The 111,293-nt window shown below is 36.6% G+C and overlaps 14 protein-coding genes across 16 annotated transcripts; 6 read left to right on the top strand and 8 right to left on the bottom strand.

Moving 5' to 3' along the window:
- Positions 1–22,897: 22,897 nt before the first annotated feature.
- LOC137745567 (uncharacterized) lies at positions 22,898–28,976 on the bottom strand. Of its 2 annotated transcripts, XR_011069698.1 has the most exons (14): positions 28,699–28,976; positions 28,553–28,605; positions 28,256–28,424; positions 28,094–28,157; positions 27,637–27,716; positions 27,345–27,498; positions 27,087–27,148; positions 26,863–26,925; positions 26,651–26,709; positions 26,206–26,287; positions 25,189–25,235; positions 24,820–25,065; positions 24,247–24,318; positions 22,898–23,187 (listed from the first exon to the last, which is right to left on the bottom strand). XR_011069698.1 is itself a non-coding variant. In XM_068485536.1 (13 exons), the coding sequence occupies exons 1-13, from the start codon at positions 28,843–28,845 to the stop codon at positions 24,300–24,302; spliced, it is 1,245 nt and encodes a 414-aa protein (XP_068341637.1). In that variant the 5' UTR covers positions 28,846–28,976; the 3' UTR covers positions 23,609–24,299. The 2 variants fall into 2 exon arrangements, 1 of the variants encoding a protein (XP_068341637.1); XM_068485536.1 differs by lacking the exon at positions 22,898–23,187 and having other exon boundaries at positions 23,609–24,318.
- A 144-nt stretch (positions 28,977–29,120) lies between these two features.
- LOC137746229 (uncharacterized) lies at positions 29,121–32,049 on the top strand. Its single transcript, XM_068486303.1, has 8 exons — positions 29,121–29,518; positions 29,981–30,043; positions 30,136–30,231; positions 30,532–30,579; positions 30,817–30,888; positions 31,046–31,104; positions 31,489–31,585; positions 31,685–32,049. The coding sequence occupies exons 1-8, from the start codon at positions 29,168–29,170 to the stop codon at positions 31,835–31,837; spliced, it is 939 nt and encodes a 312-aa protein (XP_068342404.1). The 5' UTR covers positions 29,121–29,167; the 3' UTR covers positions 31,838–32,049.
- Positions 32,050–32,704: 655 nt separating this feature from the next.
- On the bottom strand, positions 32,705–37,075 carry LOC137746228 (calreticulin-3-like). The gene is made up of 14 exons (XM_068486302.1): positions 36,901–37,075; positions 36,416–36,526; positions 35,951–36,143; positions 35,148–35,406; positions 34,920–34,976; positions 34,769–34,816; positions 34,481–34,567; positions 34,081–34,138; positions 33,896–33,963; positions 33,724–33,816; positions 33,584–33,640; positions 33,407–33,496; positions 33,086–33,112; positions 32,705–32,985 (listed from the first exon to the last, which is right to left on the bottom strand). The coding sequence occupies exons 1-14, from the start codon at positions 37,013–37,015 to the stop codon at positions 32,974–32,976; spliced, it is 1,275 nt and encodes a 424-aa protein (XP_068342403.1). The 5' UTR covers positions 37,016–37,075; the 3' UTR covers positions 32,705–32,973.
- A 2,341-nt stretch (positions 37,076–39,416) lies between these two features.
- Positions 39,417–41,492, bottom strand: LOC137744650 (acyl carrier protein 2, mitochondrial-like). Its single transcript, XM_068484422.1, has 2 exons — positions 41,125–41,492; positions 39,417–39,918 (listed from the first exon to the last, which is right to left on the bottom strand). Exons 1-2 carry the CDS (start codon positions 41,347–41,349, stop codon positions 39,742–39,744), a joined length of 402 nt encoding a protein of 133 aa, XP_068340523.1. The 5' UTR covers positions 41,350–41,492; the 3' UTR covers positions 39,417–39,741.
- A 1,323-nt stretch (positions 41,493–42,815) lies between these two features.
- LOC137745884 (peptide chain release factor PrfB1, chloroplastic-like) lies at positions 42,816–46,132 on the bottom strand. The gene is made up of 7 exons (XM_068485918.1): positions 45,862–46,132; positions 45,400–45,459; positions 45,059–45,279; positions 44,577–44,780; positions 43,984–44,199; positions 43,525–43,711; positions 42,816–43,278 (listed from the first exon to the last, which is right to left on the bottom strand). Exons 1-7 carry the CDS (start codon positions 46,037–46,039, stop codon positions 42,974–42,976), a joined length of 1,371 nt encoding a protein of 456 aa, XP_068342019.1. The 5' UTR covers positions 46,040–46,132; the 3' UTR covers positions 42,816–42,973.
- A 438-nt stretch (positions 46,133–46,570) lies between these two features.
- On the top strand, positions 46,571–48,110 carry LOC137744651 (large ribosomal subunit protein eL38z/eL38y-like). Its single transcript, XM_068484423.1, has 3 exons — positions 46,571–46,640; positions 47,455–47,638; positions 47,883–48,110. Exons 1-3 carry the CDS (start codon positions 46,638–46,640, stop codon positions 47,903–47,905), a joined length of 210 nt encoding a protein of 69 aa, XP_068340524.1. The 5' UTR covers positions 46,571–46,637; the 3' UTR covers positions 47,906–48,110.
- Positions 48,111–48,578: 468 nt separating this feature from the next.
- On the top strand, positions 48,579–53,615 carry LOC137744649 (phospholipase A(1) LCAT3-like). Of its 2 annotated transcripts, none has more exons than XM_068484421.1 (11): positions 48,579–49,164; positions 49,760–49,851; positions 49,944–50,071; positions 50,237–50,372; positions 50,480–50,531; positions 50,783–50,883; positions 51,516–51,620; positions 51,968–52,125; positions 52,506–52,560; positions 53,030–53,083; positions 53,228–53,615. In XM_068484421.1, exons 1-11 carry the CDS (start codon positions 48,936–48,938, stop codon positions 53,399–53,401), a joined length of 1,284 nt encoding a protein of 427 aa, XP_068340522.1. In that variant the 5' UTR covers positions 48,579–48,935; the 3' UTR covers positions 53,402–53,615. The 2 variants fall into 2 exon arrangements, with proteins under 2 accessions (XP_068340522.1, XP_068340521.1); XM_068484420.1 differs by having other exon boundaries at positions 51,441–51,620.
- Positions 53,616–59,365: 5,750 nt separating this feature from the next.
- On the bottom strand, positions 59,366–62,872 carry LOC137745357 (AP2-like ethylene-responsive transcription factor AIL1). Its single transcript, XM_068485303.1, has 9 exons — positions 62,644–62,872; positions 62,142–62,550; positions 61,928–62,010; positions 61,712–61,720; positions 61,513–61,601; positions 60,984–61,057; positions 60,780–60,830; positions 60,512–60,588; positions 59,366–60,387 (listed from the first exon to the last, which is right to left on the bottom strand). The coding sequence occupies exons 1-9, from the start codon at positions 62,870–62,872 to the stop codon at positions 59,366–59,368; spliced, it is 2,043 nt and encodes a 680-aa protein (XP_068341404.1).
- Positions 62,873–76,314: 13,442 nt separating this feature from the next.
- Positions 76,315–77,389, top strand: LOC137745356 (uncharacterized). Its single transcript, XM_068485302.1, has 2 exons — positions 76,315–76,428; positions 76,739–77,389. Exons 1-2 carry the CDS (start codon positions 76,315–76,317, stop codon positions 77,387–77,389), a joined length of 765 nt encoding a protein of 254 aa, XP_068341403.1.
- A 2,888-nt stretch (positions 77,390–80,277) lies between these two features.
- On the top strand, positions 80,278–81,993 carry LOC137745206 (protein FAR1-RELATED SEQUENCE 5-like). Its single transcript, XM_068485117.1, has 3 exons — positions 80,278–80,437; positions 80,875–81,361; positions 81,702–81,993. The coding sequence occupies exons 1-3, from the start codon at positions 80,430–80,432 to the stop codon at positions 81,900–81,902; spliced, it is 696 nt and encodes a 231-aa protein (XP_068341218.1). The 5' UTR covers positions 80,278–80,429; the 3' UTR covers positions 81,903–81,993.
- A 339-nt stretch (positions 81,994–82,332) lies between these two features.
- On the bottom strand, positions 82,333–84,570 carry LOC137745204 (ycf20-like protein). Its single transcript, XM_068485116.1, has 3 exons — positions 84,363–84,570; positions 83,582–83,751; positions 82,333–82,969 (listed from the first exon to the last, which is right to left on the bottom strand). The coding sequence occupies exons 1-3, from the start codon at positions 84,486–84,488 to the stop codon at positions 82,525–82,527; spliced, it is 741 nt and encodes a 246-aa protein (XP_068341217.1). The 5' UTR covers positions 84,489–84,570; the 3' UTR covers positions 82,333–82,524.
- A 71-nt stretch (positions 84,571–84,641) lies between these two features.
- On the top strand, positions 84,642–88,066 carry LOC137745202 (putative metallophosphoesterase At3g03305). The gene is made up of 4 exons (XM_068485114.1): positions 84,642–85,117; positions 85,248–85,489; positions 85,723–87,285; positions 87,595–88,066. The coding sequence occupies exons 1-4, from the start codon at positions 84,784–84,786 to the stop codon at positions 87,709–87,711; spliced, it is 2,256 nt and encodes a 751-aa protein (XP_068341215.1). The 5' UTR covers positions 84,642–84,783; the 3' UTR covers positions 87,712–88,066.
- A 267-nt stretch (positions 88,067–88,333) lies between these two features.
- Positions 88,334–96,607, bottom strand: LOC137745203 (probable E3 ubiquitin-protein ligase ARI8). Its single transcript, XM_068485115.1, has 15 exons — positions 96,109–96,607; positions 94,803–94,927; positions 94,452–94,557; positions 94,234–94,324; positions 93,494–93,666; positions 92,859–92,963; positions 92,447–92,535; positions 91,687–91,794; positions 91,367–91,457; positions 91,170–91,259; positions 89,764–89,811; positions 89,498–89,569; positions 89,325–89,424; positions 89,123–89,249; positions 88,334–89,008 (listed from the first exon to the last, which is right to left on the bottom strand). The coding sequence occupies exons 1-15, from the start codon at positions 96,289–96,291 to the stop codon at positions 88,738–88,740; spliced, it is 1,779 nt and encodes a 592-aa protein (XP_068341216.1). The 5' UTR covers positions 96,292–96,607; the 3' UTR covers positions 88,334–88,737.
- Positions 96,608–98,694: 2,087 nt separating this feature from the next.
- LOC137745239 (phosphoglycolate phosphatase 1A, chloroplastic-like) lies at positions 98,695–102,480 on the bottom strand. The gene is made up of 11 exons (XM_068485155.1): positions 102,120–102,480; positions 101,733–101,800; positions 101,423–101,515; positions 101,265–101,336; positions 100,835–100,906; positions 100,620–100,679; positions 100,411–100,463; positions 99,907–100,004; positions 99,387–99,486; positions 99,052–99,155; positions 98,695–98,962 (listed from the first exon to the last, which is right to left on the bottom strand). Exons 1-11 carry the CDS (start codon positions 102,382–102,384, stop codon positions 98,856–98,858), a joined length of 1,092 nt encoding a protein of 363 aa, XP_068341256.1. The 5' UTR covers positions 102,385–102,480; the 3' UTR covers positions 98,695–98,855.
- Between the last annotated feature and the right edge of the window lie 8,813 nt (positions 102,481–111,293).

The following is a 111,293-nucleotide window of genomic DNA, read 5'->3' as shown; positions in this document are numbered from 1 at the left end:
GAGTGTGTTAACCCATGTTTTTTGTTAAAAATAATTTTTTTATATTTTATTTTCGCGAAATATTTCTGTGAGCATTAAGAAAAACTTCACATTGAGGTGAAGCTAAAAATAAATAGATTGAACGGTGCTTTATGTACGAATTTACAAAACCGACTAAAAGTTGTGAGTGTGTTAACCCACGTTTTTTTGTCAAAAATGCAAATTTTTATTTTTGCGAAATATTTTCCGCGGGCATTGAGGAAAACTTTATAAGGTGTTTGGAAGCGGGTTTATGATTTATTGAGCAACAAATGTATACTTAGTAGAATATTTAAGACGAAAACTTAAAAAATAAGTGAAAATACAATAGTGATGACCAAAACATTGTCAAATGGGGTTCCACCCTCAAGAATCCAACGGAAAGTCTTACCTTAATTTTCAAAATTTCACGGTGAGGCGAAGATGAAAACAAACAGATTGAACGATGATTTATTTATGAATTTGTAAAACCGACTAAAAATCGTGAGTATTAACCCACGTTTTTTTTGGTCAAAAATGAAATTTTTTATTTTTGTGAAATATTTTCCGCAAGCATTAAGGAAAACTTTATAATGTGTTTGGAAGCGGTTTTAGGATTTATTGAGCAACAAATGTATACTTAGTAGAATATTTAAGCCGAAAATTGAAAAAATAAGTGAAAAATACAATAGTGAGGACCAAAACATTGTCAAATGGGGTTCCACCCTCAAGAATTTCAATGGAAAGTCATACCTTAATTTTCAAAATTTCACAATAAGGTGAAGGTGGGAACAAATAGTATGAACGATGATTTATGTATGAATTTGTAAAACCGACTACAATTCGTGAGTGTTAACCCACTTTTTTTGGTCAAAAATGAAATTTTTTATTTTTGTAAATATTTTCCGCGAGCATTAAGGAAAACTTTTTAAGGTGCTTGGAAGCAGTTTTATGATTTATTGAGCAACAAATATATACTTAGTAGAATATTTAGGTCGAAAACTGAAAAAATAAGTGAAAATTACAATAGCAAGGACCAAAACATTGTCAAGTGGATTCCACCCTCAAGAATCTCTACAGAAAGTTTCCCCTTAATTTTCAAAACTTCCCATAGAGGTGAAGGTGAAAATAAATAGATTGAATGGTGATTTATGTACAAATTTGCAAAACAGACTAAAAAGCGTGAGTGTTAACCCACGTTTTTTGGTCAAAAATGAAAAATTTTATTTTTGAGAAATATTTTCCGTGAGCATTAAGGAAAATATTAGAAGGTGTTTGGAAGCAGTTTTATGATTTATTGAGCAACAAATGTGTACTTAGTAGAATATTTAAGCCAAAAACTAAAAAAATAAGTGAAAAATACAATAGTGAATACCAAAACATTGTCAAATGGGGTTCCACCGTTAAGAATCACAACAGAAAGTCTTGCCTTAATTTTCAAAATTTCACGATGTGGCGAAGGTAAGAACAAATAGTTTGAATGATGATTTATGTACGAATTTGTAAAACCGACTAAAAATTGTGAGTGTTGTTAAGCCACGTTTTTTTGGTCAAAAATGAAATTTTTTATTTTTGTAAATATTTTCTGTGAGCTTAAGAACTTTTTAATGTGTTTGGAAGTGTTTTTATGATTTATTGAGCAACAAATGTATTCTTAGTAGAATATTTAAGCCGAAAACTGAAAAAATGAGTGAAAAATACAATAGTGAGAACCAAAACATTGTCCAATGGGGTTCCACCCTCAAGAATCTCAATGAAAGGTCTCACCTTAATTTTCAAAACTTCACATTGAGGTGAATGTAAAAATAAATAGATTGAACGGTGATTTATGTACAAATTTGCAAAATCGACTAAAAGTCGTGAGTTAACCCACGTTTATTGGTCAAAAATGATAAAATTTACTTTTGCGAAATATTTTTCGCGAGCATTAAGGAAAACTTTATAAGGTGTTTGGAAGCAATTTTATGATTTATTGAGTAACAAATGTATACTTAGTGGAATATTTAAGCCAAAAACTGAAGAAAAAAAAAAGTGAAAAATACAATAGTGAGGACTAAAACATTGTCAAATAGGGTTCCACCCTCAAGAATCTCAATGGAAAGTCACACCTTAATTTTCAAAACTTCACATTGAGGTGAAGGTGAAAATAAATAGATTGAACGGTGATTTATGTACGAATTTGCAAAGCCGACTAAAAGCCGTGAATGTTAACCCACGTTTTTTTGGTCAAAAATGAAATTTTTTATTTTTGTGAAATATTTTCCACGAGTTTTAAGGAAAACTTTATAAGGTGTTTGGAAGTGGTTTTATGATTTATTGAGCAACAAATGTATACTTAGTGGAATATTTAAGCCAAAAACTGAAAGAAGTAAGTGAAAAATACTATAGTGAGGACCAAAACATTGACAAATGGGGTTCCACCCTCTAGAATCTCAATGGAAAGTCTCACTTTAATTTTCAAAACTTCACATCCAGGCGAAGGTGAAAATAAATTCATGGAACAATCATTAATGTACGAATTTGCAAAAATGCAAAAAAAAATTTCTTGAAATATTTTCAGTAGGCATTAAGGAAAATTTATAAGGCATTTGGTAGCGGATTTGCGATTTATTGAGCAACAAATATATGTTTAGTAGGTTATTTAATTTGAAAACAAAAAAAAATAAGTGGAATATATAGCAATGAGGCCCAAAACATTGTTAAAATTGGGTTCGACCCTGAAGAATATCACCGGAAAGTATTACTTTGAGTTTTTAACTTCATGTTGAAGCGAATCTAAAAATAAATTGTTTAAACGACGATTTATGTACAAATTTGTAAAAACCAACTAAAAAACATGAGTGTAAACCCACGTTTTTTTTGCCAAAAATGCAAATTTTTTATTTTTGTGAAATATTTTCCGTGAGCATTAAGGAAAATTTTATAAGGCATTTGGAAGCGGATTTACGATTTATTGAGCACCGAATATATATTTAGTAGGTTATTTAAGTCGAAAACTAAAAAAATAAGTGAAAATATATAGTAGTGAGGCGCAAAACATTGTTTAAATGGGGTTCCACCCTCAAGAATATATTTAGTATTTGCATGAAAAAATATATTTTGAAGAATATGAGTTTGATAGTTTGTTGTTATAGTAAGAGAACTAAAACAAATATAAGCAAAAAACTAAAACTAAAAAACTAAAAAGGAAAAATTGAAAGGGGTTCGGTAGGAAGCTAACAATTCATACATGGAACTATTGCTAATACACTAAGGACAGTTACGTGGAAAATCGGTAGCAAAGTACTGATTGTATCCTTTTCTATTTCATTTATTTATTTGGAAGCAAGTTTACGATTTATTGAGCAATAAATGTATATTTAGTAGACTATTTAAGTCGAAAACTATAAAAATAAGTGAAAAATATGGTAGGGAGGCCCAAAACATTGTTAAAATGGCGTCCCACCCTCAAGAATATAACAAAAAGTATTACTATAATCTTCAAACTTCATAGTGAGGTGAAGGTGAAAAATTAACAATGATTTATGTACGAAGTTGTAGAAACTGACTATGTGGGATGTTACACATTTGGAAGCGGATTTACGATTTATTGAGCAAAAAATGTATATTTAGTAGACTATTTAAATCGAAAACAAAAAAAATAAAGGAAAAATATAGTAGTGAGGCCAAAACATTGTTAAAATTGCGTTCCACCCACAAGAATATAACGTAAAGTATTACTATAATTTTCAAACTTCACGGTGAGGTGAAGGTAAAAATAAATAGTTTGTACGATGATTTATGTATGAATTTGTAAAAACTGACTAAAACCAATCAGTGTGTACCCATGTTTTTTGTTAAAAAATGCAAATTTTTTATTTTTGCTAAATATTTTCTGTGAGCATTAAGGAAAATTTTACAAGCCATTTGGAAGTGGATTTACGATTTATTGAGCAACAAATGTATATTTAGTAGAGTATTTAAGTCAAAAACTTAAAAAATAAGTGAAAAATATAGTTGTGAGGCCCAAAACATTGTTAAAATAAGGTTCCACCATCAAGAATGTTAACAAAAAGTATTACTTTAATTTTCAAACTTAACGGTGAGGCGAAGGTGAAAATAAATAGTTTGAACAACGATTTATGTACAAATTTGTAAAAACTGCCAAAAAACCGTGAGTGTAACACCCATGTTTTTTTGTCAAAAGGGAAAATTTTTTATTTTCGCAAAACATTTTTCATGAGCATTAAGGAAAATTTGATAGGCATTTGGAAGCAGATTTACGATTTATTGAGCAACAAATGTATATTTAGTAGATTATTTGTGTCGAAAACTAAAAAAATAAGGGAAAAATATAGTTGTGATGCCCACAACATTGTTAAAATTGGGTTCCACCCTCAAGAATACAACAAAAAGAAGTAATATAATTTTTAAACATCACGGTGAGGTGAATGTAAAAATAAATAGTTTGAATGACGATTTTTTTACGAATTTGAAAAAAACTGACCAAAAACAATGAATGTTAACACACGTTTTTTTGTCAAAAATGGAAAATTTTTTTTTTCTTGAAAAATTTTCCGGGGGCATTAAGGTAAATTTCATAAGGCATATTCACAATTTATTGAGCAACAAATGAATATTTAGTAGACTATTTAAATCGAAAACTAAAAAAATAAGTGAAAAATATAGTAGCGAGTCCTAAAGCATTGTTAAAATGGGGTTCCACCCTCAAGAATATAACAAGAAGTACTACTATAATTTTCAAACTTCACGATTAGGCGAACGTGAAAATAAATAGTTTGAACGACGATTTATGTACGAATTTGTAAAAATCGACTAAAAACTGTGAGTGTTAACCCACGTTTTTTGTAAAAATATGCAAATATTTTGTTTTTGTGAAATATTTTCCGTGAGCATTAAGGAAAATTTTATAAGGTAGTTGGCAGTGGATTTATGATTTATTGAGCAACAAATGGATATTTAGTAGACTATTTAAGGCGAAAACTAAAAAAATAAGTGAAAAATATAGTAGTGAGGCCTAAAACATTGTTAAAATTAGGTTCCTCCCTCCAGAATATTAACGGAAAGTATTATTTTATTTTTCAAACTTCATAGTGGGGCGAAGGTGAAAATAAATAGTTTGAACGACGATTTATGTACGAATTTGAAAAAATCGACTAAAAACTATGAGTGTTAACCCATGTTTTTTTTTGTCAAAAATGCAAATTTTTTATTTTCGCAAAATATTTTCTGTGAACATTAAGCAAAATTTATAAGGCATTTGGAAGTGGTTTTACGACTTATTGAGCAACAACTGTATATTTAGTAGACTATTCAAAACGAAAACAAAAAAAATGAGTGAAAAATATAGTAGTAAGGCCCAAAACATTGTTAAAATGGGGTTCCACCATCAAGAATATAACAAAAAGTATTACTATAATTTTCAAATTTCAAGGTAAGGTGAAGGTGAAAATAAATAGTTTTAAGGACAATTTATGTACGAATTTGTAGAAACTAACTAAAAACCATGAGTATTAGCCCACGTTTTTTTCGTCAAAAGTGCAAAGTTTTTTTTTTCGCGAAATATTCCGTGAACATTAAGGAAAATTTTATAAGGCATTTGGAAGCGGATTTACGATTTATTGAGCAACAAATGTATATTTAGTAGACTATTTACGTCGAAAACTAAAAAAATAAGTGAAAAATATAGTAGTGAGCCCAAAATATTGTTAAAATGGGGTTCCGCCCTCAACAATATTAAAAGAAAGTATTACTTTAATATTCAAACTTCATAGTGAGGTGAAGGTGAAAATAAAGAGTTTGAATGATGATTTATGTACGACTTTGTAAAAACTAACAAAAAAGTGTGAGTGTTAACCCACTTTTTTGTCAAAAATGCAAATTTTTTATTTTCGCAAAATATTTTCCATGAGCATTAAGAAAAATTATCATAAGGCATTTAGAGGCGGATTTACGATTTATTGTGCATATTTAGTAGACTATTTAAGTCGAAAACTAAAAAAATGAGTGAAAAGTGTAGTAGGGAGACCCAAAACATTGTTAAAATGGGGTTCCACCCTCAAGAACATAACAAAAAGTATTACTATAATTTTCAAATTTCACGGTGAGGCGAAGGTGAATAGTTTGAATGACGATTTATGTATGAATTTGTAAAAACCAACAAAAAACCGTGAATGTTAACCCTTTTTTTATGCAAATATTATATTTTCGTGAAACATTTTTTGTAAGCATTAAGGAAAATTTATAAGGCAGTTGGAAGCGGACTTTAAGATTTTTTGAGCAACAAATGTATATTTAGTAGACTATTTAAGTCGAAAGCCCAAAATATTGTTAAAATTGGGTTGCACCCTCAAGAATATAACGGAAAGTATTACTATAATTTTCAAACATCACGGTGAGGCGAAGTCGAAAAGCAATAGTTTGAACGACGATTTATGTATGAATTTGAAAAAACTGTGAGTGTTAACCCACGTTTTTTTGGTCCAAAATGAAATTTTTTTATTTTTGTGAAATATTTTCCATGTGTTTTAAGGAAAACTATATAAGGTGTTTCGAAGTGAGTTTATGATTTATTGAGCAGCAAATGTATACTTAGTGGAATATATAAGCCACACACTAAAAGAAGTAAGTGAAAAAACTATAGTGAGGACCAAAACATTGTCATATGGGGTTCCACCCTCAAGAATCTCAATGGAAAGTCTCACCTTAATTTTCAAAACTTCATATTCAAGTGAAGGTGAAAATAAATTGATTGAACGGTGATTTATGTACGAATTTGCAAAACTGACTAAAAGCCATAAGTGTAAACCCTTGTTTTTTGGGTGAAAAATGAAAACTTTTATTTTTGCGAAATAGTTTCCACGAGCATTAAGGAAAACTATATAAGGTGTTTGGAAGCGGTTTTATGATTTATTGAGCAACAAATGTATACTTAGTAGAATATTTAAGTCGAAAACTAAAAAAATAAGTGAAAAATAGAATTGTGAGGACCAAAACATTGTCAAACGGGGTTCCACCCTAAAGAATCTCAACAGAAAGTCTTACCTTACTTTTCAAACTTTCACGATGAGGCGAAGGTGAAAACAAATAGATTGAACGAATGATTTATGTACGAATTTGTAAAACCGACTAAAAATCGTGAATATCCATGTTTTTTTGGTCAAAAATGTAAATTTTTATTTTTGTAAAATATTTTCCGCGAGCATTAAGGAAAACTTTATCAGGTGTTTGGAAGCGGTTGCATGATTTATTAAGCAACAAATGTATACTTAGTAGAATATTTGAGCAGAAAACTAAAAAAAAAAAATATGTGAAAAATACAATAATGTGGACCAAAAACTGTCAAATGGGGTTCCACCCTCAAGAATCTCAATGGAAAGTCTCATCTTAATTTTCAAAACTCCACATTGAGGTGAAGCTAAAAAAAAATAGGTTGAACAGTGATTTATGTACGAATTTGCAAAACCGACTAAAAGCAGTGAATGTTAACCCACGTTTTTTTGGTCAAAAATGAAGATTTTTATTTTTGCAAAATGTTTTCTGCGAGCATTATGGAAAACTTTATATGGTGTTTGGAAGTAGTTTTATGATTTATTGAACAAAAAATGTATACTTAATAGAATATTTAAGCCGAAAACTGAAAAAATAAGTGAAAAATGCAATAGTGAGGACCAAAACATTATCAAATGGGGTTCCACCCTCAAGATTCTCAACGGAAGGTCTGATCTTAATTTTCAAAATTCCATGATGAGGCGAAGGTGAAAACAAATAGATTGAACGATGATTTATGTACAAATTTGTAAAACCGACTAAAAATCGTGAGCACCCACGTTTTTTGGGTCAAAAATGCAAAATTTTATTTTTGTGAAATATTTTCTGTGAGCATTATGGAAAACTTTATAAGGTGTTTGGAAGCAGTTTTATGATTTATTGAGCAACATGTATACTTAGTAGAATATTTAAGCCGAAAACAGAAAAAAATAAGTGAAAAATACAATAGTGAGGACCAAAACATTGTCAAATGGGGTTCCACCCTCAAGAATCTCAACTAAAAGTCTTATCTTAATTTTCAAAATTTCACGATGAGGCGAAGGTGAAAACAAATAGATTGAACGATGATTTATGTACGAATTTGTAAAACCGACTAAAAATCGTGAGTAACACCCACGTTTTTTTGGTCAAAAATGCAAATTTTTATTTTTGGGCAATATTTTCCGCGAGCATTAAGGAAAACTTTATAAGGTGTTTGGAAGCGGTTTTATGATTTATTGAGCAAAAAATGTATACTTAGTAGAATATTGAAGCCGAAAACTGAAAAAAAATAAGTGAAAAATACAATAGTGAGGACCAAAACATTGTCACATGGAGTTCCACCCTTAATTTTCAAAATTTCATGGTGAGGTGAATATGAAAACAAATAGATTAAAAAATGATTTATGTACGAATTTGTAAACCGACTAAAAATCGTGAGTGTTAACCCACGTTTTTTTTGTCAAAAATGCAAATTTTTATTTTTGCGAAATATTTTCTGCGAGCATTAAGGAAAATTTTTATAACTTGTTTGGAAGCGGTTTTATGATTTATTGTGCAACAAATGTATACTTAGTAGAATATTTAAGCCAAAAACTAAAAAAATAAGTGAAAAATACAATAGTGAAGACCAAAACATTGTCAAATGGGTTCCACCGTCAAGAATCTCAACGGAAAGTCTTACCTTAATTTTCAAAATTTCATGGTGAGGCGAAGGTGAAAACATATAGATTGAATGATGATTTATGTGCGAATTTATAAAACCGACTAAAAATCATGAGTGTTAACCCACGTATTTTTGAGTAATAGTTTTCGCAAGCATTAAGGAAAACTTTGTAAGGTGTTGGGAAGCGGTTTGATGATTTATTTAGCAACAAATGTATACTTAGTAAAATATGCAAACCAAAAACTGAAGAAAAAAAAAATAAGTGAAAAATACAATAGTGAAGACCAAAACATTGTCAAATGGAGTTCCACCGTCAAGAATCTCAACGAAAAGTCTTATCTTAATTTTCAAAATTTCACAGTGTGGCGAAGGTGAAAACATATAGATTGAACGAAGATTTATGTATGAATTTGTAAAACGACTAAAACTCGTGAGTGTCAACCCATGTTTTTTTGGTGAAAAATGCAAATTTTTATTTTTGCGAAATATTTTCCGTGAGCATTATCAAAAACTTTGTAAGGTATTTGCAATTGGTTTGATGATTTATTGAGCTATAAATGCATACTTAGTTGAATATTTAAACCTAAAACAGAAAAAATAAGTGAAAAATACAATAGTGAGGACCAAAACATTGTCAAATGGGGTTCCACCCTCCAAAATCTCAATGGAAAGTCTCACCTTAATTTTCAAAACTTCACATTAAGGTGAAGTTGAAAATAAATAGATTGAATGGTGATTTATGTACAAATTTGCAAAACAGACTAAAAGCCGTAAGTTACCACCTACGTTTTTTCAGTCAAAAATGAAATTTTTTATTTTTGTGAAATATTTTCCTCGGGCATTAAGGAAAACTTTATAAGCTGTTTGGAAGCAGTTTTATGATTTATTGAGCAACATGTATACTTAGTAGAATATTTAAGCCGAAAATAGAAAAAATAAGTGAAAAATACAATAGTCAGGACCAAAACATTGTCAAATGGGATTCCACCCTCAAGATTCTCAATGGAAAGTCTTATCTTAATTTTCAAAATTTCACAATGAGTCGAAGGTGAAAACAAATAGGTTGAACGATGATTTATGTACGAATTTGTAAAACTGACTAAAAATCGTGAGTGTTAACCCACGTTTTGATGTTCAAAAATGAAAATTTTTATTTTTGTAAATATTTTCTGCAAGCATTAAGGACAACTTTAAGGTGTTTGGAAGTGGTTTTATGATTTATTGAGCAACAAATGTATTCTTAGTAGAATATTTAAGCCAAAAACTGAAAAAATAAGTGAAATATAAAATAATGAAGAACAAAACATTGTCAAGTGGGGTTCCACCCTCAAGAATCTCTATGGAAAGTCTCCCCTTAATTTTCAAAACTTCACGTTGAGGCAAAGGTGAAAATAAATAGATTGAATAGTGATTTATATACGAATTTGCAAATCCGACTAAAAACCGTGAGTGTTAACCCACGTTTTTTGGTCAAAAATGAAAATTTTGATTTTTGTAAAATATTTTCCGCGAGCATTAAGGAAAAATTTATAAAGTGTTTGGAAGCAGTTGTATGATTTATTGAACAGAAAATTTGTACTTAGTAGAATATTTAAACCGAAAATTATAAATATAAGTGAAAAATACAATAGTAGGACCAAAACATTATCAAATGGGGTTCCACCCTCAAGAATCTCAAAAAAAAAGTTTTATCTTAATTTTCAAAATTTCACGGTGTGGCGAACATATAGATTGAGCGAAGATTTATGTACGAATTTGTAAAACGACTAAAAAGCGTGAGGTAACACCCATGTTTTTTTTGGTCAAAAATTCAAATTTTTATTTTTGCGAAATATTTTGCGCGAGTATTATGGAAAACTTTGTAAGGTGTTTGGAATTGGTTTGATGATTTATTGAGGTATAAATGTATACTTAGTAGAATATTTAAACTGAAAACTGAAAAAATTATTGAAAAATACTATAGTGAAGACCAAAACATTGTCAAATGGGGTTTCACCCTCAAGAATCTCAATAGAAAGTCTTACTTTAATTTTCAAAATTACATGGTGAGGCGATTGTGAAAACAAATAGATTGAACGATGATTTATGTACGAATTTATAAAACCGACAAAAAATCGTGAGTGTTAACCGACGTTTTTTTGGTCAAAAAATGAAAAAAATTTATTTTTGCTAAATATTTTCCACAAGCATTAAGGAAAACTTTCTAAGGTGTTTGGAAGCAGTTTTATGATTTTTATTGATCAACGAATGTATACTTAGTAGAATATTTCAGCCAAAAATTGAAAAAAAAAAAAAAAAAATTTTAAAATACAATAGTGAGAACCAAAACATTTTCAAATGGGGCTCCACCCTCAAGAATCTCAATGGAAAGTCTTGCCTTCATTTTCAAAGCTTCACATTGAGGCGAAGATGAAAATAAATAGATTGAACGGTGATTTATGTACGAATTTGCAAAACCGACTAAAAATCGTGAGTGTTAACCCACGTTTTTTGGTCAAAAATGAAATTTTTTATTTTTGCGAAATATTTTCCACGAGCATTAAGCAAAACTTTATAAGGTATTTGGAAGTAGTTTCATGATTTATTTAGCAACAAATTATACTTAGTAGAATATTTAAGCCGTAAACTGAAAAAATAAAGGAAGAATACAATAATGAAGACTAAAACATAGGTCTCACCTTAATTTTTAAAACTTCACATTGAGGCGAATGTGAAAACAAATAGATTGAATGGTGATTTGTGTACGAATTTGCAAAACCGACTAAATCTCGTGAGTGTTAACACCCACCTTTTTTTGATCCAAAATGATTTTTTTTTATTTTTGTGAAATATTTTCCGTGACCATTAAGGAAAACTTTATAAGGTGTTTGGAAGCAGTTTTATGATTTATTGAGCAACAAATGTTTACTTAATGGAATATTTAAGCCAAAAACTTAAAAAACTAAGTGAAAAATACGATAGTGAGAACCAAAACATTGTCAAATGAGGTTCCACTCTCAAGAATCTTAATGGAAAGTCTCACCTTAATTTTCAAAACTTCACATTGAAGCGAAGTTGGAAATAAATAGATTGAACAATGATTTATGTACTAATTTGCAAAACCGACTAAAAGTTGTGAGTGTTAACCCACGTTTTTTTGTCAAAAATGAAATTTTTTATTTTTGTGAAATATTTTCCACAAGCATTATGGAAAACTTTATAAGGTGTTTGGAAGCAGTTTTATGATTTATTGAGCAACAAATGTATACTTAGTGAAATATTTAAGCCAAAAATTGAAAGAAGTAAGTTAAAAATACTATAGTGAGGACCAAAACATTGTCAAATGGGGTTCCACCCTAAAGAATCTCAATGAAAAATTTCTCCTTAATTTTCAAAACTTCACATGGAAGCTAAGGTGAAATTAAATAGATTGAACGGTGATTTATAAATGAATTTGCAAAAACGAATAAAAGCTGTGAGTGTTAAGCCACGTTTTTTTGTTCCAAAATGAATTTTTTTTTTTTTTTTTTTTTTGCGAAATATTTTCCGTAAGCATTAAGGAAAACTTTATAAGGTGTTTGGTAGGGGTTTTATGATTTATTGTAGCAACAAATTTATACTTAGTAGAATATTTAAGCCCAAAAGTAAAAATATAAGTGAAAAATAGAATTGTGAGGACCAAAACATTGTTGTCACATCCCCGCCCGGGACGGATCACTTCCAGGGCCCGCTCCACCACCGTAGCACGATATTGTCTGCTTTGGGCTTACCATTCCCTCACAATTTTGTTTTTGGGAACTCACGAGCAACTTCCCAGTGGATCACCCATCATGGGATTACTCTTGCCCCCTTCTCGCTTAACTTCGGAGTTCCTACAGAACCCGAAGCTAGTGAGCTCCTAAAAGGCCTCATGCTAGGTAGGGATGAGAATATACATATAAGGATCACTCCCCTAGGTGATGTGGGATGTCACAATCCACCCCTCTTAGGGGCCTGACGTCTTCGTCGGCACACATGCGACCAGGGTTAGGCTCTGATACCAAATCGTCGCATCCCGGCTCGGGGCGGATCAATTCTTGGGCCCGCTCCACCACCGTAGCATGATATTGTCCGCTTTGGGCTTACCATTCCCTCACGGTTTTGTTTTTGGGAACTCACGAGCAACTTCCCAGTGGGTCACCCATCATGGGATAGCTCTAGCCTCCTTCTCGCTTAACTTCGGAGTTCCTACGAAACCTGAAGCCAGTGAGCTCCCAAAAGGCCTCGTGCTAGGTAGGGATGAGAATATACATATAAGGATCACTCCCCTGGGCGATGTGGGATGTCACATTGTCAAATGAGGTTCCACCCTCAAGAATCTCAACAGAAAGTCTTACCTTAATTTTCAAAATTTCACGATGAGGCGAAGTTGAAAACAATTACATTAAACGAATGATTTATATACGAATTTGTAAAATCAACTAAAAATCATGAGTCACATCTTTTTTGGTCAAAAATACAAATTTTTATTTTTGCGAAATATTTTCCGTGAGCATTAAGGAAAAATTTATAAGGTGTTTGGACGTGGTTTTATGATTTATTGAGCAACAAATGTATACTTAGTAGAATATTTAAGCCGAAAACTGAAAAAATAAGTGAAAAATGCAATAGTGAGGGCCAAAACATTGTCAAATGGGGTTCCACCCTCAAGATTCTCAACAGAAGGTCTTATCTTAATTTTCAAAATTTCATGATGAGGCGAAGGTGAAAACAAATAGATTGAACAATGATTTATGTACGAATTTGAAAAACCAACTAAAAATCGTGAGTGTTAACCCACATTTTTTGGGTCAAAAATGCAAATTTTTATTTTTTGTGAAATATTTTCTGTGAGCATTATGGAAAACTTTATAAGGTGTTTAGAAGCGGTTTTATGATTTATTGAGCAACATGTATACTTAGTAAAATATTTAAGCCGAAAACAGAAAAAATAAGTGAAAAATACAATAGTGAGGACCAAAACATTGTCAAATGGGGTTTCACCCTCAAGATTCTCAAGGAACGTCTTATCATAATTTTCAAAATTTCACAAGGAGGTGAAGGTGAAAACAAATAGGTTGAACGATGATTAATGTGCGAATTTGTAAAACTGACTAAAAATCGTGAGTGTTAACCCACGTTTTTATGTTCAAAAATGAAAAAAAAAAATTTGTAAATATTTTCCGTGAGCATTAAGGAAATTTTTTTTAAGGTGTTTGGAAGTGGTTTTATGATTTATTGAACAACAAATGTATTCTTAGTAGAATATTTAAGCCAAAAACTAAAAAAATAAGTGAAATATAAAATAGTGAAGACCAAAACATTCTCAAGTGGGGTTCCACCCTCAAGAACCTCTATGGAAAGTCTCCCCTTAATTTTCAAAACTTCACATTGAGGTGAAGGTGAAAATAAATAGATTGAACAGTGATATATGTACGAATTTGCAAATTCGACTAAAAACCGTGAGTTACCCACGTTTTTTGGTCAAAAATGAAAATTTTTGTTTTTGCGAAATATTTTCCGCGGGCATTAAGGAAAAATTTATAAAGTGTTTGGAAGCAATTGTATGATTTGTTGAGCAACAAATTTGTACTTAGTAGAATATTTAAGCCGAAAACTAAAAAAATAAGTGAAAAATGCAATAGTGAGGACCAAAACATTGTCAAATGGGGTTCCACGCTCAAGAATTTCTACGAAAAGTCTTATCTTAATTTTCAAAATTTCACGGTGTGGTGAACATATGGATTGAACGAAGATTTATGTACGAATTTGTAAAACGACTAAAAATCGTGAGTGTTAACCCATGTTTTTTTTTTGTCAAAAATGCAAATTTTTATTTTTGCAAAATATTTTGTGCGAGCATTATGGAAAATTTTGTGACATGTTTGGAATTGGTTTGATGATTTATTGAGCTACAAATGTGTACTTAGTAGAATATTTAAACCGAAAACTGAAAAAATAAGTGAAAAATACAATAGTGAAGACCAAAACATTGTCAAATGGGGTTTCACCCTCAAGAATCTCAACAGAAAGTCTTATCTTAATTTTCAAAATTACATGGTGAGGTGATTGTGAAAACAAATAGATTGAACGATCATTTATGTACGAATTTATAAAACCGACAAAAAATCGTGAGCGTTAACCGACGTTTTTTTGGTCAAAAATGAAAAAATTTATTTTTGCGAAATATTTTCCTCGAGCATTAAGGAAAACTTTATAAGGTGTTTGGAAGTAGTTTTATGATTTTAATTAAGCAACGAATGTATACTTAGTAGAATATTTAAGCCGAAAACTGAAAAAAAATAATTTAAAAGTACAAAAGTGAGCACCAAAACATTGTCAAATGGGGTTCCACCCTCAGGAATCTCAATGGAAAGTCTTTCCTTCATTTTCAAAACTTCACATTGAGGCGAAGATGAAAATAAATAGATTGAATGGTGATTTATGTACGAATTTGTAAAACCGACTAAAAACCGTGACACCCATGTTTTTTTGGTCAAAAACGAAAAATTTTTATTTTTGCGAAATATTTTCCATGAGCATTAAGCAAAAATTTATAAGGTATTTGGAATCAGTTTTATGATTTATTGAGCAACAAATTATACTTAGTAGAATATTTAAGCCGTAAACTGAAAAAATAAGGGAAGAATACAATAGTGATGACCAAAACATTGTCAAATGGGGTTCTACCCTCAAGAATCTCAATGAAATGTCTCACCTTAATTTTTAAAACTTCACATTGAGGCGAATGTGAAAGTAAATAGATTGAACGGTAATTTGTGTACGAATTTGCAAAACCGACTAAATATCGTGAGTGTTAACACCCACCTTTTTTTGGTCCAAAATGAATTGTTTATTATTTTTGTGAAATATTTTCCGCGAGCATTAAGTAAAAGTTTATAATTTTTTTGGAAGCAGTTTTATGATTTATTGAGCAACAAATGTTTACTTAGTGGAATATTTAAGCCAAAAACTTAAAAAACTAAGTGAAAAATACGATAGTGAGGACCAGAACATTGTCAAATGGGGTTCCACCCTCAAGAATCTCAATGTAAAGTCTCACCTTAATTTTCAAAACTTCACATTGAAGCAAAGTTGGAAATAAATAGATTGAACGGTGATTTATATACTAATTTTCAAAACCCATGTTTTTTTTGTCAAAAATGAAATTTTTTATTTTTGTGAAATATTTTCCACGAGCATTATGGAAAACTTTACAAGGTGTTTGGAAGCAGTTTTATGATTTATTGAGCAACAAATGTATACTTAGTGAAATATTTAAGCCAAAAACTAAAAGAAGTAAGTGAAAAATACTATAGTGAGGAACAAAATATTATCAATTGGGTTCCACCCTAAAGAATCTCAATGGAAAATCTCTCCTTAATTTTCAAAACTTCACATGGAGGCTAAGGTGAAATTAAATAGATTGAACGGTGATTGATGAACGAATTTGCAAAAACGACTAAAAGCTCTGAGTTTGTTAAGCCACGTTTTTTTTGTCAAAAATGAAAATTTTTATTTTTGCAAAATATTTTCCGCAAGCATTAAGGAAAACTTTAATAGGTGTTTGGTAGCAGTTTTATGATTTATTGAGCAACAAATGTATACTTAGTAGAATATTTAAGCCGAAAAGTAAAAAAAAAGTGAAAAATAGAATTGTGAAAACCAAAACACTGTCAAATGGGGTTCCACCCTCAAGAATCTTAACGGAAAGTCTTACCTTAATTTTCAAAATTTCACGGTGAGGCGAAGTTGAAAACAATTACATTGAACGAATTATTTATGTACGAATTTGTAAAATCGACTAGAAATCGTGAGTCACATTTTTTTGGTCAAAAATGCAAATTTTTAGTTTTACGAAATATGTTCTATGAGGAAAACTTTATAAGGTGTTTGGAAGCAGTTTTATGATTTATTGAGCAACAAATGTATACTTAGTAGAATATTTAAGTCGAAAACTGAAGAAAAAAAATAAGTGAAAAATACAATAATGAAGACCAAAACATTGTCAAATGGGGTTCCACCTCAAGAATCTCAATGGAAAGTCTCACCTTTATTTTCAAAACTTCACATTGAGGCGAAAGTGAAAATAAATAGATTGAACGGTGATATATGTACAAATTTGCAAAACTGACTAAAAACTATGAGTGTTAACCCATATTTTTTGTGAAAAATAAATTTTTTATTTTCGCGAAATATTTTCTGTAAGCATTAAGGAAAACTTTATAAGGCATTTGGAGGCTCTTTTTCGTTTTATTGTGCAATAAATGTATATTTAGTATAATATTTAAGCCGAAAACTAAGAAAAGAAGTGAAAAATACAGTAGCGAGGATCAAAACGTTGCTGAAATGGGGTTACGTCCTCAAGAATTTCAATAAAAAGTCTTATTTCAATTTTCAAAACTTCACAGGGAGGTGAAGGTGAAATAAATAAATGGGGCAACAATTTATGTACGAATTTGGAAAACCGATTAAAAACCTTGTGTGTTAACCCACATTTTTTGTGAATTTTTTTTTTTTTTTTTTTTTTGCTAAATATTTTCGATGAGCTTTAAGGAAAACTTTATGAGGCATTTGGAAGCGATTTTATGACTTATAGAGTATTAACTGTGTATTTAGTTTAATATTTAAACCAAAAACTAGGAAAATAATTGAAAAAAATAGCAGTGAGGCTCAAAACATTGTTAAAATGAGGTTCCATTGTGACATCCCACATCGCCCAGGGGAGTGATCCTTATATGTATATTCCCATCCCTACCTAGCACGAGGCTTTTTGGGAACTCACTGGCTTCGGGTTCCATGGGAACTCCGAAGTTAAGCGAGTAGTGCGCAAGAGCACTCCCAGGATGGGTGACCCATTGGGAAGTTCTCGTGTGAGTTCCCAGAAACAAAACCGTGAGGGCGTGGTCGAGGCCCAAAGCGGACAATATCGTGCTACAGTGGTGGAGCGGGCCCGGGAAGTGGTCCCCCCTGGGCCGGGATGTGACAATTTGGTATTAGAGTCTAACCCTGGCCATGGTGTGCCGACGAGGACGTCGGGCCCCTAAGGGGGGTGGATTGTGACATCCCACATCGCCCAGGGAGTGATCCTTATATGTATATTCTCATCCCTACCTAGCACGAGGCCTTTTGGGAACTCACTGGCTTCGGGTTCCATGGGAACTCCGAAGTTAAGCGAGTAGCGCGCGAGAGCACTCCCAGGATGGGTGACCCATTGGGAAGTTCTCGTGTGAGTTCCCAGAAACAAAATCGTGAGGGCATGGCCGGGGCCCAAAGCGGACAATATCGTGCTACGGTGGTGGAGCATGCCCGGGAAGTGGTCCCCCTCGGGCCAGGATGTGACATCCATCCTCAAGAATATCAACGGAAAGTCTTAAGAACTAAGTATGTTGAACTATAATTTATGTACGAATTTGCAAAACTAACTAAAAACTGTGAATGTTAACCCACATTTTTTGGTGAAAAATGAAAATTTTTTAATTTCTCGAAATATTTTTCCTGAGCTTTAAGAAAAACTTTATAAGCCATTTGGAAGCAGTTTTACAGTTTTTTGAGCAATAAATGTTTTTCTATACAATATTTAGCACAAAAACTAAGAGAATAAGTGAAAAAAAATATAGTTGTGAGGCTCAATACATTGTTAAAATGGGGTATCATCCTTAAATATCAAATGAAAGTCTTACTTTAAGTTTCAAAACTAAAAGGTGAGGCGAAGGTGAAAATAAATAGATTGAACGATGATTCATGTAAAAACTTGAAAAACCGACTAAAAACCGTGAGTGTTGACGCCATATTTTTTGTGAGAAATACAATTTTTTTCTATTCGCGAAATATTTTCCATGCATTTTAAGGAAAACTTTATAAAACATTTGGACGTGATTTTAAGGTTTATTGAGTGTTAACCCACTTTTCTTTGTGAAAAATGAGAATTTTTTATTTTCATGAAATATTATTTGTGAGCATGAAGGAAAACTTCATAAGTAATTTGAAAGCGATTTTACGGTTTATGGAGTAATAAATGTATATTTAGTATAATATTTAAACATTTTGGGATTAGGACCAGCCTTTACGTGATCATTCACCATCATCCCAAAATGTTTACAAACCCGGTATTAGTGCTCCCGCCCAGGGATTAGGGCTAGCCTTCACGTGATCGTTCACCTCCCGCACTGCACGCTCACCTTAGATCCAAGGCTGGTGCTAACCTGTCGTACAGACCACAATAGGTGGTTATGACTCGTAGGTGACCTGTGATTTATCGCACAGCCTTCAAGTGACTGTAGCACTTGAGCATACATATTTATACCTAGCATGTCGTACAGGTCACATCAGGTGACTCTGATTCGTGTGCTCGCCTAGGGTTATGAGCTATAGTTCCAATCGTACAGGTCACATTAAGTGACTTCGACTGGCATGTTATCTTACATTGTTTCTACACCTGGCTTGCAAGATTTAAACGTTATGAAATGGTATATTTTGGGTTTCACTGCTCTTGTGCGTTGTTTTATATATATGTAGTATTATTTTTTGAAAACTATACGGGTTTTACAGTGAAGGGTTACTATGTTCAGAAAAGATAAATGTGTTTTCAAACACTTTGTTTTTGCCCACTCATCCTTCTGTTTTGCGCCCCTCCAAGTTCTAGGTAGCTGATCATATTTGGTGGCTTACAAGGACTTCCTAACGGTTTTGACATTTCTATAAATAAATGTAGGGATTTTCTCCCTGGTTTGTATAATTAATACTTGTTCAGTTTGACTGCACTTGTGATGCCTATGCTCTGAAACGTTTGTAGCTTGACTGAGTTACTTCCACACACTTCGTATTATCTTTAGTATAGCTAAGTTTTAGTTGGTTTTTATTAATTCACCTTTTCTTATTATCGTATACGCTTTTATTACACACTTGGCTACGTCACCCTCACGTGATGGCTAGCACGTCTCGACTTCGGTTGGGGTGTGTCAGAAATCGAGGGGCACAACGCGAAACAGTCGATCAGAGGAACACGAAGTGGGAGAGCTCGCATAAGCTTTTTGAGTTGAAGGACCCGGAAGTGAACTGCGTGGCGGTGCGGAGCTAGCCAATATTCTAGGTCTATGAGGTGGATTTTGGATGGGGAAAACCCGAGGGGATGAGAAGCGGGTCGAACAATCAGCTCGACGGGATGGTGTATTTGTACCAGGGGAAGAGCGGGATGAGGAGCATTGATGTGGAGATTAGCTTGCAGGCTCCAACAATGGAGAAGCTGGAGCAGGATAAGGGTTTTTCGTAGTGGTAACTATGGGATTAAAATTAATTAATTGGTTTTTTTTTTTTTTTTTTCTAGTCAAAGTTTATGTGTGGATTCAAGGACTATCTTGATGGGGTGTGTCAATTTCAGGGACCATTTGTGATAAAAACCCTAAATAGTTTGAATGATGATTTATGTAAAAATTTCCAAACCGACTAAAAACCGTGACACCCACATTTTTTTGTGAAAAATACAAATTTTTTCTTTTGGCAAAATATGTTTCGTGAGCGTTAAGGAAAACTTTCTAAGGCATTTGGAAGCGGTTTTACAATTTTTTGAGCAATAAATGTATATTCAGTACAATACTTAACACAAAAACTAAGATAATAAGTGAAAAATAGAGTTGTGAGGTTCAATACATTGTTAAAATGGGGTTTCACCCTTAAGAATATCAACGGAAAGTTTTACTTTAACTTTCAAAACTTAAGGGTGAGCCGAAGGTGAAATAAATAGACTCAATGATGATTCATGTAAAAACTTGCAAAACCGACTAAAAACTATGACCAACCCACATTTTTTTGTGCAAAATGCAAATTTATTCTTTTCGCAAAATATTTTCCGTTCGTTTTAAGGAAAAATTTATAAGGTATTTAGAAGCGATTTTAAGGTTTATTGAGTTATAAATGTATATTTAGTATAATATTTAAACCGAAAACTAGAAAAATAAATGAAAAATATAGTAGCGAGGCTCAAAATGTTGTTCAAATGGGGTTCCATCCTCATGAATATCAACGGAAAGTCTTATTTAATTTTTAAAACTTCACGATGAGCTGAATGGGAAATAAGTATGTTGAACTATGATTTATGTACGAATTTGCAAAATCAATACCTACGTTTTTTGTGAAAAATGAGAATTTTTTATCTTCGCAAAATATTATCTGTGAGCTTTAAGGAAAACTTTATAAGTGATTTGGAAGTGATTTTACGGTTTATTGAGTAATAAATGTATATTTGGTATAATATTTAAGCCGAAAACTAGGAAAATAAATGAAAAATAAAGTAGTGAGGCTCAAAACATTGTTAAAATGGGATTCCATCCTCAAGAATATCCACAGAAAGTCTTACTTAAATTTTGAAAACTTCACAATGAGGTGAAGGTGAAATAAGTAGGTTGAGCTATGATTTATGTACGAATTTGCAAATCAACTAAAAATCGAGAGTGTTAGCCAACTTTTTTTTGTGAAAAATGCAAACTTCTTGTTTTCGCGAAATATTTTCCATGAGCTTTAAGCAAAACTTTATAAGGCATTTGTAAGTGGTTTTACGATTTATAGAGTAGTAAATATATATTTAGTGTAATATTTAAACCGAAAATTAGGAAAATAAATGAAATATATAATAGTGAGGCTCAAAACATTGTTAAAATGGGGTTCCATCCTCAAGAATATCAACGGAAAGTCTTACTTAACTTTCAAAATTAACGGTGAGGCGAAGGTGAAAATAAATTATTTGAATAATGATTTATGTAAAAATTTGCAAAACCAACTAAAAACTGTGAGTTTTAACCAACATTTTTTGTAAAAATGCATATTTCTTATTGTCGCGAAATATTTTCCGTGATCATTGAGGTAAACTTTATAAGGCATTTTGAAGTGATTTTATGTTTTATTGATCAATAAATGTATATTTAGTATAATATCTATGTTGAAAACTAAGAAAATAAGTGAAAAATACAATAGGGAGGCTCAAAACTTTGCTAAAATGGGGAGTTCCATCCTCAAGAATATCAATGGAAAGTCTTACTTAAATTTTAGAACTCCATGGTGAGGTGAAGGTGAAATAAGTATGTTGAACTATGATTTATGTACGAATTTGCAAAACCAACTAAAAACCATAAGTATTAACCTTTTTTTTTTTTTTTTTTTTTTTTGTGAAAATGCGATTTTTTTATTTTTGCGAAGTATTTTCATTGAGCTTGAAGGAAACCTTTATAAGGCATTTGAAAGCAGTTTCACAGTTTTTTGAGCAATAAATGTATACTCAATGTAATATTTAACTCGAAAACTAAAAAAATAAGTGAAAAATATAGTTGTGAGGCTCAAAATATTGTTAAAATGAGGTTCCTCCCTTAAGAATATCAATGGAAGATCTTCTTTAATTTTTAAAACTAGACGGCGAAATGAAGGTGAAAATAAATAGTTTGAATGATGATTTATGTAATATTTTGCAAAAGCAACCAAAAACCGTGAATGTTAACCCATAATTTTTGTGAAAACTGTAAATTTCACCAAATGTTTTCTGTAAGAATTAAGGAAAACTTTATAAGACATTTGGAAGCGATTTGAGCCATGAATGTATTTTAATAGAATAAGTGAAATACAATATTAAGGTCCAAAGCATGAACAATACTTGGCTACTCAAAGATGAGTAAGAACTCCTACTCATAACTCTTAGTATTTTAATCACAAAGCTTTGTGCTTATGATCACATTGTAAATATCATCTCTGTAAAAAATAAATTAAAATTAAAGTCATTTAAACAATCTATTGTAGCAAATACATAAACGGTCCGTAATGCTTTTACCAATTTTGATTATTTGTTTTTAAAGAGTTTGATGACTAAATGATCTTAGTTTTAATTGATTTTTTGCAAAGACGATCTTCATAGGGTGATTTATAATATGAACAGTTCTAATTATAACCATGAAGTTCTATAAATTGACAACGAACAATATTGAGAATTTTGAGTAGGAGTTCCTACTCATTTTTGAGTAGCCAAACATTGTTCCCAAAGCATTGCCAAAATGGATTCCCACAACCAAAGGAATTACTCACATTAGTTTTCAAAACCTTTTGGTGGGATGACGGTGAAAACAAATACATTAAATGATGATTTTTGTAAACCGACTAAAAAAAAAAAAAAAAGTTATCCCGTGCCTTTTGAAAAACTTTATAAGACATTTGGAACAGTTTTACCATTTATTGATTCACAAATGAATTTTTATAAATTAAAAAGAATAGTAGTGGAACTCTATGCATTGCCATAACTATGAGCACCAAACGGAAAGTCTTACAGAGTCTTCTTCACTCATTTCCAAAACCCATAGAAAAATGCGAGTTTTGTTTTATATTCACGAAATATTCTCCATGAGATTAAGGCCGGCATTTAGGAGTTTCTCCATTTTTGAGCCATAAAACAAAATATAAGCATTCCCAAAACATTGCCAAAGCAGATTTCTGCCCCCAAGAACATCTTTAAATCGTCCTACCTGAAATTTCAAAACATTAAAGAAAACTTTATAAGGAATTTGAAACCAATTTTAACCTTTTAATCAGCCACAAGTATCACTTTTATAGAATAGATCAGCTGAAAACCGAGCAATAAATAAAATAATGAGTAGTAAAACACCAAAAAAATAAAAAAGTAGTGAAACCCATAACATTACCAAAATGAATGGTTTTTGTAAAAAAATCAAAACCGGTTAAAAATCGTGAATGGTTTGCCAGCATTTTCCGTGGATTAAAACATTTTACGACAGTATGTTAGCAGGATCTCACTTGGGGCAACTAATCACAACGAGAGATTTTAAACCACTACTTTCTAATCATTACAATAATTTCACTAAAATCTTAAAAAATAAAAACCTGTAATCAAACCCCGAGATAAAAAAAAGGTAAAAGACCAGTTGCAAAAACTCAAGACTTTGATGACAAATTGTAAACAGTTACATGTTAGTGAATTACATGACTTGACCACCATGTTATGAGGTCGATTGAATTTTCTCATGCCAGATATAGGTCATACATCACCAGACGCATTTTATGTTCAGAAGAAAGTTAAACGCACAAGATCACTGATCCGTATCACATACCGCACAAGACAATTTTGTGCCAACGAGAACTTCACTCCTAAAATTGTTCCGACAGCTTTCGTCCTCTTCCATGCAAGGATTGATGCGTATCATGTAAAGTTAAGTTCCGACACCACCCTTACCCACATCAATCCATATGGATTACACTAAATGATGACAACGGATGCTGGAAATCAGCCCACCAGTCTCTTTAATTGAAGTCGAATTCAAGATAGCAGGAGTGACTACTTAAATCAGACACTCCTCTACGGCCAAATATTTAAGTAACATGCAGGTAGCTATATCTTAAAAACAAAGTAAAACATACCTCCCAAACATACCTCTTAAACACGAAGTTGAGAAAAACTAAGCAGCAGTCCTTACACCCATCACAGGAGAAACAGCTCAACTCCAGCAAAAAACACACAATTTGGAATAACCATAATTTTATCTTGGTACATGAGTTTAAAAACTGACCTAGATAAGAACACAAACATCCTTTTCTCCACATGCAGCACAGCAAGGATCACCTAGTACCGATCATAACGCCTGGAAGAACAAATTATTATATCAGACAACGATCACTAAAAGGTATCCACTTGTTCGACATGCATATACAGGATAAGGCAAAATCTCTTAATCACTAAAATCACTAATGCAATCAATCACCAGCATGGCTTGTGGTCAATAAAAGGCAGCCCCTCTCTAATAGACCAATGACTTTAATAGGCAAGGCTATGAAAAATGACAATTGGGAAGAGTACACAGGTTGACAAGCCTCCAATTCTCTCATAAAAATGCTGGTCAAGGCATGTTATAAACTAACAATTAAAAGCACTAGGCCTATTTTCAAAATAATAAAAAGCTCATAGCTCTTTTCAGTAAAGAAATACTAAAAAAAAAAAAAAAAAACCTATTAAAGACAATAATTTCTGAAAGTATCGCATGTGTTTTGGTGCTTTGTTTATTAGAGTTCCAAGAACAAAAAACTAATTGCATGTCAAATAAACAGAACTAATTAAAAATCAGCCACCATGGAAGAGCACGCACCTGTGGCGATCATAATCCCTGGAACGTTCCCTCGATCGTGAGCGTGACCTACGGCGACTTCTCGAATCATAATTGCGGGAGCGATCTGAATCTCTGTCACGATCGCGATCATATCCACGATCTCGATCATAGTACCTATCGCGATCTCTGCTCCTACGATCATAATCCCTACCCCGGTCCCGGCTAGCTCCACGTTCTCTATCCCTACTTGATTCCCTGTCACATTCCTTACTTCGCTCCTTTGATCTACATGGTAAATAATTTTAAAAATAAAATAAAATAAAAAGGAATTGTAATTATAAGAACTTAACATAAAAAATACATTATGAATAAAATTTTATATAAGACTAAAAGAGCAAAATAACATACCTCCTATCATCAGACCTATCAACCTTACGACTCTTGTTTCTCTCTTCCTGAAATATAAATAGCCAAAAAAGTACAAGCGGCAAACCTTTTAATAGGATGGCACGAAACACCAAATCTCTTGGTGGAGAGATATAACATGGTCATATTTGGTAAGCACCATTCAAGATCAAAATTAACGAAAATTAGCAACTGGGGATGCTCACTGATAAAGTCAACATGTAAAACACTTTCATGGTGACTTAAAAAATCACTTAGATATCCATCAACATCCCTTTTTTCAACAGTCATTTGACTATTGTAGGGAATGCCAAATATACATGGTGACTACAACCAAACGGGTGTATTGTGTACTCTTCTCATAGGTACACAAGCTATAATCCAACATACTTTTAAAATTCTTCAAAAAAGGAAAGTACTTTGTCGGCAGTAAACTTACTAATATCAAAACAGAACTTCAACAGTGTGGCCTCAGTACACGATACAGTGAGGAAAGCCATTCCTAATTCATAACCTATATATGTTATGCATGCACCCATCTTAAAGATGTCGCTGACAAAAAACATCCTACAACAAAAGTATATGAATACATCCTCGCAGCATATAATAATTTTTTCCCCCAAAAATGCTTCGTAATCCTTAAGAATATCTGATAAGTGCAAGACTTGGACAACTTGACTTCAGAGAACTATGAATTCAGAGTCAATAATTATATCAGTGAATAAGATGGTAGAAAATTTTATACTCACAGATACCACATTTATGAGAATCTCTATAGATTTGAAACATTATACCATAGCGCCTGAACCCCAGCTTCAGAATACAAACTTAATGAAATTCAAAGATTTTGCAGATAAAAATGTAATACTATTGACAACATATTTTCAGATCTACTTTGGCCAAAATGTAGAAATGTATTTGTCGAAACAGTATCCACTATCCAGTACAAATTTCCAGTTCTTCAACCCATTTTTTAACCAACAAAAAAAGAGATATAATTACAAAATGGATCATCTTTACCTGCAGCTCTGCTAACTTCTCACGGATTTGTATATAGCCTAAATGAAGCTTCCCGCCAAAGTGGTCAGCTAAACGACGGTCACTGAAAACCACAAGAAAAAAAAATCAGAATATTCATTTAATTCAGAAATGTAATAGCCCCAACAGGTCATGTTCATGTACCGTTGATTCCCCTTAATTTTTCTAGCCAAGAATAGCATGATCTATAAACATAAAACAAAAATAGACGCTAGCATGATCTATAAACATAAAACAAAAATAGACGCACATTCTTTAGCTGCAAAAGTTATCCTCGTAAAACTGGGCACAAGAGCCTGCTGGTGACAAGGAGGCATAATCGTTGGGTCAAAAGATGAAGCGCTTGAAACCCCAAATACTAATTTTTGCGTGCCTAGGAAAGCTAGTAACTAAGGTAGCAAGCAGGACTACACAAATCAACATTTACCTGTCATAAACACTCAAAAATGCTCCACAGATGTCACAAACGCGTAGCTTTTGATCAGTCTGAAACAACACCATGATGAACAAGTTAAGAGTTGCTTGAAAGAAAAAACAAGAGTTGCACAACAGTATAACACTGATATTAAATGAAAATCTACTCCTCACACTTGCCCAAAGTGATATCTATGAGTATAGATAAAGGAAAAATGAACTCACAATACGAACATCAGCAGCAGTGTACTTGGAGGAATCCACGATAGGCTCTTGTCTGGCAGGCAGCTAAACAGAGAATAATGAAGTCACTCAGCAGCCATTTACAGGAAGTAAAAAAGAACACAAAAATGCAAACTCAGAAAAAAAGAATGATGTTAAAAGGTTAGTAGAGTAGGTGAAACACTTAACTACCATCCCCAAAATATTATTCTTTTATCTAATAATACCTTCTTCAGTGCTTCAGCCTCTTCCAACGCCTTCTGTGCTTCATCAACCATACCTTGCTCACCTGAAGATGTTAAAGAGGTTTAGGGACAATATATAACCTGATTCTTAAGACATAAAATAGCCCTAGCTGTATCAGAGCATTAACTAGTTAAATTAACAAAGTCCTTACTCTGAACTTAATAAAAAGATATGTATTCTCAATTGATAAACCACATGACAGGCCAAATCCAGAAAACTTGAATATTCATTTCACTAACCAAGGTCCTCTGCCTTCTTCAACTTTTCATTTATCATTTCCTGTGTTCTTGCATCAGGAACAACTACAGGCAAGGGTGCCAAAGGAGGTGGGTTTGGCAGGGGTTGAGGTAAAGCTGCCCGGTCCTTATTGAAAGCGTCCAGAAGTAACGTGGACTATTAATAGGGAAAAAAACATATAAGTCAAGGTGCCGACAAACTTGTTAACATGTCCACAACATCAGAGAATAATACACTGGAGCAGCAAAAGAAATTCCAGTATACAAATAAAGTTTTCAATAACTTACTATGTACCTGTTTATCTGCTCTAATGCCTCTGAGTTCTTCTACTATCTCCAAAGCCCGAATCTTAAGATCAGTTTTGCCTTCAAGATCTGCAGATTTGAATCACAAAATAAAATTTCTAATACATATTCAAGAACTGAAAATTATAAGAAACTGAACTTTTTTGGTAAATAAAGACAAACTGGAAACAAAAGGCTTGAAAACATAAGATCGGCAGTCAAAGTAACTGTGGAAATGTAGTACAAAAGTCAAAATTTAAGTATACATATTAGTGACTCATTGACTTTAGTGGATCAACAAATCTTAAAAAGCAATGTGAACCATTTATGTATTGTTAAAAACACACACAACATCGAGCAAACCAAAGATAGGGTATGCTTTGATTTGAAATAGCAATCTAGAAAAAAGAAAAATAACAAAAGTAAAAGAGACATCAGTAGCTACGGAGCATTTATCTAAAGGTTACCATATTGATCAACTTCTTTCAACTTCTCCTTGATCTGCTTTGACAACTCAAGTATCTCTGGTGTCTGGAATTGCAAAAGAATCAATAAATAGGCAGTCTATAAGATTCTTTTACCTTATATATAAAGAAACGATAAAGATAATAGATAGAATGATGGACCACCTGAGTAACTTCAGAGACAGAAATGGCAATAGCAGCCTTGGCATCATCATCCTCGAGGCGCTTAAGAGCTCTAGTAATTTTCCTATCACACTCAACAATGAGCCTATCTATGACATCCTCCAGGTCTCTGTCATAGTTATCAGTCCCTTTCGCTTTTGCTTCTTCGTATCTGGGTTAGAGTTAAGCTTCCCTAGTGGTATCATCGAATTGTATAAGCAACAATATTTCCATTTCAGAATTTCAAATGCACATCAATTATTAAATGAAATTGAAGCAATCAATTGCATTAAAGGATACTCTTTTCTGAGCTGCAAAGAGTGGACCTTAGGGCACGGACCCATATCCATTTTCTGAGAACGAAAACAACAAACGCCGTCAAAGTTGACGATTACGGCAAAAGGCCTCGTGCTATTAAACAAAAAATGCCAAGGGGTTTGATTTACCGTTAACTGAAAAAGCTCGTGGGGGCAGAGGCCGACCAAGTAGAGGCGACACACATCGCGATCGTAATACTTGCGGTTGACCTCCCGAACGTCGCCGTTTCGGTTGGCCCCCATGAGCTGGTCGAGCTGCTTCCTCAGCGCGTCCATGGCCGCTCACAATCCCTCTCCAGTCGTCGTCCTCTACGGCTTTGGAATTGGTGACTTTTCAGTTGGCGTTTTGGGTTTGCCCAGAGAGAGAATTTAGGGCTCGTCTGTTGCGGACTTGGAGGGTTTGGGGAAAAAAGAATACTCAGGAGGATTTGGAGTGTGTTTATAATATTTGTTTTCCTGATATGCCCTCGTGAGTTAATATATTTTAAGGCCGGCCCAGGCCCATTACGATTTTCACTTTTTGGGCCCTATTATCGTTCACCTCCAGTCCTCACTCTCTCTCCTCCTCACAAAAGTCGCGGACTTCAACTGAAACTCGATGGCGCTCTCTCGCTCCTCCTCTCAGCCGTCCCACCGGCGGTTGATCTTCGTAATCTCCGCCGTGCTCTGTATTACAGTAGCAGCAGCTTTCCAATCCGATGAGCTCCTGGTGGACGACGAGGAGTTCGGTCTAGAAGGAGGGCTGCACACCAAGTCTCCTGATCTCACATTCACACGATCCACGCCTCCGCCACCATCGACAACTGCATCGACGACCCGGAAGAGGTTTTCGGATCCGGATTCGGACTCAAAGATCCAGTTCCAGCTCCATCACGCCTTTGGGGACTCTGATTTCTCGCCGGCTGGTACCTTCAGTGCTCGCTTAAAGACCTGGAATCACGGTGGTCAGGTTGGTTGCTTCCTTCTTTTTAGTTTTTTTCTTGTATGTTTTGGTTGCTCAGAAAAGGAGGAAACTTTTTTGTGAATGAGAGAGTTTTCAACTGCAATTTCAGGTTTTGCAGTTGGATTTGGTTGTCATTGAATTGGGGTTCTGGTTATTGATGATTTGAGATCGCATTCTATATTTTGAACCGGATTTTTTTGTCTTGTAAAACGGTTGCATAGAAATTTAGGCGAAAACCGAAAAGAAAGGAATGTATTGTTGATAAATTCTTTAGGTGCAACGCAATGGATGCAAGCACATGATGATGAACTTCGGAATTTTACTTAAGACTAGTAACTTTAGCACCTATACGATCACTGTGTCAGGCTTAGTTTTTCCTCCTTAAGCACTCTCATGCCTTGTATATCACCTTATATTTGTAGAAACCTAAGAAGTAGCTTAACTATGACATGGCTGTATTGGTCACAGACACTCACAAAGCTGCGGTTTTCGAGGAATGCCTTTACCGAAGAGGAGAAGGAGAAGTTTGCAGTAAGCTTTCTCCTCTAAACTTGTCCTTTTTGCTTTTATCATTTCCAATTGGTTTCTGTCTTTATTTGAAATGTCAATGTTTTTTCTTGCAGTTGCTATTGAAGGGAGATGACTTCTATAGGATAAGATTGCCATCAAGTGTTTTGAATCCTCCTGGGAGGGATTATGTCATTTCGTCTGTAAAAGCGGTAAGTCTTAAGTGCCCTCTGTTAAGCAAGGATTTGGTTCTATTATTTCCAGCAGATCATATCCTTTTCTAATTGTGTTTCTTTGCACCATCTTGTATATTTGCAATCTGAAACTACGCTTGAAAAAAGACGTTCCTGTAACTTTTTTTGTTTTCTGTCAGAGTAACTTCTTTTGATCATAATTACTACTGTAACAGCATTGTAGCTGTACATGCTGTTTATCTCTGATGGTTTTATGGTTACGTGTATATGTGATTTAGTAAAGCTGCAGGTATACTAACAATGTTTCTAAATATCCAGAGATGTCTTCCACGAGAGGGTTTGGATGAGCATTTTGTTATACACACGGTAACCTTCAAATTTGATCGAGTTGTAAACTCGTGCTGTTGTTTTTCACATGTTACCCTTTGGTTTTACTTCTAAACTCCTATGGATCAGTCACTGTAATCTTAATGGGAACAGTTCGAAGAATGTTCTCCAATCAGCATGATTTTCAAATTAGACCCAGAGATAAATGGAACACAATCTTGGTTAATTTTTTTTATCATATGGAAATTTTATCTTTGATTAAATTTGTATTTGCAGGATGGAATTAACATTTTGGCAGTTAATTATGGTTCTCCTGGGGCATGTCCATACCCTCGGCAAATGAAACTTGTAAGTTGGGATCAACCCTTTTGTTCCTGGTCTTTTTTGTTCATGAACCTAAGATGACTGAAATACGATACCTCAAACCCTATTTTTGAGGATGTAAATAGAGTTTAGTTGAATTAGCATACCTTAATTCAATGGCTTTTGTTATTTGTATTTTCAGCCTGGAAAATGGTCCTTTAACTCTCACACGGTTTTGAAGAATAGTGAGCAGGCACCAAGGTGAATTTATTTTGCATTTGTTCTTTCTCCAGTATATGTTCTGATCCTGGCATGGTCTGCTTGCTTAAACTGTCACAGAAGGTTTTAAATTATTTCAACTTCTGTCAGTAGAAAATGGTGAATCTTATTATCTAAGAGAATAGACGGTGCATTGGTATCAATTCTGTTGATTTCGATTATTTTCCGGTTATGGGTAGAAAATGTGGCTATGAAATTGCCATTTAATCTGGTTGATCTGCATTATATATGAGGGTATGTGCGGCGGATTAGTAATGTATGGAATGATCCAGTTGCCTGAAGTTAAATGCTGATACTATTTATAGGTTCATCATTATGCTGATCATCATGTCTTTGTAAATATCGTATTGCCAAATGTTTCCACAGAGCTCCAGTGTTTGCTGAGGATATTCTTGGGGTTGGGGGCGAGGTAGGAGAAGGTGAAATTATACCACCACCAGAAAGGTCTTTTTGGGCTAAATATGTGAGTATCGACAGAATTAATTGTCTCTGTAGCTTTCTTCTGTTAATTGTGCTGATAATGACGACAGAATAAATTCTGACCTTACTCAAATGTTATCAGTGGATGTACGCGATCCCTCTTGGGCTCATTGTCATGAATGCCATTACCCAAGCAATGAACATGGCGGAGGAGGGTGCTGGTCAGCCAGCTGGCCAAGCTCAGCAGCCAGCTGCAGTCCAGCGTGGGTCAAGTTCTGCTGTGCGAAGGCGATAGACAGTTTGCACATTTCTATTTAACAATGTGGCGTCACCTGAAGTGAATGACATTTTAGGTTCAGCCTTTTAATTGTATTAATCCCGTGGGGACAACACGAGGTTGTAAACTTTTACAAGTTTTGTTATAATTTGCAATAGATGTTTAACGGTTGAATAGGTGAAGATTTCGGGATTAGCATTATAGATAATTTTGCAGGTATTGATAACTTATTGTGCTGATTGGTGCTTGATAGAAGGTCAAGAAACAATGATATTGCAAGCTATTAACTGTAACCACTTCATGAAATGGCATACCAATGCTTGCAAAAAACGTAAAGCAAGCAAATGAAATGATCACTTGGCACTTGTGCGAATTGGCATGCCCTCATTGTTTGGGTGGAAAACTTCCACCCATAACTCGTAGCCGCTGCGGTCGACTTGGTTCTTAACCAATTTTGGGAAGGAATTATCCCAAATCTTTTGTTCAAGGAAACCTGTCTATCAAAAGCCATCAAATCCATTCATTTGATCATCATCTGATACAGCCGCATAGCCCCGATGAGATTCAAACCTAGGCACATCCTAGTTCCAGCTGGTTCTCCAACCCTGTATTATAGGTGCCGGCAACCGACCAGTACAACATACCATTGTAAACCACTCTTGCAGCTGTAATAGTCACGTTGTTCAAATGCCGTTTTGCAGCACACATCATTGTACACAACGGCAGGCTCATCGTCTTCAAACATAGGCGTATCTTGAAAACAAGGGAGGTAACTCGGAAAACCTGCGTGATTTGAGCGCGGAAGTTTGGATAGGGTGAGGAATTATGAATTAAGTACAGATAGAGGACAAGGATAATTTGTAACCATATGAAGGAACAAAAGAGTAGAGGCACGTCACAAGACTGTCCGTCCTGCTCAAATTATAACATGTGGACTTGTTTTTTATTATAAACAATTACATGCGGAAGCTAACTTTATGATAAATACATTATACAGAATACATTCAGAAATAAAGTTACACGGCCAAGGACATTTTAAAACATGAAGGAAAAGTGACTGCATTTCTCGGAAAACGAAGGCAGAAAAAAAGTGACTATCAATCTCTTCAAAACGAAACCGCGAGGAAGACGGGCGGTGGGTGGAGGAAATCCAATCAGAGCTCGTCCTGCAACCGCAGACCAATGAGTAAATAAATTTGTGCGCGTGCAATAAAATCTTGAGTTTATTTATACAAATACAGAGAGAGCACGAATATTGGCGCTTACATGATCATAGTCATCCCAGTGACGGTGCTGCAGGATAAAACATCCAAAGTTAGAAGAAGCAGGCAAGAAAAACATTCAAGTTACAACTTAAATCACTGAGACTACGTCAATTTATTGCAACGAAATGTCCAATTATTTGATCATGGGGAGGGGGATTCGAACTTGAGGCCTCTTTCAACATTGGGAAGAGGATATCATGAGACCGAGAGCTAACTGGTTAGGCAAGATGAGATTTGAATGCCTTTTATTGCAAAGGTGATCATAGAAAAAATCTATACTGGATGAAAGTTGTAAGAAAGTTTTAAAAAGATTCAAACACACCCTTCGGTATCTGTCTCTATGTCTATCCCGGTGACCTCGATCCCTATCTCTTCTCCTCCTTTCACCCTCTTCTCTTGCTCTTTGAGCTTCCTGCACAATAGGAGCTCAAAAATTAATGAATGGAATTCAACTAAACCTGACAGGAAATTCTAATAACCATTTATGTCGGCCACGAACCTCTTCCTCTTGTGCTTTTCTCCTTTTTTCTGCTTCTTCAAGGGCATCCTTTTCGACCTGAAATGCCATAAGAGAAATGCATATGATGAAATGTATGCCAGAGAACTGGAGAATACTAGTAACAGTCAAAAAAGGCTTACCTCTCTATTGGCGAAAACCTCCTCGACCACTTGTTTTGCATAATCCGGATCATCACAAATTAAAACGTTGTCAAAAACTGAACCAGCCTTTACCTGCATCGCATTATTTCACCCCCTTTAACATAATGAACTAATGATCATACGATCCTCTAGCAAATGGAAAACGTCCTACCTGCCAAACTTCGATACCAACATACTTAATTGGCTTAAGCACGTAGAGATCAGGATCATCTTCAAACTCTGCATAGGAGAACAAAAATGAAACTCAGCATCTTTTTTTTCCGCTCTAGAATTGCCGTTGTAGTTATGTACACCAATCTAGACAGATAAATTATATAGTCATCTATTTAAAGTTACCTGGATTATCAATCCAAGGAATCTTCCATTTCCCTTTGTAATTAGGGTTCTTGATTTTCTGACATATCAGAAGAAATCACACGGTAATTAGAAACTGCGGAAAAGAATCGACATCCGGTTTTTCAGATACGGGAGCATTTTTGCTCACCACCATAACTATAATGTATGCTCACCATGCACCTAATCAATTGACACATGTCCTTTCACCTAACTCTAGTTAACTTTCACATTAAATTTTACTTTTTAAATTTTGAAAAAAAAAAAATTAACCAAGGTTAAGTGAAAGGAGACGTATGAATTAATTCGGTGTATGGTGAGCATACACCATAGTTTATGGTGGTGAGCAAAAATGCACCCTATCTGCTACCTCGCAAAACCTTACTCAACCCACAGTACCAACCTTGGGTCTCCATGGTCCCTTGTAAGCTGGATTTGGTATCTTTGGAGCTTTCCACAGACCGTTCTCTTCATCATCCCAGTCTTCGGGCTAATTAGAAGAGGGAAAACACGAAACTGCTTGATTAAAATTCATAACTTGCCACATGTATGCATCAAACCCCACGAGGAAAACACTAAAAATCAAACTAGAAAAGGGGAAGCTAATATTATAAAACACAAATAAGAGTCCAAAATCAAAAAGATCAAACAAATGTCGGGTATATTACAGCTCCATAACTAATCAACTAACCTCTTTTGCTTTTGGATCTGGAATTTCTCTCGGAATTGAATCATATCCCTGCAATACCAAGATATGCGTCAATAGTAGCACGTAATACATCCACTGAACAGATATGTCTCAGAGACAAGCATTAGGAAGAGACGAAAAAAAGTTCCCATACCTCAGGTTTGATGTGATTAGGATCATCAATGTATTCTCTAAGATCCCAGTCTGCTGGCTGTAATGGACAAAAAATGATACTTTTAAGTTAAAATACGAAATTGTAAAGAGTTAAATTTTATAACTTAATTATTTTTAAGAAAAGGTTGCTCAAAAGATTTCCTGGAGTTTTGAGATCATTGCAATATAGTTAGTTAGACCCCTTTCTAACTAATCATGTTTTATCTACCTTCTTTGCAGTAACATCTTTTATCTTTCTTGGAGGAAGAATATCCCAATCTGTGTACATGCTTCCAGAATCCTTTTCTCGGTTGTCTATTAGGACACTATAAGTTGCATCTGGTCGAAGAATGAACGTGTAGAAATGAGTCAACTTGTCAGTTTCACACTCTAAGGCCTTCTTGATGGGGTAATTCTGGCCTTGGTAGGAGAGTATGACATGGAGCTTCTTTGTGTCCGTGCCACATATATCGGGGCCAAACATTAAACTACACACAAAAATTTTAGCAAACATTCAGAATTTTGGAAAAGAGAAGAAGAAAGAACGTCATACATAAACAGGCAATCTGGCCTCTTATATGTCGGCAATTTCTATGGTATCAGCTACCACCGAAAATTCTCTGTATGAAGTATGAACTATACAGAGCAATTTGAGGAACCTCATTGTGGCAGTTCAGTCTACAAAATTTAGAAAAAGTGCTCTTTGATTAAGAAACGAGTTTCAAATTGCTACTATAAAATGATCATGTGTCATCCAACTGACTACCAAGTGTTGCGGAATGGTGATTAACTAAAAAGAATTTCTACATGCACAACCTGGCCACCATTCACATACGGTATATATACACTGACATATGGCTACATTTGACCACTACGAAACTCTCATCATAGGAAAAAACTACAGCTAGAAAACCAAATGTGCCTGTAATAAGTCCTTTTCAACTACATTGTGTTCTTAAGAATGAAGGACTAGATCATACGAACATGCCGCAAAACATTTCATCCTGCGACGTAGAGAGTTGAAATTCTAACCTGTACGGAGTGTCCCCGCCGAATTTCTTCTGATTAACAAATCCAGACATAAGCTTTATGTAACCGCCTCCACATTCAATTTCCTGCTCAAACTTGATCGAGTATTGGAGGACCAACGTCCTGTTCCGATTGCTGAACTCCGGTATCTTTGCAGATATGGCAAAATGCTTGGCATCATTAGATGTCTGAATTCCTGCAAGATTTCGTATGCCATGACAAATGAAAACCACAAGTTTAACCACCTTGACTGTTGGTAAGTTATCACCAGCCTACGGCGCCCCAAAGTTAAAGTTGAAAAGACAAACATACAAGACAAGAATTATTGTTACCAAGGCATGTCAAATAGTAGTAAGATGGATGGATCAAATTGGAGAGCTCAAGAGTTTGAGTTGGCTGGCATATCATATGTAAATAATTAAGAAGAAACAAGCAGTGATGAATGAATAATTGGTAATCAGAAGATACCTTTATCATCGTGGTCACCGGCCCACCTTCCGGCTGTGTGTTTAAAGGAACCTGCTTTACCTTCACTGCTTTTCCAGTCGGATTTCACCCAACGGCTTCGCCATCCGTCGTCTACTCCAAAACAAATCAAGATTAACTGATTAATTTTCCGGTGCAATGAAAGATGAAAGATATATTCTTGGTCTTACTTGTTACTTTTTACATGTTGTTCAAACACAGACAGTCAAGTCAACCAACCAACTGTACAAAAGTTGGTTATTACCAGCTTACTGCGGCCCAAAACTTATTTATTTTTCGACGAAAAAGAAAAGCATAGATATTTTGTCAGATTCAGAGAGAGAGGAGATAGGGAAACTGGGAAATGAGAGTTAGACAGTTAGCCTCAGCATTCAACCAGAACAAAGTTAGCAAAGTAGTAAAAGCAGAAAGTAAATAGATTTAAGCGAAAGTTGGAAGTGGGAGGAGAGAGAAGGATGGATACATACCGTCGAAGCGCTCCTCGAAAATGATCTCCGAAAGCGAAGAACGAAAGCAAAAGGAGAGCAAGGAGAGTGATAATAGTAGCAGAAGCAGGTCATCATGCTTTTGCCGCTTCGCCATATTTGCTTGAAATTGCAATGGCAAAAGCCAAAAGCCAAAAGCCAAGAGCAGAATGGGAGATAAGTGTTTGTGTTATTGGTTTACTTATAGCAGGGGATGCAAAAGCTTGACCCCAAGTCTCCCATGTAATTTCGGGGATGCCCTCCCCTTCCCCTTCCCCTGAGAAATGAAAAATGGAAGACTGACTAGTCTGACTTAGTTTATTGTTGGAGTGAGTTGAGTCGTCATGTGGGGTACAAGTCTGCGTATGCCGTGGAGTTTGGGAGAGACTCTCACCTCCTTCTCTCTTGACTTGGACTTTTATATGCATTCAACCAATCAGAGAAGAACGATGCGTTGCACCACCCAATCAAAATTCTTGGAATTTAAATCTTACGACATTAATTATTATGTATTGTGTTGCCATAAATTCGATAATGTGAATGATTATACGATGAATTCCTCGTCGGTGCGCCCAGCCCAGCCGCTGCACAATCACAAATTAATATTTTATAGGAAATCTTAATGAAAATTCCGGTATTGTTCATTTTTAATGTTAAGAATATTTTTACCTTCAAAAGTCACTCATATTACCATTCACTCATACCTTTATTTTGTCATTTTGATTAAAAACTAACGTTTTTTTAAGGATTTTTCATTAATTTTTCCTTATTTTATATGTATATTATTATTTGATAATATGAAACAAACCGATAATATACATTAAACTAATCTAAGCTGAATACGGGCACACTGCTCTAACTAACTTAACTAAGCAAATTTAAATATATAATTAGTCTTTCATCGTTTCGTTAGCACGTGACAGGTTATATTTCACATACGGTTAATATTATCCAAAATAAGAGAACTAGACTAGAAGGTGAAGAAATTCGCTACAACTGCAACTAGGAAGATAATGCTCTGCAATTAATCATGACAGACTGTACGAGTTAGGAGAGCAAGATTTATGGCTTGTTTGGATGATGTTTTTGGAGATTTAAAAACATCCCCTAATAAGTGAAAGCATTTTCATTTAGAAAAATAGTCGATTGGCAATATTTTTAAAGGTGTTTTGGATAAGAAGTAAAAGCACTTAGAGTGGTTTTTTGAGAAGTCTTTTTTTTTTTTCAATCTCAAAAGTGTTGCCAAGTGAAAAACCGTGAAGCATTTGGTCCCCTTGATGAAGTTTTTCAACTCCGTAACTACCCCTATTTTTTAAGTTGAAAATTCTACAAAATATCAAAATTGTTTTGGACTCTCTGGGATTGTCGACTCGTCAGAGATTTCCGACGGCGACCCTCTTGCAAGCCTCCCTTCCCGTCGAATTATTCCCCACCCCAAGATCCCTCCGATTCAACCAGCCCAGTGACATTGTCCGGCGACCCTCACCCCTCGACACCTCTCTCTGGATGCAGTGATTGCATTGAGATGAACTTGATGCATATCTAGTAAGAGGGAGAAAGACGAGCTCCTTGGAAAATAATGTCCTTAATTTATCACTACTGAACTGTATTTTTCATTTGGCAGCCAAACACTATACTATAGTATTAAAAGCGCTTCTGTGCAATGTAGAAGCACCTATTTAGGTGCTTGTCAAACAACACATTGCTTTTTCATAGAAGCGCTACGAACAAGTTCTACTGACAAAATACTAGTGAGTAAAAACGCTTTAGCGAGTAAAACCTTCAAACAAGCCGGCACCAAGCCAAGCCGAGCCAAAATGTATAATTGTAAATGTTGTGGAAGAAGAAGGGCATTCCTTTCCTGGTATGTTTGTGTTGACTCGACATTCAAAGTCATCTCCCAGCCAAAACCAGTGTAGTCTGCGAGGCTGGGCCATTCACTCGCTGTTGCGTAGTGTTGGCCAATAAAAGAGAAGAAGAGAGACTGTGGACAGTGGAATAAGGGGGCCCATAATTGAAACGTAAATGAATGAGACGACGACGAACGCCAGGCATGGACTTTCGGTCTTCGTCCCCCTCTATATTGGACCATCTTGTGATATTTACTTACATGACACGGCCACACCTCAGCGTTTCATGTCAATGATACGACATGATGAACGCAGACTAATGGCTTCATTCCTTCCGCACATTCATTCATTTGCATAAAAACTAGACCGTGTTATGATTGATTGCTAACATGGAAGGAAAACTAATGTGTAATTATGCCATTGCCTAGAGGAGTCGGCTTAAAGAAGTAGAGGAGAAGCAGGCGTGCCCAAGACAACAGAATAAAAACTAGAGCGAACAATGTTGATGAATATTAATCAACACTAATCCTAGGAGAAAAGCATACACATACACAACCATGATATTATACTACATCTACATCCAATGAATTAGCACAACCATTGAAAGGCAAACCAGCAATATAGTACAAACTAGGTACTCGAGTCGAGGATAAGAGCAAAAGCCACAGATAAAACGTCAACGATAATGTAATCACATAAGACTGTAATTTTGTTAAGCAATAAACTGGATTGCTTTTATTTGAACAAAACAAAAATGAAACAATCAAAGAGTTGTTTTCAACACACTTTCCATAAAACTGGAACCGAAACACTCAAGTTTTGAACATACCAAAAATACTACTCGCTTTAAACAGCATTAATAGGAGGAGCAGGAATCCCAAAATGGCACCTTTATAAAATGGAGGGAAACAAGGTGTGAGGATCCAAAAGTTCTAACAGCTAAATCCTTGCGGGGAACAGGAGAAAATTAACAATGGAGCTTCATGCCCTTCCCCTACTTCGCCTGAGGGTGAGAAGAAATAAAGTCCACAGCCTGACCAATTGACTTGATCTTGTCAGCTTCATTATCGGGGATCTCAAACCCAAACTCCTCTTCCAGAGCCATCACAATCTCCACAGAATCTAAACTATCTAACCCCAGATCACTTTCAAAATGAGCATTTGGTGTAACCTACTCAAAAAAAGAAAAACAGTGCATAGGAGATTAGATTATTTAAATATAATGAAAACACACTAACAAAATGGCCATACAAACGAAATCAGTATGAAATGTGAACGGAAAGGAACATGTACATAGAATTTCTGAGGTCAGTTGCGTATACATATATATTTGGATATAAAGAACGTCACATTTATTGTGATTTAAGTTCAAGGTGAAACATGCCATAAATGAGGTGTGCATACATTAACATTAGAAAAGAAAAGGGAAAAGAACGGCTGAGGTTTGGTAATCACAACCACAGACAGATAAAAGCCAATTCACTTTTTGGTATCTCATATCCCAGCACTGGATGTCACTATCCGTCGGACTTTGGGACATTCACCATATATTGGTTACAACATGTAAGCCCCAACTCAAGCAAAACAATAACAAATAAAAACAAGAAGGGGTCACATTGTTGTAGTTCAGACATTAATCCCATACAGAAACTCATGTAAAAGCAAAATAGAGGAATACATTCAATTCTTTGTGTAAGGTCAAAGAAGAAAGACAAAAAGAATGTTTATGAAATATCAAACATTTACAACTTCTAAATAACATGCAAGTACCAGAGATCAAACCCATCTTTATCAACAATGTTAGTCAATATTGTAACATTTGTGATTAAGTATATAATCCGGGAGGGCTATAGTTATCTCTGCCCGCACAGCTATTCTAGTTTAATGCTGAAATATCTGATTCTCGAGGCCTCCAGTAATCCCGGAGGACCAAAAACTGCAATTTATAAAGAATATCTATCTGCGAAGCACTGAATAAGAAAACAAACACAACAAAGCTCCATTGCAAAATTTGAGAAATTTTTCTCTGCTTGTGCACTTTAGTTTGTCATGAAAACAATAGTGTGTAAAAATTGAATAATCAATGAGCCACTGCTGATGCATTGGAAGAACCATCATCCCAAAATGTTTACAAACCCAAATAGCAATATTTCAATCCGATTCCACATATAGGCGTACATTTCATTACCCAACATTTGACATTACCAAAACCCTAATTATTCAATAAAACGGATCTTAGAATAAACTCCTCGATCACAAAATGATCTTCTTTTACAACAACAACAATCAAATAATTACTAGTTCAACCTTGCAATTCATTAGGAAATCGTTTCCATAAAACTTCAATTCCATTTTCTGAGAAAATCGGAGGTTATACCTTGGAAGGATCGACCTTCTGGAAGTTCTTGACAACGGAGACGACCCGATCGGTGACCTCAGACTTGTCGAGGAAGGTGCCCCTGACCTCCTCGGAGAAGAGACGGCGTCGGATAGCGGCAAAGGGGGATAGGAAGAGAGGGGCGGTGGAGCTAGGGTTCGAAGGCACGGTTTGAACTTGCACTCTCAGGTGCTTGAGTAGTAAGTTCCTCGCAGCCGCCGCCATTGAGAGCCGTTTGTTCACTCGCCTCTACTGCTGCTTAGCTACAGTATACCAGTCGGTTCTACTGAATGAAGGAATGATACGAGAGGAAGGGGCGAGAGAGAGGAATGCCCTTTTATGTTGTGTTGAGTGAGACCGGCAGAGAAGGAGAGAGCGTGTCAGACGTCGTCGTTTTTGTATTAACGTTGATTGGGTAAATGTGAGCTTTTCAGAGAGATAAAAACTTTCACCCTCCCTCCAAAGTCCAGACCCAAATTAAAGTTGGATTGGGCCGGAAAGGCAACCGAACAAGTAAGCAGCGGTATAACTGAACCGAACCCGATTTACCGCCAGCAGTAACTAATCTACTAGTCTAGTCCTTCCATCCTTCCATCCTTCCTGGAGTGGAGGGGTGGAATGCTGAAGCGGTGTTGGAAGAAAAGTGAAGATGGCGGTGGTGGTGGTGGTGATGGTCTTCATTTCTCTGTTTCTGTTTGTTTTTCTAGCAGTCAAATTTGCCACACCTGATGGTATGGTATTATTATTCTTCCTTCTTCCCAGTTTCCAAACTCCCCAAAATATTAATATTAATATTATGAAGGAACATGTATCTGTGAATTTCTGAGCTCTTACGAGTGTAACTCTATCTGGTGTGCTGCAGGGGATTTTACTTTGACCTCCAGACCTTTTTTTCATATCAATTTCAAAAGCTTGTTTCTTTTCTTTTGATTTCTTTCTTCAAATCAGTAATTCTCATATTTTTTTCAGCTTGTTTGGATTGCTGGTGGTAGCCGCGGAATCGGTATCTCTAATCTCAAATCTCAATCTCCTTCTTGTATAATTTTCTATCTCCACTTCAATAAATTGTCTTTTGTGATTGCCACCATTCGCATGATTTTCATTGTTATTATCACCGCCGTATGTACATCTCTCTTCTCTCTTTCATTGTTATTATCACCGCCGTTTGTACATCTCTCTCTCTCTCTCTCTCTCTCTCTCTCTCTCTCTCTCTCTCTGGTTAGCATGCCCAGGTGAACTTGTACCTGATAGTGTAAAGGTTTTAGATTGTCTCAAGGATGCTGTAGAGCAAGCAGAGTCCTTCTTTTTTAATGTTTAAGTCTAGCTACCAAGAAAATATGTATATATTTTGTTATATATTGTAGCCTTTACTGGCTGGTTGTAATGTACTCGGTGCAGTGCATGCCAACCATTGGTTATTGGCTCATGGACCAGGTAATTTCTGTACCTCTCCGGTATGAGTTTCCCTTTCTTTTCTGTACCTTGCATTTCTCACACCGACTTGGAGTTGCTGGTTTTATACAATTTCTAGATTGGTGGGAATCGAGTCGAAGCAGCAGCACGCAAGGGCAACACTTACTTATTGATCTTACTGTTTGGGAGAAACAAGGCATCATGGATCTTTTGATCTGGAGCTCTATCTTATCGTGTTTGGTTTAGCAGCAAGCATGAGCGATGTGAATGGGACTGATAGGATATTCAGATTCAATTATAAGGTTTAGTCGACAAATTTTACTCGACACAAGTATTACATTGTAACTATGTCAGCGGAAAACATACAAATCATATTTAGTATTTATATTCAAGCATTGTGCAGATCATTAAGGATTAATTAATTACATGATCTACTTTAATTAGCTACAGTTGCTGTCACTTTCATACTGTATTTGTACTTCAGGTAAGCTTTTATGTACGGCTCCAAATCACCATCCATTACCGAAGTGATATCCGATGTCTCGTGTCCCGTCCTTACGTCCTTGACGAGTTTGTATGGATGGAACACGTAGTTTCTTATTTGTTGGCCCCACTCTGCCTTCACCACATCTCCTCGTATTTGCTTAATTTCCGACGCCCTTTGTTCCTCGGCAATCACTAGCAGCTTGGCTTTCAACCTGGCTAGAGCCTTGATCTTGTTTGCAAGCTGGGATCTCTCCTCTGCATCGTAGTAGTCAAGAAAATAGATGTCATCACAAAGCTCGCATACTTCTTCATTATACTACACAATTCCAAAATGATAGCACAGTAGCTACATACAGCGAATGCAAAATCAAAACGGAGCCAGAAACTTACATTCTTACTAAATCTACAAACAAAATTTTGCAAATATTTATTTGATGCAATGACGAGAGAAATAATTTCCAATGGTGAAAACCAACAAAGAAATTATGGGGCTAATGAAACCTGTGCAGCGAACGGTAACACCAGTGGGGATGTGAGTAATCCGGACAGCACTTTCAATTTTGTTCACATTCTGGCCTCCTTTTCCGCCTGCCCTTGAAAAACTTATGTCCAGGTCCTCTTCAGGTAATTCAACTTTCAAAGACTCCTCAGGTAGAAGTGGCATGACGTCAACACCAGAGAAACTTGTCTGCACATAACATCAAGTTAGAACACACAGTATAGGATATGTTGTGCTAACTCTGTCTCCCTCCCATTCGCCCCCCGCCCCCACCCAACACACACACACACTTACACTTTCAGTAGTAATTTTTAAGAAACTAGTTATGCACCTAACGCTGTTCAACTTAACAAACTTGACGTGTGTCAGCTCTCCACATATGGAAAACCCTCTTCCGTCATAATCAGTTTCTGTAATTAAATGTTCCATAATTCATAGTTTACCAGAAGGTTCGCCCATACCTGGCGGAGACCTTTGGCATTGAAAGGGGACTGCCTTACAATGCGGTGTGTTCCTTTCTCCCCCGACAAATACCCATAAGCATAACGGCCTTCTACTTCAATTGTCGCCGACTTAATTCCAGCTTCCTCTCCCTGGGATTTCTCAACTACTCGTGTCTTGTATCTCTGCTTTTCTGCCCACCTCACATACATTCTGAGTAACATTTCGGCCCAATCCTGCACTGAGAATTATCAAAGGTTTTATACAAGAAAAACATAAGCATGTAATAAAGAGGCTAACAAAACCACAGAACCGAATAGAAGTCAACACAAAGAATGAATAGTGGATGGTAATGGTAAATTCAGTAATTGCTGAAACAAAAGCCTCACCATCCCCATGCAGTATTCTCAAAATAAACTACTTTTGGCCAGGTATGAATGAGATAGATGTGTCTTAACTCTAAAAGAAATTCATTCATGAGAAATGCAATATGTTTTATTGTAATGGCGTTACAGCACCTACATATGCATCTCACAGAATCTAAAACTCCCATCGAACTTATAAGACCCATAAAGAACTAGTCGCTCTTGCTTTGCACATATGTTCTAATTACCTGTGCATCAGTACCTCCAGCACCAGCTGTAATAAAGATAATAGCACCTTCTTTGTCGTAAGGCCCAGAAAGAAGTTGAGTTAACTCAAACCTATCCATCCCCTTGTTCAATTCCTTGATGATACTGGCGGCCTCTTCAAGAAGTCCATGATCTATGGAGTCCATCTCTTCAGTAAGCTTGACTATTGTTTCTACATCTTCAACCTGCATTGAATGAATTTGATTCACAATGCAATTTAAGAGGAGCTCACTTTCTGATATTCAATATTTGTAAATGACATACGTATGCAGAGTAAATTAGCAAAAGATCTCCTACTAGACAGTATCATTTTGTACTCCTAATAAAACTGCCCACGTCATATCACCGTATCACACTTCAAGCACAACCAATTATCCAGAAAAACAACGACGTTGCCATGTCACCCCAAAGAAACGATGCGAAAACAATATTCTAAACAGAATTAAAGAAATTGGGCAAAGACCTGTGATTTAAACTCGTTCAGCAATTTTATCCTGTCTTTGACATCAGTCAGGGCCGAAAGGTTTTCTTGAGCCTTAGCTCGATCATCCCAAAAGGTGGTATCAGCTGCTTTCAATTCTAAATCGGCTACTTCTTGTTCTAACTTGTGCAGACAAGCAGAGTCCCTTATCTCCTTGACGCGTATAGCGGCAGTTTCTACATCCTTTCTTAAGAAATAAAAATCTGTGAGACAATAGAAGAAATTACAACATTGTCACTGATTGATGTGCAAATGAAAGTAGCACCATCCTACACCAAGCATGCTCTCATTCAAATCAAACTTGGAAAACACTCAAAACAGACCTTGCATTGCCCATTCTTTTGCGTCGGTGCTCACTTGGCTCTCCGGCGTCGCCAGTAAAACTGATTCAAATCAAACATCAACAGTAAGCAATTCGGCATTCATTCTCTACAGTACATAAACAATAAAGATATCAAATAAAAAGTGTTTTGCTTTCGGTAACGACCTGTGAAATGCACCACCTTAAAACCGTCAAACTCGAATTTTTCAAAGACGAAGCATGAGAAATCAAAGCAAGTATACCAGAAGCCCAAAACAGAAAATTAAAGAATTTCAATTGTATTACAGTCACATGAATAAATAACTGGAAAGTGGAAACCCATCAAATTAATGAGATATGTAAAACCAATTGCAAATTTGTAATCACACACTCGCAAAAACGGAAAAATAGAACAAACCCAATATATTATCCCATAAATAAATTGCACCATAAAGCTCAAGGAATGGAAACGCAAAGAGAGAACCTGCAGGACGAAGCGGATAAGAGGTAGAAAGCTTTGCAGATAAAGGGAAAGTGTAGGAGGGTAAACGGCAAGGAGAAAAAGTGGCCTTTTGCAGTAACAGTGGCAGCTTAGTAATTAGAGGCTTGAAGGGGCACAAGATGGCCGTTGAGCTGCACACAGGTCGAAGATGACGCTCCATAGCTGCTGTGTTGCTGATACAACAAGCTCAAGCTCTGCACAAAACCAACATATTTTTATGACTCCATTTGGATGGATAACAAAGAAAACCCGCCTAGCTTGTACGCTGTGGGTGACGTGTGGTGGTGTTCGGGACCAAATTGCAATAACAAGTCTCTCTAGTTTACTTGAATTTTCACATTCGTAACTACTTTTGTTTACATTTTCATCCTCCTAGTTTCGTTTTGATTACGCTTACTCCGAATTGTTTACATTTTCTTCCCTCCTTTCACCAATATCCAAATGAAATAAAAAATTCCTACAAAAATATAAAAAAATCAAGAGAATATCAAACGGGCTCAGAAGTTTGCACAGATTGATAACATTTCAGCCCAATACAAGTGGAAAATGCGAAATGGGCTAAAAATGGTTCAGAACCCTATACCCATTAACCTCTTTGGACATCACAAAAAAAGCCCTAAGGACAAAACCGGCATAAACAATAATTATAAAATTAGGGTTTCATCTCGTATATAGCCTCCTTGCCTCAACATCCAACTCCGACTTTCAGAGACAACTCGCAGCCTCCAGCAAGCAGCAAGCAACAAGCAAAAAGCAAAATGGTACGTTTGTTTTCACCCTTACTTGTGCGCACATGTTGCTCTTTACTGGAACTTGTGGTTTTGTTGGCTAAATTTGCATGTACAAATTTGATAAGCGGAGCACTGCAGAAACCATACTTGTATGTATTGAAATTGGCAGTGGAAGGAAATGCATATTTGATACCGAATCCACTAATATACTGTGGTGTGTATCTATTATCATATAAATTATAGGAAAAGAAGAAGTGTGTTCATCTCTTGTTTATCCTCAATTTAGATAGATACAAATTTGATGCAGGTTTGCACCGTAGATGTGAACATATCATTACAGTATACTTTGTTTTAGTTTTGAAGATTTTCGGTTATTGGTTTATTGGATTTTGTATTTTTTAAGATTTTTCTCAATGCTTCTCGTTTGTTGTAAACTGTTGTACATAGTTTGGTGATTGTTTTTTAATCTCTGGTAGTCTGGTTCTAAAATTCCGTTACTAATTTTATTCTAAAATTTGAACCAGATGGTAATATTTCGAGGTCGCAGAATAGTGTGACTTTCATTTTACTATCGATTTCGTGGTAAATGAAACACGGTGTTTTCATATGAAGCGTCTGACAGTGTTTTGTGTAATACTCTTTGTTGGTGTTTTGTATCCTTCTACCAATCTTTTATAATAATGTTAAAAAGTAATTGAGTCGCTAAGAATCTGGATCTGCTATAATTCTGTTTGAGTAATTGATAATAGATGTTGAAACATGTGAACATACGTGCCTTATTTAGATGTAAATTTCCGAATGTATATTGGTCTATAATGTTTATACTATGTGTGTGCACCAACAGCCGAAGCAGATCCATGAGATTAAGGATTTCCTTCTAACCGCAAGAAGGAAGGATGCCCGCAATGTCAAAATCAAGAGGACCAAGGATGCTGTCAAGTTCAAGGTTCGGTGCTCCAAGTACCTTTACACGCTTTGTGTGTTTGATTCCGAGAAGGCCAACAAGTTGAAGCAATCTCTTCCACCAGGTATAAATTTTTATGATCGCTGGTGTAATTTATTATGGTGGGCAACTCATACTAGTCTATTCCTATTGTGATGTTGCCATTGTGCATGTTTTGGTTGTGGAGCACGGTGGATTCATTATTTCATCCTGCAGAATGAGTAGTTTGTGTTGAATCAGGGGACTTTCATCTGTTACTTTTTTTTTTCTTTCTATAAGCTCACCCACAGTTAAAACTAATCAATTTTTAAAATTTTTTTGATTTGTAGGTTTGAACGTTCAGGATCTTTGAACCAGGATTTTGGAGTGGCTCGTCGGCACATTCTAGTGAATGTAGCAATGGAAGGAAATCTAATTTTGCTTGTACTTTGAAAGATTTTTATGGCCGGATGATGTTGGTGTTAGATGTTATAACTCGGAGATGTTTGTGGTTAATGTGTGTTGACTTGAGTTAATTGTTTAGATGTTTTGGTTATGGATCCATCGGGTTTGTGTTTGCGTGATTGCGTTTACAGCTAACAGTTTTGAAAGGAAATGGAATTGGAAACAGAAACAGAGGTAGCTACCTACATAAACATGTGGTGAGCGAATGATAAGACGTAGAAGATGAGTAGTAATAGTAATTGTCCAATATATTGGTGGATAGGTTTGTACCTATGCGTCTCTTGTTCAAATTTTGAAATTCCTATTTCTTAAATTTTTGTGATAGATTTGAACTCTTTCCTCTCTCCTTAATAAAATAAAATGTAAAAAAATTATATAGTAGATGAGTATATGCTTCTAGGATGCCGCAGTGTGATTTTCGTTTGGCATATGCTTCTAAGATGTCGTAGTCTGTAGTGGAGGTGCCGTGCTTGGACCGTTAGGTACAACAACTCGACCAAAAGGAGAGAGAGAGAGAGAGAGAGAGAGAGAGAGAGAGAGAGAGAGAGAGAGAGAGAGATGAGTTTAATTGAGACAAAGGAGGAAGAAGGCATAAAACAAATGCAAGAGCTTACTTCCTTCAATATTCCACTTGAAGCCATTTTTTAGCTCATTCCCGATAACGGACTCATCCATCATTTCTGCACACAACATGTGAAAGTGAAACCAAACTCAAATATATCCTTGGCTTGAGGCTTGAGCCTTGAGGATTTGAATATTCCTTCCTTCAATATTCACTTGAAACAAATGCAAGAGCTCATTCCCAATAACGGACTCATCCATCATTTCTGCACACAACATTATACAATTACGTTCGGTACTTGTCACTTTGACTCACTCTGCATACCTTGAGCTAGAGGAGACGACAAGACAAGAGAACACGGGCAATACCAATATCCATGCCAGGCCAGTGCTTCTGCCCCTGTTTCGACTTTGAACATGACAACCGCACCTCCTCTCAAACGGAGGTGGAGGTGGAGCCGGTGCTGCTGGTGTCGGGCATCGGAGGCTCCATTCTGCACTCCAGGAGGAGGAAGTTGGGCTTCGACACACGGGTCTGGGTCCGGATCTTATTGGCTGACTTGGAGTTCAAGAAGAAGCTCTGGTCTATCTACAATCCCCAAACAGGTTGCTTGCTCTATTTATATATTTTTCGAAACTAAGAACCTTGTTTTGGGTCGGTGGCAATTGGGAAACCAAACCAAAATGCATGCAGGAAAGAGAGACAAGACACTAGACAGACTAGTGTGGAATTTTGTCAATCATCTCATCTCTCACTGTTTGCTTGCTGGATTCTTCTGGGATTGGGAAGAGACCATGCATAACATGATACTTTTAGTTATTGTTAAGATTTACCATTTCATTGCTAAGACATCTTCACTTGTATTCTACTGGGACGAGACCATGCAAACATGTTTCGACTTTCATCTATCATGTCACCATTTCATTCAAAATTTATGAGCCAAGTCAAAATTTTATTTCAAGAGCTATCGTTTTCCTTCAAGATTAGTTTGTATGATCTGCTCATAAACATGAATGAAGCATCAAATCCAACGGCCACCAGGTTGGTTTCCTACCGTTTGTATCGTGGAAGATGGCTAAAACATGTTATTCTAGGGACATTACAGATCAATTTTGCATCTGTTATCATTTTCTTACTTTTCCTTTCATGTTCTATTTCTGTGTAGAATCAGCCTCTTACTAGACTCATTTGCGTTCCCAGGTTATACAGAAACGCTAGACAAAGAAACTGAAATTGTGGTCCCAGATGACGATTACGGCCTATATGCCATTGATATTCTAGATCCTTGCTGGGTAAGAATGATACTTGTCCCCATGGATATTTTCATGGTTTGGTTATGACATCACTGAATTAGAGCTATTATTATGTTTCTTCATGTTTCCAGTTTGTCAAATTGTTACGTTTGAAAGAGGTGTACCAGTTCCATGATATGATTGATATGCTTGTCGAGTGTGGGTATAAGAAGGGAACCACTTTGTTTGGATACGGATATGATTTTCGACAAAGCAATAGGTAACTTTTTTTAGGCTGGTTACTGTTTTTTTCTATTGGTGGCTAGAGTTTCTATAGTAAATGTATGCAAGCAACCATTTCTGGTATTTGAACTATCACAACAATGTCTGACAATTTGGTTCTTTGTTTCCAATAATCTGACCACCGTGGGTATTATGTTGGCAGAATTGACAAGTCAATGGAGGGTCTTAAGGTGAAACTGGAAACTGCTTACAAGGCTTCTGGGGGTAGAAAAGTAAATATAATTTCGCATTCAATGGGTGGACTGCTAGTCACATGTTTTATGTCACTCCATACTGATGTGCGCATACTTTCTCTTGGTGACTAGTTGAAGTTTATGAATTTTCATCGAAATATGCAGAAAATAAAAACTCCTCTTCTCACTAGAGGCAAATCGTTCTTTGGCAGGTATTTTCAAAGTACGTGAGTAAATGGATCTGCATAGCTTGCCCTTTTCAAGGTAGTTTCTTTTATGCCAATCGTCTTCGTATTTGGACTACATAATCTTTAATGTATGTCAGCAGTACTTATTGGAATCTGTCCATTGAATCTTCTCAAGTAGCTAGAAAACCATACTATGCATTCCCTTTCAGCCTCTTTTGGTTAACATCTCTTTAATCTTCTTAGACTGGGAGTCAAAGCATTTGACAATACCGCGATATTTGTGTTTTCATCCCTGATTGTTGATTATGAATTAAATTCAAATTACAGGTGCACCAGGATGCATCAATGATTCTCTCTTAACTGGATTACAGTTTGTTGAAGGCTTGGGAAATTACTTTTTTGTATCAAGGTGGACTATGCACCAGCTGGTAATACGTTAAATTAAGCTAATTTGGCTTCATGACTGTATTTAAACTAGATAATTGGAAAGTTAATTATGCGATCATCTTTCTGGGCAACCTAGTATCTTAAATGGAAGCATGACATGGTGTGAATGAGTCTGTATATATTAGAAAATACAAATGAAAGACTGTAAATGAGAAAACACATGAAGGCTGAGTTTCTCTGGGAAATGCACCCTTCAGCTGATCTGATCCAATTCAATAAGCTCTAACCGTGTATAAGAAAATCTCCAACATATTTCACAATGGAACCTAGAAATCACTTGGTTTAAACACTTCAACACCATAAAGAATTTCTGAATGCCGTTCTTGAAATATGTAATTGACTTGCATACCTATTTTCCTTTTTTAGGAAGTTGGGCATATCCCTCCAGCCAATCAAAATAATAAAGAAATTAATGTTCTTTATAGCATTTCATCCATAACAAGTATTTGGCTACATTTTTCAGGTCTTACCCTTTTTTATTCTACAAGATGTTGCTATTAGGAAGAACTAAACCTGAATAAATTTGTTTCTCATATAGTTGATTGAGTGTCCATCAATCTATGAGATGTTGGCAAATCCAAAATTTAATTGGAAAAGGCCGCCCGAAATTCAGGTTTGGAGGAACAAGTCTACGGATGGGGAAACCTTGGTTGATTTGGAGTCTTATGGCCCAATTGAAAGCATCCCTTTGTTTGAAGAAGCATTGAAATATAATGAGGTACCACTTTTCAGATTTTTCTTGCTACAAAACTATTTCATGTGCTTTGATTATTGAGGCAAGTCTCGCTTTCTCGTGCGCTGTTGTACTGTATTTTGGAAAACAATTTTACATTTAATATAATTAAATCCAGTACTTATCAGAGCTCAAGAAGGATACACTATGCTAGCACTATAGACAACCTTATCTAATAACACGTTTAATCATGTTGCCAATGCCAGTGGACAATAGTAGTTTCGGGATGCAATTGTTGTCCAGGTTTTGTCTCCCTGCACATTCTGATATCAGCATGACTTCTCTCTCTCTTAATCAATAGCCAGAGCTTATGTCAATCTCTTTCAATGCAGCTAAATTATGATGGTGAAACGGTAGCTTTGCCATTTAACTGTTCTATTCTCAGATGGGCTGCTGAGACTCGCCAAGTTTTGAACTGTGCTAAACTACCAGATAGCGTCAGCTTCTATAACGTATATGGCACATCGTTCGACACCCCTTTTGATGTTTGGTATGTAAGAGAACGACTTTATGAATTAGGAATACTTTAAGGAATAGAAATCCAAAATATGTAGCAGCTGGACCCATACTTAAATCAAAACAGGAAACATGTGAACAGGCTTAGCAATCCTTGGTATGACTGGTTGCTTAGTTGATACAGAGACCTTTATTATAGCACACAGGCAGAACTAAGTTTGCAATTGACTAGCAGAACTAATTTAAATGGAAATTCTCAGGGTTTGACATTGTAAAAAAAAAAAAATTGGTTTGATGAATATATAATCTAGAAGGTGCACCGTTCTGTTCCCTTCATAAGTTGTATCATTTCCCTATCAAGTTATGCAACTGTGAATTTGGTAGTGCATCTGACATATATATTTACTAATGCAGCTACGGTTCGGAGACAGCTCCAATTCAGGACCTGTCTGAAATATGCCATTCAATAGTGAGTTATTTACTGTTTGTGAAATCTTGAATTTTCAAAAAGTTGTGTGTGTAGGTATCCCAAACAGCCTAGATCATACGTCCTTTGATTTCTGATCGCTGAAGTAGTCATTGGTCTGAAGCCTATCATAGTTAAAGAGAGTTGTACACGTGCACCTTTATTTTTGAAAATGTTAGGTCCCACGCTGTTCAACATTATCCAGACTCTGAAGCTATGATCTGCACTATTTTTATTCACCGTTACTCTCCCATTTCTTGTTATTTCCCTTACGTACATTTATACGCATCAACCCTTGACTCTTATTCCCTGTTTTACTTGCACCTCTAACTTCTGATTAATCCAGTTGCTGCTTTATCCAGCTACTAATCAAATAGTAGCATCCAGTTTTGACAAAGATTATGCACCCCTGGGATGTTAATGCTTTTATGACCTGTCCTCTTTATGATTTACACGATTTCTTTCTTTCCAGCCTCAGTATTCTTATGTGGATGGAGATGAAACAGTTCCGGCTGAGTCAGCAAAGGTGCTCTATCCGACCTATGATCCCAGTGTTAATATATATGCTCTCTTCAATAGTTCCTGCTAAGTTTTATTTGCAAAGTATTATTATGGTTTCAGAATTTGAGCGAATTTGTTCGAACTTTCTATCTTAATTACTATCAAACAGGCGGATGGATTTGCTGCAGTGGAAAGAGTAGCAATAGCTGCAAGGCACCGTGAACTATTACGGGACAAAACAGTTTTTCAACATATCCTAAGGTGGTTGGGAGTCGAACAGAAGGTCAGCAGACATTCTAAGACATCAAGAGTTGCAGACGCCTCTTCAAATAAGCGTGCTTGAAAATTGAAGGAAATTCTGTGTTCAAATTATGACTATAATAGCACCTTAGAATTGTACTGAATACTGTGCTTTTTAGCATTATTTGTTATTTGAGTACTGTATGTATACTTGTATAGTATTCTAGGCGTGCATGTTAATTTCATTGAGTGGTGGTATGTGATATTAAATTTAAATCACATTTACATACGCTATACTATATATGAATGAATTTTGCCACGGAAAATATGTTTTGTCGATCTTGTATTCTTGCAATTGGCCTGCAGCTGGCTAGCTACCAAGTACCAAGTGAAGGTATAGATTGTGTGTCTTTTTCATTTTCCTTTATAACCTGAAGGACAAAAAATGAAGCCCCCCTCTCCTCCTCGCAAATTTGTAAATTGCAAGTTCTTGCACAAGTCACAATGGTAAATATACAAATCCTTTACCCGGCTAACTAGTAGTAGATGATCAATTAAAGCTGTGAAGGGCTAATTTTGCTGATTTGAAGGTGAACCACAATGTCAATATAACATTACACGTGATCATTCATAATTAAACACGCTAAACTAAAAACTTTGGAAGAACATTATGCAAGCTTAATTTACGCTTAATGAACTTTATTAATACTAAGAACAAGAGGCGGTAGCAGTATTGTAAATAAGTTAAAGCTTCAAGGCGGAGGTAGTATTATAAAATAAGTTGAAGTTTCATGGTGCAGGCAATTGTTTCTTAAGAAGCAGTCGGTTATGAAAAAATGACTCCACCCATAGGTCAACATATTTATGCCACCAGCTCCAGACTAACTTATATACAATAATGTCACTGCCTCTTATTTTTGTCCTTATTATAAAAAAATATATATATATTATTAAAAATGTGTGAAGTCCTTTTCATTAACCTTTTTTCCTTTCGTCCTAATGAACTTAATTTCTTTTATATATAAAAATTATAATTGTGATGGTGTTTTTTCTAATTTACTAAAAATTTAAGAACCACTCTTCTTTTGTTGGGTTTGCAGGAACATGCGCACTTAACGCTTGGCTCATTGCTTCATTGGTGGTGTTGTGTACTGCAATATGAAACTTTTGAGTGTAAATGTTTGCAGTGTTAAATATTAATTGCTATCCAAGTTCGTAGGGAAACACAAGGATGGATACATTAAGCCTGCCTACCCAAATAATCAATCCAAGTATGCAACTAGGGGTAACCACATAAAACTAGAATCTCATATATGATATATACATGTTCAGGTCAGGAGTCAAGGGGGAGGAGGTGGTAAACGTGGAACACAGCCACCTTCAGTCACACGCAAAAGCATGTTCCCATCCATGCTCTATATATATATATATATATATATATATAATTGTTATTGGCATTTCAAATTTTTTATTTTACACTCCAAACTTTCTATATTTAGAAAGAAAAATACATTTGTAAGGAGTGTAGAATGAGATTTTTTTTAAGTACCAATAACACTTCCCTATATAGATATATATATATATATATATATATATTTACAAATTCGAGTTCATGCATGCATGCACTTCTAAATAAATATATAGAGAGAGTATGTATTAATAATTAATTGGCACCTATATAATTACGAATGGTGAGGAAGGAAGAAGATCAACTCGGGGCCGGAGTACCAATTAGTGACAACCAACACTTAAATCCAAGATATATATAGCTGTGCTTCCAAATTCAACTTCAACTGCAAGAAATATATCTAAAGAAGCTTTAGTTATAACTTAAGGAATCCCAAGTACTTTTTAAATGAAATTTGTAAATCAAATAATGTACTTGTTGATAATCGAATTATTACTTAAACGTTGATTAACGTGTTTATTTTTTTATTATTAATAAATTATTTAATTTACAAATTTAATTTAAAATTTTAATCTCTTGAACATTATTTTTTTATTTTATTTTATTTATTATTATTATATTATTCAAGAGAAGACAGGGGAGAGGGATGTGGAACGAAGAGATGGTGCATGGTAATGGTGTGGTCAAAGGTCAAAAAGGTTTGAATCCCAAACACAGTTTTTATTTATTTACTGGCTAGGGTTTGGAGTTTCGATGTGAATTTTCTATACATTAATTATCAATTAGCTAAGAAAATAATTTAGAGAGGAGAGTGATGAATGCATGAACCACACCCCGACACAAACACACACCACACACAAACCCCAACTCCTCCTCCTCCCCCCCCCCCCCCCCAAAAAAAGAGCCGCGGGAGAAAAGTAAGAGACGAGAATGAGCATTCCTAGGACCTGTTAGCTTATGGGATGATTATATTTCTATTTGTATTTGGAGGAGATAAGTAAGAACCGGATCCCCTTCTAATTCAAAGGAACTGAGTCTAAAGATTAAATAATCTGGATAATTGAAATTTGATCAAACGACTACAATAACTTTTAGAAAAGTTTTCTTTTTGTAGCCGTTAAATTAAATTTCAATGACCCATAGAAGATCTGGTTCCATAAGTAAGAGTCTGTCTGACAGACACGCATGAGGCATCCATGCAGCAGCAGCACACTGCAGGTGCAGGGTTTAATAATTTATTATGAAGCTTTCGACTAGATTCTGAATTTGGTTCAATCTTAACATAATTGATATTTAAAAGGATAATGTTAGAATGATCAAAATTTTAAATTAATTGATGTGTCATCAATCGAAAATAAGTATTTTAATAAATAATTAACTAGTAATCCAATCATCAACATCTACCTTATTTGGTTCACAAAACATAGTTTAGAAATTTGATCTCTCTAGTATTATCATATTTAAAATGACAAAATGACAGTTCATATTATCCTATAATATTACAAGATTAGATGGTGAAAGTTTTTATTATTCTATCTATTTATAAGGTCATTACTAGGCCATCTTTTTAGCCACTCGCATAAAATTATTTTAATTTTATTAGTATTTTTTGTTTAATTTATTCAAATTAATGGCTAAAATGAATAAAGGTGTGTGCGAAGTTTAAAAAAAAATTTGAGTGAATGATGTTTTATGTAAACCTAATATATAAGGAGAATAAAAAGAGTATGATTCTTTCTCTTCTAAATTCTACTCCTCTTCCTTTCCTTATTATTTGAATTGTCACGATCTTCAAGTCAACATTCATTTTGTGTTGATTTCTTTATGAAAATAAAAAAAAAAACAAAAAAGAAAGGAGGAAAGGAGAGAAAATTTTTAGGGAATAGAATCCTATTATAAAAAACAGGGCAAGACCGCATGGTTTGGGAAGAAAAGAATATAGGAACGAGGAGGGGTTGGATCCTCTTTAGCTTTAACTAGACTTTATGCACACGCTCATCCGCGTGCAAAAGACATTTTTTGAATCACGATGTACTATGCGGTACTTAGACATTTTAAATGTATTTATATGAGTAAATTGACAAAAGAAAAGTCAAATATTTGAAGTAAATGAATAATCTTATATCATGCTAGAATAAACCCCTCATAAACTAATTAAAGCAACTGAATCCACATAATAAAATCTGTCTCTATTGAATTTATATTAAGAATAGAGAAAATAATATTTAATAAACAACTTATTGAATCACATTATTACTAGTCACTGTGAAACTAAGCTCACACTCTCCCCCTTAGTGTAGATAATATTGTTTGTTAAAATAAAATAGAAAAACAATCATTTAACAACTAATTTAATCACATTACTATCCATGTGCGAAAGATCTTTTTTATAACTGGCATTAGACACCTCTTAAGATGTTTTGAATGTGTTTAAAAATAGAGAAAATAATAACAACTGATTGAATCACATTATTGCTAGCTTATTGTGAGGTACTAATTATTAAAATAAAATATATATAAAAAAATTGTATAAAATTTTTTAATTATTAAAAAAATGTTGTTAAAATGATGAAAATACCTCTGCCATATTTAATGCATTATTTTAGATTGTTTTTGAAGTTTTTTTGTTTAAAAAGTATTTTTCTCCATTTTTTTATGAAACTTGCGACACAAAAAAACACTATTCATTAATCCCTTGAATTTATATATAAAGATAACAAAAGTCTTACTTTTCCTCAGGTGATATGGAATTAAAGCTCTTCTTTAATGGGGGCCTAAGGCCGGGGTTGTAACATTTGCTGCATGCCATTTACCCAAAAAAGAAATATTTTTGCATGGATAAGGGTGCGAGAGAGAGAGAGATCTACGCAGTGGTTGTGAGGGGATTTTGTGGTATTATATCCAAGAAGGCACGGGTGCTCCGCTGATATCTCCAATGCAATCCCAGTTCCCACGGGGGCTTTGGCTCTCTTTGAAACCAAAATTAATAAAATATTTCTATAAATAAACATCTCCTCGATTTTCATGCCACATTATTATTTTTCTTATTTGTCGTGTATATATCTCCATGTTACTCTTGTTAATTCCCTTTACAAAGGTAACGTTAAGTAGATTAAAGAGTGTATTTTTGTTCATAATTAAGAATTATGATGTACGGTCATCATACATGTCATTATCTGACATTGTTGGCAGAGCCAAACCAAGTACAAGGCCCTTGAGCTATAACATAGGGAGAGTTTTGATTCTTTAACGTTAAAAATATTAAGCTTTTGGGATATTATATGATTTTTAATAAACATATTCTACTTAACAAATGAAAATTTTAAATCTCATGGCTGGGTGCTTTGAAGGCTAGAAGCCTAGAAAACATAGTACAATTTTTTTTGCTTCAAATTATTGCTTTCAAGTTTGCTATTATATAAGTTTACGTAGGCAACAAAAGATTAAAATTTGATTTCATAGTAATAATTATAGCTTAGCCCACCAACCGAATAATTCATGGCTACACCATTGTCTGACACTCGTCCTTTCACTTAACCATAGTTTTTTTTTTTTTCAAAATTAGAAAATGAACGTTTAATAATAATGTTAACCATAGTTTGTTGAAAGGACACGTGTCAGATAATGAGGTGTATGATGAGCATACACCAGAGTTCTAAATTTACAAACTAAATAATGTGTCCTCAATAAGAAAAAAGTGTCGTAATCAACACCTAAATAATAATTCAGTCATCAACTTCCTGTCATTAAGTTTACAAAATTTAATCTACACATTTGGTCTCCCTAGCATTACCCTTTATATAATCATCCATTGAATTTTGTTAAGGGTGCTAGAGAGACTAAATCTGTAGACAAAATTAACTAAATGACATAGAAGTTGATGATTGAATTATTACTTTAAATATTGACTAATGTGCTAATTTTTTTATTGGTAACACATCATTTAATTTATAAATCTAGTTTACCTAGCATTAGTCTTTTGTTGATTCATCGTGGAACTACTAACTACAAAAGTGCATGCATGCATGGATAATGAAATGTGTTTTCGTCGAATTCTCTTTCCAATTTATGATGAATATTTGTTATTAAACCTTGTTATTAAACATTGTTGTCCACAAAACGGCCAAAGGTGAAATAATCGACATTTCACGTTGTGTATGTTTTGATGATCTCTTACCCAAAACCCTACGAGAACAACACTTCCCAACTAATGTAACTGATAGTGTATAAATGCACGTAATTCAATTATTTTGGTCATCTCTTCACATAGAGAATCAGAGATTAATTTGTATGACACTCTACTAGAAGAGTTAAAACTCCATCGACCTTTGTATCAAATGTATGAAATACATGTGTTATTCAAAACTGCAAAGCTAAGTAGAGATGCTATTTCTGAATTCAGATAGACCCTTGCAAAATTTGCATAGAGGACCCTACTGCAAATTAAGTTAGTAACAAAAGACCAAATTAACAAAATGCCTATCTTCCCCACCTAAGTAGGTGATCATCATCTAGTAACTAGCACAGATGCAGAATGAAAAATCAAAATTAGGAAATTCGTTCCATATTTATACATCCTTTTCTTAATCCCCATCCTAATATACCAGACCAGTAGTACGTCCTCCCTTCAACCGTCCATCCATTTGAAATGTATACGCGTTAATTTGTGTCATTCCAGACTGTGAAAGGAGCCATATTGTTAGTAGATGTTGGAACTGCTATTGGCACCCAATTGTTATACTCGCTACTTCCCTTCGCTACGCCTACTGATGAAACTGATGATGACTGCGGCGCCTGAACCGGAAGATAATACAAGCTCTTTGCATGATTATAAGCATCCGCAGCGGTAGTAGTACTACTTGAGCCAAACACATTTTCATAACCTAGCGCCGCTTTCACCTGATCATGATCGGAACTGCCATCTCCAAAAGCATTATTATTATTCTCATGACCATTAGCTATAACCGTCCCCATAGGGATCATATAGCCACCGTGATCTCCGGCAGTAGTACCATTATATATGACAGAATTAGAACCTGAGCTATGTTCCATAGAATCCGTTGTAGTACTATTTCCCAGGAGGTTGACTGGCTGAAGGAAATTGTGGGTACTTCCCAACTGAAGTAGTTGATCATGATGAAGATCTTGATGATGATAATCTTGTGGCTGATAAAAGCTTTGAGAATTAGTGTCTTGCTCTTGCTTGCACCAAACCCTCTGCCCGCCATTAGAATTATATGGCACTGATGAGTAATAAGGCATCCCAAAAGGCGGGGCCACGGCCTGATGAGCAGCGGCGGCGGCGGCCTGGGTCAATGCAAGAGTTGGCCAGACGTTATTTACGCTCATTCCATGATGATCGCCATTTATCAGTTGCTGATGATATTGATCGTGACAATTACTAGTACTAGTACTACGAGTCATCATCATCAGCTTTTCGCGTTGATCGTCCGTCGTTGATCTGTGGTGTCCGTCAGCCAGTAGAGTCATCTCATGCTGATGCTGGTGATGTGCCTGCTCAACGTCTTTCAGTCGCTTCGCAGCACCACTAATAGGCAATGTGCTGCTCTCCAGAATCGACTTCACGTCGTATCTAGTCATGTCAAAGTTTGTTACTGCATTTAGTCCCCGGAATTTTATGGCTGCGATGTCATACGCCTCTGCTGCTTCCTCCTGAGTACCTATATATATATATGGAAATTCATTAGGAAATTATAAAGTAAAAAAGCTAGTTATCATCAGCACCTTAATTAATTTCAAGGTCAAATTAAAACTAACATTGCAGGAAAAAGAAATTGAACTTACTGAAGGTTCCCAGGTAGAGATCTTTGTTCCCTGCTACTCTTCCAATCCTTGCTTGCCATCTCCCATGCTGGTGGTGTCTGTTGCACATGCAACCAAATTAATTACATGAACAAACTATACATATGTAATATTTAGGGCTTACTTGTAACATGCATATGAATACCGATCTTTACATTGATGACTGAATGCTAATCACAATTGGTGCCTCCATGCATTTTCAAATCAAAATCATATTTAATTGCGTCACATGCATACTCTGTTGCATTACCTTGTTACTCCTCGATAAATGGATGCACCACGAGAAAACCCACTACTCTTCCTGCAGCAAGAAAATTCATGGAGTACATATAATTAAATCGGCAATTTCATTATAATTAATTGGCTCCAAAGCGAATTATAATTGATGGCATAGTTTTTAGATATGATGCCACTAGCTTCATGGTCATTTATATATTTGTATGTATTTACGTACCTTCGCAAAGATGCAACAAATTCCTGTCTTGTCATGTGCTTCATTTCGTCTACCTCTTTCTCATAGTTGCTAATCTGGTATTATTTCAAATTATCGAAAATATTAGAAAACTCAGAGGTTATCCATCTCATGATTATTAGATAATAATCAATCAAAGCCATGCATGCATCTATAACATCACAACGGCGAACAATATATGATTAATGATACTTAATTTTCTGGGATTAACTTGCGTAAATATTTGACACTTCCCTCCCTGTATATTAAGGATACTTAATATCAGTTGGGACTTGGGAGTGTATACAGTATATAGAAATATTTTTTAATATATAGTCGAAACACGTTCCCCAGTTTCCAAGCTAACCTAAGTGCGCATGTCAATATCAATGGCCCACATTGAGCAGATTTTGTTGCGCAAACAAAATAGGCAACGTGATCGATCGACATACATGAATCCTTTTAATTATTTGTTCGAATAGTGGGAACTCTTTCTTTAATTTTTTTTCTTTTTTTACGTTTTATAACTCACCGGGAAGTTTGTAGTGGTTGTGGTACCCCAATATTTCAATGCTGCTAGGTCATAAGCTCTTGCTGCCTTTTCTTCCTTGTCATAACCACCTATGGATTATGGATTTAATTAATTATTCAGTTTGATCATAGAAAAAGGGAGATCCGGAAAGGGGAAAAAATCATGTGAAGAAAGGCATTGACCTTTAAACTGTACGTACCCAGATAAACTGCAAATTAAAGAGGATTGAGATGGAAAGGCGGCCCAGATCAAGAAACGCACAAAAGAAACGCAGCACTATTAGTTAAAGAAAAACATGATATGCATGATGCGTCTTTAATTAAATAAATCAATAAACTAAACTTGAAACGAAATAATCTTATATATTTTTTCCTAAATTAAAGATCCAACAATTAAATTAAAATGGATTATGTACCTTGCCTTCCCTTCCGAGTTTGTCCCTCTCTTCGGCAACTATTATCCCACAAATGAGCTTCATATCTACCAGTCCATCTGTGCCTGTGTGTACGCATAGATTGAAAAAAGTAGACCCTTAATTATTTAAAACATTAATTAGACCCCCAAAATCCAAAAATTAATTAAAATAGTAAATGAAGAAATAAGATAAAATTATTTATTTATATAGTTACCTGGTTACACCACGGTATATAGAAGTTCTCTGCCCAAATGTATCAATGGACTTTCTGGGCACAGCCTCAATAGCAGTAGAAGTACTAGTCTGGCTATCGATCCCAGACTGAGTAGTGGTTACAGCGGCAGTCCTAATAATTGCCTGCTTATTATTATCTCGATCTGACGAACAGGTTTGATCTCCAGCAGTGGTAGCACCTGCAGTACTCATCGAAAGCGATAGAGTCTGTGCGCTGGTAGTACTAGCGGTAGTACTAGTACTTGTGTTGGAGACACCGATGCCATTGATATCGTTTTTGTTCATCTCTTGCTGCTGGGGTGCCGGTTGATTCCTCAGCCACGTCTTGATCATTGAAAGCCCAATATTCGAGCTGCTACTGTTGTTATTAATGTCCCCGCCTGGACCGTCTCCGTTGATGACATCTGTGGGACCGGCACTCTCTAATGGAAGCTGCAAAGAAGAGACGGTTCTGGAGAAGATGTAGTCAGTAGTATTAGTACTGGCAGTGTTATTATTGTATCCATGCGCAGAATTAGTGCTGCTCTGGATGTGATCGTGATGATCCGCAATGAAAGAGTGTCGGCCCAGGAAGTTTTCGAGCTTTGGCTGTTGATGATGACGATTATGATGGTTTTCAAGGTTTAGGGTATTGCATGAGTTACTTTTTCCCATCAGCATAGATAGGTGGTCTGATGTGATCTTGTAGTTGGTGCTATCCGATGAGTTCATGTTCCAATCTGCACCTGCTAAAATATGGTAGCTAGAACCAATTAACAATTAATTATTAAAATTTACAACTTAATTTTTACGAATGATGAAAACTAGCTCCAGGACACAAGAAATAGAAGAAAAAGTCATTCATCCGAAAAAGAAAAAAGAAAAAGAAATCAGAAACGAACGTGTTTGTATGGATGGAAGGAGGGGGGTAGACAAACCTTGGGAGTTGAACGCAGCTTGATGAAGCATTCCAAAAGATGGAGGGAGCTGGTTGAGGGAATGATGCTTAGGAGCAGTAGTAGTGGCGGATGAGTCGTCATGAGAATTAGTGAGATCAAAGCAGTCGCCGGAGGTATCGGTACCGGAGATTTCATCAGAGTACTTGAAGCCGAAGCGAGAGACTGGTGTGGTGGTCTGGTCAGATAAGTCATGAAGATCTTGGCCGTGCTGATGACGACGACGATCAGCACCCTCGGATATCATTGGATCAGTCGGAACTACTTCTTGAGGGGAAAGAGAGAACCCCAACCAGTTCATGGAACCCATCTCAAATGATTTGAGTTAAAGAAAAGAGATGATCAGACAACTAGTACTCCATGCATGAAGAAGAAGAAAAAGAAGATCAAGTGGCCAACTGGTTAAGGAACAACTATTGTTTAAAGAGAGAAGACAGAGGCTCCATTTCCATGGCGGTATGTGGGACTCATAGAGAGGAGGAAAGGTAAAAAATTTGCAGACCTAGAATCAATTGAAAATGACTATCATTTCTTCCTAAGCATTTATATACAAAGTTTTTAACACTCGCTCTCTTTCCTTTCCACTTCTTTCACACGTACGGCCTCCTCGACCTCTTACACATGTATAAATAATGAGCATTAAAGAGATTAATTGTGAGACCTACTCTATATCAAATTTTAAAGATCTGAATTGTTGACTTTGTAAGTCTCGATTCATATATCATCTTTGCAAAAAAGTCATTTGCGTATTTAATTATCACAATAAAATTTTATTGATTTTTATAAAACAAAGTATTCGTCAATTTCTTTGAACTCAATTAAATATGTGAAATATTTTGCAAGTATGATCTAAGAGGTGCAACTTGAAAAATAAAAGGTTCAGATCGTTGAAGTTCGATATGATATGAGTCCCACAACCATTCTTCATTTTAAAGAAAAAATAGATATCCCTTTCTCTTAAAAGTCTGCTATAAATGATAAACACAACATCCTTTTTATACGCTTCTTTTTAATTATACTCGTAAATTCATTTGATATATCCAATTCAATAATTAAAATTACATAAAGGTGTGTGAAAAGCTTATAAAATACAAGAGCAAGATCTTTTATTTGATTTATAAGATTAACGACAATAGGACGTTGGGGGTGGTGGGGAGCTGGGTGATACTATAATTTTGCATTAAATCTTAGTTAACTAGTTAATATCCAAAAACACAAAATGACGTATCGGTGGATTGGAATTTGGACTTTCTTTTCCATCTTTCGTCCTGATGAGATCCAATCATTTATTTGAGTCTAGCTTAGGTTTTCCACGTTACTTTAAATGAGTTAGATACCTATACATAAGAATTAGGGAATTTGAGTTTAATATTTATAATACTACTGTTATATTATTGTTAGTTTAATAATTGTGAGAGCTATATTCTAGAACCCAATCGTTTGATAGTATCATATTCATGAGTTTAATATAGTTTTATCACACTCAAAATTTTCAACTCATTGTAAAAATGTGATTTCTATATAAACTCAATATATTGGTGTCACACTCCCTTTTTCCAACCTTTTGTGAAAGATCTTAAAACAATAATATCACCAGTATGTTTAAGTACACACACAAATGAAAATCAGATGCCAAACGCGCTGAATAAGTTAACAAATCAATTCATACATTTTTTTTTTTTTTTATAATTAGACCTATGTATCAAGAATTGCTTGCTAAGTATTGACTGACAGATGAGAAATTAACAATACTAATAAAAAGGTACACGTACGAGAGTAAGAAAAAAAAAATTATTATTGAATTTGATTTTTAATATTTTAAATGAACTCCATTACAATTGTTTACTACTTAGAATGAATGTATAAACTAATTAAACCTTTTAGGTGTTCGTATATCCATAATTGGTAGTGTATCCATCAAGTGGAGCCTATTATATGTGGATGCTAGATAGTTCAAATTAATTAGTTGCTATGATTATAGGAGATTATGAGACTGGCTAACACATGCATGGGTCTCATATTATATACATACATACATATAGATATATATATATATATATATATATATATATATATTAATTAATATACATGCAGGCTATGACCATGAGTGCTCTCGTAAAACAAAGGGGAAGAGATTCCTTCTCCCACCAAATTCTAGGGATCTAGAGATTCTGACTCTTAAAATTTGATCCAACGGCTACAAATATAGAACCTCTCTAAAAATTATAATAATTGTAATCATTTAATCAAATTTCAAGAATCCGGATCTCTGTATCCTTAGAATTTGGTGGGAGAGATCCGGAGGGGATCTCTTCCCAAAACAAAGTAGTCACATATATATATATATATATATATATATATATATATATTACATTGTTCCGTTCTTGCAAGCTGTCCATGACCACATTTCCTTTTCCACTTGTCCTCTTGAAATATATTATCTTTGTTAATTCTTGTAAATGGTGAATTGTTTTGGCATATAATGTTTTTTCTTCAACTCATTGTATTTTAAGTTCAAAATTTTTTTTCTTTAATCTAGATTAGAATATTAATATTTCTTTTCAATAAAGAAAAAAGTATATATATTGGGTCCATGTTTAATGTTACGATTTGTTTTAGCTGTTAGATACAATTTCTATACAACGCCTGTTAGATATTCTATTTTCAATCTTACCCATTCATTTTTCTTATCATTTAATACTATGTAGCATTGAAGAATTTTCCATATGTTACATGTATTGGGTTAATAATCTCTCTCTCTCTAACTTTTCTCATGTGACGCATGATCAGTATCTCTATTAATCCAATCCTTCATACCAAACAAGGCCTATATGTGTACACATCAATTAATATCTCAAAATTCATTTAATTGGTGCTTCTTGTAGGAAGCAGTTCAAATATTTTTTCCAGAATTAACTTGCATTTTTATTTATAATTATTTTCTAAAACTTTTTTTTTTTAAAACCCTTTCAGTCATTTAAAAGGATTTTCCAAACGAGTGTAATCAACGAGATATTCTCAACCATTTGTGGGAGAGGGATGCTCTCATGTCTGCTCTCTAATCTTGGGCGACCCATATGTTTCAGTCATTTCTCTAATTGTTCACTAAAAGAAAAAAAATCACAAAATTTTTATGCTTTCTTTTATTTTACCAAACCTAAAATCTCTCCCTTCTCTTCTCTTCTCTCACAAAATTCACTTACTTTCTTTTATTTTTTCTTCAACTCATTAAATTTTAAGTTTAAATTTTTTTTCTTTAATCTAGATTAGAATAGGGAATTATTATTGGCACTCCAAAAATCTCATTTTGCACTCCAAACTTTCTATAATTAGAAAGAAAAATACACTTGTGATGAGTGTAGGATGAGATTTTTGGAGTGCTAATAACAATTACCTTAGAATATTAATATTCTTTTCAATAAAAAAAAAGTATATATACTAGGTCCAGCTTTAATGTTACGATTTGTTTTAGTTGTTAGATACATTTTCTATACAACGTTTGTTAGATATTCTAATTTTTCATCTTACTCATTCATTTTTCTTATCATTTAATACTACGTAGCATTGAAATTTTTTCCATATGGTGCATGTATTTGGTTAATAATCTCTCTCTCTCTAACTTTTCTCATGTGATGCATGACAGTATCTCTATATGTCTTTCTCTCTTTAATTTGCTTGTTGTGAAAAACCTGTTCGTACGTAGTAGAATCTCTCTCTAGCAATATCCCCTTCCACCAAAGCTTAACTTTTCTTTCTCTCATTTTTTTTGGTACTATCTTTCTCTCATTTTCGTTTCATTATGTTTAACTGCAATTAGCATTGCATTGCCCTGCCGCTGCCTCTGCCTCGGCCTATGCCTGCAGCACATCTGCCTTCTCTCTTTTCTTCTTTTACTTTCTGACTCTGAGTCTCTGCTGCTTACAAACAAATACACCCATAACTTTTTCACATCCAACCATGTCACATTATTTAACTATATATTATCCCCTCGTCCTAATCATAGATCTGCTCCCCCGGCCCGCTTCAAACGGGGGTCTCTGTATCTCTTTGTCTACCTTTATCTACTATCTCGCCATATATACTTATATCATGTATGCATATATGAATATGACTCACACGCTTGTAAAAAAAAAAAACAGAAGAAAAAGAACACTGTTAGTTTGATTAGTGCAGAAAATTAGAGAAAGTTAGGCAGAGATATGGGATGAAATCCTCAAGTAGTCTTAATTATTGTATAAGGAATATATATATATATATATAGTGAAAGAAAAACAACAATATATGTGTATATGGCATGCAGCCAGCTAGCAGAGATATTGTATGAGAGAGAGGCTTGAAGCCTGCACCCCCATGCGAGGACATTAACCCTTGTCTTCCGGGTGGGTCTGCGACTCTGATGAGTTTGATTATAATTTCATTCTCTTTCAATAATTTAGTCATTTTTGAAAGGGACAGATCGATTGCCAGAAAATCTAACTCCTATTCCTATACTATATATATCTCTCAATTATACTCACTCAAGCTTTCAAGTCCATTTCTCTCAGATATACACTTCCCTTTCATTTTCAGTGCTTTTTGTCAATTCTGCCTCGCAGTCCCCCTACCTCTCCTTATTATATTTTCCACTGAACTCCATGGTATCATTTTCTTCATCCTGCACGTACGTACGCATATATCTCCAATAGAAATACACGAAGAAGAGTATATTCTTAGATATATATGTACAATACGTATATATATATATATACATATGCATGTATTTTCAAAATTTGAAATTAGGGTTAGGGTGCAGAGAGTGACAGAGTGAGAAAGAATGAATAAATAATTAAAGCGGTGGGGTGGGTGGGGTGTAGGTGGTGCTGAAAGGAAGAGAGAGAGAGAGAGAGAGAGATTCACCTCGAAAGCTTCGAAAAACACCTTCCTATAAGTTTGACCATCAAGGAAGGAAGGAACCAAAGACGGTAAAACGCATGGCCCTATACCATTTTTAAAAAATAATTTATTTTATCAACATAAGTTAACAATTATTAATCAAAGTCTGTTACCACCGTAAAAATTTAATAAAAAGAAAAAAAGCTCTCGGTAATCTAAATCATCATCATTCCTAACCTTACCTTTAGCCCCCTTCTTAGACAGAGAAAATCATGTAAAGGAAATTTTAGAGAGAGAGAGAGAGAGTATGACTTTTGACCTAGAACTACTGAGCAATGTGGCAATCTTTTGGTTAGGGTCGGCAAAATGACAACGCTAAATAGAGCATTATTTATTTAGTATTTGAACAAGAACGGCTTAAATTAGTTTTCAAATTTCACCGTCTTTTGTTTGAAATTACTGTTAGCTCCCCGTGGCCATGTCGAGTTATCGACCCATTGCCCACCCACGAGTTAAGTGAAGTGAATTACAATGTATAGTAGTCAAATATTGCTCAAGTACTTTAATTGAAGACATGAAATACACATGGCAATGGCAACACACCAATATCAACATATGGCTTCCATTCAATTGTACTCCCTTTTGGATGCCGCGTCCACTTCCACATGTACAGTATGCTCAATGTTGATTTGCTGTAGCATTTGTTTATACTTATCGGAATTTTTTATGACCACCATATTGAGTAGGGGTGGGTCTGAAATAAAATACAATGAAAGCCCTGCAAAAAAGAATACAAGAAAAATCTGAAAAGATTATAACAAGAAGTGAATAATTAGGCATGTCCCAGTCTTTGTGATTATAATTAAGATGACACACACATTACAAAGAGGTGTTTTATTGTCCAAAATCTCTGTGCAACTTGTGAGTTTGGAGGACTGAGATGAATTTCTGGTCTTTGATATTTATAACATAATTAAGTACGTGCATGTGTACTTTGTATAGACATAATCGATCATTACAGATTATAACCAATCATGAGATGACCTGATCATGGAGTAATAGTCGTGATCATATGGAATACATTATACATGTATGTATGCCGACCGGTAAACATATTTGCTCCAATATAGATATGCTGAACTGCGTTCTAATCTGGATGTGGTGAATGGTGATTGCGAATTTGCGATAAAGCAAAGCATGGGTTACGTTACATGCATTACTTGTATCCATGGCCTTCACGTTTCACAATTCAGAGCATGCAGCAAAACATGCTGAAGCCCCAAAGTAATAAAACTTTATCAGCAAAACGTTAAAGAAAACATATATAGAGCCATAATTTAAAAATACTTATATACATATTTGTGGGCTAAGAGTAAGATTAAGAGTAACTCTCTATTATGATACTAAACTACATGTGAAAGAAGCCCAAATGCACAAGAAGCCTAAACAGAAATGACTATTCAAGGAAGTTCATTATTTTCAGCAACTGGCGTAACTTAAATCATTATCCTCAATCAATATTAAGTTACACTACAATCTATGCGCATATATTGTAGCTCAATTGAGTCATGTAAGTGCCTTTTGTATTCTTTCTTCTTCTTTTTCAAGGAATCAAGGAAAAAAATTGAGAGCGATAGAACTTAATTAGAATATGAGCATTTCCAACCATGTTTCTTATATTCAAGTTAAAATTTAGTCAAAATGACTATAAAATTATTTTCGAAGTCATTCTCAAGATTTCAGAGAGTGTTATTGATTCACTACTAAGTACATTAATATGGTCTTTTCACTTAAATTTTACCATATGCACAACTTGACAAGCGTATATTTTTTATCAGAAACGAACATTGGTGTAATTAGGATTGGAACTTTTCATTGTATGGTGCACTTTATTATGCTAGAATTCGATGTGGGATTTTTAAATTCTTCAACAAAACCTCTCACGTGAGACCACATAGTGAGCCATAAGTGCAACCGATTCCACTTCGATGATGAATTTTTTTTCCCCTTGTAATTCAAAGCAAAGGAAGTCAAGGCAAGACCCCAATACTTCAAGCAAGGGAAAAAAAAGTAAAGTCTCACAAACTTATTAGTCAATCAACCCGCTATGATATTCTGTTAAAATTAGAAAGAGATGAGTTAACGTTTCACTGTTAATAACATCAATGTTGTCCATAAAAAAACGTTCATGTAATTAAAAGTAAAACTATTCATTGTATATTATACTTTAATTTATCAATTTAATTTTGCGGATGCCATAGTTAACATGTATATGGATAGTATACATGAGGAGTGCGCGTACAGAGGAAAAGAGAGTTAAATATTAAGTCGTTACTTTCCTTGAAGAGTGAGGGCAAGGGCAAGGTTAAGTCGGGAGTTTGGAGGGCGACAGAAGCACGAAATCAAAGAAGGGGAAGGCAAAAGATGTAACAGGTGTTGCTCATGATGAAACGTTCTTTTTCTCCTTTCTCTCTCTCTCTCTCTCTCTCTCTCTCTCTTCCCCCCCCCCTTCTCCTTCCTATTCTTTCTTTTTGTTTGTTTTGTGATGGAAGTTTGATTTTTATTATTATAAATATTGGAAAGAGCGTGAGGCCAAATTCCAAGAAGCGGAGGTTGTTGAATTAGAAAGTAAATGGGCCCTAAATATCAAAGGAATGAGAATTTTTTTCCATCTATCTCTCCTCTGTGAGAGCTTTCTCTCCACCGTGAGAGCCTTCTCTCTGCCGTGAGAGCCCTCCTCTGTGAGCGTATTTCTCTTCTTGGTGAGAGTCTGATCGAGCAACCTTGAACACACGTCAGTTCCTGGTGTGAGAGTACTTGCTTCTTCGTGAGTTCCGCCCCTGTGCGTGTGATTATAGGTTAGTGTTTCGATCTGTGTTATGTGCTTCTCCGGTCAAGCTTTTGGGCTTTGATCTACTGGGTGGTGGGCAACTGAGTCTCTGGAAGCAGGGAGGTTGGTGGAGAGAATGCCTAGGGTGACGGATCGGGATTGGGATTCTTCAACCAAGGTCGATCTACCCCGCGAGGGCTGCAGGGGATGTTGAGCTGATCTGAGTGGGGGGTTTGATTCTGTCAATTTGGATTTGTGGTCTGTGCGTTTTGGGGCTGCAGATGTAGTGAGTATTACCTGGGGCGGTGGGCTGCTATCATACTGGTAGGAAGTAGGGGGGATGCTGTAAGGGTGTATGGTGACGGTAAGGGGGTGCGGCGTCTCAATTTTAGGGTAACTCTCTCTTCGATGGGCACTGGGGTGGGTTGGGGTTTTATCAATTTAGGGTGACTCTCTTTGGGGGTACTGGGGTGGGCGCTGTGATTGGAGTGGGAATCATAAAGTATGTCAGTCTGGGTTGCGGGGGCTGGGTCTGTAGGTGGACAGGGGTGGGGTTTCATATTTTGACAATTTCAGTATCGAGGGTGATGGGGATTGCTGGGGTGATCCGAGAGAGGAATGGAATGAGTGATCCATCTTGAGGGTGTGTGTGTGTGTGTGTGTATGAGTGGGTGGTTTCTGATTATGGGAGTCTAAAAAGAGGACTGGTCTTTCGGGCGTATGAATGAGGTCTAAGCCTCAGAGAGAAAAATGAGGCCGATGGATGAGTAGTTTCGGTAGAAAGGTCATACACTGCCTTTGAGACTTTTGATGCCATCGATCTGCTGAGACCTTTGATTATTGCAGGGGTGATAACTCCGATCCACTTTGGTTGGGGAGTGGAGGCTGCAGCGATTGGGAGGAGTGGTGTACCACCAGTAAGGTTGGTCGATTGGTTGCATTGCTGTGGATACCATAGTTGTGTTGATTTTTTTAGCCGAGTTGAAGAAAGGGATTAGCTGGTATACTGGGTGGCTTATAAGTGTGGTCTGAGGTTGTTTACAGAAAGTAAAGGTTTCTTCTACGTCTCAGGCTGGGCGAGTGGGGCAGAGGTGTTACAGTGTGATGGCGACTAGTGGGGTGGATGAACTGGTGGTTCAACTGAACCAAACACTGGAGTTATCAACTATGGAGCAGGGAGTTAAATTGGTTGGGAAAGTATTTACGCAGAAACCAGTGAACAAAGGGGAGTCAGGAATATTCTTAGAGCGGCTTGGAAAGAATTGGGTGAGGTGGAAATAAAATGGGTAAGGGAGAATGTATTTATTATTGCGGTCAAAGATGAAAATGTGGCTTCAAAGATCATTGAGCAGGTCCCCTGGGCAGTGATGAAGAAGGTGTTCTCGGTCGTGAAATGGCCTCCGGAGCTCGCCTTAGAGGAGTTGGAGTTGAATGCTGTTCCATTTTGGACTCAAATAAGGGGAATCCCGCTGGGCTTAGCCTCTGTTGAGAATGTTCAGCGTGTAATCAAAGAGGCTGGGAAATTTATAGTCATGGAGGATCCCGGACACGCTCGTGGATTTGTACGAGTAAGAACCTTAGTTGATACGGAGAAGCCATTATTCAAAGGTTGTTGGATTCGAAGGGAGTCAAATAAGGAAACCTGGGTGGAATTTCGGTATGAACGGCTTCAAGATTTCTGCTACAAGTGTGGACGGATTGGGCATATCAATACAGAATGCTCCGCTGAGATGCCTGGAGAAGGGGAGGTAGCGTATGGAGAGTGGATTAAGGCGCCGCCGATAAGAGAAGTGGTGATACCAACGAGAGTGGAGTGTGTGGGCAGGGGGGAACGCCGGCAGGCTGGGGCGGTGCGCGGACCGGGTATCATGTCTGCACAGAATCAAGGTAGATTACGGATGTCAAACTCACAAAGAATGGAGAGTAATCAAACCACTGAGACTGGGGGAGCATCTCAGAGTCGTGGCACAGGTAAAAAAAATGGCGTAGAAGAATGCGGGGGGAGGGAGAGGATTCGTCTTCCTGCTCTGAAATGGAAAGCATCAAAACAGTGGGTGAAGGACAATCGGGCGATGTCCAGGGGGCAATGACACTCTGTCCGCCCAGGGTGAGGACCCAATCTGGGGCAGTAAAAGAAGTGGGGAAGCACAGGATTTGGTGCTCACTCAAGCTCCACAGAAGAAACTCAAGGGCCCGGTTACAGAGGAGAACTGCCAAGGTAGGGAGGCAGAGATAGGAAGGAGGTTAAACAGCAAGGATGGAGGGCTAACGATGGAAAGAGCGAACCGTACGGCGGAGGAAAATAAGGAAGAAATAAGTGAGAATACTGGAAGACAGGATGTAATGGAAGGGGGGTCGGACTTTGATAAAGGTAGAATGGTGACACGGAAGGCGGGCAAGTGGGCTCGGGGCGGTGGCGGCTGGCCTTCAACAGCCGCAGGCCAGCCATGAGTTATATCTTCTGGAACTGTCGTGGGCTAGGGTCGAACACGACAGTCAGGGCTCTTCATGGGCTTATTCGCAAAAAGAGACCCTCTATGATCTTTTTATCGGAGACTAAGATGAAAGATCATAGAATTCTAGGGGTGAGGAGGAGGTTGGGTTATGTTCATGGCTTTGATGTTTCGCCAGTTGGAAGTTCTGGAGGATTGAGCTTGTGGTGGGAGGACAATCTGGAGGTTAATATTATCTATTCGTCCAAGCATATTATTGATGCTGTGATGAGAATTAAAGGGCAAATGCATTGGAGTCGGATTACGGGTGTGTATGAAACGCCGTATAGAGGTGAGAAAAATCTGTTTTGGGAATGGATGGTTAACCACTTTACCCCCACGGACATTCCTTGGATTTGTGGCGGGGACTTCAACGAATTCTTGTGGGATCATGAGAAGTCTGGTGGAGTTGAGGTTTTGTACAACAGGCCTAGGTTCTTAGAAGAGTTTATGTCTTCCTCTCAGTTGATGGATTTGGGTTTCAATGGGCCGGCCTTTACGTGGAGAGGGATGAGAAAAGGGGATTGGGTGGAGGAGAGGTTAGATAGGGTCATGGCGAATGAGAAGTGGCAGCAACTCTGGCCGAACTCCCAAGTTATGCATGACACGGTTTTATCATCGGACCACTGCCCAGTTATTCTTATTTCCAATATTGAAGGGCAGAAAGGAAGGAAGATGTTCAGGTTTGAAGCGTATTGGGTCTCGGAGGAAGAGTGTAAGAATTTGGTGGAAAAGTGCTGGGATCGGCGGCATAATGGCAGCCCTGTGTACAGGTGGGTGAGATCTTTAAACGATTGCCGCTATCGTTTAAGCAGGTGGAATCACACTAAGTTTATGGGGCGAGGTAGCAGGATCCATGATCTTCTTTCCCAGTTAGATTTGCTCCAGCGGGACTGGGGTCCAAACTATGATGAGATAAGGGAAATATCTCGGCGGATTGATGAGTTAAGACTCCAAGAGGAGAGTTATTGGTGCCAGCGATCGAGGGTAAAATGGTTGAGGGAGGGGGATGCTAACACTCAGTTTTTTCACTCTTCAACCCTTCAGAGGCAGAGGAGAAATAAGATAGTGAAGCTTAGGGATGAGAATGGGAACTGGGTGGAGAGTCCGGCTCAGGTGCGTCAATTGGTGGATAATCACTTCACTTCAGTTTTTAGCTCGGCAGGGGATCGTAACTGGGGGTCGCTCCTAGATTGCATTAATCCATCGGTCTCGCCAGAAATGAATGAGGCGCTAATTGCACCAGTCACGGAGGAGGAGATAAAGGCGGCGGCTGGGAATATGGGAGGGCTGAAGGCTCCTGGCCCCGATGGTTTCCAGGGGATATTTTATCAGACATACTGGGAGATTGTGCGGGAGGGTGTTTCTGCTTTGGTTAGAGATTTGATTCAGGATGCTGCGGGTTCGAGTTTGATAAATCAGACTCATGTGGTGCTGATTCCCAAAGTCCCGAATCCGGAAGTTGTGTCGCAATTCAGACCGATTAGCCTGTGCAACTACTCGTACAAAATTCTATCAAAGATTCTTGCTAACCGGTTGAAGGTATTATTACCTAAAATCATCTCTCCTTCTCAGAATGCTTTTGTGACGGGTAGACAAATTCAGGATTGTATTGGCATAGCCCATGAGATGTTTCATTATCTGAAGGGAAGGAAAGCTCGGAATAGATTTGAAATGGGGATTAAACTTGATATGCAGAAGGCGTATGATAGGGTTGAATGGGATTTTTTGGATGCGGTAATGGAAAGAATGGGTTTTTGCAGTAGATGGAGATCGTTAATTAGTGGTTGTGTTTCGTCTGTGAAGTTCGCTGTTCTCCTAAATGGGCAGGCTGGAAAGTCCTTTGCTCCCTCGCGGGGTCTCCGTCAGGGGGATCCTCTTTCTCCTTATTTATTTATCTTGGTGGGGGAAGTTCTTTCCAAACTGATTCAGGGTGCGGTTGACCAAAGGAGGTTGGAGGGTGTCAAGATAGGTGGATCCGGACCCGTGATTTCTCACCTCTTCTTTGCGGATGATACCCTTCTGTTTTTGCGGGCTGATATGAAAAATTGCGGGAATTTAAGACATCTGCTGGACAATTTTTGTGTGGCGTCGGGGCAGAAGGTAAATTTGGAGAAATCCAGTGTATTTTTTGGGGCTAACGTTCCGAAGGTGAATGCTGAGCAGATGGGGAACGCCCTTGATATGAAGGTAGTAATCAATCCGGGAACATATTTGGGGGTCCCTACCATATGGGGTCGGTCAAAAAAGCGTGGTCTTGCTTATGTAAAAGGAAGAGTAATGGAAAAGCTACAAGGGTGGAAACAAAATACTCTTTCCCGTGCCGGTAAAGAGGTTTTAATTAAGGCTGTTATCCAAGCTATCCCGGCATACCCAATGTGCATTTTCAAATTCCCAGCCACTGTTTGTAAGGAATTGGATGCGTTGGTGGCTGGGTTTTGGTGGGGATGCAAGGAAGGAGCCCACAAGATTCACTGGGTTTCAAATGAGGTTTTGGGTTTGCCAAAAGACATGGGTGGTTTAGGCTTCAGAAATTTTCAGGAATTTAATGATGCTCTGCTTGCTAAACAATGCTGGCGTTTAATCACGGAACCGGATTCGCTATGGGCTAAGGTGATTAAAGCTCGGTATTTTCCACATAGCTCGATCTGGGATGCAAAGAAGGGGGCGGGCCTCTTGGGCGTGGAGCAGCCTCATCTGTGGCAGGGACCTGATTAGGGAGGGCTCACATTGGCAGATCTTGGGTGGTCAGGAGGTGCGGGTGTGGCAGGATAGGTGGCTTCCATCCTTGCCCCTTGGACACCCGGAGCCGGTTGGCCAGGTTGCGGTTACTCCCAGTTTAAGGGTCAGTGCACTTATCTGTCTGGAGTCGGGGCGGTGGAATATTAACTTTTTACAGCCTTTCATATCGGGGAAGGCTATGCAGGCGATTGAGGAGACGCCTCTTGGAGATTTAAGTCGTAAAGATAGACTTATATAGGATACGAGTAAGAACGGCTCTTATTCGGTCAAGTCAGGATACAGATGGCTGCAAGGAAGATCGCTGGCGAGAAGGGATTTGCGTCGGCCTTCTGTTCGTGGGGTTCCCAAAGCGTTTTGGAAGGTGATCTGGAAGCTGGAGGTGCCCCCCAAGTTACGGCATTTCTTGTGGCTTACTGTTCATAATTGTCTTCCTACTCGGGAGGCACTGTTCCGACGAAGGTCCTCTCAAACCTCTTCTTGTCCTATTTGCTGCTGCCATGATGAAACCATTGAGCACATTTTCCTTTCCTGCTCTTGGGTTGAGCCAATTTGGTTTGGAGGGGCATTGGGTTATAAAATGGATCGTCTTTCTCTCCCTTCTTTGTCGGACTGGATTCAGGGGGTTTTCTCTCCAAATTTATGCAACTCTGGAGATATAATGTGGAGACAATCTTATATTGTTTTTACCTGTTGGTGCATTTGGAAGGCTCGCTGTGATTTTGTTTTTAAAGGGGTGCCCATTAACCCGTTAAAGGTCCTGGCTGCTGTCTCTGCGGCGGTGAGCTCGTTTATTAGTGCAAAGACAAAGGATGGGGATAGAGGAGGGGGTGACGGAAGGAGGAACATTCAAGTTACGAGATGGTGCGCTCCGACCTACCCTTTTGTGAAGATAAATGTGGATGCTAGCTGGTCCAAAGCATCAAAAAAGGGTTTTGTTGGATTGATTGTGAGGGACATGGAGAGTAAGTTCGTGGCTGCTGCGCGGCATCCTATTACTGCTCCTTCTGCTGCAGCAGTGGAGGCTTCTGCGTTGTTGCACGGGTGCAGGCTCGGTGCAGAGCTGGGTGTAAGGTATGTAATTCTGGAATCGGACTCCTTGGATGCGATTAAATGTCTTTCTAGCTCGCTGTCTATGGGTAGTTGGGAGGCATACCCGATGCTGGCTCGGGTTAAACAGTTGGGGGGGGGGGATTTCTTTGATTGCCGATGGTCTTGGGTGCCACGGTCTGCTAATGGCGTGGCTCACAAGATTGCATCGATTGGTTTTTCGGAGATGAGTGATGTTGTTTGGGTCGTTAGGCCCCCATCTTCGTTGGTCTATGTATTGAACAATGACGGATTACCTTGCCCTCATTAATGGGTTAGGGTGGTGATGGGGGTGACGCCTCTACTTGGTGGAGGGGTCGGTGTGGTTTATCCCTTGACACTGCTTGGTATTGTTATTATGTTTGCCTCTCCGTAGGCCTATTTATGATATGGTATTTGGTTTCCAAAAAAAAAAAAAAAAGAAAGTAAATGGTAGAAGAGAAAATGAGAGAATAGTCAAGATTCTGCCGTGCTGATCCCTGCCTGACCTGCCTGGAATAATACTTGGACCTGGTTACTATGCCCGCTCAGTTTCCGTACATTCTTATTTTCTTCTATTTGTACGATCAAGATTAAGACACGTTAATATTTTATATCATTATTACTTTTTATCTTATTATCTTTATAAAAAAATCAATATACAATATTGATGTGACCTGATCATAATAACATAAAATAAAAAGAAATAGGAATGTATAGGAAATAGAAGGCCATGAAAGCCGGGTCCATAATACTTACTAATTGATCAGTCTGGGCTGAGGATTAGTCATCTCATATTCATGCCCGCCCGCCTGCCTACCTGCAGAGAGAGAGAGAGAGAGAGAGAGAGAGAGAGAGAGAGAGAGAGAGAGAGAGAGAGAGAGAGAGAGAGAATAGTGTTGGAGTTGGCACTGTCCCATAAATGCAAAAGGGTTGTGTAGGCATTGAGGTAAAAGGATTTGTCCTCGAATGACACAAGGGGGATCCCCTTGGTGCTTTTGTTGGGGTTTATTATTTCACTGCGGGGAGCCTGAGGGAGAGGTACAATCCGAAATAAATATAAAGGGTAAATTACATTTTACTTTTTTAGATTTCAGGTTGATTTTAATTTTTTATAATATCTTTAAAACATTTCAATTTAATATCTCATAATTTCTATAAAACATTTCTATAAAATTTGTAGATTTGATATCTCACAATTGTTTTCTCATTAGATTTTCATGTTATGTTACCGATATGTCGATTTAATAGTAAATTTTTTGGGTTTTTCCTGCGTAGCTTAGGTGGAAGGCAAAGAAGACCCTCTTTTGAGAAGTCCGAACCATCAATGAGATACCATTTTGGAAGAGTTAGAATTATAACCTTGTGTCAAGACCTACGGACAAAGGGAGACGTGTTTTTTCCAAATATTTTACGTGATCGTGAAAATAGCAAGTTATAAACCATTCGAAGGTGAATTTCCTATTTATTGGACGAAAGTTTTTTTTTTTATAGGACATTCAAGCCAACAACTTTAAAACAAGTAGAAAAAAATTAGCGGGGTCCTAACCATTTACAAAACGGTCTTCTGCCCCTAAGAATATTTCCAAAAACTCCTACGTGAAATTTCAAAAGCTCACGGTGTGACGAACATTAAAAGAAATAGATTTTATGATAGTTTTTGCAAAAAAAATTACAAAACCAATTAAAATCCCACATTTTTTGTGAACATTTTGAATTTTGTATTTTCACAAAATATTTTGTGTGAGCATTAAGAAAACGTTACAAACCATTTGTAATCGGTTTTTTTACCATTTATTGAGCATCAAAATTATTTTAATAAAATATTTAAACCGAAAACTTATAAATAAATAGAAAAATTGGCCCAAAACATTGCTAAAAGGAAGTTCTACACATAGGAATATGTCAAGAATGTTCTACGTGGAATCTCAAAATCTCACAGTGCAGCAAAGATGAGAAGAAATAAGCTTTATAATGGTTTTTTTACAAATTTACAAAACTGATTAAAAATTGTGAGTATTAATGTCACATCCCGGCCCGGGGGGGACCACTTCCCGGACCCACTCCACCACCGTAGCACAATATTGTCCGCTTTGGGCTTACCATTCCCTCACGGTTTTGTTTTTGGGAACTCACGAGCAACTTCTCAGTGGGTCACCCATCATGGGATTGCTCTAGCCCCCTTCTCGCTTAACTTCGGAGTTCCTACGAAACCCGAAGCCAGTAAGCTCCCAAAAGGCCTCGTGCTAGGTAGGGATGAGAATATACATATAAGGATCACTCCCCTGAGCGACGTGGGATGTCACAATCCACCCCCTTTAGGGACCCAACGTCTTCATCGGCACACCAGCTCTGATACCAAATTTGTCACATCCCGCCCTGGGGGGGGACCACTTCCTGGGCCCGCCCCACCACCGTAGCACGATATTGTCCGCTTTGGGCTTCGACCATTCCTCACGGTTTTGTTTGTGGGAACCCACACAAGAACTTCCCAGTGGGTCACCCATCATGGGATTGCTCTAGCCCCCTTCTCGCTTAACTTCGGAGTTCCTCCAGAACCAGAAGCCAGTGAGCTCCCAAAATGCCTCGTGCTAGGTAGGGATGAGAATATACATATAAGGATCACTCCCCTGGGCGATGTGGGATGTCACAATTAAGGAAAGGTTTAAGGCAAAACTGATTAGCCCACAATGTTTGTGAAAGCAATAGAATTTTGTATTCTGGCTAAATAAATTGTGTGGGCATTAAGGAAAATGTTATAAACCATTTGAAAGTAGTTTTACCTTTTATTGAGCATCGAAGTATTTTTTATAGAATATATAAGTTGAAAACTTAAAAATAAGTATAAAAAAAAAATAGTAGGGCTTAAAATATTTACAAAATGGTGTTCCGTCTATAAGAATATATCTGAAAATTTCTTATACGAGATTTTCAAAACCTTACGATATGGTGAAGCTGAAGAGAAATCGTTTTTATAATTTTTATAGAAATTTGCAAATTAATTAAAAACTATGAGTGTTGACCCATATTTTTTGTGTTTTCGCAAAATATTTTGCATGACTATTAGAAAAAAAAAATGTTATAAAGTATGCTAAAGCAATTTTATCATCTATTGAGCAACCAAAATATTTCATAACAATATTTCGGCGAGAAACTTAAAAATAAGTAGATATTTTTTATTTTTTATTTCGACGAAATATGGAAATACCAGAAAGCCTCTCCCAGTTCCCTATCGCGGAGGGCCTGAGCTTGGCGCTTTAAACAAAAGGGTTGCTGTCTGTGTGCATCTGAGCGACCACTGCCAGCATTTCGAGGGGCTTCCAAAAAATTCAATGACTCAGTAAGTTTGACATGCAATTACTCAGGCTTCCTTATTGATTTTCTGTCAATTCAATAGAATTGGGTTTTGCAATTTCCTTTTAGTTTCTGGGCGCGATTGTGATTTTACTTCTGGGAATCTTCGTTTTTCTTAGTTAGAACCATGGAATAATATGGAAATTGATTTCTTTTAAATTGTATAATGTGTTGTTCGAGCTTCATCCTCCAATTCCTCCCGATGTTCCATAATCCATAATTAAATCCGCTTAGATATTATTAGATAAATACATGAATTCGGATTTGGGAAATCCACAGGCAGTGATAGTGCTCATAGAATAGAATAAAGAAATAGGGGTGATTTGGCACTAGAAGACTAGCTGCAGCCTGCAGGAATGGATCCTTAGAGTTCCATCGATTATAATTGCTTCTCAACTTGATGTAAATATGTATTTATTGCAGTGAATCTGATGGTGCATCGGTAGGAACTTCTCTTGTAGATATGAGTCATCTTTTTGGACAGGATGATGATGATGATGATGATCAAAGGACTCCAAATTCTTGTAAAGATGGATCAAGTCTAGTCCAACCACATGAGCCGTATGTGGGTCAGGAATTCGACTCACAAGAAAGTGCACTGGCATTTTATAATGCCTATGCCACTCGTATGGGTTTCGTTACTCGTATGAATGATATGTATCGATCCAAACACGATGGAACCGTCATTGGGCGGACATTGGTATGCAACAAAGAGGGTTTCCGAAAGCCTGACAGGCGTGACAAGAAGACCCTAAAGCCTCGGGCTCAAACTAGGGTAGGTTGTAGGGCAATGCTGTCCATCAAGAAACTCAGTGTTGGGAAATGGGTTGTTACATGGTTCGTTAGGGAGCACACTCATGCATTGACTCCCAACAAAGCTCTAAAAGGACTGGTCAATGATCAAGTACCGGTAAGTTATCGTTATCTTTTACAGTTGTTATTGACTTTAATTTGTTCTAAGCAATTTTTTGTTTTCGTCATGGATATTAACTCATATTAGACTTGAAACAATCTTATATTGAGGTTCTGCAACTTAATTTGGTCAATTAAATGGGATTTTTGGGAATTACAGAGCTCTTAATGTATCTGCTGCGCATGTTGCTCAATGACATATTTTTGGGGACTTCATATGAGAGTTACATTATTGAACAGGCCTACAAGTTGACATGACAGTTGCATCGCATTAGTATGACCTGAAATTCATTTACCATAGGCTTCTTTTCTTTTTTCACTCTGTCGTGTGTTTGCAGGACGATAAGACAAAGATTGCAGAGTTAACTAACGAGCTCTTCCTCGAGAGAAAGCGGTCTGCTGCACTTAGAGAAATAGTTGATCTTCTATTTAATCACATTGAGGAACATACGCAAGACCTGTCGAAGAAAGTTCAGCATGTTGTTGACAATGTCAAGGAGCTTGAATCAGAAGGGAAAAACCGTCGTAGCCTAGGATAGGCCTGGCATTCTAATGTACATTGAATATTTTCACATTAGTTTGATACTTTTTATTTTATTTTGCGGAAGAAGTATTACTTTGAAATCTTAAGTATGAGTTAGCTGTGTTTTGTTTGAAACAGCCAACCCTGTATACAAATGCTCGTATGGTTGTCATGGCACAAGTAACAAGTGTAGAATGTAGCATGCTAGAGTTGAGAGGTTAAGCCATTATTGTGTGCACTATGGTCTATGGGGGTGAGGTTGTACCATCCGTTCTGCTCCCATTCCCGCCAACACCATCGTCCTCGCCGCCACCCCCAACTCCTAAGATACCGAAACTGGCGGTCATTAGGGGGAAATCTTCTAATGATCCCAACCCCCGGAGGCATAATTCAAGAAATTTGTTTATGCAGGATTCATTTAGTAAGACAGTAGCTTTGTACGTTAAACTGAGAGCTGCATGTACAGGGCACTTTTATTCGCACAAATTTAGTTGAGATTGGTCATCTTACAATAAAGGTGGATCTAGACTGAACAACCTACCGACGGATAAACGGCGTTAAAACTTAAAAACACAAGTAAGTTTAGTAGTAAATCTCCATCTTCCAAACTTGAGGTGGGTACAACTGTAGAAGCACCTTTAACTACCCAATTTAAAAGCATCCACAAAGAGGCCTAGGCAAACACCTGCCTTCCAGTAATTCACCATCATGACAAACGACTTGAGCCTCCCACTCGATTGAGAGGGGGGCTTTCTATACATTAGCATGCCAATACCTTCAATGGCAGCAACCACTATACCCGCAACCAAAACATCCCAATCCCCGGTCTGCCCAAGGATTGTAGCCAACGCATTTGCCGTGTAGAAACCCAAAAGAAGAAGAAATATTTTCATTGGAAAATTTCTCCTGGCTAAATTCAGCTTCTCCAGTAGCTGTCTCCCACCTGCAGTCACTATCCGACCCAACCGGGTGGCATTGAGATTAGAGTTGTTGCCATTGATGCCCCCTTGCCCACCCTCATCAGGAACCCCACCTGTGTCCAAGGCAAAGGCTATTCTCCACTGTCGTCTTGTTGACTGAAAACTGCGTCAGCATACCAAAAATAAGCATGTTAAGAAGGGCATCAACATATTTTTTATGAAACAAGGCATCAGTACACAGCAAGCAATTGGACCAGGAAACTTATAACTCCTACATACAGTTGGCACAAGTTTTATTTGATGTGGATATATAATGTTGACTGCCAACAAAAGTTCCAAAATGACTGAAATCATTCTCTGTAAATCCCTCTCCCAATCCTTTAAGCCCCTAGTTCTTAGTGAAGGCAGGATCTTGGAATAAGTTCCAAATCTGCAGCAAATTTGGGCATCATTCCACATCATAATTTTCTGGGACTCCGAAATAGGTAGGGTGGGCATACAGCAGATCAAAAAGAGGGAATCCAAGAAAGAATGCTAGAACAACAGAAGCAGTCTATGAGACAAGGATGCATACAACTCACATTATTTATAAAGTGTTGCTAATTATTAAGGTATTGATAGGAATACGAGAAATCTCAAGTCATCCGTTCATATAAAGATATAATGCAGTTGACTTTATTCTGTAAACAGCAAGAAAGCAGAAAGAAAATGCAAAAGCTCAGTCAGATATAGCATAGAACAATACAAACTTTGAGTGACCTAAAAATATGTATACCTCCTTTGGGGGAATGGCAGAGACTTTATGCGAATCTTTGAAGTTTGGACCATGAAAAAAGTTGGTTCACTGCAACAGTTGTGGATCATACAAGTTGCAAGAGCTACGTAAGATCTTTCAGGGATTTGATTCTCCAGTGGTGGTGCGGTTCCTATTCGAGAGGCCAAGAACTAGAATAGAGGGGTGGCAGGAAGAGAAAATGAAATTGTGAGTACACAACACAAGCCTTCAATTTGGACAGTGATGATGATGACTCAAGGTTAAGGATTGTTACAGGGGCTCACTTGAGTTTGATTCTTGTATAGTTATGAACATAAATTCATTTTGGAGAATGAGGTGGAGCCTAATTGATTCCATGGCAAAGTTGATACTCATACTAGTGTGAGTGAGTCTTGGCATATTTGATAGAGTTGTTGATATCAATCATCCATAACCAAATGAAATGAAGAAAAGAAAGCAAATTGCACATGAATTCATCTAGGAAGCAGAGAAAATGAACAAAATACATAATGATCTGACCTCCCAAAAACCCCTTCTTATGCGAAAATACAATTAACAATCAAACAAGGCAGACAGATGATGATAAGAAAGAAGCCCAAAGAACAAAAGGGAAAATACTTGGAGCCAATTACTACTAGGGACAGGAGTCGGGAGCCTTTGGCATGAACAGAAGAATCAACAAGCCAGACAGAGACGGATGCAGTCACCCATGACCCAGCCATAAGGAAACATTTATAATAAAAATTATAAAATTACAAGAGATAAAGATAGAGAAGCTTACATTACTCGCCATTGAACTTTGAAGAGAACAAGTGCCAGTAGTCGGAAGACAGTGGCAGTGGCAAGGCTTCGTCTCAGAAGCAGCAATTATCAAACCGAAGCATGAGACGAGATGAGATAGATTCATTCAGCGATTCAGCGATTCAGCAGCAGCATCGTAACTCTGGGTCTACTTTTTGGAACAATCCATTCACTTTTTAACATTTTGTTTACTCCTATACATCCCTAAAACGAAAGACGAAAGTCATTTACTAAAATGCCCTCCACGCGATGACTCGGTCATTGGTGTGCGTCTTCTGTTCTGTTTCCGAATCTCAGCAGTGCAGAGTGAACAAGACCCAGCAAATGAAGGCAATTGGGCGAATTGGGGTGAGCGGCACTGGAATATTCAAAAGATTATTTATTTATTTTTGAGGAACAAGATGGGTGGTGGGTCGAGTGGCATTCTGATGATGGTGTTTAGGGTAATAATGCTCTGCCACTGCCTCCCTCTATGTCTCAATCTCGATCTCAATCTCAATCTGTATGCGGTAGCAGTACCAACGACTGAAGAATCCGAAGAAGAATTCCAACAACAACTGAGGAGGGCGGTAGATGTGAAGGGAAGCCCCGACTCAATTGTGTGGGTGGTTCAGCTCTCTGATCTCCATTTCAGCGTCCACCATCCCGACAGAGCTCTCGACTTCAAGGATTTCGTGGGTCCCGCCCTCTCCTTCATCAACCCTTCTCTCGTCTTCATCACCGGTGATCTCACAGGTCTGTTTTCATATGTCATCACATGGATGATGGGTAAACATATTTAGTGAATACTAATATTCTCAGTCACAGGCATAGTATTGATTAGTGCATACTCATGTTTGGATTTTCATATATAATTATTAATCAGATGGAAAAAGCAAGGATTTGTTGACAATGAAGCAAAATGAGGACGAGTGGCTGGAATACCACAACGTCATGGAGGACGTCATCAAAAGGAGTCGACTTGACAAGACCCTCTTCTTTGATCTCAGAGGAAATCACGACAACTTTGGCGTCCCACAGCTCGGCGGCTCCTTTGATTTCTTTTCAAAGTATAGCATCAGTGGCCAGTTGGGCAGAAGACGGAATGTCAACAGTGTCACTCTTCAGGTATTATTCCTCACTTTCAGACTTCCAGTTTCAGAGAGAGATGCTTCATATCTATATGTCATCGTGTATTCAATAACTCAACTCAACTTGTGTGCTTAGTTTACCCAACATTCAGTTCAACTTTAATTGTACGTTCCCAATTCCCATGCTTTGATCACAGATGCTACCGTTCCCTTGTTAATTCAAAAGCTTTTCGTCATTTCATCAACTTTACGCCTTTTATTTCCATCCAGACTGGTGATCGGAAGCATCTCTTTGTTGGAGTCGATACCACAATGTCTGTTGGTTTACGAGGTCCAACTAATCTCTTTGGGCATCCAACTGATCAACTATTAGCAGAATTGGATACACACCTCTCACAGTGGGACTCTAGATCACAAGAACCATTAAGCAAGATTTCCTTTGGGCATTTTCCTCTTTCATTCTCAGTGACCTCAAACTCCGGGAAGAGCCTAAAAGATATATTCCTCAATCATTCCATATCAGCTTATATATGTGGGCATCTGCATTCTAGGTTTGGCAGAAACTTGAAGAGGCGCCATCAGTTGAGTCGTCACTTTTTATCCTTGCACAGGTTTTTCCAGCTTAATGTACACCAGCCCTATTTTCATAGTGCTGTTAACTGTTCAACTGAAGCCCCAGCCGCCAAAGAGTTCTGGGAGTGGGAGATGGGTGACTGGAGGAGGAGCAGAGCCATGAGAATTTTGGCCATTGATAGAGGCCATGTTTCGTATGTTGACATTGACTACAAGTCAGGCACCAAAAAGACTATCATATTGCCAACTTTTCCCCTGGACTCACGGTTCATGTCAACATCTTCATCCCATCACGAGTATGAATGTCATGATATGGTCCCTTTATCTTATGGCACAGTTAGAGCTCTAGTGTTTTCTGTTTCTCCAATTGCATCAGTTACGACTAAGATCTATGACTCAAGACCTGGATTTCTCAATCTGGTATTTGAGGCACCCATGCAAATGATTGGGGATAACACCTCCAGGGGAGATCTTTATGTTGCTCCATGGAATCATAGAGCCTTTGAGGATCCAGTCCCAAGCAGATATTGGTTGCAAATAGAAGCAACAGACTTCATGGGCAGATCAATTTTATCTGATCTGAGGCCGTTTTCTGTTAATGGCCTTACTACTATGACTTCATGGACCTGGAAGGAATTTATGGTCATGGGTTGTCAATGGGATGCCTTGTATTACCCAATGCTCTGGTGTGCTGTATATTTCATACTCTCCATCCTCCTTATTCCAAAAGCTATCCTCACTTTCTCAGTTAGGCATTTCACTTACAAGAATAAGGGCTTCGTGAATGCTGTAGGATTGGTTTTTCAGGAGCTCTGCAGGCTTCCCGTAGTCTGGTTTGGTTTTTTAGGATACTTGTTCTACCTTATATTATTCCCCTGGTTTACTGGGCAAGTTTTCACGGACAGCAAGGATAAAGGATACATGACCTATATGGGGTGGGTGGTCAAATCTTTCAATCAGAAGGGAAAACATGAGTATGTTGGATCTCCAGATGTAATGGTAGTGGTTCTTCCACATCTCGTTCTTGTGGTTTTTCCTGCTCTTTTCCTGACTGCTGCTTTGGCTACTGAAAAACATATCTCTAGGGAACATTTCCTCTCTGTTACAGGGAAGAAAGAAGATGACTATGGTCCAGAGGAAAAGAGATCTTTATGGTACGATTACTCAGGTAATAGGAGATCAAATTCTGATGTTGGAAACCGGTGGATTCGAAATGTACTTTTGGTTCTTTGCTTAGCAGTTTGTTGGAAGCACTTTATGGTAAGGTTTCTTTCACTGCCCCCCATTTCTGCTTAAAATATATGTCGTAAATATGTGAATACTTTGCCAGACTTCTTAAGATAATGGAGGCAAGAGAAGTGCTTGGAACCTTGCAACCACCATTCTGAAACGTTGCGAGGTCTCCAAACTGAATTATCTTGCTTCTATCGTCCTGGGAACCATATTGAAGCAATGAGTATGAGGGCATAAATCAAGATGCATCTTTTGTTTTCTTTGTAATCAGTTTGCATATTGTACTTATGTATGTTGTACTTTGGTTTCTATGTTTCTTTTGTCTCTGGATTGCAGAATTGCAGGACTCTCATCAAAGCATATGAGATGAATCCCATTCTCCATTTTCCAGGATATAGCCTAACAATTCCACTACTGTTGGGTTATACTGCCTACAAAACCAGGAGTGTATAATTACCACGCGCACATTGCAGGCAGCAAAATTCGACTCGCATTTCTTCAAGTTGTATCAGCATTCCTTGTTGCTTGCCGGTAACCAGATTAGGGCGGATTCATTCGTGCAAACTTGGGTTTGGGTCAGGTGACGAAATAAGACGACCGGAAAATTGGTGCTTTGAGTCTTAGATGTCTGTCATGGCAGGTGCATTTGTACGTATGGGGTTGGAGATGACTTGTGTTGGGAAAGCAGGCAGCCCTAGGCCCCTACCTAGCTAACACCTAGGCCACGCTAGGGATATATTGTACTTTTGTAACTTGGTTGCAATTCATCTCTCTTTTGCATCTTATGATACGTGAACTTGCTGAAGAATTGATCTTGTCAAATACCGTTTGATACAAAATTCTCTGTTAATCTTAATTCAGTCACAACAAAGCCGATATTTTAGAGCATCATAAGAACAAGCGCCGGATGTAACTTCAGTCAGATCGGAAATCCAAATTGCCGTATATTTGGATTTTACTTGCACAATGATACAAGAAAACAATGGAAATTAAAGAATAGTTCAGAGGGAAATTGGAGCGAAAGGAAAACCCAAAGGGGATTTCGTTCGATAACATTCAAGATGAGAAAAATAGGTAGATAAATAGTACGTAACTTAATTAATTTGCGCAGGCGCAGCAGGGGACTAGTTCACTCTTGCAAGTTACAATCACCACCCCCGACTTTTTTAAAGATTCAAACTTTGCTACAATTTTATCAGCAACTGATTAATCACATGAACATTACAGATCCTGGGCATTTGCATTTGCATGAATCAAGACAGCCACGTAAATGCTAGGAGAACAACAGGAACTATATACAGCTCATGTTCCTATAAACAAGCAAGACAGTCTCTTCCTCCCACCCTTGTTATTTTGTGCATCCTCCTCGCACTTGCAATCCCAACCCGCCAGGCCAATTCTCCGCTGCAATCTGCCAGCCAAAGAGGCAAAACCAAGGCTTCCACAACCGATTAGGCCAACTTGCATAGGAAACACAAATTACCGGCGCTGTTGACACATCTGGCACACACTGGCCGACCTGCCATTTGCAAAGGTGCAATGTTCACAGGACCAGTGGCCTAAATCGTCAATGTTTCTACTCAAACCACTAGACCTGGATGTTGTAGCCTTGCCCCTCCCACCTCTTCCCTTACTTGAACCTCCCAAACACTTTGAGCTTACTGTCCTGCTGCAGGCACCATGGGAATCCACATCTGACAGACCATTCTCCAGAGCTCGAACTAAATTTTCAAAGTAGTTTCGAGTCACGCTGTTTTCATTGAAATTGACCATAAATCAATAAACTGAAAAGTTATATCCTTGTAACCCGAGTCAACTCATCCAATCAGAAAACTATAGCATAATATCTTTAGTCGAACATAACCTGGTCAATCCAGCAAGTTTTGTGCGGAACTCATTGAAATCTTTTGATGGGTCCTCATCATGAAGGTAGACTTGTAGCTCCTTTTCTGCACATTGATGAAGCCGTTCCAACCCAGACTCAGCTTCACCTGCAGAAACAGATATTAATTAGGACAAAGCAACATGATGCATTGCCTCTCTTCGAGCTTGAGAAAATGACATACCTTGCAAGTACTCAAAGAACTGTCTCTTGGCATGTTCATGCTCCGGTAGATAATATCCATAAGCATATGTCCATTTTAGTACTCGCCTACATTCAACTATCTGAAAATAGAGAAAATTTACTAAGAAAAAGCAAAACACTCTTGGTAGAAAAGTGTGGTAACTTGTAGGGTACCTGTAGCCAGGCCTCTGTAATGAACTTCAGCTGTGACTCAGGTTGGCACTGGATATCGCTCAGCTTCTCAAGCTAGAACAACAACATCGACAGTATACTTAAAAACGCTGAACAGAAAACAGTAGGTGGAGAAAATTGTACATATGTAAAATACACTGCACTAAGCATAAACCCAGGAACACAAACTACACCATTGATATTCACATCAATCACCTATACCAGAATCACTAACCAAGAAAGGCCTGATGGTAAAACGTTTTACTTACGTGCACAGTTTGCATCTGCTGCAAGTCTGCAAGTGCTTTTTGCCGGGACTGCAGTGAAGGAAAGGTAAAAAAAAAATTAGACTCTTAACATAATGTATTGTATTAAGTATAGTAGATTGTCATGAAGAACATGTATTTTGACATTATTAGATGGGGAAACTTGATATAAGTCCAATTTTTTGAGCCAATAGTATGAATAGTCCAATTTATTAAAATAAGTCCAATTTGTTATATTTAATTATCTAATTATCAATAGTTATTTGTTCAATGATAAGATTTATTATAAAAATCAAATTTCTTCCCAATTATCTCTTTGCTTATTTCTTTTTATTTATCTTTTTGTTATTTCTCGTTCTTCCTCCTACTTTAAACCCCATTTATAGATTTTATTTTTAATTTTAATAGTCAACCTATATCACAGGTTAATTATATTTATCTACCTATATGACATATTCTTTTTTTATAATCAACCTGTCACAGATTAATGTGTCTTGCTTGTAGGTATGTTATGTTTTTTTACCTTTTAATTAGGTTTCATATCTCACGTATAGGTATTATATACATTCATATATTTGTTACTTGAGTTAGGGTAGAATGTTTTGCAGATAAATTTATGTTAGTATATTAGTTTTTTTGTTATAAGATATTAAATATATTCTTTTGAAGTTGGAAAATGCATAATATTAGAAGATTTTAATTTATTTTTAATATTTTTAGAAAATGTAAAATGAGTATAAAAGAAATAAAAACATATAATTAGATAACTGGACTCACTCCTAAAAACACTCTACATTTTTGGACCTGGATCTAAAAGCCCCTTATTAGATACTATTTTATACCCCAGCAAAGAAGAAAATAGAAACTGCTAAAGCATCAACTTAAAAAATAAAAACATCTGCACATGCACAAAAAGCCTATGATAAACATCAAGCAATTGACATTAAGTCAAAGAAAGCATCTGCTAAAGCATCAAGGAGTAAGCAAATAAGTCAAAGAAAGCCACATGACTTGTTTTATTAAAAAAACCAACCAACTTTAATAACTAATTGACATTTCCAACAATGAGCAAACATCAATACTTCAGAAAACTGAACATAGCAAGCATAATGATTAGTTGTCAACAGATTTGTTGCCTACAAGTTTGTAACGTGTGTAGACATCAGCAATGTAAAGGAAATATATAAACTTGTCTTCTGTACGTGTTCATGCAGAGTCACATTATGTATGTATGACTGTTTACTACCGAGGTAAAACATAGCTAATAAGTTAACCGAACCTGGCTCATTAAGAAAGATGCCTTTTAGATAGTTAAATATTAGGAACTATGTGCATACATGAGAACTTCAGAACCCTGATATCTGGGTGATATCAGTTTTACTAAATTCTTAGGCAAACTAGGTACTTACCGATTGATTGGTTGCCCATCTTTCATAATAATGAGTGTACCTCTCCAGAGAGTTCTTGGCCATCTCTCTTCGTTTCTCTGCCTCATCATACTGTATATAACAATATGATAAGAATCATATAATATGGCACAAACTGGGTTAATAGCTTGAGAAAATACACGACCATCATAATAGAGATGCAAACTACATTAACATACCACTCCCTCCTGCTTTGCTGTCTCATAACGGTTACATGCATAAAAGCCACCCGTCCTTTCACCGTGATCCGACCACGCACTGAGGCAAAGCCTGAAAGCATGTACTACATGTATCAGTGTTCTAGAAAGATTTTGTTTTCTCTTTTTGAGCAGATAGTGTTCAAACAAGGTGCATGATGACATGAAATCAAGCCTTGACATAAGAAAGTTATGCCTTTGTAAAAAACTAGGAAAGGGGCACAAGATATTAAATCATTTTTCAGATGATTGCTATACACAGGAAATCAAAATGCAAAAGGTAGTGTTCCTAAAATGCTTACCAGCAAAACTCAAATTTACAAGGTGGTGTGCAAGTGATGTGCATACAACCTTGGTTTTTCTCAATCGGCCGTTTGCACTTTGGGCAGGGCTTGGAATTAGCCAATATCCTGAAATCCATCAACACTATAACTTTAGTATTTTGAGCTAAAAACAATAAAAAAATATTTTGTGAAGCTGCTATTGATGACATGTGCATCAGAGAGAGATAGGCCCTCAAGGAAATTTTTGAAGACTTAAGTCTTCTTTTAATCCATCCCTGATGTAAACCTGACTGCCTATCTTTCTGTGGCTATACCCGTCAAAATATTTTGAACTAGGAACTGGAATAAGCACAATTTTGTCCAAACTATAAGCTTAACATCCAAACGTTGATATATTTTACTACAATATTTTAGGGAGTCATCGAGAACCCAGCTCCCAACTTGTAAAGTCCATACTAAGGGGACCATTACAGACCTTTTCTTTTGGCTCGCACCATCCCACACTTCAACATTGGCATTTGCGCACTACCTAGCTACAGGATTGTCATGTAGATATGACATCAAAGTGGATATCCAGGATTCCAGGATAAGGTTTAGACATGTCATGCAATTATTATGGTAGGGACTGGCCATGCTTTAATCAAACATTACTTGGGTTCAGCACATAGATTATTTTCCCATCATCCTATGGGACCTGGAGAAGTCCAATGTTCACATCTGATCACTATTCTCCTACTTTATAAGGTTACTATTCCGCCGATAACTAATGCTTACGTACCAATTCATATTTTCAGATTCTGCACTATTCTTCATTATCCATTTTGACACAGTGCCGCAATCAACGGGACGGTGAGCTTCCTCAGTACACTGCAAGGTCAAATTCACATGATGTAAATGCCATGAGCACCTATGAAGTACAGGATAACTTCATATGAAGCACCAAAGTGGTATTATACAATGCTTAAGGGCTCATATGCAACATAAAACAAAGCATAAATATAAAACAAGAAGAAAAAATAACAAGCCATGTATATATGCATCATTACAACACATATCATATTCTAATTTTTGAAGATTTCTCACATTGCTGCATCATATCATATCTTTATCCTGTATGCCATACAAAATGCACATACATGCAACATTCAACGAAGATAAAAACTATATGTGAAAAATTCAAAGAGACTCACATTCCAGCAAAAGCTATATGAACAGCGGCAGGTAACATCATAGCTTCCACCACCAACAATAAAATTTATAGCATAATCACAGCCTGGAGCAGGACACCATTTGGTCTACAGAGAAACATCCATGAAATAATAATGGTCAACAAAATATTGAATGAAGGCTAGTAAAAAAAAAAACATCCAAATGCAAAATATACATTTAAAACCTTACAGAAAATCCATAAAGTCATGCATTACCTTGCCCTAGTTGTACAGAACAACTAGGGCAAGGTAACGAAGTTGTACAGAACATAAATATTTTCCTGTAATCACTTGTCAGAAATGAAGCAATCTTTAAGTTTACTTCTAAGCTGCCACTGCAAAACATTTCTCACTCATATACTGTTAACTATGACGTCACCAAGTCAACTGCATGTCTAGTTTACATAAAACACTAGTACCGAATTTAGGATGGGTCAACTAAGGCTAATTGATCAACTCGCCAACTAGAATGGTTCTACTTGTTTTTAATCACTATAACCTCAAATTAATTAAACGTTTGACAAGTAAGAAGATATAACGGCTAAGGTTTTGAATTTATTTTGGGAGAATAGACAAATCGCTGATCATTGTGATCAAGGATCCAATCGTGGGATTACCTTCCTATTGTCTTCAACATAAGATCTAAGAAAGTAGCGCGAATATTTCTCCTTCTCTTCATAGGAAGCCAAATCATTAATCATATCTTGGAAAACAACAGCACTACAAGATGGATCCGGACAGTGCAACATCAAACATCCAGGGCCATCATTAATGGCCGTGCCAATATAGCCTACAAGACATGGAAAATGATAAAAGAACGTAAGACAAAACTCAAAACTCATTTGGAAACAATAACAAGATGAAAAAATGATATATATATATATATATATATATATATATATATATTTGTAAACTTCAGATTACTGGATACTAGATGACAGAGACGTAAAAATACAAAAATTGTATCAGCAGTACAAGAAACGGAACTACAATACATATAATACATCTCATTATCAACACTCATAATTTACACGTATAGCTCCTAGAAAATGCTATATATGATGGGAAAACAAAGACCCACTAAATGATGACAAAAGGAGGACCGGTCTGGCCTTTTATGTGCAACCATAAAGTCACTAACACAGGTCTTGCACAAATGCAAGAGATCCACATGTATTGAGGAACCTATAAACAAAAGTTTGACTAAATTGCTGAACATACTTTTCTTATATTACAGCATTCTTCCTTATATAAACGCATCCCTGGTGATAATAGAAAAGTGAAAAAATCATGCACACTACAAGTTCAACTTTTCCATGGAAGAAAAAAGAAAAAAATATATGACATTGTATCAAACCTGCCCAGCATGAGGAACAAAAAGGATGACCACAAGCTGCAGCATGCATCTTATCACGAGGATAGGTCTCAAAACAAATCCCACAATTAAGCTGTTAAAAGACAAAAACAAGTTATCAAAGCTGTCAGCATAGCAATATACAACGGTTTGGAGCAAAAAAAAACTTTGAAGCAAAAAATGCCCAAACTTGATGACATACGAAAGCAGGGACTGCTTACTTCACTTGCATAAGGGTATTCAACAACTGGTTTCTCGGGCAAGCCAACAGCCCTGCGAACCTTTCCTTCATCTGCAAACCACTCATCGTGTACTTTACTGACACTCCTGTGAGTATGAAGGAAGTATAGGTTCATTAGAAAATCCAGAAAAACAATGCACCATTGTATACAACTTACCAAATAAATGCACACCAAACAAATTGGGCAAGGTATAGTGGAAATTATCTGACAAACTAAATTTGGTTCACATAACCCAGGTATCCATTAGTAAGAGTAAAGGCAATCCATGTCAGCATGTAAAGAAATTGGCCAAATAAGCAAAGAAAACAAACATTGGAGACAGCAATTTACCAATTATAGTAGCGGAGCAGTATGCTAGCTGCAACTTTTGGAATAGAAAGCACAGTGGATATCCTCACAATATCCTCCTCTTGATGCTGACGAATGTCAGCCTCTGTCAAAACGGTGTAGTTTTGCTGCAATAAAAACATAACGAAATTACAACAATAATGAGAGCCGCAAGTAACTGATAAACTTATTTTTGGCCCATAGACAAGCATCCAAAACTCCTAAATTGAAGATCCATACATACACTTAGTAAACAAGATTATATAATGCAATAAAAAAAAAAAGCGAAAATAAAGCAAAGAGATCACAGCCTAGTAGAGTTTATTACAAATTTCCAAAGTTTGGAATTCGCATGTAGAAATCCACTAACGAGTTTCATGTAAGGTGCAAAATTTCAATTAGTATGTATCAGCATCTTAAACTAAAAGACTTTTCTCATCTTTAGACACAACAATGAGAGCACACAACATTCTGCGATATGGATCAGTTTTAGCTTTTACTTGTTCCGAGATCCAAATGCTTCAAGAGAAAGGCTACCAAATCCCTGGAGTTCACCGAAACAATGAACAACCTTCAAAGGACCACAAAGATAAAAAATAAAAAATTAAAAGAAAAAAGCCCCAATCACTTCAACCATGGTCAGCTACCAATCAAATAAATACCAAATTTCTCTAATAAACATAATTGGCTTTATCCACCGACAAAAGTCCCTGACTTTAACAAATCGACTAAAGTGCCACAGGAGGAAAGGGGGGGGGGGACGTGCCCGAGGCCTGAACAAAAATAAAATTACAAATCAAGTAAACAAAAGAAAAAAACACACCAGATATAGTTTACCCACGATCTATGCAAACTCTTTTTTGTTAGGAATAGCAGCAACTACGGAAATCCTTCCTTGGTAACTCTAGCCCAACTAACCCAAATATCAAAATCAAGGATTGTTAACATTATAACGAAGCTAATAATTCTAGCAGAATTAGCATTTCCACAGTACAAGTAAAGGCTCCGACTTTTTAAAACATTCCCACAACACGAACTAAATTTACATTTCGGATAAATCAATGAAACCTAAGATCAAAATCAGCAACACTAACATTACCACAAAGCCGAATACAAAAAAAAAGAAGAAATTTTTTATGATTAGACCCAATATAAAAATTAAGCATATTTAACATATGGACAAGTACTAAAAGGGCTCAACTTTGAAAACCCAGGAGAAGCATGAGAATAAAAAATCAATTAACCAAAATCAATTCAAAGAATCTAAAAGAGAAGATATGAAATTGTGATAATTGAAGAGAAAAGCCACCTGGTATCGATGCGAGGCGACATCATTGGAATCGTCGGAGTCGTTGTCGATGAACTCGTAATCAGCAACTCCAGCGTCGTCGCTGTCCATAGCGCCAGCTGCATCATCATCGCCGCCACTGTAGAAATCGTCGTCGTCGTCATCGTTGGCGTCGAGCATGTCGAACTCTTCGTCCGAATCCATTTCTTGGATTTCTGACCAAAAGGATCAAAACCCTAATTGGGAATCAATCCTAATTTGCATTGGACCGAAGGGGGTTGGGGGTGATTAGATTAGAGAAAGAGAGGGGGAGTGGCAGAAATGGAAATCAAAGGAGAAGGGAGCGTGAAAGGGGGAAAGAGAGCGTGAGCGTTTTCTGTGGTTGACTGGTTGATTGGTTGATTGAAGAAAGGGAAAGAAAGAAGAAAGGATTCAGAGGAGATGGAAATGGAAATGGAAATGGGAGGAAAATGTTGCTTTTCATGATGACTGGGATGGCCACGGTAGGGGGAGAAATAGGAACTCTTTGCCGAAAGATGGGTAGGGATTTCTAGTCAAAATTTCTAAAATTATTACAATTCATTCTACTCAAAATTTCTTAAAATTGTTACAATTCATTGTTAATTTATAGAACTTCTTATTTATAATTAAAACCGTTCATATTATAAATCATCATATAAAAATCGGTTTTGCAAAAAATCAATTAAAACTAAGATAATTTGGCCATCAAATTATTTTAAAACAAATGAACGGTTAACCATTAATCTATTTAAAAACAAATGAACGAAATTGGTAAAAGTATTACGAAGCGTCTATATATTTGCTATAATAGATTAACTAAACGACCTTAGTTTTAATTTATTTTTTGCAAAGATGATTTTTACTATGTGATTTATAGTATGAACGATTATAATCATATGTACAAAGCTCTATGATTAAAACACTAATTGCGCGTTTATGTAACTGTAATGAAAATAAAAGAAATTGAATTGAGGGGGAGTTGAAATGAGAAGCCAGAATCGGATTCCTGTTGAACCTGTTTACTTAAATGTTCTAGAATCGGAATAAAAATGACACTAATTCCATAAAACTGTTTACTAATTCAGCAGAATCAGAATATAAATTAGTATGATTACTAAAATGCCCTTGTCCCAATTCAAATATTTTATATACTTTTTTATAGTAAAATTTGATATAATACATAATAGTAAGAAAAAAAATTAAATTGTTTTTTTATTTCATAGGCACACTAAAACGCTTTGGTTTATTTTTTTTTATAAATTTAAGTATTTACTTTCATGTTTAAATTTTCTCGCTCAAGTTGTATTTTCATATCTTCGGCATATACATAGAGTTGTGCATAATGTAAATGAGCATGAAAATAAAATAAAAAAGTAAGGAGTTGTGCATAATTAAACTAGGGTTAATGAGTTTATAAAGGATAATCTTGGAAATAAAAAAAGGCAGTGAGGCCATAAACAGAACAAAAAGATCATTCCAATTGCCCAAGCAATCAAGAATTGAATTACCACTATATCTAAGGAATCAAATTCCACCAATACAAGGGATTGAATTACAAAATTTGTGTGGGCCTCACTGCTTTTTTGATTCTTCAATGTTTGGTAAACATCGGAGTATTTTATAATCGGAATACAATTCTACATTTTCATTCTGATTACGGATACGTAAACACACCCTAAGAATTTTGAGTAGAAATTCCTACTCATTTTTTAGTAGGTAAATATGATTTGAGAAATAAAGGTAACATTTTCTTTTTTATTTTTGGAACTACAAAGATAAATCATATTACTATGCATTTTTGGTTTGTGTAAATTCTCCCTTGTACTGCCGCTTAGTAAGATAGATTTTTTGTTAAGTAACAAGATGTCCAGTTCGACTTTTATCATGAAGGAGTTCTTCTCATTCAAATTGTTCATTTTATCTTATAGTAATGGTAAACTTTTATGAACCATCTTTTGTTTATGTGATTGGACATATAGTATCTACTTTGGCTATCCATTGCGCATCATCTTTTGTTAGTTTTCTAATAGTGTCATATTCCCAACCAAAAAAATGAAGTCTACCAGCTCTTTCTCTTTCTCTGCTAACCCTGGCAGCAAATTTGATACAAAGCTGTGATATTATTAGTGTTATTGATGAAAAATAAACTATTTTTCACAAACGTGTATATACAAATATAAAAGGAAATTGAATTCCCCACAAAAAGATATTGCACACACATTCACTTATGCCCTTTGTCATGACATAAGTAGAGAGGTCTTTGTCATTTGGTTAGCATAAATTCATGATTTGAAACTTTCGTCACCTTGAAGCAAGCTTTTGTTCTCCGCCGAGTTCTTCAAAACCAACCACCCCCTACTCTAAGTCTCTAATGCATGTTCTTTGTCTCAGTTTCCCTAACAAATAGACAGCATTCAATTTCACTACTCAGACAAATTAGAATCTCCCTTAGTATGTCCGAGAACACGAGTTACGGATACTGCATCCTGCAGCTATGCGCTGATTTGGCTGCCAAGAATACGCAGGATAATGGATACAAGGAAACTTATATATCTAGCTATCTATCTATATACATACACCCATATATTGTGAGTTCCACTATAACAAATTTCACAAATTCATAGATATCTGAAACCTATATCCGGTTGGAAAATAAAATTTACATGGACATTAGTGATATGGAAGTTATGACTGGTAAAGCCAAATAATGACAGATGAGCACAAGATTGGCTTTAGGGGCAACATAATCATACAGTTGCAGCCTTGAGAGACAAAAAGTCTGAAATCTTGTTTGTGTAAAAATCTGGTTGTATGGAGTTGTCGGGATTCTGAAGCACCGGTAAGGTGGTGACGCCTATCACACACAATGGAAAAGCCTTCCTTAGCTAAATACAATCCAAAATGGAGTAAAAATTTGGCCCAAGTAATGCAGAATTTGGTTACCTGAGAGAACCAGAAGAGTTTTGCAACCACCATTTTGTCCAAACAGAATATCAGTATCTAACCTGTCCCCAACCATGCAGATCTGTGACTTCAGGATACCAAATCTGTCATTGATCAACTCCAATATGTTAAATGCTAAACCAATAAAGACTACATGGCAAATCTAAAGCGCATTATCTGCATCACACCATATGATGTGCAGATTGATAGATGGCCTTGTTTTGTACCATAAGACTTCTTATCATAATATGGTCCTTTTGCTCAGGATCAACAGCACTTATATTACATTAGATAAAAAATTAAATAAATAACAAGAAATAAGGCATTTGACTTGCTCGTTTGCTAAGTAGTCCATCATAAATGTTGAGGGTTTTCCCACAACCAATGGCTCGCGTTGAGTAGATCCACTGATAGCACCAACCATTGAACCACCACCTGCAGTATAGTATAAATTATAGTAGCTCCACCAATTCAGTAACAACAACACATTCGGCCAGGTACTTTTAGGTCCATAAATTCAAAGGTTTCCTAGTAAACTTTGAAGTTTAGGTCTCATATAATCAAGTGATATGGAATACTAACCCATGCATTCAGTAAATGAAGCATGGATAATCTGATTCAACATTCAGAAGATACACAAGTTCAAAGATTCCAATGAGCTTTTTTACTAAGATCTACTAACTGGTGGAAATTTTCACACTCGTATCTCCTCTACCTTATTTTTGTGCTTTGATAATTGAATGGGAACAAGGAGATCAAAGCATAAAAACAATTGAACGAGTGCAAGGAGTGCAAAAACCGCTACCCCTAACAAATGACTTTTGAATTTTACACAAGGAGAAGAAAGAAATGAACCTGCCCATTCCTGAGCATCTGTAAGATGAGTGACAGCATCACGATTCGTAGCAATGAAAAAACATCCAGGGTTTTCGCGTATACAGAGTGTCCCATACCTACCATTACATAAACGTCAATATTAACAGAAACAGAAGATCAAATGTAAAACATGTAACAAGTGCATAGATAATAAGACCGTTATGTTAAGATGATTTGGCATTTGGTAAAGGGGTAAAGTACCTTGTATGTTACCTTCCATTTAACACTCTGTAAGACTGTAGAACAATATTTGCATATAGACCCAAATACAAATACATTCCAAAGGAAAAGAAGATGGTGAACTTCCAGCAACTATGTGGGGGAGAAAATGAATCTAAAAAAGAGGGTACTAGAAGCAGCAATGATTCTTCACATTTTAATAACAAAGAAAGTACAGTCCCTTGTAACCAAAACTAAAATATAAAAACTTGCAGTATCTTCAACACAAACGCATTGACATACACAACAATGAACAGAACTTACTGAATTTTGTAGTAGTTGAAATTTCGATCAAATCCAACCACAACAGCTCCAACCTAGAAGACAATGAACAAATAGAATTTCCAATATTAAGTTCCAAAAAGAAATGCAAAAGCTTTAAATCTTTTGGGAGAAAGTTCCACTTGTATTTTCATCTATAAAAACCCAACAATAAACTCAGTTCTATGATGCAAGAAAGGACAGAAGTATACACTCTCATCATGCTCCATCAGATATCCAGGTTTCAGCTCTATTTTCTTCCCACCATCTTCCTGTAAGAAAAAGTTGGCACTATAAAATACCACGCATTATAAGTGATATAACAGGAGCATTCTATCTCTCACATGAATAACAGATCATTTTATTTCAGTGAGAATAGAAAATTTGCAATGTATTGAAACTTATGCAGTTTCTAACTCATACTTACTGGTCCACCAAGGTACTGATATCCAGCAAGCTCAAGCTCCTTCAAGATGCCTTCCTCACCAATCACATAGACCTATAAAACGCCGAATCATCAGTCTATTATCATCAATATTCATGATTAGAATGCGCTAGCTATATGTAGTGTTAATCATGAGGTGCCAGTAACGTGGAAATACATTAAGTCACAATTTCTTACATGTTAATAACATATACCCTTCATATAATACTGTGGCTACGTAAAAATAAAATATTAGATGAAATAATATTGGAAAGCATTATACATGATTTTAACAGAAATAACAATGAAGAAGATCACATGCCATATGATGCAAAGTTGCAAACCATTCCCCTTCACAAAAACTCCACTTTTATGCAAATGAATAGAAACAAGATATTCACTTATATTTTTACCAACCAGGCACGGAGGTTACCTTTTTATCTTTTGGGAAATTAATGGACTTTAAATAGGCAGCGGCAGCAAAAGACGATGCAAAAATTTCCTCCTGAAATTGCTCTAGTGTGGTTAGAATTAATGACTTGCTGAAATCTGTGAGCAAGGAAGAGAAAAGTGGCGCATTGTCACACTGACCTCATTGACATTCAGACCAAGCGTCTCAAACTTTTTACCATACTGCTTCCTAGACTTTGTTGAGTTGTTGGTGACGAAAACTAATCTTTTGCCCTGAAGGAAAAGACAATATGCATGTGGTTTGAGGGCACATAACAATGCTTGCCTCTTAGAATTATCTACCTGTATCATGCTACATTACATTTGGATCCGAGAGTAAACCTAAGGAAACAGTTGAAGATATATAAACCAGTGAAGCAAAATGATTTTGTTGGCCCCATGATATGAATGTGTAGATAACTACAAATACTACATTGGCCGACAAACAGACCTTGGACCGGAGCATATCCAGAGTTTGGGGGACACCATCTATGAGCTTATCTCCTTTCCATATAACACCTGCAGTTGTTGGGTGATGAGTAGAAAGGTCAGTTAAATGGTGCAATACCAATACCATCCAAGACACAAATAAATTCCTGGTGCGGTGGTTCCTTCCCTCAAATTAGCAATCTAACTCAACACTTGGTTCTGAACAAATTGAATTTTCCTTTTTAAAAGGTAATCAGACAAAATGGTTAGGACTTAGGAGGGAATCAAATCAGTACAAATGCGAATTTCATGTAATAATAATCAAGTATGAAACAAAGAAAGAAGAAGATCACTGGATGAACATTCAATTCAACAACATAAGAAAATGAACAAGTTGAAGAAGGTGGACCATCGCAGTCGAAGATGAAAGTCTCTACAGAGTCAATGAGGTCATCGGCATTCGTGAGAGGCTGCGCGGAGGCCCGAGTGTTGAAGCTATCCTCCATCCTTGACTTCCATGAGAGATTACGTGTACTAGTAGTATTAGTAGAACGAGTGCAAAAGAGATTGTTGCTGTTGTTGCTGTTGATCCCAAAGGACCCAAACCCAAACAATTGGGAACTCTTCGCGGAAGCAGAAGCAGAAGCTATCACTGTTGTTGTTCTGCTCAGCATCTCTCTCTTTTCTTTTGCTTCTTTCTTTATTGCCAGATATCCTTATATTTTTCTTCCCTTTTCTTTGGTGTATGCCGCTCGAGGCATAAAGCCTTTTTCCCTCTCCCCTTCCTTTTCAAAGGCAAGGAAACGCAAGGAAGGGGTTGTTCGTCGCCACGTGGTGGTTTTGGGTGGCTTGTGTAATCCAATCATACTGGAGTGGATGACATTTTTCAGTTTTCTTCCCTTCTCCAATCTCCACTTTGGGCTCAAAAATGATCCACACCCTTGCAGCCAAGGGCCTGCCATAACAAAACGCCCAAATATCTTTCCAGGCCACCAGCCCAGTATTACTACCTTTAGCCCAATATAAACCTTCCGCGGGTCTCATCGGCCTATGGGTCGGGTCCACGTTGAAAATGTCAAATCACGTGGACGTGGTAATGGTACTGGGTAACTGCTACTTTGTCTCGTCGCGGTGTCAAATTCCAGCTACACAGGGACAGGGAGCTTTCAGTCAACTCATACTCAAGTGCTTCTTTCGGTGATTATAGTTTAAAAGCTGTGTGTGATATTGTCTGTCACGGGTAAACAGTAACTCGATCGTATCCTAAAAAACAACGAACAGTAACTGTCCTTCTTTTACAATTCTCTATATTAGCACCCAAAAAACTTGGCTGGCTTTGTGATAGAATTTGCAGGTTTAAGGCCAACTCCATCAGATGGCTTAAAACCTAAAATTCTTCTTCTATTTTCCCCTTAATTCATTTCAATCCAAGTTCTAATTTAGACCTAAAACCTAAATCTTAAAAAAATTAAAAAACCAGAAACCGGCCCAAGTTTAGCCCATAAATTGGTATGGGCCCCACCAACGTGACCGATACTGGGCGCTTAAGCGCCAGACACCCACAATCCACGCTCTAGACGCGCAAAGCCTGAGACCGGCATGACCCCACCCACGTGGGCATGTCGACCACCTACGTCAACTAAGCCAACAGCTCTTTTGATCCAATAGCTTCAATCAACAGGCCGTTGGACCAAAGACCTACATTAAAATAAAAAAATTTGTTTTATATTTATATATTTATTGAATCCAACGGCTTATATTAAATATAATTAAATCTAACGGTCCAAATTTAAATCCAACAACTAAAATAATTAAAAAAATTATTTAACTCAAAATTCATCCAAAAACTCTATAAATATCTATGTATTTGTTCAAACATCCACAAAACTCACTTTTCTGTTACAATTTTTCCAATTTTTCTTTCTACCAGTTCTTCCCATTTCCAAATTTTTCAAGATGGCAAAAAAGCATATTAGAGGTCATAATCGGACCTTTGAGAAAGATGTTGCTTTATGCTTGGCATGAGTTTCTATTAGAGAAGATGGTGTCATTGGCATAAATCAAAATAAAAAGGTTTTGTGTGGTAAAATCGTTGATAAGTTCCATGAAAACTCCAACGACGGCCAAATGGAAGGTGGTGAGACCACATGTTTGAGGAAACTGATCTGGTTCAGCCAAAACTAAAACTTACTAAACTTTGCATATAGCTACTGATTTCTCAACCTCTCCAACACCAACCTCAAATGTTTCATGTGCTTGACATTACTTTTGGAGTAGATCAAGATGTCATCAATGAACACAATCACAAACCGATCCAAATACGATCTGAAGACTATGTTCATCAAATCCATGAATGTTGCAGGTGCATTTGTTAACCGAAAAGGCATGACACGGAACTCATAGTGTGCATACCTAGTGTGGAATGTTGTCTTTAACACATCTTCATCCCGGATCAGTAGTTGGTGATAACCCAAACAAAGGTTAATATTAGAAAACACTTGAGCACCCTTCAACTGGTCAAATAGATCATCAATCCGAGGCAGGGGATAATGGTTCTTCACTGTCACACGATTAAGTTGTCTGTAGTCAATGCAAAGTCTCATCGACCCATCTTTCTTTCTAACAAATAACACAGGAGCACCTCAGAGAGACATGATAGGCTGGATGTAGCCCTTATCCACTAGTTTCTGAAGTTGAATCTTCAATTCTCTCAATTCCGCTAGTGCCATTCGGTAAGGTGCTAAGGAGATAGGGCTGGTACCTGGAAGTAAATCAATAGTGAATTCAATTTCCCTCGCATGTGGTAAGCATGCAGAACCAAAAATTTTCAAAGTATAATACTTAAGGGAAGCTTTGAACAATAATTCCTAATGACTAATATGAGAAGAATGAGGAGGTAATATGTTAAGGATATACACAGCTGTTTAAAAAAACATCTACCCAAAACTTAGAAGGCAACCCACTTTGAAACAATAAGGTTTTACCCATATCAACTACATGTCTGTGTTTTCTCTCTATACACCATTTTTGTTCAAGGGTGTGAGGGCAACTGAGTTGATGTGTGATGCCTTAAGTATTAAGAAAAGTTTGTAACTCATTTGTAAGGAATTCACCCCCTGAATCATATCTTAAACATTGAAGTTTGCTTGTAAACAGATTCTGAACTTTAAGAACAAATGTCCTAAGCACACAGCATCAGATTTGTAGTGAAGCGGATAAAGCCAACTATACTTAGTGAAGTCATCAACCAAACTGAGATAATATTTATAACGAGTACATAAGGTGGGAGAAATACCCTATACATCAGCATGAACAAGATTAAATGGCCTAATGGAAATACAAGGCAAAACAGAAAATGGTAATCTAGAGGCCTTCCCCAATTGACACTCAAAACATATAGATTGTTTATTCAAAGTACCAACTGGTAATTAACCTTTATTTAAAACTTTAGAAAGAATTGCACTAGAATGATGTCCAAGCCTTTTATACCAAAGATAAATATTAGCTTTAGCAATCAACAAAGCCTGTGGAGATATAACAATGCCAGAAACACCATTAGAAGCATTCCAGTATAATAGATATAATCCTCATTCACTGGGCCCTGGAAGAGCATCTTCCAAGTGCTTAGATCCTTTATGTAAAATCCAAGTGGATCAAAGGTCAGGGAGCACCAGTTATCATATACAAATTTATAAACCTAGAGCAAATTATGTGATGCTTGAGGCATAAGTAACACATCATGCAATTTAAACACAGCATTAGAAGTTCGAATTAAGGCAAATTCAGTGTGAGAGATACACAGACCTTTACCATCACCCACGAATAACTGCTTAGTACTGGTGTAGGGAATTGCAAAATTGAGAGCTGCAGGATCTGCTATAACATGATGTGTAGCACCACTGTCAATGAGCCAATAGCTTGAAGCAATCATTTGAGAACCAGCCATAACATTCATTCCCATAAGAGAATTGTGAGAAAGTTGAGATGCAAATTATGTAAGACAGCCCAGAAGATAAAGCAGAATGTTCGTGTTGATTGCATAGCTAGCAAGGAATGGATTTACTAGGATAAGAACTGCTCTAAGAATTGCCAGAAAAATTAGAGCATGAATGAAAAGGTCTAAGAACATCTCCAGAATTGTTGTTGTTGTTGCAATTAGCTTCAAAATTTTGATTTTGATTGTAACGATTCTGATTTTGGTAACATCCACGAAAATTGCCTCCATTGGATTAGCATTGTTGTGCATTGTAAGCATAAATTGGCGCAAAAGAGGAAAAAGATGAGGATCTTGTTTTGCGCTTTTGCAGAGATATTTCTTTGAAGAATACCGTGAAGCTCATCAATGTTAACAGATTCAATTTTGGTTTCAATTGAATCAACAAAGGATTCATAATCATCAGGTAAACCAGCAAGTGTAGAAGCAACGAGATCAAAATCAGAAATCGATTCACCAGCAGCTGCTAATTTGTCTGAAATATTTTTGATTGAATTTTGAAAATCAGTCATTGTTAAATGGTCTGAATCTTAGCACAAAGGCTGTGGATATGCGTGCAAGAAACACCAGAAAATTGACATTCAAGAGATTGCCATAAAGATTGAGAATCAGCCATTCCAATCGTCAGAGGAATAAGATATTCTACAAGTGTTGAACTTATCCAGATCATTAGGATTTGATCATGTTCGCACCATATCTCATAAGCAGGATTAGGAATTCGAGATCCAGAATAATCAGAGAAACATACAGAAGGACAAACATCATCTCCATTAACAAGACCAAAAATCTTATAGCGTTTCAACATAGGCGTGAACAAGATGTGCCAGGTGATGTAATTCTGCCAATTTAGCTTAGTCGATACCATACCAGCAATATTCTGAATAGTGATCAAAGCCAAAAAAATCGAGGAGGAATTAGAATCATCTTCAAGATGATGAAGACCAGAAGAAGTGACCAGAGGAATTAGAAGCATCTTAGTAAATGAATTGTACTAGTAAACTACATTGCAGGCTAACTATACGTTGTGTGATCGACACATGGAGAAGAAGTAACGTTCGAGAAGGGTTATTCGCTTGGTTTCCACATCGACAACCCCTCAAACGCAACGCTCATTTGCAAGTGGTTGAAATGCAACCTTTCATAGTCTTCATTCCATGTTAGTAACCGACATGTGGTTAAGGCCATTTAATCACACTTGTCTTGAACTCCGTTCTAGAAAGCAGTCAAGTCCACCAACTAGTTGGAATGGTCCAAAAGTACTTTAAGTTAGACTCTCGTTCCTTTTGTTGGTGGTAAAGAGCATTCCTTGACACAAGCAGTATATGGCAACGCCCTTCAACTCTCCTCTATGGAGTGTCAGGTGATTGGCAGCTATTGGGTTGTTTTATGAAGGAAGAAGGAAGACCACATTAGCTTCTCGTGAAGGTGGGTGTCGTTGGTGGTTCTAAAATAAGAAGGTTTGGGCGGTTGTCGCAGTGGGTGGAAAGAGAGTGAATATTTTGTTTCTTTGCTTTGGTGTTGTCCCAGAGTTCAAAATTTCTCGCATTTATTTTCTGTATGCCTCTCATTGATTGACACGTGTTAACAAAATGAATCATTTTTAACTTTGTTGCTATAAAGTCATACGCAAAATGAGTGCAAAAGATTTGATCCCACATGAGTGGAGTAAAAAGGGAGAACAACATTATTTGAGCCATTCAAAATACGACGAAAACAAGAAGATTGAAAACAATTAAACCTTATAGGGGTAAATTGATGAGAGTTGAGGGAGGAAATTGGCCAAAATTAAAGTTGAGGGGGAAAATTGGCCAATCCTTACAAGTTCAAGGTGTAAATTGATGAATACCTCTTTTCCAAATGCCTCTTAGTTTAATGGGTCAATAAAGGACCTTGTGTTAACATTATTATTAGGCCCAATCTTCCATGTATTTCTAATTCAATCGGCTATATTTAAATCTCGTTTGGCAAGTAGGATTATATGGGAATAGATAACTCTCAAGTTTTAAGGTATTGAAGGTAAAAGTGAATGATTTTTTATACAGAGGAAATTAGAAGAGGATTTGACATGAATAAAACTATCCCTTCTAATCCTACCATCGTGGAGAAGATTGGAATTGATGAGTTTTCTTCATGAATCTCATTAAAATCAATTACTTACAAATAAAGAAAAATATACCATTAAACCATAATACTAAACAGCGACAAATTAAATTATGTTTAAATGCAAAAAGATAGATCATATGTTAATGAGATTAAAAGGACGCATCACCTACAATACTTGTGGGCAATAACTTCTTTAGATTTGAAAATTTTCAACATATATGCACAAATAATAAATTACTACATCAAAATTATTGATCTGTTGTAAAACTGACGGTGTGTGCAATGGAATAAATAAACAAGACACAAAATTTACGAGGTTCCTCTATAGTCAGTGTGATTGGAGTACGTCATCGGGGTAGTAGTGGTGCTTTCATTATAATCTGGAATAATAAGATTGTAAAGATAACTCTTTTTATTATCTCATATCTTATTCCTCTCTTTTTTCTTCCTCTACCAGCTATATGTCTATCTGTGTATATTTGCTCTCATTCTTCTCATCCATTTTATAGACAAGGCTTTAGACAAAGTTGTGGTGGGATGAACAATGAATTGGTAGTGGGATAGGTGGCCATCCACAATAAATGGCCTGTGAATTACAACATTCACCCTTGGATGGCTACAAGTCTTCAATTAACTTGTTAAAATCTTGATCTGCTTTGGATGCTCCCCCTAATTTCAAATTCTTTAGGTTAATCATTGATCCTTCTGCTTTAGTCTCTTAGCGGGGAGAGTTGTCAAATGAGGTGCTTTTACTTGTTGTTAACTTTCCACAGACTTTTTCTTAAACTTGGCAGTAGGACTTTCTGCTAGACTTGCACCAAAGGTCTGAATTTACTCATTTTATCTGGAGCAGAATTTGATTCAAGGGTGATGGACACTTGATCTTGAATCAGACTTGTGATTTCTTCAAGATCCTTGGGACTTGTCCTTGAATGAAATGGAACCACAAGCAGCTCCACATGACAAGTGATCTTCGGCTCCGTCGGGGATGAATCAGTTCGTGTTTTGTTGTGCTTGTCTCCACATGCTTTAATGTATCATTTTCGCTTGCCTTATATGTTCCCCTTACATAAGTGGTATTTTCCCTATGCAGGTTTGGCATCTTCTCTTGCAATATTTGTCTTCTGATGCAGGAGTAGAATGCAAACCTTACATTTGAAAGGTCCTTCAGAACATCACTTCTCATCGATTCATCATGTTTGGCAGCTCCAATCATCATATCAGCAGTTTGAAAATGAGTACTCGAGAGCTATGCTAGGTAAGCAATCAGGAAAGTTTCCTAGCAGTCGGCTCCTGACTGAAAATTTGATTTCAAGTTCCGACTAATTGATTACTTTCTCCTTAGTCGTCCAGGTGAGAATAATGACAAAGAAAAGGATTGGGAGATTGCATGATATGAGATACTTTGCTCTCGTCCCTGATGATATGAGATATTTTTGCTCTAGTGTGACTTATTTGAAGAGGTATTCTCGGAGAGGAAGAAAACTGAGTATTTCGAGATACTTTGTTGAAGATGCATTCTCGGAGAGGAATAAGAGTTAGATATTTTTGTAAGTATGCCTTGTTATGGAAAATAGAAGTCGACATATATAGGGATTTCCCAATAACAGGTAGTGGTGTTGTGCCTTTACTCTTGTCAGTAACTGTGGTGTAATTAGAACAGTAAGATTCACTCGTTTTCAACTTTATCAGAGATCTTTGACAAAGTTGCACATGATATCCAAAAGTTGAGATTGCGTCTAAGAAATGTTGACAAACTTTATCCTAAAAATATGGCTTTTGAAATAGAAGAGCAGTGTCTCTTCGATTTTTGAATAAGTGGCCCTGTTGTTTCTTCTTTTATAGAGGCATCAATTGTGCTCAAAATGTATGCTCGAAAAACTACTGCATGTAGAATTTTCCATTTTTTGCACTTTTGAGATTTTATATGACCTCCTTTTTCTTCATCATTTCTGAAAAATGGCTACCCATCTAACATTTTCTTAGATTTGAGTCTTAAGAGTGGTATATATAAACCACGTCAGGATAATACATAGCGCCCGTCCTTCTTATCTTCTAATGGTCCTCTTATGGTTGAGGACTCTGTGATGAAGAATGACCTAACTGCTATAGTGGTAGCTAGTAATCTTCTCACTCCCAAGGATAACAGAATCATTTCAAACCGGTCTGTTGAGTTGGTTGTTCAAGACTTCTTGGCTCTCAGTATTCAGTATGAGGGCTCTGTTTCTAATACGGGTCAACACCTACTTGCTCAAACTCACCAAGTTAAATCATTGATAGCTGAGGTGGCAAGTCTTAAACAAGAGATTAGATGGCTCAAGCACGAGAATAAAGTGTTACACATGCTTGCAAATAATTACTCGACGAGCATGAAAAGAAAGCTCGACCAGTTATTGGAATCCGAAAGTCGGACTCAAAATGACAATCAGGGGTTAGAGTCTTTAGTCCAAAGACACCCATTGTCTCAGCCGTCTGGAGTTTCACCAAGTACTGAGACTCTAAATAATCAACCTTTGGTGCCTTCCCCTTCTAGGGTACTTCCGAGTACTGATGCTTCACATGAGCAACCTTTGTGAAGGTTCCTTTCTGTTTGTTTGTTTTAACTCATGTGTAATTTCTCGAAGATATTCATAGATAAGTTTTATTTCATTCAATGTATTGTGTCAAATACAATAAAGCATATACTTCACTAAGATGTGGTACTTCTGGACCAAATATCAATTTATCTTTACCTTCACGAAGATAAATGATCATTCTTAGTATCTAAATAATTTGAGTATTCCACTCATAATCTTCAATCTATATGATTCTTTATAAACATCATGGATAAAATTCATGTTGGCATATTGTTCGATTCTGCAATTCGAGACAATATCTCTCTCAACACTTTATAAACTTTCTAAACTCTTCAGGAGTCTAAATCTAATATTATCGACTCTTGCAAGATATTTTAGTATGTTATAACAATATCATAATGATAGTACTTACTAAGGCAATTTATACCATCTATTGGTATTTAAGTACATATTTTATGTTTTACCCTTCTAGGGTTTTCTTCAAGCAATCTGAATTCTTCAGGGATTTTCTACACTTCATGACACATTTTCCTTTGGAATTTATACAGAGCAACTTGCTTCCATGTATATTTGAGGGATTTACTTATGGAGATATGATGTGGGCGACTCATAATCCTTCGTATATAATTCTCCATTCATATGAACTTGTTTATAAGAGCATAATTTCATGTTTCAATTAGTAACTTTGTGTCATATCATGTGAGCGTAATTCGCTGTATTACAAATGCTCATATGTAACCTTATTTGGTTCAACATCTTTTGGCTATTTGTATTTTATACACATATATATAGGTCTATTTTTCACGTTTTTGGTAAAGTGATATGGGGTTGCCTTTCTCCATTTTTTGGCAATTAATTTTTCCTTTTGTCAACGAACAAAAGAACACAACTCAATATCAACATAGCTCAT

The sequence above is a fragment of the Pyrus communis genome, chromosome 9 (assembly GCF_963583255.1).
Source record: "Pyrus communis chromosome 9, drPyrComm1.1, whole genome shotgun sequence".
Taxonomy (NCBI): Eukaryota; Viridiplantae; Streptophyta; class Magnoliopsida; order Rosales; family Rosaceae; genus Pyrus; species Pyrus communis.
Note: the sequence above shows the minus strand (reverse complement) of the source record. Positions and strands in the feature narration are given on the sequence as shown.

Bases quoted from the DNA above. Each gene is read 5' to 3' on its own strand.
- LOC137745567 (XM_068485536.1), bottom strand. From the start codon at position 28,845: ATGGACGCGCTGAGGAAGCAGCTCGACCAGCTCATGGGGGCCAACCGA. The intron at 28,425-28,552 runs GTATCCTTTAAT...ACTCTAACCCAG, and splicing joins TCTTTGCAGCTCAGAAAAGA to ATACGAAGAAGCAAAAGCGA. The intron at 25,236-26,205 runs GTAAAGATGATC...TTTATATTTCAG, and splicing joins AGAAGTTAGCAGAGCTGCAG to GAAGAGAGAAACAAGAGTCG.
- LOC137746229 (XM_068486303.1), top strand. From the start codon at position 29,168: ATGGCGCTCTCTCGCTCCTCCTCTCAGCCGTCCCACCGGCGGTTGATC. The intron at 30,580-30,816 runs GTAACCTTCAAA...TTGTATTTGCAG, and splicing joins AGCATTTTGTTATACACACG to GATGGAATTAACATTTTGGC. The intron at 31,586-31,684 runs GTGAGTATCGAC...AAATGTTATCAG, and splicing joins GGTCTTTTTGGGCTAAATAT to TGGATGTACGCGATCCCTCT.
- LOC137746228 (XM_068486302.1), bottom strand. From the start codon at position 37,015: ATGGCGAAGCGGCAAAAGCATGATGACCTGCTTCTGCTACTATTATCA. The intron at 34,817-34,919 runs GTATGGGAACTT...TTGGTATTGCAG, and splicing joins CTAATCACATCAAACCTGAG to GGATATGATTCAATTCCGAG. The intron at 33,817-33,895 runs GTAGGACGTTTT...AATGCGATGCAG, and splicing joins TTGGTATCGAAGTTTGGCAG to GTAAAGGCTGGTTCAGTTTT.
- LOC137744650 (XM_068484422.1), bottom strand. From the start codon at position 41,349: ATGGCGGCGGCTGCGAGGAACTTACTACTCAAGCACCTGAGAGTGCAA. The intron at 39,919-41,124 runs GTATAACCTCCG...TTTTTTGAGTAG, and splicing joins AGAAGGTCGATCCTTCCAAG to GTTACACCAAATGCTCATTT.
- LOC137745884 (XM_068485918.1), bottom strand. From the start codon at position 46,039: ATGGAGCGTCATCTTCGACCTGTGTGCAGCTCAACGGCCATCTTGTGC. The intron at 45,460-45,861 runs GTTCTCTCTTTG...GATTTGAATCAG, and splicing joins TTATCCGCTTCGTCCTGCAG to TTTTACTGGCGACGCCGGAG. The intron at 45,280-45,399 runs GTCTGTTTTGAG...ATTGTCTCACAG, and splicing joins AAAAGAATGGGCAATGCAAG to ATTTTTATTTCTTAAGAAAG.
- LOC137744651 (XM_068484423.1), top strand. The intron at 47,639-47,882 runs GTATAAATTTTT...TTTGATTTGTAG, and splicing joins GAAGCAATCTCTTCCACCAG to GTTTGAACGTTCAGGATCTT.
- LOC137744649 (XM_068484420.1), top strand. From the start codon at position 48,936: ATGCCAGGCCAGTGCTTCTGCCCCTGTTTCGACTTTGAACATGACAAC. The intron at 50,532-50,782 runs GTAGTTTCTTTT...TTCAAATTACAG, and splicing joins CATAGCTTGCCCTTTTCAAG to GTGCACCAGGATGCATCAAT. The intron at 52,561-53,029 runs GTGAGTTATTTA...CTTTCTTTCCAG, and splicing joins CTGAAATATGCCATTCAATA to CCTCAGTATTCTTATGTGGA.
- LOC137745357 (XM_068485303.1), bottom strand. From the start codon at position 62,872: ATGAACTCATCGGATAGCACCAACTACAAGATCACATCAGACCACCTA. The intron at 61,058-61,512 runs GTGAGTTATAAA...AAATAATACCAG, and splicing joins CAACCACTACAAACTTCCCG to ATTAGCAACTATGAGAAAGA. The intron at 60,388-60,511 runs GTAAGTTCAATT...ATATATATATAG, and splicing joins TCTCTACCTGGGAACCTTCA to GTACTCAGGAGGAAGCAGCA.
- LOC137745356 (XM_068485302.1), top strand. From the start codon at position 76,315: ATGGCTGCAAGGAAGATCGCTGGCGAGAAGGGATTTGCGTCGGCCTTC. The intron at 76,429-76,738 runs GCATTTCTTGTG...TGCATTTGGAAG, and splicing joins GAGGTGCCCCCCAAGTTACG to GCTCGCTGTGATTTTGTTTT.
- LOC137745206 (XM_068485117.1), top strand. The intron at 81,362-81,701 runs GTAAGTTATCGT...GTGTGTTTGCAG, and splicing joins TGGTCAATGATCAAGTACCG to GACGATAAGACAAAGATTGC.
- LOC137745204 (XM_068485116.1), bottom strand. From the start codon at position 84,488: ATGAATCTATCTCATCTCGTCTCATGCTTCGGTTTGATAATTGCTGCT. The intron at 83,752-84,362 runs GTAAGCTTCTCT...CCTCTATTCTAG, and splicing joins AAAGTTCAATGGCGAGTAAT to TTCTTGGCCTCTCGAATAGG. The intron at 82,970-83,581 runs GTATACATATTT...ATGCTGACGCAG, and splicing joins CTGCCATTCCCCCAAAGGAG to TTTTCAGTCAACAAGACGAC.
- LOC137745202 (XM_068485114.1), top strand. From the start codon at position 84,784: ATGGGTGGTGGGTCGAGTGGCATTCTGATGATGGTGTTTAGGGTAATA. The intron at 85,118-85,247 runs GTCTGTTTTCAT...ATTATTAATCAG, and splicing joins CATCACCGGTGATCTCACAG to ATGGAAAAAGCAAGGATTTG. The intron at 87,286-87,594 runs GTAAGGTTTCTT...TCTGGATTGCAG, and splicing joins TTTGTTGGAAGCACTTTATG to AATTGCAGGACTCTCATCAA.
- LOC137745203 (XM_068485115.1), bottom strand. From the start codon at position 96,291: ATGGATTCGGACGAAGAGTTCGACATGCTCGACGCCAACGATGACGAC. The intron at 89,812-91,169 runs GTAAGTACCTAG...CCTTCACTGCAG, and splicing joins GATGGGCAACCAATCAATCG to TCCCGGCAAAAAGCACTTGC. The intron at 89,425-89,497 runs GTACCCTACAAG...CTCTATTTTCAG, and splicing joins TTACAGAGGCCTGGCTACAG to ATAGTTGAATGTAGGCGAGT.
- LOC137745239 (XM_068485155.1), bottom strand. From the start codon at position 102,384: ATGCTGAGCAGAACAACAACAGTGATAGCTTCTGCTTCTGCTTCCGCG. The intron at 101,516-101,732 runs GTCTGTTTGTCG...CTTTTCCTTCAG, and splicing joins TGGATATGCTCCGGTCCAAG to GGCAAAAGATTAGTTTTCGT. The intron at 100,907-101,264 runs GTAACCTCCGTG...GGCGTTTTATAG, and splicing joins ATTTCCCAAAAGATAAAAAG to GTCTATGTGATTGGTGAGGA.